We start from the raw sequence: 127471 nt of genomic DNA, 5'->3' as shown, positions 1-127471 counted from the left end.
AGATTAATCTCTTCATTTTTTGTTCAGCACCAAAAAAAAGGATGCTGGAGACTCTGCTGAGCACCTCTGTCTTCAGGTGGGTGTCATGATCAGGCCTTCCTCAGAGCAAGTTCAAAGACAGCAGAAAAGCTCGAGTTGCAGACCCTGTGTACTATCGCAATGCCGATGCTTCAGTCCTGAGAGATGGGTATGGGACACTGCCATACACACTAAAGAACTAAATTGCCATTTTTTGAGCAGCTATATTGGCAAGATGAGCAAGCTGGATCTAAGTTATCTCATTTCTTAGAAACAGTGCCAGTTAAAATATGGCATTGAAAATTATAGATGGCATTATCATTTCCTCACTCAAGTATCTCTGTGGAATTTTTCCTTCATGACTTACAGCGGGTTAGATCAAGTTATTTTCACTATCAGTTCTTCACACGTGCACATTTTCAAACAGGGCAAGAAGCCTGTTAGCCAGTTACTAAGCCACTAACCACTGCTGGTTCTAGGCACCCACTGAAATCCCATTCCATCATTGTGTAGACAGTATTTTCTCTTCCCTATGAGGCATCAAAAGCAATCATATAAAATAACTAAAATAAATAATTGCATAGAAACTTAACAAAAACTCCCCAAATTCCAGTGTACTGACCTTCCTGAAAATGCCGTTAGCTCATAACCTCAAGGACAGATTAAACTCACAGTATGTCAGATCATTTTTAACATCTTTTAATAAACTATCCTTCACGCTTACAAAAAACATTTTCTCGAGCACCCTAGAGATGCCAAAAGCCCCACCAACATCCTAGGAATGCTTCGTGGGACCCTGCCCATTCTGCCAAAGGTCTGTAATTGGTACAAATCAAAATACGAATTTCACAGGAAAAGAACCAGTCGTGATAAGTATGGTACCACTGGTCATTCATTTTAAAGTCAGAAAGCTGTTTAGTATGAATAGCTACAATAATTATAGCCATCAGAAAAACTACTGAAAGAAACTGTCTGCCATAACAAAATAACCTAATCACTTAAGGCTTTCTATGTTAAAACACCTTGTTTGGACCTTGTGTCCAAAGCCAATGCACAAGTTTTGCATTAGCAAAGGAAAAGAAGAAACTGTTCTGATTCACATGATCAGCAAAAGTGTAAAATTATTTTCTGGTGCTACAGCCAGATACAGGTAGGAAATTTTGTAATAAAAAATAAACTAATGTTCACAGTACCTCTAATATGCCTTTCCTCACTGGCAGGGCAAGCTTGGAGTTAATTCATGAAAAATCAAAATTATTTTAAAAGGTCACTAGCTTTTTAATGACTCAATTAACTTTGGTGCTCATTCAAGAATTTGGTATTAGAAGTATCTGTATGCAATTCATTCTACATATCCTGTTGATAGTTAAAATAAATGAGCAGTGGTTACTGCTACACTTTTCTGACCTTCCAAGACTCAAAAAGAATCAAACAAAAAAAAATAGAACAGAAGAATAGTTATTTTACTTGGGACTTAACTGATAGAAAAACACTGCTGCTTTGCTGGAAAAACGATTTTTATTCACCAGCAGATGTCACTCCTGTTCCACAAACACACAGCTGCAAGACCTGCTTTATCTCATGGGAAGAGATGCTAAGCAAATTCCCACTTCCATGCAGGAGATGACTCCACCTGGGTAAACAAATCTCACCGGAGTCATGCAATAGGAGCTAGAGGAGCTCCTGGTTATGGGACTCATTTGCAGCAGGTGCATTTTGATACCATGAGCAAGTTTGTCAAAATAGCCAGAAGGCAGCAGCATGTTGGTGTGCTGACAATTGGAGTCTGAAGCTCTTCGGACACTGGCTTCAAAGCGTAAGGAATGAGACCTCCTGCCTCCCTGCGATCGACAGCCTTTTGCACGAGGGGCAGAGAGCACATGATGCTCTTACCCTGAGGTCTCTTACAGAATTAGGCTCCAAGCGCAAGCAGAACCCGGTGGCTGCTGCTCTACAATTTCTGATCACTAAAAGTCAGATTTCGATACTTTTTTGTAAATCTACATAGAAAAGAAGTTTGAAATAATTCAGTCTTTCTACCCTGGAGGTTAAACACTCTGCAGCCTTCCCAGATAAGTAACTGTGTGAGATAGAGAATTCCACCTCCTAGGGAAACATTCTCATTTTTAATTGAGAGGGCACTGATATATTTTAAGCATTAACAAGCTCTGCATTATTTCCTAAGACAATACATCATTTGGGATTCTGATCACTTCTACCACTAAGCTCTCTAGAAAAGATAACATTAAGAGTATGATGGGAGTAAAAACAAACCAAATTCAGTCCAGACAAAACCCATAGGCACTGTAAAATGTGAAATAAAAAAGCATTTTAAATAATACATATGTTTTCTACACTTAAAAAGGAAAAGCTATTCAAATTAATGTATTCATTTTAAATGACTTCCTATGTAGGTCAGCTGAAATACTCAACAGGGCAGTGCTATTAAAAAAGTTACTTATACAATGTCATTGGCAGCTCCAGTGAAAACTTCCAAAATTCTAGTTTCAGAAGGGAAACTACTTAAGAAATAGAAATCTTTCAAATATTGCAATACAGTAAGTAAAAGCGTGGTCAAAATTAAATCAATAGGAAATTTCAATTAGGTTAATTTCCTACCCTCCCACCCCCCTGCTGTTTCTACATAAGATTTTTCCAAAAAGAAAGGTTTCATTTTCACACATCTATGTTCATTTTCAGACTGTCTTATGACATTTTAACATGCCTATTTATCTTAGGTGTAGAAGACCTACCAGCAATGCGGAGATTTGTAACTGTGGGACGTAACATGTAACATGACAGCACACTACGCTGGTGCAAGAGAGTCCACTGCAAAGTCTAATTGAACAAGTTTGTATAAGGAGCTTTGCCATTACCTAAGGGGAGAGATTGCAGAACACCAGAAGAGCTAGCGTATTACAGTTTCATAGCTCTTAACTTGCCTGAAACGGTCGTAAGGATGAAAACCTATGTTTTGTTCTGCAAAAGTTTTTGTTCAGCCATGAAATAGGATTCTTTAGTTAGTGGGAATTGCTTTCCAGTGGAAGCATTACACTAGTGAAGGGAAGGAGGAGACAGGTACTGTAAAGATTTCTTCTTGGTCCATCTTCAGCAGTGAACTGGGAAATAAAAAATAACTGACAGAATTTTTTTAAAAGCCACAAAATTTGTTGGAAGGTTGTACACTGCCACAAGTCAGTCAGAATTACTGTGTAATCAAAATCAGTCAAAAAGCTGGATTCACTTGAGTACAGATTTAATATAGGATCCTCCACTTGGCTATTGGGGAACAAAGAGTATCACTTCATTTATCCGATCAGGCTTGCGTCGTGGAGAAGAAAGATTCAGAAGAGACGCTGTTTTATAGTAAATGAAAATGAGCTTCCAGGTGCAACCTGCCCAGGACACCATCGCAGCAGGCACTCATCCAAGGAAACAGACTGCTGCTGGACAGACTCGTCAGCGCTGTCAGTTGCCTTGCTGACATGCAAATCTGGGAATTGCAGGCTTGCTGATCACGCAGGAGATGAACAGGTCAAGGTGTACAGGCAGCGATTCTTTCAAAAGGAGAGGTCTTCTCCCAACAGAAGCTATTGCTTCCCACTTCCAGAAACAGTGTGCCTGGCTCACCAGGACTCCTGCCAAAACACGCTCGTTTCTACTTCTTCTACAGCAGAAGGGAGCCCTGCTCTTCCTCCCCTTATGGCAAATCTCAGCTTTGTCTACATAGCTGAGAAGCCTTGAGCTGATCAGATGGAAGATGTGCAGCAGCTTTACTTCCTCCCACTCTCTGCAGAGATCCCGAAAGAATAACTGTCCGTTCACACTTTTGAGTATTTTTATAGATGGTAAGACCTCTAATGTCTCTTCGATCTGTGCTGGGGTGAAACTCCACAGTACTTTCATTCTGAAATCAGGTTCTAGACTACACTACTTCAGGGGTCTTAACATTTACTCTTGCTCTGGCACTTCTTTTTAGACATTCTTTGTAAAGCAGCCTTTACTGTAACTCTTGTAAACACCATTTATAACAATCAGCATACCCTTTAAAACCAAATTATTCAGTCTTAATAGCCGAAACAAAACATAAGATAACTCAAGTTAAAAGCTGTCTATATTACAGATTTCTCTTAACTAGAGTTTACCATTCTTTGTTAGTTACCTTAGGCAGATCTCTTGTAGCCCTCTTTTCCAAAAGACTGCTTTCTACTTAAAAAAAGAGGAATATTACACCCTTAGTTCCACAAGCCAGCTAACATGATAGATGTAACTGCTGAGTTTCGTAACTTCACTTTTGGTAGACAACAGCCATCTGAACTCATCATGCTCTTCATTGCTCGTAAGTGATAACTGATGTCATGTAGTTATAGAATAAGCCTCTTGAAAGCAAACATACATAAAACAAAATACTCATAAAACTACTACAGAGCAGTTCAAAATCCATCATAAATACTTTTAAGTCAGTATTTTCAGGTATACCTCTATTCAAAAAACAAAGAGAAGAGTAACACTCTATTGTCTTCCTAGGGGCTGGTTTTAACACTTGTTAGATTTCATCTACTGGCTTTTATTTTCTTAGAAAATGGACTCAGCTTTCCAAATCTTGTGGGACACTGTGCTAACAGAGAAATTATTTAATTTTGTTACCAATTATAAAACATCATTATGGCTCTCCTTCTCTGACACCGACAATGAGCATGTAATTAGCTCTATCACTTTCCCTTTCAGACAATTTCAGATAATTTCTCAGAGCACAAAACACACACGCACACAGTTTTTAAGAAGCCCAGATATCACATTATGACACTGTGTCCAATGTGGGATACAAACAATTGCAAACCAAAGCAGTAGTAATTTCCTTGTTCAGTGCAAAGCGTTAGAGTAATGGGATTAGACTGGACAAAGAAAGGGAAGAGGGAACCCAATTCTCTGAACACAGCAGCACGTAACATTGTATACGATGTACGTTCTACAGAAGGAATTATGAGGAGTTTGAGCATTAAGAAAACAAAAAACAGAATGAGAGAAAACTCAAGTACAGTTATATCATCAATTAACATTTAGAAAAGTTCTCAAATCCCCCCAAATATTGTAATGAAAGCATCATATTATTGTTGCAGCCACCATATAGAAGTGATTATTGGGTGGTCATAAGTAAACCAAGATACTAAGCAGAAATGTAGCATCACACCACCTAAACCTCAGTGGTGGAAAAAAACCCCAAACATAAAAGCCTTTTCCATTAGCCCAGAATATTGCCTGTTCCCAGGTGACTTCTTTCTTCAGCAGAGATGGGGTACAAGATAGCACTGAGGACCTTCTAATCTCCCTCCTCTGGTCCTGCCCTCTGGAAGGGGGACTCCCCTCTCCGAGCCTAGAGCTCTCACCCGTAAGGGCCTGGCAAGGGGAGGACTGCTGCTGGCTCCAGGAGGAAAGGGAGCACGGTGCGCTGAATTCTTCCCTCAGACCAAGCTAAGTGAGGGGTGCTGCAAGTAGCACTGCCCAAGAGAGGGCAGAAGCACACTGAACACAGGGCACACACACAGAAGAGAGAACTGGGCCAGCCTTGCTCAGAAATACCAAAGATGCTGCCTAATCATTTGTATAGCAAGTAGCTATAGAGTCACAGTAGCACGCTGTTACCCACCATGACCACTGCATGGTCTGGGATCTGGGGTGGAGGGTACGAACAAAGATGGCTATTTGGCCACTTGCTGTCAAATAAAAGAATCTGAATGGATATCTCAGGGCTGTAATCAGAGGTAAAACTAAAGGCGGTCCTGTCCAGCACACGTCAACCACCCATTCAGCATCACTCTACTGTTAAGAGTTAGTATTTGTCCTTAGAGCTTCCAACTTTACTAAGGCTCGTCCAGAAAGAACACGGAACCAGAAGAGGAATGTTTTAAGAGTGGTAACTTGATAGTAAAGGTAGGTTTGATCTACACAGGGATGCTCTGCATCTGTTATATCATCTTTGGCAGCAGAAAGGGAATCCAAATGACCTTTGCATGGCCCCACAGCTCCCTCTGGAAACTGGTCTGCAGGGGAAAGAGCAGCAGGAGCTCCACCACACTCAGTGTGGACACAAGGTCCTCAAACTTACCAGTGCCACCTTAATTTCAAATTTTGAAACTGAGGGAGATCCTGAAGCGAGGAATTGTCTGTATCACCCACTCAAGCACCTTTCAATAACCAACTAAAATCACCAACTGTGGAACAATTGTGTATGTTAAATGCAATGACAGCTTTTGATCTCAAGCTAAAAGGTTTTGAAAACAACACATTTCCCTTTAAAAATTCAAAGGGAAATTTTACATATTCCAAAACAGGGTGTATTTGTTAAAAACAGAGTTGAGCATGGAGGGGAAGAGATAAGACACCTTTTGACCATCCAAACTCATCTTGGACTTTCTAGAACAGTATTTATTCCATCAAAGAATTTTTTTTTTTTTTGGGGGGGGGGGGGGGAGAAGAAGAAAGGTGAAGAAAAAGGTTTGTTCTGTTTTTTTTTTAAACAACCTGCTTCATGAGATATAAAGAAAGATCTCTTACGAATCGTTGCAAATAAAAGAGCTTCATGAACAAATTACCCCAAAAAATTACCTTGGCCTGCTGAAAGATTTTCAATAACATAGGCTCCATAGATCAAGACTTCTGACAAAAACCTAACCCTCCAACCCTCCAAGAAAACAATCTCTTTCAAATTAAATTATTTGATACTGAGTTTTTATTGCTTAAGAATTTACTGGAAAAAAATCCAAATTCTTATAAAAGGTTACTACGCTTGTATAGTAAGATTCTATCTTACAACTACAGATCACCTACACTGCAAAAAAATCAAGTTTTTTCAACCCCTTAGAGACCACAGTTGAATTAGGACTTTAACTGCCACAGATTAAAAATCACTGACAAAACACAAGTTTTGTTCCTTGAAGCAAGTCTACAGAAATTCTTGTTCTTGCCTTGTTGACTGCACATCTCTGAAATACAAACATGTTCAGAGAACTTTAACGTAAATAATAGAGAATATACAGCTTCACATATAAAATGATAGGCAATATCACTGCATACAGAACACAGATATGGGCAGGGAATATACAGGTAACAGATTAGACAGCAGCACAGCAAGACATAGTAGCTTTTTCCCAAAGTTTAACTGCAATTTTAATAACTCCAGTTAAAAATGTGAGGATCAGGTAGGATGAAGTGGAGCAACTTATACAGGCTTCACAAACCCAGAGAGATAGGACTGAGATTCTGCAGTACACAAACACCCTTCACACTTCTAAAATGCTCCTTCAGTTCAGAGAGTGCTCAGTTAATTTAGACACCAAGTTAATCAAAAAAATCTTTTTTAAAAAAAAAAAATCTCAAGAAGCAGTACCGAGAAAATCTGCAGCTTGAACTAAGTAAATATTCATACCTTTCCTCATTCAGCCTCTCAGATGTTCAGCTACCAGATACAAGGTGTGTGGACTGTAATATTTCACCCCCCAAAACATATATATGTACACACACACGAGTGGATCCAGAAGTACTGATGTGCTTCTGGAGGTAAGAACTAAAGATCCTTCTACTAAGATGGAAACCGAAGTATCCTGGTTTTTGTATCACTAGCTATACTTGGTAATGAAGGCATAGTGGTAAGACCAGCTGATGGTAAAGCAAAAACCAAACAAACGAGAAGGCCTGGAAAAATGGATACTCTAGTGGCTTAATCACGGAGCAGCAGGGCAGAGAAAACAAGAGAGAAGGAAAGCAGCATGGAGACAAAACACCTTTATTGGAGAAGTACTTCAAATAAGACAGGAAGGAACAGATGGAACAGTGATCATATCCTTAATAATCATGATGAATCCAACCAGTGACCACCATTCTAAAATAAGTCTTTTCCTAGCCTGTAAGGGAATTTGGGGTGCTCCTTACCACTAGAAAGCAGGTCAAGATGTTCTTTGGAAGTGCTGGTTCAAGCAGCTGTGTCTTACAAGTGTGAATTTCTTCCTGCTACTTAATGTGAAAACTTGAAATTCATGGAGAAGAAAAAATTTTCTAACCAAGACCAAGATTTTAGGGATGTGACAGTAAAGTTGGAGCATGCAAATGTACAGTAGCAATGGCAGAAGCTGCAAAGGTTTTTGGCTTGGCTCTCTCAAGAATCAAAACTGAAATAGAAGAGCTGAACAAAGCAGAAACGATCTGCTGATGGACACTCCATTAAGCGAATGCTGATAGCTTTTCTCCTACAGAGAAGGAAGCTCCTAAGGAATTAAGACTGTTTTCAGTTAAAAGCTTATCCATCAAGTCTGGGATTTCCTAAAATCTTCAAGGACACAATACATAAATGAAAATTGAACATCAATCACATGGAAAATAATTCTATTTCATTGGAAGGAATCACTCCCCTTTTGAATTCCACCTATTGCATTTTGCTAAAAGACCTCTTTGGATATGAGGGTTTTTTTTTAAATCTATATTAATCATCAAGAGTCGGTAATGGATAGTCGCAACCACTTTCCTCTCAATGCCATGACTGATGCCCATTTTTCTTGCATCCTTCTAGATACAAAGTCAGAATGTTTAAAAAATATTAATGTTGGAAAATGCTGCATAGATGAGGTGATTTATGATATATTTGAGTAGTGCACTTTTCTATCAACATTCTTAAATTGTGTTTACATAAAGCCTTTCACAGACATTTAAATTTTTCAGATTTTGAGAAAAGGAAACTTAACACAAAATAAAGAATATAAACCACAACTACTGTGCTTCTTCATAGGCTTTTACATTTCTTAGATAATATCAGATTGTTTCACATGTGTTTCTATTTTACATCAGTTACTTTTCTGGAGCAACATTTTTCACATGCATGTTGTGGTGGTAAATTAAAAATAATCTGAAAGATATTTGGGTATAACACAGCCATTAGCAAGCTTTTTTTCCCCCTCATGCTGCAGCATGAGGCATATGCCTTTAAATATTCTCATACTTCATGTTTTCTAGAATAAATCTGTTCACTGTATCAGTCATTCACTCCAGTTAAAGTAGGGATTTTCCAAAAAGCAAAGGTAACTCAATAATGAAGTTCTAATCTACTTGTCTAATGTTTAGCAAGATTTCCAGATGACCATTCCTGTCAAGTATAACTCACTGCAATCTTTTTAATCTGTTCAAACTAATTCTGCTGCTGCTCATGGTCTTCTGCTAGACTGGATCTAATAGAATCGCTATGACAGCTTTAACTAGTGACAACATTTGGTCAGATCTCATACTGACCAAAACATCAGTGAAAGTGCAACAGTATCATCAGTCACCTGCAAATATGACACAGGAGTGGGAAAAAAAATAGGCATGTATCTGAGAAAGACTGCAGTGCCATCAGAGTCTTTGTTTTATGAAGCAAAATCTGAAAAAGAAAGAAAGAAATAAAAAAAAGATTCCTTGCATTTAGTTCATGGTGCAGGTGATTTAGTAAGTGACTTAGGGTTAAATTCTCTTATTCCTTTTATGATTTACACACTAAAAAGGCCTGATGAAGTCTCGTATTTCATACACTGAAGAAAAAATACCTACTTAGGTAATTCAGGCACAGATTATTAGTTAGCCAACTGAACCTACACATACCTGAGTAGGTTACGTGCTGGGATACTGAATGCAAGCTATCAGCTATCTTATTGCAAAAAATAAAGCAAGCATTTTAAAAACAGTATCTTAATAATTTAGCTGTAGGCTTAAATTAATACAAGATATTTAAAATAAGTTAAAATATCTTTTAAAAACACTACTCTACTGTACAGACCTCAATTCTACTCAAAATTCATGTCACTGCAAATGAATACAGATTTATCTTCAACAGCATGAACTTACAAACTATTTTCGTATTTTAAGGAAGTGAAAAAACCCTGAAACTAAAAGAACAAATAATCTTCTCCTTGCTTGCTTCCTTGTAACTTAAAGATCTTAGATATTCTTCCCAAGTACAAATTTTTCTTCCTGTTTTTTACCTCAGAAAGTGTCTTTTCTCTTGTTTTTCACAGAAGATTACACAGATGATATGGGAGAATCTGCAGGCCTAGTGGGGAACTTTCCTTTAAAGTTTTTCACAAACATTTGTATTCAAAACCTGCTAGCAATAAAAGTCCTCTTTCACTTCTAATTGCTTTTAGCATTACTGAAGAAGCAAAAAAGTTTAATCTGTTCAAAACCTTACTTAAAAATAAACAGTGTTAATTAAGTATATTATTCAATTTCAAATGAAACGTGCAACGGATGCAAAACATAAAGTCCTTTAAAATGCATCTTCAGTCTTTTCACAATACATAGCTCTTCCTCCCTGAGGTGAAATTTCACATGTCAGTAACTTCAGACAGAAAAAAACAAAACACCCCAAAAATCCTGCTGAGTAGTACTGCAGCTGTGAGAGTTTGATTTTTTTTTTATTGTTAATTAAATGTATGGATTGACAAAATATGGCGGGCTGTAATACTTGAAAACAAAAGAGGAAAATACCCTTTAACAAATTCTGGACTGAAGCCCACACTTTATTTACTGTATATTACAACCCATACATCTCAAAAGTGAAAAACTTTCAAGACTGATACGTGCTAAGATTGAACTCAGCCTCCTCTTGCATGTGAGAGGCCCACACTTATGTCCATTATGTTTATTGTTGGTCTGACCTTCTCTCCTTCTGTGCTATTTCTTTAATAGAAATTAGAAAACATCCCACTTGAAAGTCCATAATAAAAAGTTGAGTGCCGTTCCAATAAAAACATACAAACAAATATTTACATATTTTACTGATCTAACACAGAACGTTCTCTGTAAATAGTAGGAATCAAAATGGTGTTAGGTAACAGGATTACCTACAGATACGCATAATTTTTTTTTCCACAAAATAAGTTTTTTCATTAAAATCAGACAGTACTTCAGTTCTACAAAACAAGCTCTATAGATCTTCTCTCAGAAATTCAATTAGGGCAGATATAAGATTTCTAAGATCTTTTGTTGCAACTCAGCAACCCATTTCAAGTAAGGAATTAGTGGAAGGTTTTATTTCTCATCATTTAGATGACTAAAATAACAATTAAAAAATTCATGAACTCGTTAAGTTTTACAAAGCCCACTTTTTCAAAGCTCTCATTTTCTTTACTCAAGTGTCTAGAAATCTTGCTGAGAGATTCTGTATAATATTTTTCTACTGAAAATAGCTTTGTTTTTTTAAAAATGTTTCTTCTAAGAATAGAAGGAAGGTGCCATTATTATTTCGCTTCAGAAGCCAGTCTCTGCCATCAGAATAGACTTGCCATGGCCACACAAACACAAGTGTTGAGGTGCAGTGTAATACATACCAGAAAAGAATATACAAAAGCCATAGTGTATAATACTGTGACAGTTCTTCAATATATTCACATACAGTAATCTCAAACTACTTGTAGCTAAACTGGCCAAATATCCTGAAGAACCTTGTCTATAAATTGAGTAGCCCATCAATATACTGTATCTCTTCTAAAAATACCCGTATTTTACATTAATATACAAGGTATCTGCTTGCAAACACAGGAGTAGCCATAAATAAAATTTTATTCTTTCATTTCATTTACAAGCTACCAAGTACCATGTATTTACACAGCACTGGACACTTAAAGTAGTTGCAGTCACAAAATGATCCAGACAGCTGTTGATAAAGTAAAGGATCTTAAGATAAAAGCAAAATAATACTGTAACAGATAAGTGGCAAAAAAGCAGTTTTGCCATAATAATCAGACTTGCAATGTTGCATCAATTCTGGTTGAAACAACTGAGCCCCATGCGATTCTCAGCTTTAACTTTGCAGTCTGGCTAAAGTTTGTACAGTCATTTCTCTTTTGCAGTTATTAAAATAAAAAAGTTAAAAACTATAGCAGCAACAAGCAAACCCTGTGACAGGAAGGCAAGGTTTAAGAACTAAAAAAGTTTATATAATGTGCTTAGGAAGGTTGCAGAATTTATCTTCCATCGGCTGGAGTTCGACTGAGTGACAACATGATTCGGGCGTATCTTTCACACAGTTCATGTGTGGAGTAGGAAGGTAACTTTGGCGGGTCATTGAAACCTTTAATCTCTGTAGAACAATCTAGCAGTTTTGGCAGGAAATCTGTCAGCTTTTCTTGCAAGTTAGCTGCAAATTTAAAAAAAAAAAAAAAAAAAAAAAAAAAAAAAAAAGCCAAACATGAACATTTATGTCTGCATATGGAATTCTCCTTTTTTGCTCAACACTCCCTTCCCCCCCCCCCCCCCCCCTTTTTTTGGTGGTGGGAAAGGAGTTTCACTTGGAATAATTACTTTCTACAGTTCTCCAAACATTAACTAGACACATTGGTTCCTAGAAAGATGTAAATATAAATGCCCCTCCAAATAGACATCCAGCATGAATATTCTCCCTTTCCAAAAAGAAAAAAAAAAGAAAAGAAAAAAGAAAAAAAAAAAAAAACACTCCTCAAAATACTTCCTTTAAGGCCTGATATCCCATTGCAATGCATAGAAAACTGCTGTACATCTATATGGGTCTGGGAATATCCGAAAATATGAATATCTCAAAATACACTACCACTGAACAAAAGATACAGGCTGAATTTAAGACATCCAAAACACTATCTAAGAGATCAAAGGTGCATAATAGCCTTTTATGTTAATAAATAAATAACTTACGTTCCATTTCTTGTCCAAGATAGGAACACCAACGGTTTCTCATATCTTCCACAGCAACAATATCTTTTTCTTCCATTTCATCCACCAGTAGTAATGGCAAGCATGGGACAATAAGCTCATTCATAATGATCAGGCCATTATTTACTTCCTGATCATCTCCTGATTCAAACAGTGCTGCAGCATGTTCATTTAGTTTCTTCACATACCACCACAAAAAAGGAAAGTCTTTAAGTATATAGCATTTCATGTTTTACCATGCATCAGCTTCTGTTTGGTTTAAAGCATAATCTTCCTAAAAAACTGCCTGCTAATTTGCAATAGTCACATTTGAGTTTTAACATTTAGAGTAACAATACTGATGCTGCTCAAATCACTTGAGCTGATACCTGACAACTCAACCTTTATCTCTCTCCCTCTTGAAGACTGCACCCAACCACCTGCTCTTGCCTTTTCTCTCTATGGTTAGAAAAAGTGACACAAATAAGCATTTGCCACTGATGCCTTTTCCAGTATTTGTCTCCCTATCAAACTGTGGCAACAAAGTGAGTTTGCTCACCGACGCTGTAAAGTTGTTCATATCTACGGCAGACATGATGGCAGTGAGCAGACTATTTACAATGATAAAGAAAATGATTATTTGAACAATGGGAATAAAATTTTTCTTTTGCTTTGTAGAGTTCTTCTTTTTGCTTGCTCTTACACGTCTGACACAGGATATTAATTTGTTAATGACATTTTCTATAAAGTAATGGCTATGCTTGGTCTGCTAGTTTATTTCATTAAAGCTAGCTCAACTTAAGTTCAACCTTTTGAAACACGCTTCACTCTTCACTTACTAGCAAACATTCGCGTCTGTAGTGGGATATCAGCTCTTCATCATGCCCTCTGTACGGACCTTTGGACAAGAGTTCTTTGTTATTCTGGTAAGCATAGATAAGGTAGAGCAAGGCTTCCATATAGCTAAAGTAAAGTAAAGAAACAAAAACGTTAGATTCAACATTGAGGTACAATTTGTTTCAGGCTAACTACTCTACTTGTCAAAGGATTAACTTGGCTTCTTTGATTAAGTCCACCCCTCCCCCCTCAGTCTCTTTATAACATTGCTTTTCTGATACCATACAATTTCTTATTTTATTCACATCATTCTTTTTTTTAATTATCAAGTTAGATCACTTGCACAAAAGTCTGATCAATAGCTTGCTGAAACCAATGTATACCTTTCCATCCATTTCAAAAATGGCTTCGGATTAGCCTTGAATATACATGAAAACCTAATTTTTCCTGCATGCATTTGTCGCATAAGCTTGATCTTCTGATGTCATGTAACTTGGTAGAAATCTATACATTTGCAAGTAAGGTTTAACACTGTCTTATTTGCAAAACGTGAACTGTAAATTTTTACATTTAACCTCTTCAGCTCTAAGTGCCTCAAAACCACTGAAATCAAAAGTGATGAAAGAAGCTTGAACAGCATTTCAAAGCACAAGCATCAACAGTCTACTGGCACTTCTGCCTTTAATCTAAATGCCAATAACAGACATATGCCTAACTGGTGAAGAATGAGTAACACAAGACCTAAAAACCTAATGGTTAATAATTAACAGAGCTCTCACCAATGATCTCCACACATATTGCTGCATGCCATTTTCAGTAAACACCTTAAACTGGTAATTCTCTGACTTATAGAAACTCGGTTAAGACAGATAGGCACAGAAAGCAATTCAGGCAACTTCCCTAAAAAACAGCAGTTAGAAATCTCGTTTTTGTTGGACCTAGAACAAAATTCCATCCAAAAAGATAATTTTTCAGATATTTTTCTAATGGGGAGTTACAGGGTCAGTACATTACACACTTACTGCTAGTGAGAATAAGAGGTGAAGCTTAGGATTTAAACTACCAAAGCCAAAGTAAATTACTAAAAATGGCTAAAAATTATGTGCAAGTACACAAACAGAGCATAAGCGATACACAAAAAATATGTGTCAGAACTTTCCAAAGTACACAAATTCAAGACTGACAGCAATGCTTTCCAACAAGACAAAATAAAAAGAAGGAAAGAGGTTGCTCAAAATAGTGATAGTTGCTTAAAGTGTACCTTCAAATGTTCCTCTTTATAAGAACAAGATGAACCCCAACACCAGAATTTTAGAATGCACTGTGAACATATTGCATGATCTTCCCCTGAACCAGTGATAGTGCTCATCTAACAGCATTTTAAATTACTTTTGTAAAGCAAGTTTCAGAGACCTTGCATTTTCTTTAGAGTCTGCGCAATATTACTACAGTATAAACCAGCATACAGATTCCATCCTTTCACATCTGAAGTGGATATGAGCTCCTGCCTATAAAAGCCCAAAAGCCTAAGTGCTTAAAATAACTAAAACTGCTCACAGAACTAGGTAGTTCACTGAACCCAGGCTTCGGAAAAGAGACAGAAAGCACATGCTGGCTAAATTAAATTTTAGTATTGCTTTTAGAAATGGATTTCAGTCACAGCTGAAAAAACATATTGGCTTTCCAAAAAGCTTAAAAAGCTTCCAATGATGCCGACAGTTTGCTCACTTCCAGGAGTAACTACCACAAGAGTGAGCTTCTTGAGATGCAAATAAAACTCTAATAAAGGTTCTTTTAGCAACTCCTGTGTTCATCTGAACCACATCAGGTGCCAACTCTATAGAACTGTCAGTGAAAACGTGCCTGAAGAATTCCTCACCTGCAGTGGAAAGAGGGCCTTATTAACCACTATAGAGGATCGGGAGTGAACTCTGAAAATAGGTATGGCTCCCAGGAAAAAGCATCTCCATGTGATTTCTATGGGATTCTCAGAGGTCCTAAGAAACTGCTGCTTCTTTTGCCTCCAAGTACAGTCTTGCATTCTCCGCACTTCAGCACCAAGCCCTATAGAAGTGGGCTACCAGCTCTGAAGGAGAAAGAAGTACTGCCAACTTTCTTCATTGTTGTCTTTTTGCCACATTGCTGGCTCATGGTTAACTTGTCCACCAAAACTCTCAAGTCCTTCTCCACAGAGCTGCTTTCCAGCAGGTCAAACCCTACCCCGTACTAGTGCACAGGGTTACCTCTCCCCACACTTGCCCTTGTTAAACTTCATGAGGTTCCTCTCTGCCCAACTCTCCAGCCTGTCCAGGTCCCTCTGAACGGTAGCACAGCCTTCTGGTGCATCAACCACTTCTCCCAGTTTTATATCATCAGCAAACTTGCTGAGAACGCACTCTGTCCCCTCATCCAGGTCACTGATGAATAAGTTGAATAAAACTGAACACAGTACTGATCCCTGGGGAACTCCACTAGTCACAGGCCTCCAAGCAGACTCTGCACCACTGATGACGACCCTCTGAGCTCTGCCTGTCAGCCAGTTCTCAATCCACCTCACAGTCCACTCATCTAGCCCACACTTCTTCAGCTTGCCTAGGAGGATGTTGTGGGAGACAGTGTCAAAAGCCTTGCTGAGGTCAAGGCAGACAACATCCACTGCTCTCCCCTCAGCTACTCAGTCAGTCATGCTATCATAGAAGGCTATCAGGTTTGTTAAGCACAATTTCCCCTCAGGAAATAGCTAAATGCATGTGCACGCGTGTGGTGCAGGAGAATAAAGATTCTTAAGTCCAAGGGATACCTACAAACAGCTCTGAGAGCAGGAGAGATGGAAGAATATGGGTGCATATGGGAGATATTCTGAAAAGAGTACATGGCTTGACTAGGAAAGAAGAATCAAAATTAAGAGCAGGAAGTTGATGTAAATGCAAGACTGAAGAAATTAATGGACCAACTACATACTTAAATGAAATGAAGAACATATTAAGCAGTTCTTAATTTTTTAAATAGCTTTATATAGCACTACTACATTTTGTCTTCAAAACACTAACAAATTTGAGTTCTATACTACCACTTACCTCTTTTTTTGGAAAAACTCCAATCCTACCATGAGAAACATGGTTGTTTCCCTGAAATTTCTATAGTCTTGATGCCATCTCTGCATATAAAAAAGGGTATACAAAATTTCATCCACAAATATAAAATACAAATATTTTACCCACTTTATGTAGTGCTGAATACTCATAGTAAATAAGGACTCCTACTGAGCTTGAATGTAAGAAAAGTCTTTCTGAATTCCCCCACCCAAAATAAAGGAAAATTCTTATATATCTAAAACATTTATAGATTTTTTTCTTCAACGGAATGTATTATCACTTTAAAGAAATGCAAAGCATCTTTGGAGAACTACAGTCAGAATTATGAGAAATTCCTTTTTTCTTCACACTAAGAGGAGGTAAAGCTTATTTTTTTCACCCCTACAATATACTCAAATATTTACTCAGAAAGTGTGAAAACCTTTTCATACACTAAGTTGAAATTTCAATATATGAATGAGATAGAAAAAGCTTGAGCACATTAAATGGGATGTGACAAAAAACTACAATGTCTTATTAAGCACTTCAGACTGGAGTTAAAAATAGTGTTTATACTAGAGCAAAACATTAACCTTACTGTATCACTATACAAAATGATTGCTGGTATGTTTTACAGGTAAGTGTTCTAAGTGTGAGAGGTGCCTCTGTTCCAGCTGGTTAGCAGCCAACTTCCAATTGCTCATTAAAGATAAAATAAGGGACAGCATACCATAATAGTAGCCATTTATGGATTCAACACAAAGAGCATGAAAAGGGTTCCATGAAATGCCAACTCACTACACAAAACAAATACTGATATAGTCTTTGGAGAAACCACTGGCTATTTGCCTCAGCAGAAAAACAAAAAAAAAAAGAAAAATAAAAAAACAAACAAACCAAAAAAACCAAAGTGCCACGTATCTGCAGGGGAATAGACAACTCCCCTCACTTCTTAAAGCTAAGTCCAGAACTGTTTATTCTACCTGTGCAATGCTATACAGAAAGTGGTAAAATATTGAGCCTTGCACAGCCTAAAATGTGCAACGAAAGCCTTTTGTCCTTTCCCCTCACAGGCCATGTAGGCCACACTGCAATATAATAGCATCTACTGTAGGTCCTAAACTTGGTGAAGAGAAATGCTGAATAGGTATTTTTCACTCAGTTTGGCAAGGGGAAGATTACTTCCTTTTCCCTCCTGAACAAGGAACTGTTCATAACGATGAAGTCTAAGTGGCGCACTGGAATCTGCCTAAGGTATAATTAACCCCAATTCAGGGACCTTAAGGTACAGGGTTACAAGCTGAAACTGATGCAAAACCAACTACAAACTTATCTTTTAAGTATGAGGTGGAGTCTTTTGGCAAATAAAAGTCGTGACAATTTAATGTCTGGGATTTGCTCATTGAGCAACAATTCGAAGTTTTTCTGTGACGTATAGGAGGGAAAATTAAATACATAAGATGGTTAAATGTGGTCTCAGTACAAGAAAGAATCTGGTGCTCATAAGAGAATGGAAATGACTGCAAAAATAGCTGGAGAAAAACTACAAATGTGACCTTGAGACAGTTCTCAAGATTTGTAAGGCGGGCCTGAGACCACTCTCACTTCTTTACTGCTTAATTATTTCTGAATAGAGAAAGCCAACCAGCTCTTACGTGCTGAATTATGAAATACTGTAAGTGACATCAAGACATATTAAGGTGTAAGGACAGACTGAGTAAACTTGACATTTATTTATGGCTCAAGTCAAATTTGACCTTGGAACTACAGATGTAGAAAAAAAGCCTACAGCTTTAGGTCAACTGGTCAGAGCAACCTTTCTACAAATAAATAGTCTTACGATAACGAGTTTTAACTTCTCAAGGTAAGACAAGAAGAAATTTGTTAAGAAAAATTCAGAACCTTAGCATATTTATAACTATTTTGTGTTACAGTTTTATTTATAGCATAAAAAAATACTGACCTCATATTCCTCCATGTTTACTTCATCTGGCTTTATCATTTCAAGTTTAGCTTGAGCAACCTTCATTATGTTACGGCACCTTACAAAAAGCAACAAGTCATAGGAGATTACTATAAGTTCATAGAGAATATTATCTCTATAAAGAGAGCAACCTTTAACAGTATAAGCAACTGAGTGCTACAGACCTATGCAAAACAGTATGAAAACACTGTGCAAGATGCGCTGTTTTGGGCAGTATGATCAGCAGGAAAGAACATAGTTTATCGCACCTACTTTAAAAATTTGCGATTTAAGCTTTACTTCTTGGTTTTTTTTTTTTTGAACTGCCATATTGCAGTGGTTCAGATGGTTTGAAACTCCCTGATATTTACTTTTCAAAAGTATTACCAGGATACTACAGTGATTGAGGACTAGAACCAGAGGCTTTAAAGATGTCACTACGTAGAATGTTCTCTTTCAATTTTTTTTTTAAATAAGCAAATATATGAAATTTCAATTAGAACACAGAAGCTGTCCTTCATTCAGATAAGCTACCTATCTAATTCAGTACCCTAATTCAAGTAATACAAGGCTTTGTGGCCTACTGCTGGCTCACAGGCAGGTGACGAAATGCAAAACACATGGCTTTGTACAACATTTCAAAAGAAGGTATAGAAATCTGTATGCAATTCTAAACGTCACTACTGAGTACATCTCCTTATTCCCTATTGATAAAAACTCAGCCTTTTGTTAACTCTTTTTATGGAGATTTTTATAAAGATTATAATTTTTATAAAATTGTTCTTCCATACATCTAACACTTTGAAGATATTAACAAGAAGGTAAAAGCCAAACAAACATACAATTCTGACCCGCTATCCTATACGCTATATAAATATAAAAGGCTGTCTCTAGCTTTCACGGAGGGTTCAGGAGCACAGGAAATGAGACACGTTGATCTTATTACCTTTCATCAAAGCTAAGATTGTGATCTCCAAACTGTTCCAGTAATGTTCTCTCAATTATCTTCTTTGGTGCCTGGTTTTGGATGAAGTAAACAATTGCATGACGTAAACGGTAATCACATTCAGGTGGTGGATCTTCTTGTGCTAATTTTAGTAGTCGTGTGTATTCCAATTTAATAGCCTAAATAATTTTAAAAATAAATTTTATTCTTAATGCTTACTTTTAACACGTAAATTTCACAAAACACCAGAGTAGTTCATGTCACATGGCCTAAAAAGTATATTTTTCTAACAATCCTGTACTCTACCCCCCACAAGTTTAAACTACATTAAAAAAAAAAAAACAAAAAAAACAAAAAAACCACCACCCCAGACATATGACACACATGTTCCTGTCTCTCCCCAGCTAACTGTGGGAATACCTCAGATAGACCTTTACTTCAAAAGCAATCCCAATCTTCTGCTAAATCTCCCTAGGAGAAAGTTTAGCTGATCCCTAAAGGGGCCTACTAAATCATGTACTGTCCAAAAGCAATATAAGGTTTCAGACATTTTACTTAGAAGGATCTTCTAGTATCTCCTAAGGTGAAAAGGTACTTCTAATACACGGTAGCAATGTAAATACATGAATGAAACAAACTCCACAGAAAGTTTAATGAGCATGCATGATTGTGAAAACACCGTAAGTCAGAATGAGAAATGTCTTACAACCAAAAAAATCAAATTGTATGATTTCTAAAGAAAACGTATTTCAAAATTAGTATTAGCATCTTGTAGGGCAGGATGCACTTCTCACTGAATACTTTAGACTGACTTCAAAGGTCACCAGAAATGTCTACTTTTCTAACTTTACCAGCACATTAGGTTTCTAATGAACATCATCTGTTATGTTAATTAGATTTTACACACTGAAACTACATAGCATGAACAGCAGCAACAACAAGAAAAACAATGGGGAAAAAGGTGACAAATCTTAATATGTTCCATAATTTATCTCTCAAAATGCAGTTTACTAATATTAAATGTCAGTTTGAAACAAACAACTTAAACACAGTAGCTTCACGCCTTAATACTGAGAAAACTATTACCGAAGTTTCAATACAACACAGAGACTACATAAAGCTCCAAAGCAAGCAGAAAATGATCTTGTTCAATATTCCACATTCCTTTATGGTGAAATTCCTGGAAGTGGCATACTTCTTGAGGCTTCACTATGAGAATCTCAGGCTCCAATCCCTCTCCTGATAGTTATACCCTTTGTTTCAAAACACTGAACATGCGGTAGGGTACTATTCATATAGACTTAATTGGGGAGAGCGTGGAAAACTTGAGAACTTAGCGAACGTCCTGTCTTAGTGGTTGGAAGTGTTACACAGATGCATTATTATTAAACAGGAAGTTTGGGAGAACGAGTTACAAATATCGGAAGCCATGGATAACAGTTTGTATTACCTTACATCATAAGAAGCTCTACCATTACAAAGCCACACAGTTAAACCCCATTTATCATGACAGGCCACAAACAAAAAGTAATTACAATTATTCATTTCAGAGGATATTCAGAGAATATTATTCATTTCAGAAAATTACTTAATCCAACACACAACCTATATTTTTAAACATTCTTATTTAAAACAAATTAAAATGGTACCCTATGAATTTAGAAATCCTATATGCAGCAAAAAACGGCACTGTTTAAACATCAGACAAAAAAAGGAGGGGCAACGGAAAAAAGTAACAGAAAAAAGTAAAGAACATTATATAAAGATCTTAAGGCAAACATTCTGCAAGGAACTGGCTATAAAGTTTAGAGAAGGATGACTGTAAGAGGTCATCAATCAAAAACCATCTTAATCATTTTTTGTTAGGTATGCCTCAGTGATCTGAGCGGGGGAGTCAAGCCGTGCTAGAAACGATGACCCAAGTCAAATGGGTTTTGCTTGCGGTATACTATAGCAAAAATATCATAGAAAAAAAATCTCACAATCATTTAAATATATTCATTTTAATTTAAAAAAATAGAAAAAAGTCTAATGCTATTAAAAAATACCACAGAAGTTTGTCAGTAAGTTTATGAAGTAACATGAAAATTTAGGTGATTTGTTTTAAAACATGAAATTCACTACTGAATAGAGCCACTTCATTTGCATACATTCATACTAATCTATTCCTTAAAAATGAAGCATGTTCCACCTGTCCTAAGTTATTCCAAACATGGTTCAACATAAAATGAATAGAGAAACTTGTCTATCTTACACCAGTTTAGTGTAAGAACATTTTCTTCAAGAAAAATCCTTCACCTGCCATGCAATGAAGTGTAAAAATTAAAACAATAAAAAAAAAGTGTAATGGTACAATGCTTTGCACTTGCCATGAGTTTATTTTTAACTACATTTTTTAAATAATAAATACACTCTTCATTTAAAGAAAAAGTTTCAGTGTAATTAAACTTTATGGTAAAGAGCTTGATCTGCTCAAAAAAGCTTTTTAAAAAAAAATATTGAAAAGAAATCCCTAGGGAGAAGCTTTTCATTAAGTGAGGAATTTGAAAACATTCATTGACAATCCTAAACAAAACCCATTTCACAGAATAAAGGCTATGGCAAGTATCTCTGTACCAGAGGGGCAGGCACAGCTAATAGAAACAGCCCTGGAAACAAATGCTATGGTCCTAAACACTTCTCAAAGCATCTGTTTAAACAAACTAACTAATCAAACAAAAACTGGAGATTTCAATTTCCTAACAAAGTTGTTAAAGACACAACTGCATTTGATAGGATTTCTCTTAATGTAAATACACCATAACAATTAAGATGAACATGGAACATTACTCAAAGTCAAACAAGAAGCTTCTTCCTCTCCTTGGGGGAAAAAAAAAAAAAAAAATCACATTCGCGATTTTATGTTATGTCAAAACAAGCCCCTTGCCAGTATTTTGGAAAAAAAAAATCAAAAGATTTTATGAGCTAGAAAATGCTTGTAAGTTTGTGTATTTAAGAAAACTAACACATTTTTCAAACCTGGTCTTATTCTGAAGAGTTATAACCACAAAGACCCTAACTCTCAATAATAAAGCACACTGCATAAATAAAAAGTATCAACATCAGGGTAGTTAAACAACAGAAAACATTTTATATTTACTACAAATTTTTTAAGGAGGACAAAACAAGAACAACATTTCTTTGAAATAACAAACATGACAGAACACTGATGTTGTCCCTGGGTGAAAACACTGACATCCCAAATACAGTCTAGTGAAGGCATGCTTTCCGTTTTGAAAAGGGAAAAATACATACTCTCACCAATCCCACATCTAAGTTTCAAGTTACTGCCCATTACTGTTAGAAAGGTAATATGCAGAAAGGTACTTAAGCTACTGATATCAAAGCAATATATTGCTAAACAAACAGGGAAATAGCTATATATTTTTCTAGAGAGAAATATCTAAATGTAGGACTGACAAAATAGAGGAATACTTATAAATGCTGGAAAAATCTTAAAATGCATCAAACGATAGGATGAGAAGGTAAATCTAACAAGAAAAGTCAGAGGAGAAAAAAGTTGAAAATGTTAGTTGTACCTTAAAGAACCCTGCTTCTGGCCCACACCTGTCATAAACATTCCTGGCTTTATCTATAGCCATGATAATACCTTGCATGTTCGGGGTCAGCATGACCTGCCATAAGGGATTTAAGGTAGAAGTTTTGAATGATTAATATTTTAATCATTAAATTCAATATGCTTTTAGTCTCATGCAAGATAAAAAGCAACTTAACGCATGCATACATTGAAATGGCACGTTTCAATACAAAATTTGATGTGTGTATTCTGCAAATCAATCATAGCATGTGTACATATCTTTTCTATAACAATATACGATTTGAAGGAAGCTTACAAAAAATTGAAGAATTGCATCAAATGCACTTTAAAAGTTACATGGTCAAAACTCCCCAGGAAAGGAACATGCATCGTTCAACATTAGTATTCATCAGAAGTTGCATACTGAACAAGTAATACTTGAAAAACCCATGGCCAGAGGATAAAATAAAAACTATTTCAAATAAAAAGATCACCCTATTGTACTTGATATGTACTATACTAAAAAGCATAGTAAACTACACTAACTATTTTATGGTTTCAATATCAAAATAAGAGACCTATTGCTGTAAAAACAACTGGTCCATGAAGTATTTGCAGCCTAATTCTTAAAATAAAAGCAAGAAATCTGACAAACACAAAACCAAATATTACATTAAAAAGACCTCACAGTTATACACATCAGCTATATACACAAAATTTGATACTTCTATATAACTCAAAAAGGCTTTTTTCCCCTGGTTATCTGTGAGCAAAGAGATGCCTTCCCTCACTGCCCAAGGTCTAGCTGGCACAGCAACAGAAGCTAGCTTTTAGGAGCAGAAGATTAAGAGCCTTAGGATTATTTTTGGAAAAGTTTCTCCCACATAAGAGCAGCATTAAAAAAAAAAAAAAAAAGAGAGAGAGAGAGAGAGAGAGGAAGAAAAAAAAAGATAGGAAGAAAGAAAAAAAGGCAAATACTTTTAAAAAAGAAACAGAAAAGAAAAAAAAATGGAAAGAAAGCATCTTCTAGGAAGACAATGCCAGCCATGGGGACAACAACAGAAAAGCAGGTCATTAGGGGAGGCTAAACGCTCATGTCTTTAAAGGTGGAAATTACGCATTTGCGAGATGCAAAACTCAGTGTGACACTGTCAGCTAGAGTATTTTGTTCCCTGTCCCACACTGCCAGTTACAATTGCTTATAATTCCAGGACAGGATGACTGAAACGCCCATTTGAGCAGGGAAGTGAAAGCGGCCCATAGCCTACCGAGAGAATACGGTCAGATACCTGCAAATATGGGCTGTACCAACTCTATTCTCCACCACAACAAACAGGGAATAGGAATAGGAATTAACAAACAATTTGTTTTGTCAAAGCAAAACAGTGAGATGACCCAGCAGTATTTCCTTCCGCTGTCAAAAAAAAAATACTGCCTCTTCAGGTATGTGCCTCTCATCTGTACCTAACAGTACATTCCTAACACTAGTTATATGCACCACCATAGTTCTGAATTGGGGAAAAGTACATTTTATATATATATATATACACACACGTATTTTACATTTAGGAAATGGTATTATACAAGAAGGCTGTTATGAACTTCATGGCTGAAAGAAAAAGCCAGGAAAACATTTTCCATTCAGCTCCACCAGCCCTATTAGTTCTAGGTTATTTTCATGGACAAATAAAGCTTAACCTTAGCAAACATGGCATTGCAATTGAACATTAGCTTTTCCGGACTGACAAGAAAACACACACATTCAGAACATCACTCATTGGCCTGATTTTTTATTTTATTTTTAAGAACATAGTAGGAATCCAGAGTCTATCACCAGCGTTTCAAAGGCTACCTGGCCTAACACAAACATTCAACTTCCACAGCTATAACGACAAAAATACCTTCAGTGTAAACTACACCATGCAAAGCGTGCCCGATTAGAGTAGGTAGTGCTTTCTTTTCATACTCCATTAAGTATGAGTAAGAGATCGTTACAGTTACAAATCGCTAAGCATTTAGTTATGCAGAAATCTGTTAGGTGTCACAATGTGCGAACATGCCAAAAATTCTCATCAGGCAGCATAAGAAAGCACCGAGCAGGAGCGGTGCACACAATTGCAATCAAATGTACCTCATCGTCATAACCCCCCTCCTCTGACTCAATCACAAAAGTCCCTACATCAGGAATCGCCACCTCTACAACTCGCTGGTTAGGAGCTGGTTGAGCTGGGGTATTATCAGAGCTCTGCAGAAGAAAATCATCATCAGTGTGGGGGGTTGGGGAGAAATGAGAAATAGAGAAAAATACAGAGACACACAAACTGACAGCCTGATCAAGTAAAATGATGTGCACTGCTGAAGTTTTTTTTGGGAAAAAAAGACTCTCATTATTCATAATTTCTTACATTTTTAAGCAGTAGATTTTTAATTAAGTCATAATTGTGGAATTGTGCTGTTTTTCTTTTATTCACTAATCGTATCTTCAGAGCGTGGTATGCCATTATTGCAACTTCATAACATCCAATGCAATTTTAAAGCTGTTTTTAAAGGATGAGTCTCTGAACAACCATCTTTTTTTCATATATTCCATTAGGGAATTAGTAAATACAGATTTACTAATACTGTATACTGAAGTATCTAAGGAATTCATACTAAGGCAGCATCTGGTGACAAGCCAAAGACTAACATTTGTTGATGCTCTGAAAGAAATACTAAAATGCCTCTAGCAGTTAAGATACTTGAAAGAATATCTAAAGATGCATTACATACAACATTTTTTTTAAGAAAAGTAACAAAGCAACTACACAGAAAAACAGAAAAGATTAATCACTAAAAATTCTCATTATGTTAAAGTAAGCTTTTAAACAACAACAGAGAGCATCTCAGCTACTACCATCTATCATTATTTGATAGCCAGTTTGCAGAAGGTAAACCTTGAATTTAATCTATGCAATCACAGTGTGGAAAGAAAGCCACCCTGCTGTTCTGCAACTACTACAATAGTTTCATTTTTTAACAAAGATTCTAGAAACACAAATAAGGAATGGTATCTATTCACCCAGCATCATAAAAATACAAAGAAAGACTGTGCAGTCAAGAGGAAGAGGGGAGAAAAAAAAAATAAAAAAATATGGACAGAAAATGGGCATGAATGTTCACGTGATGAGCAGCCCACAATCCTGGTATATGTTCTGATGTTGTTTTCCTTCTTTTAAAATGGACAAATAATAAGTTGAGAAAAGGGATGCATGCCTAGATGTCAGAATGCATATGGAAGTAGAATTACAATTAAAAAGAGTAGGGAGGTAGAACTGTACTTCCTTCTCGGTGTAAGTTACCTTTGCATATATGGACAGTAGCTCTTAAACATCAATGAGATACCTTTACACTAGTTTGGAATTAGTTTAGACGCTAGCAGCTGAAAGACTTGTGTTTTTTAATAAAAGAGTTTATTTGTTCTGCTCCTTTTTGGGGGGGGGAGGGGGCTGGGAGGTGAGGTGTCAGGGAAGGGAATATATCTATCCCATTGCAGAACAATACAGTGAAAATGTAAGGAGACTTATTTCTGCCTCCTTAAGGTTGCCATGATGTTTTAACTGTCCATTGCTCTTACGTGTTAATTCTCAAATAAAATATATTCTACAGTTCAACAACCATAGTCTTGTAAAGCCCTAAGGCTGACCACTCTGTGAAGTGTCTCTAGCCTAAAGTACACTACTTGATCCTTGGAATCAAGTTTGTAAGGTTCCCACTGGGATGGATGCCCACTGACCCTACAAAGTGGTAACATCAGGCAAGACATATAACCACGACCCAGGTATCATCAGAGGCTCATCAAGCAAGATTCCTCTGTGATACTCAGTGTGCTCTAACTCAAAAAGCCAGACATACAGTAGCCTAAACATTAGAGGTAGAGCATCTTTTAATCCAGGGTTAGATTAGCTTTCCTGTCAGTTTTTACTTCAATTTAGCAGAGACTCTGCTCTCCTGAGACCACCATAGAGAGAGACATGATAACCTTCAGGTTGCAATAACAGTCAGTAAGTTGTCGAGTCATTTTCAAAGGGTTTAAATGGGACTTTCCTGTTGGCCATAAAGATACCTGGCACTAGACTAATTTCATTTAATGAAGATTCAGACCAGAAATTAGGAAGTACACTTGAAATATTCCATTTATCCAAATTGTTCATATCACTAGTGGTCACTAGTGGTGCCTGAACAAGCTACACTGAACAAATAAACTGATACATTTGGGGAGCTTCATTCTGAAGGTTATGATTCCAAAGTAGAGGCATGTATTGCTTTAAATGCATTCATTTTTGTGGTAAATGCATTGATCATTTACCTACACATCTACAGTGAAATAAACAAAAATTTGCTGAAAGTAAAAACTGTTCAGCAGAAATTTAGCTTCATTAATAATTGCTGAAGTAGTTAATTTCCAATTCTTCTTACTGTTTATGATATGAAGTGAAAAAACAGCATCATCCAACATTCTAGTTCTTATACCAAACATATTTATCTGATAAAGCACAAAGCTTAATTCTCAGAAACTTGTAAACTTGCACTAAAGCTACAGAACACGGTTAAACTAAAAGTTCTATCATATTGCAAAATTTTCTTGATGATTTTTCACCTTCAGAAATCCATTAGTTCTAAAGCTATCTTCCACAGACATAACATCCAGAAAAACCTCTCATCTTTAAAAGCTATTTTAGCTCCAGTGGCCGTTTCAAAAAAAACTTAATTTATAATTTTATATTCCTCAGATAAAAATGTTTCAAAGTAGTATTTTTCGTGCCTTCTATCTGGAATATCAATATTTACTCCTAAAATGCTAGATAATTCAATTTATTTTGGAAAAGATTGATAGTGGGCATAAATACATGATTGTTATTTGAATAACATGCTGGACTTATGACAAGTACCATAATCACATACAGAACATCTAACTAGATACTTTCATTTTACTGTGCTCATTAATATATTACACTCTTTCTGGATGGATTTTTAGTGCTGGACAGATAATCTTCTGTTCAAAGTTTTTTTTCTCCACCCTTTCTGTCAGTTTTCATCCTTTCCACTTGAAAAATAAAAGGGAAAAGATATTTTAAGCTTCAAAATATCCTCACCGTATCCATAATAGCTTCTGGACCTCTATCCTCTTGTTCAGCTAAAGCTTTATTGATTGCTTGTACCGAATCTTCTTTTAAGTGCTTTGAAAAATCAGTTCTTGATGGTTGCTCTAAATATTCTGGTTCTCCTGCTTGAACTTAGTGACAGAAATAAGATAACAATTCCATATGTTAAAACTAATCAATTCAAAATTAATGCTTATGTTATTTGGATCAGTGTCTCATAGATAAAGTAACCTGTATAGAAGACGCACAAGATGTCGTATGATTCACAAATCCAACATTTCACTAGTTTTCTGTGTCTTAGGGCATTTAAAAATTTCCTATAAATGGACTCATAATTTTACATTAAGAATATCTGACCCATTCTGTCTATAGACTAGTCAAAGCTCTCAAGTGAGGAGTGTTTATCAGCTCTAAGAGGGAGGACTGAGAACAAAGATGAGATTCTGCTTAGGCTTTTAGTAGGATACCCGCCCAATATATGGAATGATCAGCTACTAGAGCTCCAAGTACACTTTAACTTTACAAAATAATCAACACATTACAGTCTTCTGACGTAAGAGAAATCTCAAAGTCTCCCTCACTTGGAAGAAATAAAACAATGAATTATGCCAATCAGTTTTATGTTCCACGTATGAAGAGGAGAAATTTTGGCAGACAAAATGACATACATTCATTTAATATTTTTCAATACTAATAAAAGAACTAGTCTCAAAGTGTTTATGAAATCAAAATGTATAGAAGATGAAGTCACTCTCCACACAGTTTGCAAGAAGAAAAAAATATCATTACATCACTGCACGCTACTTTTTATATTCAATCTGTAGTGACAGACGGTCAAGACAAATGTATGTGCAGTCTTCATGACTCAAGTACAACAATGAGAACATCTGGACATCAGCCTCACTATAAAAATTCATTAGGTCATCTTTGATATGATGTATGAACAGTCTTACGCAATGGAGCAAAAGGTGGATGTAACCTAAAACCTGACAAGTGTTTTTGTGTCAAAGCAGGCATATTCTTTATGCTGCTTGCCAGAGGACCTTAACTAATAAAGACCAAACAGCACTGGCTTTCATATTTGCTGTTCAGAGCCTCTTTTTTCCCATAATCATTAATTAATTGAGCTCTATTACTGCTAACAGTATTCCACATATCACTCCAAGTAAGTTATTCTTCTCTTCAGATCTAAATTCTGCTCTAACTGAAATGAAAAGCTAGGTCTTCTACTCAGTCACTCCACAGAGAAGAATATACATTACTGAAAGGCTAATAAATTCTCAAAATTGACTAGTGAGAGCTGTTAATTATCTGTTAAAAGGGCCACAGTTTCCATGTAAAAAAAGCCTTTTAATTTAGTACTAGCTAAATACAACTGAGAATGGGAAAGAAGAACTTTTTAAGTACTTATTTAAGTAAATTTAAGTATGTAAGTAAAAATTAAAATGTAATAAAAATCAATAGGTTAAACTTCCAAGTGCAGTTATCTTGGCCAAATAAATAATTATAATTCAAGTTTACAAAATTTTTTTTTCTTCCTTTCTTAAGCTGTGCAATAATGTATATACAAACCAGTTATTTTTGGTTCTACTCCTTTTACAAATAGGTAGGAAAAACTAACCTGGAGCAGGGGAAGGTGCTGGAGCCCTGGGTATCTGAGAGAGTAACTTTTCCTGCTGTGCTTTCTGAGCAAGTTCTGCATCCCATTCTTCAAGTTCCTTTTCAAAACGTTTATTGTCTTCCTTGACATAATCCCTCAAATCAGAAGGCAGTGTGTCCATTCCAACAAGCATCTGTCCTGTTTCTTTGTTAAACTCCTCTGTGGTAGCATAAAATTTGTATTTCAGGAAAAGAAAGAATAGGTAAAAATACAACTATATTGAAAAAAATTTACTCAGGTGATTTACTGAAAGCACGCAGTTCAACAGCAAGTGTCAAAAACGGTATTACATCTACTATTTATAATATCTGTTGCAAACTTCTCTCCTACAGGGATGTATTGCCACTGCTCTTTCAGTGTTGGGCACCATCAGATCATTACTGTTTTGAAAGATAAGCCTTTTGGGCCATTAACACCAAATGGTTACGAACATTCGCAACAAAGGGGATAATAATAATAAAAAAAAAAATCTAAGCTTGATGGTATTACTGCTCTTGGGAACACCACCAGCTTCCCAGGAGAAAAGGAGGAGGAGAATGAGCCTATCAAGTTGCAAAAGCAACTGATAAGAATGCCAGCTACACAAAGTAACCTTCATTTTTCCTTTGAGAATAGTCTCTGTAATAGTAGCCCAGGCCCTGAGGGACAAATAAGCTGTAATTGTCCCCACCTGCAGGTCTCAAACATAATTAGAGTGGCAGAGCCATCATCTCACAGGGCTCATAAACCCTATGGCTACAAGTCTGTTATTGATCTGGCAACCTAGAAATACCAAGGTTAATATCAGTGCATATTTAAAATCAGACAAATGAAATTTCTAGTATCCACGAAGTTCATTACAGTGTGAATGTTATGAAAGAAAAAAAAAAGATTCAAGAGTATTTGAATTTTAAGAGAGTCATAAAATAACAGAATCACAAAGAATGGTTGAGGTTGGAAGGGACCTTGGGAGATCATCTAGCCCAACCCCCCTGCTCAAACAGGGTCAACTAGAGCATGGTAGATGGGGTTGCATCCAAGCAGGTTTTGAAGAGAGAGTCTCCAAAGAAGGAGACTCCACAGCCTTTCGGGCCAACATGTTCCTGTGCTCTGTCACTCTCATAGTAAAAAAAAAGCTTTTACTCATGTTGCCATGTCTACTGGGGAACCCAAAACTAAAGCCTGGGCTTGAACCAAGGACCTTTAGATCTTCAGTCTAACGCTCTCCCAGCTGAGCTACTTCAGCCCCTGGACACAGCACTCCAGATGAGGCTTCACCAGGACTGAGTAGAGCCTCAGGATTACCTTCCCGGATCCAGTGATGACACTCTTCCTAATGCACCCTAAGCTACCATTGGCCCTCTTTGGCTACAAGGGCACATTGCTGGCTCATGGTTAACTTGTTGTCCACCAAAACTCCCAGGTCCTTCTCCACAGAGCCGCTTTCCAGCAGGTCAAACCCTACCCTGTACTAGTGCACAGGGTTACCTCTCCCTGGGTGCAGGACCCTGCACTTGCCCTTGTTAAATTTCATGAGGTTCCTCTCTGCCCAACTCTCCAGCCTGTCCAGGTCCCTCTGAACAGTAGCACAGCCTTCTGGTGCATCAACCACTTCTCCCAGTTTTATATCATCAGCAAACTTGCTGAGAACGCACTCTGTCCCCTCATCCAGGTCACTGATGAATAAGTTGAATAAAACTGAACACAGTACTGATCCCTGGGGAACTCCACTAGTCACAGGCCTCCAAGCGGACTCTGCACCACTGAGCACAACCCTCTGAGCTCTGCCTGTCAGCCAGTTCTCAATCCACCTCACAGTCCACTCATCTAGCCCACACTTCTTCAGCTTGCCTAGGAGGATGTTGTGGGAGACAGTGTCAAAAGCCTTGCTGAGGTCAAGGCAGACAACATCCACTGCTCTCCCCTCAGCTACTCAGCCAGTCATGCTGTCATAGAGGGCTATCAGGTTTGTTAAGCACAATTTCCCCTTAGTGAATCCAGGCTGACTACTCCTGATCACCTTCTTTTCCTCCACATGCTTGGAGATGAGATCCAGGATGAGCTGTTCCATCACCTTTCCAAGAATGGAGGTGAGGCTGACTGGCCTGTAGTTGCCTAGGTCCTCCTCCTTGCCCTTTTTGAAGACTTTCTTCTAATTCTCAGGCACCTCTCCTGTTTTCCACAACCCTTCCAAGATGATGGACAGTGATGTAGCAACAACATCCACCAGCTCCCTCAGCACTCATGGGTGCATCCCATCAGGACTCATGGATCTGTGGGTGTCAAGTAACCTACGTGATCTCTACCCCAAACCTTCTCAACCAAAGGAAAGTCTTCCTTTCTCCAGAGTTTCTCCCTTGTCTCCAGGCTCTGGGATTCCTGAGGGCTGGCTTTAGCCGTAATGACGGAAGCAAAGGTGGCATTCAGTAACTCTGCCTTCTCTGGATCCCTTGTCACCAGGGTCCCCGCCCCATTCAGCAGCGGGTTCACATTTTCCGCAGTCTTCCTCTTGCTACTGATGTATTTGAAGAGTCCCTTCTTGTCCTTGACATCCATTGCCAGTTTTAATTCTAAACGGGCTTAGCCTTCCTTGTTGCATTCCTGCATACCCTGACAATATTCCTGTATTTCTCTCAAGTGGCCTGTCCCTTTTTCCATATTCTGTGCACTTCCTTCTTCTGAGTTTTGCCAGCAGCTCCTTGCTCATCTATGTAGGTCTCCTGCCCCCTTTGCTGGACTTCTTACTCATAGGGATGCACTGATCTTGAGCTTGGAGGAAGTGATGCTTGAATATTAACCAGCTCTCTTGGACTCCCCTTCCTTCTAGGGCCCTATAATTCATGGGATTCCTCAAAGGAGGTGCCTGAAGAAGCCAAAGTCCACTCTCCTGAAGTCCAGGCTTCTGATCCTACTTATTGCCTTACTTCCTCAACACAGGATCATGAACACCACCATCTCATGGCTACTACAGCCAAGGCTGCCCCCAGCCTTCATATCTCCAACCAGTCCTTCTCTGTTGGTTTTACAAGGTTCAGAAGGACACTTCTCCTCGTTGGCTCCTCCACTGCCTGTGTCAGAATGTTATCGTCAATGCTCTGCAGGAGCCTCCTGCACTGTGGGTCACTCGAGTCATTTTGGCTTTTCAGTATTTCAGTTTTATTCTTCAGTGAGCTTAACAGCTCCTTAATAGTAAACACGTTATCATCTGTCTTTTGTTTTTTATCATCTGTTTTTTGTTTGCAAAATGGCAAACAAACAAAATGGCAGACAGTTATGAGCATAAATAGAACTTTCTAGAGTTTTTTTTTTTTTTTTTTTTTTTTAATTTCAAAACTCTGGAAATCATTCTGAAAGTAGCTCTACCAATACATTCAGTTATTCTCCTTCATGCTGAAAACATATTCATGACATTACCTTGCATCAAGTATTGTTCCTTATCATTGATATACATTAAACAATATGCACTGGCATTCCTGTAACCACCAAAAGAGTCACGTTCCAACTCTTCCCACGTTGACTTTGTCACAGAAATATCATTGTACTTCATCCATCTGTTCTGGTGGTGGTCATAAATATACGCCCAGTAGTGTCCTGCATTAGCTTGGCCTTCATGAACTAGCACAGCATGTAATCTATAAGGAACCTAAAAAAACCAAAGAAAAACAAAATGTCAAACTCTCTGTCAGCACTCAGTTCCTAGTAACCTGACAGTACTAAGAGTTATATCAAATAAAATAAAGTGTGAAAAAAAAATGTTAAGAGAATCAAAACATGACACAGAGGAAAAACAAAGAGGTAAACCCAGCAACATGCTAAATTAAATGGCTTTGAACTATTTTAGTTACCATTGTTTTAAAAGAGATCTTTAAAAACGTTAGTGGACCCATAGCATATATGTCTACTCTCCTGTCTTTACAGCCAGGTATCTTCTTTTCTTCTTTTCTTAATTTTGTGTTATTCCTACTTTACTTGCATCTCACAAAAGAAAAAAAAAAAGAAAAAAAAAAGAAAAAAAGAAAAAACACCCTGTGTGTCAGCCTGTAGTGTCCGTGATTTGTTTCAGTTCTGAACCAGTAAACTTATCCTGAAATTTGGAAAGGCGTATGTAAATTCAAGGTAATAAACTCATTGGTTTATTTATGTGTCAATGGCCATTAAGTGATTTTATTTATGCAGAATCTAGGAATTAAATACTTCTATTTCAAAAGGGGAAATCCTTAAGAGTGTTAATGAAACTATAAACACTGGAAAACAACCGCTTTCCAGCATTCAATAAATTAGTAAATTAGTAAAAGTAGTGCTAAGAGAGGGAAGAAATACATGAAGAGGTTCTCCTGTCCCTCAGCGGCAGAGAAGGTAGATGGCAGTTTCTAGGATCAGCAAGGCAAAAAGCATCACTGCTGATGTGCGTATACCCACCAGGAAGGAGGAATTCTGATGTGGGCAGGGGAAGGTAAATAGACAGGTATATGCACCTATATAATATTTCCTACTCTAGCAAATACCTAGCTCCTGCTTAAGTCCTTGGAAATCTGAATGCTAGCAGCTTAGCTAGCAGCTTAGCTAGGATAAAAAATGTGATATCATATTTTCCTGCTGGATCTGGATAAAGGGTCTGTTTAACATAATGTTGTAATCATCATTACCACCACAATAGCCAGTAACCATTGAAATACATGTAACTGTGATTTGAGAAACTCTTTAAAGGTATTCTTAACCTGGTCATTCTCTTTCAGGCTATACACAACTATCTGAAGACTTTGCAACCTCCCTCTGTAAAGCTAGCTGGCTGCAAAGCAAGTGAAGTTAGACTGCCATCCCACAGCCTGAACCTCACGCTTTGTAAATCTCCCAAACAGAAGCATTTACATAAAAAAAAAAAATCCTAGTAACTTGTTAAATTTGACTGCTCCAAGGGTTTTTATTTTTGTTATCAAATCAGGGTGAAAGCCTTCTTAAAGTGATTGAAAATCTATGTATGCACATAAATATGCAGATCCTGTGTATGCAAGATTAAAAAACAGGTAAATGAGATATCTTTAGGCTTCTATAATATCATTTCCTCACCTTAAAACAGCACAGTACAACCCCAAGTGATTTAAGATCATTTTACTTAGAAGTGTGCTAACTGAGTCAACTTCAAGGCCTCTATTCTTGTCTCCAGCTTTGGAGAATTGGCTGTCAGTTGTCTAGTCTGTGCTTTAAGGAATGCTGTTGATCTGTGACTGGAGGAACATACCATACTGACAGGGGAATTTAGCACCAAGAGATGTGTCTTAAAATAAGCTGTTACATCAATAGTAATTAGTGACATACGGCAACACACTAAGTAAATAGCTAGCATTAAGCTGCATAGCTTATACTTAACTGCTCATGAAACATCTGATAAGCAGTGAACTCATGTATGTACAGCAAAACAGTGTAAAGGCATAAAACTATCAGTCTAAGAGACTTAATCTAATTGTCACTGTTAACAATCCTCTTCAGCATTACAGGTACTCTGGGTCATTTTTCCCCTTTTGGTTTCTACATTAGGGTCTTACAAAAACAGAAGTTTATGTTCCATCTTTATAGGATGCTCTATAACCCATTATATGGGCTACTGTAGAGGTCACCCGTAGAACCAGGGTAACAGCCATTGCTATCCACTCTGTTCTCTAAATACAACCGAGTTCTTTTAACAGTAAGAGTGAGATCAAGCTATAAAGCTTTTCTTAGTTCCAGCTTGAGATTAGGATGAATTCCCACAGGAACAACAGATACCTCCTATCTCTATTTCTTATCCTCCACAGTAAGTTCATCGAAGAAGGACAAGAAAAGAGGGGACTCGTATAAGAAGCCTATGAATCTATTCATTCATGAGGATAAGACAAAATAAGGATTTCAGAAATACATTTCACATGATGATTTGACCAGGAAACCCATAGTTTCCTTAGAATCAAAATAACACACAAGGAACAGCTTATTAAGAGTTTCTTATGTAGTTAATGCAGACATTAGAAAATGTCCTCCAAATATCACACAACTTCCTTAAAAAAAGTCTAATTTTATGTGCCCAGATGTCCCTGATTGAGAAGAGAAAAAACTCCCTAGGTAACAGGCTAATACTAAACCATTCAATCAGCCAAATGCAGAAGTGGGCAGGGGAAGGTAAACAGACAGCTATATGCATCTGTCTCTTCCCTACTCTACTAAAAGACCCACTTGGACAAAACAAGATGAGCTGCAGAAGGGCAGCCTTTACCTCCAGTCTGTAATTTCAGACATGCTCTGTAGCTACTTGTTCTCTAACAATCATATAACAACGCATACTACTACTTTCAACTGCAGTCATGGTACAGAACACCCCTCTAAAAGTCTATGTGCTATCTTCGCCATCCTCCATTTCCAAAATTCTGTTTAAAAAGAGAATAAGTATCTAATCTACATTTTATAGATCCGTACTAGAAAAAGTGAAGAAGTTTGTGTGTTGTTTTTAAACTAAGCGGCCTTTCTCTAGTTTAATATTTGCTGACTAATATCCTAGCCAGGAAGAGATATTTCCTCCTGTAACAGGTAAGCCAACAAACGTAGGTTATTTGCATGTAAGATCACCTCGAAAGCAGAAAAAATAAGTGCCTTCACCCTGAGTTGCACAATAGTCCAAAAAGCTGACTAGCTGCACCCAGCAGTTAAGTCCTCAAATTAGTTAATGTACTGTTAGATGACATGTAGCCTGTAGCCTCCCTGGTATAACACAAGTCTTTGGGGGAAAAAAGTGTCTGCCAGTAGAAAGTTTAAAGAGTGCCACCTAGGCAACTCTGTCTGAAACTCTTAACCTCAGAGTTCAGCTGCCATGAACTATAACAAGCTACGTTTAAAACCGAAATGTGCCTCAAGGAAGAACGTAGGCTGAACAGGTTCTAACTGGAAGGAAAATATTTATTCTTACTAAGAGAAAGTAACAGAGGAATAAACCTTAACATTAAAACCTGCCTAAGAAAGTGAACACAAGAATATCAGAGAAGCCATGAATGCATAGTAAAGCATCCTAAAACTGTTGTTCTGATTACAGAACATGACAATTTTCCAAGAGGACAGCACACACTAATAGTTAAAGTTCTCATCAGCATTAAATCAAGACAATTAAAATAATCTTTAGCATCATTAACTATAAATTTAAAACAGGAGCCCTGAAGTCCTACATCTTACCCACAGTAATTTGCCAATTCCATAATTGGCAAAATGCAATGCTAAAAAGCACTAAAGTACACAAATAATGTTTTTTGTATCTAATATTTTGCCATCTTAAAACTATCAGACTATACAGCAATATGGTCAAATCATGGTGAGAAAATGTTATTGTGCTACACAAAAACTGAGGTTCTGCAGTCAAGTTAAAAGTGCTGATCAGAGATGAAACCTATTTTGGCTATTTGTTACAAAGTCAGTTAAACATATGCAAGTCGCATGTTCAACCCATCTTATGTAATCTGTAGAATATTATAAAGCTGTCTTTCATCTTACTGTGCATATTTAAAAGGTTTGCAAAAGCCGTTAGGATTTTCCAATGAAATTTCTCAAATTGTTTGTAGTAGTTGGGTATTTGCTCTGTTTTTAAGCAGCTAAGAGTTGTAATAAAAGTGACAAAATGATCTATTTTGGGTTACCTCATGCAGAAAGTTTACTTACTTGGACCATTGTTTTGTCAGAGTACATCAATTCAATTGTCCGATGTATTCTAGATATACTTTCTTGTAAATCTAAAATAATAAAAAGAAAAAAAGGAAAAATGAAGCCACACATTGGTACATTGATACATCTTTATTTTTTCCCTTATTAAAGGCTCAAATAAGGGTATGTATTTCACACTGGGTACACCTACAGGTCAAACACTGAAACTTTTCGATGAAAAAGCAGACGGAATGATTCATGACATGTTGCAGCTTGCTTGCTGGAGCTCAACCAATCCCACCCTAATAAAACAACTATTGTCCCTTTTTCCCTCAGAGCAATGCAATAGATTATGAGCTCTACCAACTGCAAAACGCCTTTCCTCAAAAATTTTGTCATTTCTCCCTCACAGAAGATGGCTATTTTAAACACCCCCACAGAACACCAAGATACAAAATCAGCCCAACCCACTATCATACTGACAGCTAAGCCTTCCTTGCAGAAAGTTTTCCGGCATGAACACCACTTTCGTTCTATCCTATTCTTCCCAATACCTTACCACACACACAGAAACCTGTGCTGAAATATCAATATCCAGTTTGCATCTTCCATTTACATACTTCTAGTCTGTTGAGATTTGGTATAACTATCTTCCCCTCCTATGAGTCAGAGATAATTTAAAACCAATGAAAAAACTCGACACACACATACATGTATTAAAGCTGTTCCCCACCCCTCTTCCCATTCTACAGATCCTTTTCAACTGCAGCTACATCCTCCAACTTGTGACAATACCTCTAGTGTCATTTTCTACTTCAGTTCTCCAACGATGTAAACAACCTTCTAGAACAGAAAGCTCTTCCTCAGTGATGTGCCTTGGTGCCGGATGCATTGGCAGATCAGGAGGAATTCGTGATTGTGTGAATGGTTTATGTATTACTGATCTTTGTACAGGAGATGTGCTTGGAACATCTGAAGATGAAGGCCCCTGCTGCTCTATTGTGCTGCATTCATTCAAAACATGAAATACAGAGGTGAAGTCATCCTGTATACAAACTGAAAGCTGCACAATAAAAATAAGCTTTCTCATCTGAATACAGAAATTTTAAAGCTGGTAAGTTCCTTCAGCGCAATCCAGAAAAAGTACCTACAATATAAATGTGGAATTACTATATAGCTTCTGAAAACTTTCTGTTGTATTATTTGTTTGCACAATAACAACTCTGGTTGCCACCAAAGATAGAGGAATTGAGCCTCAGTTTGCTCTACGTGAAATGCTATCCAACACGTTCAAATAACATCACAAAAGTAACCATTATGGTTTGAAACATTTACTGCTAAACACCAGAGAGAAAAAATCTTGTCTTACGGTCCATTGATCACAAAATCTATTAAACACAGCAACTTTGGTGTTTAATAACTTCACTTGTCTTATGTCTAGCAGACTTACTTTCTGTGATCACCTACACCTACAGCTTAGGTGAACAGAAGAGCAATAGTGGAAAGAACTCTGATATTTATGCACACTACGATTTAGCGCCGTACCATCTAAACTTGTTTACAACACATCTTGTAACTTAAATTTATCAATGTAACCAACTTTGGGGAATTCTACCAGAGCAGCAGAATGCTGAAAATTAAAATCTATTACCAGCTTTTCTCTTCCCATCAACTAAGAGACCTAAATGTAGTCCTAAACATAATACGAATGTGAAGATCTTTCTAGCAAGCTATTGTTTATCTACTTTGGGTATGGCATCATGATGTGGCCTAAGGAACCTGGAGTCTTTAGTAATTTAGAAAATCCTGAGAACACTAAGAGCTGACAACATCACTCCGCATAACATACGTTCATATTTCTATAGGTTGACAAAAAAGTCCTAATATATTTTACAATATAAATCTCTCATATAGCAGTTTGAGCACTTTCAGTATTATATTGAATTCAATATTATATTGATATTCAAGATATCAATATTATTTCAATTATGTAACAGTAGAGTATTTTCAATATTGCAGTGCAGACAAACAGTGGTACCTTTTTAGAGTTTGTCTTCTCTTATCAATCATCAGTATCTCTATTGACATTGTATCAGTAAGGCATCAGAAAACTTTACAGGCTTTTTGGGCTCATTTACTTCACTTCCCCAAAGTACAAAATTAGGCATTGACTGGACCTAGAACCCTAGTTTCAAAATCTATCATCAAAAGCTCTGATATAAATTGTTAGTGTCCACACAACCAAGTATTATCCTATATCGCCAGTAACTCTCTTAATTTCAATAGTAACTAAAACAAATATCTATCTCCCTGATATTCGGCTATTAGGGATAAAAGTTGTCAGAACGTTCAGTTATTGACAATTTCTGACAGCAATTTAAGTGGTAAAGCTGAAGTGCTTAAGTCTCCGGAAAAAAACAGATCAGTTCTACACCAGAAACTATGAAGGTGTGCAGTACACACATGCTGTCCAAATTCAGATTCTTAAAAGCAATATAGGCCACCTGAAAAACGATGACATCATCAGATACTGTGTTTATTTGGAATTGTGTCATGTCAAGTAAGCAAGAGGCAATACTCAGTGTTTAGAAAACTAAGCAAGCACTCATGTTCAATACTCCAAAGCACTACAGTTACAGTCCTTAGTTTTACTTTGCAATTGGTAATTCTCTAATTTGCTTATAAAATACAAGTTTTTATAAGCACATTAGACCATCTTGTATTTATAAATCTGTCATACTAGAAAATATGTCTAGGAAGAACGCAGAAACTTTACCGATCCCCATTAGGCGATGCTCGGTTTTATTAGCACTGTAAATTAAATAGCTGAATTTCCTCTCATCTCTCTCAGTTCTGGAGAGAGGCAGTTCTATTTTAAATGGTTTATCCCTTGATTGCAGAGGGAGTTTCTAAAGGCAGGGGGAGCGGAGGAGGCGCAGAGCGGAGGCACGGCGGTTACCTTGGCGTGGTCTGCACGGGCAGTGTGCCGCTAGAGGGGGCGCTGGCATCGAGATCGTCAACGGGAGACGTGCAAACCGGCTTGCTGGAGGCAAACTCCAAGGCATACTGCAGCACATCTACCAAGGGGAATCGTTTAGGACCAGAACCATAGCTTAAATATCTGTTAACCATAAAACATATTAATGCCATGACTCACAGACACAGGAAAAAAAGAAAAGAAAAAAAAGTTTTCCAGCAGACTACAATTAAATAAAAGGAACCTTTCCTAACAAATTTAATGCATCAAAACTACTGCTCTTATTCACATTTCCAAGTAAAATAGTAAAAGAAGAGAAAGACAATAGGGAAATTTAGAACAAGTAACTACTAAACACAAAATATATAGATGAAAGGAGTTATTCTGTTCTATATAGCCCATACTACTTCCATTTACACTGAGAACAGTTATCTATAGTACCGTTCTAATCTCTGTTGTAAAACCGTGAGGTATTCTCTAAGTCTCTTGATTTCATCTCGTTTAATTCTTGTTATTTCTCTGTTTTTGTGCATGTATCTGTAAAACATTAAAGTTAGAAAGACACATCAGCCCATAGCATACAACACTGAAATTGAAGTCTATATCCATCAGCGGTGCCATTTACTGTCAACAAAAACCTGATGCTCTCTAGAACCTGATTTATTTTATCTACATGTTAAGCTGTAAAACAAAACTAAGAAAACAGCAAACCCATTAACCCCCCCTCCTATGACTTCCAGGTGATGTTTTAACCCCAATTTCAAAACTCTGTTCATACCACAGATGCATCTTTCAAATCTGTATGCAAATACATATCAGAAGGCTTCTAAATTAGGTGGTTTTACTAGCATCCATGTAGCAGCACCCCTATTTCATTGTTCAGGCTCAGAACAAAACTTAGTATTTAACTGAAGGACACGATGACATTTTGCCTCTATATATAAACAGTATTTATTGATGCTCAGCATCCCTATGTTTCAAGTATCTTCATTCAAACTATGCAGTGGGTCTGAAACGCCATGGAATACGAGACTTTCCTCCCTCTTTCCCAGATGGGCCAATAAATACATCAAAGTAATGTGAGCTTTCAAGGTGTTTTGCCTACATGTACAACTAGCTAACAATAAACTGGGTTGAGGACTGAATTGTAAGCAGGTTTGAGCACAAAGGAGCAGCATATCTGAAACTAGGTAACTGCATTTTCTGATACACTCACCGAAACCCATGAAATTACAACTCGTCTATCTAGAACAGAAATTTATTGTGATTTAAGCCAGCATAAGATGTACTAGTAATTTCACCAAACTGCTGAGATTTAATTTATGTTCATACTAGGATTTTGCTGACATTATACTGTACCTGTCCAGATATAAAATTGGAGGAAATTCTAATTTGTTGTGTATCTTCTCTGGTCTCCCCAAGGCTTGATTAAATTCAAATCTTGAGAGCTCAAAGGTTAAGACAGGAGGAAGTTCAGTGAACCAATGCTAAACAAAACAAAAAGCAGAAAACCCCACAATGAATGCCTTCAAATAACAGAACTTTGGACATAACGGTATAATACTTGCATATTGACAGCTACAGAAGAAATTGGTTTTAAGACAGTGGGTGAGCATAAGCTTTCCAAATTTCCAATCTTCCAGCTTCACTGAAAATGAAGATCATTTGCATCACTCATGCTGCAGCAGAACATTACAAGTCACCCACTGCTAAGCGGATAAAGCCCCATCTCCTTTAGCCTCTTCCTTTCACATTTGTCTTGCTCATTTTGAAAACAGCCCACACTTGAACCAACCCGCGTTGACAGTGTCCCTTCCTCCTTTTACTCTCAAAGACCACTGAACGAGTTGGATATACTGTATGGAGAGCTCTTCCCTTCAGCTTCCTCATGGTTTCTGACCCTTTTGTTCACCTGAAATCACTCAAACTTCCCAACAACCTCCTTGTGAACATGATCAGTAAGTACTCAGTACTCTCAAGTCAGGCAACCCTTCTCAGCTCTGTCGAACAGATACTCTTTCTGGAAATCTCCTTCCTACAAATATCCTCTCCTAAACTTTCTTCTTATCTCTCCAATCATTTTTACCGTGTTCTTAGACCAGTCCATATTGTTGTCATCTTCCAGCTTTCTCTGGGAATTCAGCAGGAGTCTATCCTTAGCCCTCATCTCTTTCCTTTTATACTTTGCTTCTCAGTAAATGAAACTAGAAGATGAATTCAGCTACCATCTCTGGCATTAGAGTCGTTCCAATCCCACCCCGAACTGATTAAAATTCAGACAGTTTCACGGAAGCCAAAGCTCAACACTACCAAACAGCCTATGATTATCCATTTTCTGTAGTTTTCTGGCATTGCAGGTTCAAAAAAAAACCTAATCAAACAGAAAAATACCCACAAGTGTTACATTTCTAATCAAGAATTTATAATAGAACTGACATTTTATGCATGAATGTACACAAGTTTTAACTACAGTCTTCAGGCCACAAGATGGAACAATCTTGCCTTCACGGTATCTACATACAAGATTACGCACTGCATAAAGGAAACACACTTTGAATTATATGAAGATATTAATGCGTTTTTTTCCTTCTAATTATATTTCAGAAAACATGCTTATTACAATAAGCTATTTACATAGGTGCTAGAATGAAAAAAAATATGATTTGATTTATTATTATTTGATAAAAAAAATAAGCTAACCAGGAAAACAGATTGCAAAAGTGAACCTATGGATCTTTTGTTGAGAACATAAAATTGGAAATATGACTTCAAATTAGAGGATGATTTCAGTATGCTTCATTAGGCTTAGTAATTAAACACAATGTGTATGTTGATATGATTAAAGGAAATAGAATTTTATTATTGCAGAAGATTGGCAACAAGAAAGAAACTATACTTAAACTTTTTATTCAGGTAGAATATACCTTCCAGGATTTCACATCTTTAGAGAAAGCATGATGAAATGTGAATGACTGTGCAAAGAGAAAGCAGTCTACCTTTAGGGGCAACGCCAATAACCTGCAGGTCAGTAAAGAAAGAGCCCTGCCACAAAGAAATGCTGCACAGATACATGCATGCCAGCAAGAGCGGATATTTCAGAGCCCACTCTCTGGGTTCTGCAACAATTAACCACCTCTTTTCCCTATCCCTTGACTTCTGCAGCTGAAGACTCATTTATCACCTTACCCCAATATCACACACTGCTTGCTTCGCTTCTCAGTGTCATTCCACCTTCCTACCTCCACCCATGTCTCCAGTATGCTCTGACTTTTGGCAGACTCTTACTCTAGCAATAGCTCTATTGGGAGGAGAAGCAGCCCCCAGAGGAAGCCAGCCGAAAGGAAGCCCCTAGACATCTGTCCACCACAGTAAGCAAAAAGGGGGAGAAAAAAAAAAAGAAAATTGCCCACTACTGTGCGCGAAGAGGAGGATGATAGGAGAAGACGGTAAAAGTAGGGAAGGAAAAGAGGGTAGGGTGCCAAGGAATAAAAAGATAGAGCACAGAGGAAAAATAATCCTCTGAAGGAATGGTCAAATATGCAGCTTGCGCATGCTCTCTACAGCACAGTACAGTGTGGTATGTCAGCAAGAGCAGTGGTTAACTACTGCAGGGCATTACACCAACGACCTCTCTGCAGATCAAATATCAGCAACAGGTGGGAACCAGCCTGTGCCAATCACTGTAAGCACTTAATTGTGCCAACTTTTAGTAAGCACTAACTTTATAACCTATGAAGAATAAAAAGAGATGACACTGGATACTTCAAGAGAGGTAACAATCCCCTAAAATTAACAATCCAATTATGCCAGACATCAGAACCTGCAGAACAGCAATGAACAGCGGTTGCCTTAAAAAGAAACAAACAAAAACCAAAAACTTGCTGATTTTTCCTCAGGAAAGAGTTCAATATGAACTGGAACCTGAATTCATTGGGAATACTCCCAGTAAGTTCAACATTCTTTGGACAGTGCACATCAGTGTCTTTCCACACTCATTGATAGCAAGACAAGGTGTTCACTCAAGGCAGCATTAAGTATATCAACAGTAGCTTGTAAGACCTATAGCACAGCATTCTGTAGACCATAAAATCCCAATGAAAAATAAAAAGCACTATCAGAATGCCCTGAGAAAAGCCCACAGGAACATTTAACTCACCTCCTGACCAGACTTTGCACAGTTTTCTGAATGGAGAGATTCAATTTCCCCTTCAATCATTGCAGCTTCTAGGCACTCGTGCAGATCTTTAAAGCCATTAACCTGGAGTGGATACTGGCCAAACATTTCTGTGTTTTCAAATTTTTTACCTTCACATGAGAGATTAAACAGTTAAGGGCTTAGGCACATGCATTTAATCTTTTGACTATCTAATTCACATGTACTAGTATACTGAATGATATTCCTATTAATATTCTCACATTGAGCAAATCAATGATACACATAAAAACAAGATACTCAAAAAAAAGCAGTTTGAACATGATATTGAAAATGACTACATTTTCCTCTTCAGCTCATTTTTATATCATTTTTACATTTATCGGGTATAAGGAAAACTCAAAATGACTCAGCACTACAGATGTATGGGAAATTTTACACATGCAAAGCCTTCTGTATACTATTAAAAAATAGTGGCAAAAAATACACTGTAAATCAGTTCTTGCAAGCATTTATGCTCAGTATCTCACCCTAACTTCTGCTTCACTTAAGGACATACATTCAATTCCTAAAAGCTATCAGAACAACCTTTCCAGATCACTGAATTTCACTACATTTACCTACAGTCTCATATTCTCAGGACAAACCTTTTGTCATAGACTAAATAAGTATTCTTGAAGTGTGTATCTGCAGACAGCTAAAATATTTTACAACTGCAACTGCACGTTCACTTCTGCACTCAGACAAGCACTGAACAGATACTGATACAAAAGGTCAAGTAAATTCAGATGCATACCTTCAAGCACACCTACTGCTAGAAATCGTCCATAAAACAACTCCACCATTGGGTTCTTTGGCTTTTCTCCATCCCTGAAAACATGAAATGTGTTTCCGTAAGATTAAAGCCAAAGCCTCTACTAAATACAAGCAGAACATTTTGAATTCACTATGGAAATGCTGCTTATCCCACTTAGTGTACATTAAGTTTTGTGCTTTCTTCTAATTCAACTATTTGCAATAATAAAATCTATATTCCAAAAAATAAGTTTCTGAACGATTTCATTCTAGAAGTTATGTGAATCAAATTCAAAATAAAAATTCAAGTAATTAAATTGTATGTGACTTTTGTAAAAACTATTTCCTCCAATACTCCAGAAACAATTACATATTCAAAAGGCAGCTTGCAGATGTTCACTTACACAAACAATGAGCATTTATCTTCTGATAAAAGAAACAGAAGCAAGGTTTTAAAGTATTTAAACTGTGGTATTGAGAAACAAAACTGTATTCAAATGAAAAAAAGCCTAGCTGATTACTTACAATGCCCATCTTTACTGTCTAGTTACTTTGGACTTCATTCAGCAAGATTTCCAAAATGAAATAAGAAGGTGGAAAAAGACAATCACTGAAAATCAAAAGGTAACAGCATATATGGAAAAACACTAACTGAAACAAGCTACAGAGTTAGGTGTGTTTCAAACATTCAATGAGAAGTGGATTTCTGATTCTTTGGTTTGCTTTTTCTTATTAAAATGTTCACTAGGGTGAGAAAAAAAAATCTTACCTCTCTTCTTCAGCTTTAATCTGGAAGGCATCTTCTAACCAATCTAATAATTTGTGTGTAAATTCACTAACATCTTGCTATTGGAAAAACATAAAATAATCAGTACACATTCACACATACTACAGAAAATAATGAGGTCTCATCCTCACAAGATCAGCTTAGCAGTATTTCCCCCTAAAAGAACTCCAAAGTCACACTGTGGCTAAGACTACACCATGACTACTTTTCATGGCTGGCTCTTAGAGCACATTACTGTTTTAGTGCTCCTCAGCCATTGCACTGTTCTGTGATCGTTGATATTCTGGCTCAGCTTTCACATTGTGGTAGTCCAAAGGCATCTTACGAATTCCATTGTTCAAATCCTTTGGTATCTAACAAGTGGTGACTAGTATTACTTTCAGAGAGCACTAAATTCAGCATGTTGTTGTAATTAAATACCTTAACCACATAACCTCATGTGGGAAAACTAAAGCATCTGAGGAACATAGTGTTTCTCAGAAAAGCATTTAGGCACACTCCTCAAATATGAGTATCGAGACTCTCCAAACCAATATCTAGATAAACAAAAGAGTATACTTTGACTATACAGCCCTACATGTACTACTCTCAGACAGTTTATTCTAGAACAAACCTCATTCAAAAACTACTGACCTAGAAGAGAAACTAAACCCTGAAAGCAAGAGTGTGAAACTATTAATAAAGATTCAAAAATGAGGTTAGCTAGTTTACTTTGAGGTTTCCAAAATAATAGGAAGAAATGTATTATAGTAGGCATACTCTCTGGAATTAATATTTGTGTATAGAACTGACTATAAGAGATCATGTAATATTAGAGGAAAAAACTTAAAAAGAAAGAATAATTAGAAGTTTCTTAGTGGTACCTGGGGAAATTCTGCATGTTTGATTGTTCATTTTAAGTATTTCCTATTACTCAAAGACTCTAAGAAAGCATGTTTAAACTTGAATGAAAATACGTAAAAATTACCTGCTGGGAATCATTTGATTTAAAAGCATCTTTAAGGATTTCAACCGCTCTAGATGGGTCAACATATTTTCTCTTTGAACCAACTAGAAGTGCAAACAGGTACCTCAATTCATGCATGAAAGGTAGATTCCTATGTTCCTGTATTTGAAAAAGAATTAAAAATATTTAACAAAGTTGTAATAAAAATATACTTTATAGAAGAAGTTACTAAATGAATTAAGCATAAAATTCAGCCCATCATCATAGAAATACATAGGCTTACTTGCAGCACTTCTAAGGTGGTGCTGCATGCCTTTGACTCTCTAAAATACAATGAAAATGAAGTTACATTTCAGAAACTGAAAGTTCTCTGAAACTGCATTTAGATATGATTGTTTGACCTGAAATAAGGCTGAAGGGACAAGTGGTGACAGCACAGAGCTGTCTTTAACACAGAACTGTGGCTCCCAAGGCCTTCTACTCAGTATTACACACCCAGGGCCCACATTCGTACTTCTCTTGGGCTGGTGTCCCCAATCCTACACGTCATTTGTCATCAAGCTTATTTGGAAGCCACTAATTAAATGAAAGCTGATGTGAACAACTAACAACAATCAACTTCGCACACAGAGAATGGAAAAAGAAGAGATAGTCTTTCCCTGAGAACTATCTATGGAATTTCATTTTTTTAAAATAATAATAATAATAATAAATTCTCCATGAGATCCTTTGCAGCAACTCACTATCAAGTATTAGTTATTTCTACATAAACCACATAAATCTGACATAAAGTTAAGTAGGTGGGCTGGCTAAACGATGATGCGGTGAAGTTATCTACATTTACTGGGCATCCGAAACTGAAGAAAAATAATTTCCAAGAGGGATCCATTATTAAAAAAAAAAAAAAAAAAAAAAAAAAGTAATGAGTTCAGAAATAAGAAACAGCCTGTAGGCATTATACAACATGAAAAAATTGAAAGACGACAGCATATAGACCTACCAGTTAGTACACTCAGAAAGACTTTATAAAGCCTCTGGAATAATTTGTACTAATTTTATTGCAACTAGTATCCCTTTCTGCCTCTAGCAGAATTGCTGCTGAGTCTACTCACTTCCTAGTACATTTTAAAATTTATTTTTCACTGAAGACTCTCCATTTACAAGATGTGAACAGATTATTATTTCTGTCAAGACAGATCTCTCTCTTACTGCTGAGCAGAGAGCTGTCACATATTTGTGAAAATAAAAGACAAGAACTACCCACTTGTATTTAGAACAACAAAATATCATTCAAATGAAGCACAGGTGCTGGCCAAACTGGTATTATTTGCTGATAAACTACTGCACATGCTGATTAAAGAGTAGACTTGTTTATTAAATCCTACAGAATTATATACAGCATGCATAAAGCATTTTGTATACAATGCCTGTTTTACTTTGGTTTTTAAAAAATATGTAGTGAAGTAGGATAATAATACCTAAATAATACCTAAAAACTACCTCTACATATGTGAATTCCCAAGAAGTTTTACTTGACCTTCTAGTCCACCTTGCAAAACACCTACCAGTTAAAAGTGAATGATCACAGAATCCAAAATAGCTAAAAGATTTCATTTAATGCCACGTTAATTCAGTATTAATCATCAAGACTAAAATCAGCCTTCTTTTACATCTTTCAAGCAACTTTAAACGATAAAATAAAGAAACAAATTGTGAAAGTGATTTTTCTTACAATTTTCATAAAGTGATCTACTAAAGATGAACAGAATTTCAAGTTTTAAATACAGGTGCTTCGACACTAGTGATTATTCATATGCATAATACAGATGATCATCCACAGAATACTCTAGATCTCACTTTCCTTGTTAAATCCAAAGTACACAGGAAGTGAGCATCACTGCATTACTTATCCAAATTTACAATACTAATTTGACTAAGTTTTAGGATACTTGTAGCTTTAGGATGAACAATTGGTCACTGTTTTCAGTAGATTACTCGGAACAAGCATCTCTATAAAGCTTATAAAAGTTCTCTGAATCTAAAAAAATCTTTGTGGTAGTTTTTTTCCTTTTTTGAGGAAACTGCTTAATGCATTAGTCATGATTAGATCAGAGTATGTAGGCACTACCACAGCAAACAGTAATTCTGACTAAGTAAAGCCTCAAAACTTCAAATAGTCATGAGCCAGTCGACAAGAAAATATATACAGGTCCACTAAGGATATGCACATTAGAACAAAAGGAATTAGTGAAGGTAACTGCAGTACAGCCTAAGGCTCTCAATTTTAAAGCTCACTGTATGTATGCCAAAACAGGTTAAAAAAAGATCTGGAAATAAAAACTGTATTAGAAGCTTATAATCTAAAATGTTCTGCATTTTATCACTTATCCTGCCTGCATAAACAATCTTTTAATACACTTATGTAGGAACAATTATGATTAAGAGATGCTTCTAAAGCAACAATGTTTCATACATAGCAAATGTTCACTATCAGTCGCTGTCCCAAAACAGGCTCATAGCAATAACGCTGAAACAGAGGGAAGGATGTGCTAACCTGTAGGCACAGGTAATTCACTCCCTGTAGTAATAAAAGTTTCTTGAAGATATTGCCCAGACCAAACATTTACCTTGTTCAGCAAAACAGACCCGTTCATATGACAGCATGAGGTTAGAGAATTCCAGGTCCCCTGCTCCCAGTTAAGGAGTTGCACAATTGTTAGCCTCACTATATGTTTTAGGCAGTGTAACCTTGGGAGAGCAAACTAGCTACTCTAACTACAGAGCACCACGTTTTGTTCCACAGAAGAAAGAAGAGTAAGAAGCCAAGGAAAATGAACTTCAACAGAGAGGGGAGGGGGAAAAAAAAGTTTTGAGACTAAGTATATGCTTGAGTTTGAATTCAAGAATAGCAAAGTTCAAATAGCTGAGATAAACAGGTTTTTAAGAAGTCAAAATTTATGAAATGACTTTCAGTCAAAAAATTTTACATGCTAAATTATTAATATTTGAATTCAATATGGTGATTGGAAAGAACAAAAAGACTTCACCATGAAATATTCCCTAAACCACATGCTTTAATTCCAAATTGAGAGACTGTCATGATCTTAGCATTAAACTCTGCTTTCCATCCACTGGAAGAAGAAAAGAATATAAATCAAGACTCTGAAAAGCTGAGATTATAAAAATCTGGTCTTTATTGGCAAAAGAAATTGACCCTAGGTCATGGCAGTAGTGTATAGTGTTTTTTAAAAAAAAAAAAAAACAAAAAAAAAAAACAACAACCAAAAACCCCCACATACCTAAATTAAGTCAAGGTAGTTCTAAAACAAGTAAGCAGATGGAGGTAAGTTCCAGGGCTGCTGTTTTTTGGGGTTGGGTTTTTTGTCAACTGGTAGTGTATATTACAACTTTAAATTAATTTGTCTCTAGTAGTCTTCACTCCATAAAATGCAAAATGAAAGCATTGTATTTGGAAGAATTCATATTTATTTCTTGTATGTGGCAAAGTCCCAAATAGTGAAATGTTCTCTTTTCCTAAATTCTCCTCAAAATATATTTCAACACAAATCTATGCTTTTGAGCAGAAAAGATAGGACTACACAGGTTTAATTATGTCATTCCATTTTGAAATTTAAGTTAACATTAGATATAAGAGAGGATACAAATCACTACCAGAAATTCTTCCTAGTAGGCTTGTAGAAGGCAAGGTTCCTACCCAAATCTGTATGTGCTTGTCTGATGTCACACTATCTCACACAGCCTTAATGTGGTCTGCCATGGTCAGAATTTCTAAGAAATAGCACTTTGGAACTGCAAAATGCATATGACTGCTAGTTCCAATGCCTGGGCAAGAGATTTTACGCAGACAACATTCTGATGTTATCTATTTTGTACCACCTCTTAGATGTCAATTACTTCTTAAGCCCTGACACCAAGGCAAAGAGCTCCAAGTACTTGTGGATATTACAAGAACTAATTATATGACAAATACTGAAATGTTAAACTGAAATGTTAAACAGAAAGTTAATCTAGACATTGAAAAGGAACTTCCCCTATATAGTGCATTCCTAGAGGTTTCAAAAACAGGCACTATCATCTTCTCTATATTTTCTTTTGCTTTTTTACTTACAGCTCTTACTTTTGCTACTGAACATTCCAGTAAAGCCTGAAATGCCAAAAAGCTAAGAGCAGGCTCACAACACATTCTGCTTTCTAAAATTTGAAGGCAATAGTCTAATTCCTGGAGATGCCAAAATTCATTGCTCTCTAACCTGATAGAATTTTGGCATCAAATGTCTTCATGCTTCATACAGCCACCTCCTCTCCCCATTCCTCCTTTGCAGCTATTTCGTAACACATAATTCAAAGTACTGTCATGCATCCCTTCCTCGGAAGGCATTCGTGAAGGTAGAAAATTTGGCCTGTTTTGTCTCTCAATCCATAACTATTCATCTGAGGTCACAAGAAACCTGAGCCAAACTCTTCCCTCCACACACCCAATCCCATACGAGTACCAGAATAAACACGGGAAAATTTATGCTTACAATCACCACTCGAAAAGGCCAAAAGAGACAAGTTAATAACTGAAAGCTTAATCTCAAATCATGAGCTGCAAGTAATTAACAACCCCCCCCCCCAAAACTAATGAAGTGACCAAGTCAACACAAACAATGTTGTTGGCAAAGCTATGCAGATCTAAAATATATGGGGTAACAGAAAAGCATGCTTGTAACTGGACAGTGTGAGGGGACTAGAATAAAACAAGGCTGCTAATGTGAATTACATTCACATTAGAAATGCTTTCCCAGTATAGTCAAAACTGCCACAGCTGTGTCAGCAAACTCCTTCCACTAGATATAGTCTAAGCAGCAGAACTCTGATCAAACTCTAGATATATTAACGCTCTCCTCTGTACTCTACTGTCAGACTAAAATATTTTTAACACCAGATAAGTGATAGGGAGCTCAGAAAAATGTTAACTGGCCCCTGTAAAATTTGTGCTACTTTGAAATAGAGAACAGTGTAAAATTCAATTACAATAGAGAAATGCCCTTAACCACTAGAGAAGTTAGTTTCTATTTTACCTTTTGGTTTCGGGGCAAATCTTGAGCATTTGCAGGAGCATTGAAATTCAAAACTAGTCTTCGAAACTCCAGTAGGTTAAATAATGACTAGGGGGAGAAAAAAAAAAAAAAGTTTAAGCACTTCTGCAAGAAAAAGATCTTCCAAATGTGCCCTAGCAAAATAAATGTAAAGTTAAACATAAGCAATGCTAAAGTCTCATTTCTGAAGCTATATTATTTCACTTAAATTTGTTAATGTATTTTCAATGGAGGACAATTATTTTTGCTAAGAAAATTGTATAATTAAAAAATAACTTATTTAAACTTAATAATCACATAAACAAAACACTGTAGATAAGTAGAATAAATTACATTTTACAAGAATTCCATTAAGTCTGTAACTTTCAGTTTTCAAAACAAAATGAAATTAAAGCCTGTTTAGACATGTAAAATTAATCTCACAGCCCCTTTATCATCTAACTCCTCAAGGAAGAAGGTGTATTTTTCTACATTCAGCTAAAATCCACTCACATTTATCTCTACTTTTTGCATTCTGTCCATTTCTCCCATTATTACAGGATCTGAATACCTCCCAACAGCGTAAGGGAACTGGATTAAATATCTTTACAAGTAAGGAATTGGTGGTATTCTCATTTTATAGATAGTAAGGCAGGAAAACAGGTGCCCACAAGCACACTCACAAAGAACAACACAGAATTATACACTGAACTATTGAAGCCATGAGCCTAGAAGAACAAGAAGCAAGACAGCAAAAACAAAAATCCAAAGGAGTGGCTTGGAAATAAAGTCTTTGACTGCCACTCACACGACCAAAACATTGCTCTTCTGAAGAAATAAGAACTACCTCTTGTTCAAGTTGAAAGTTTTAGCGTTCCTTCAAGGTAATTTAGCCTTAATACCTTCACTTTATTCCTGCAGACCAGCAGTTAAAACAAGGAAAGGATTGCAGAAAGTATCCCAAGTACTTTAAAGATGCTCATCACCACAGAAGCACACGAAGTATTTGCCCTTCCGTCTATTCCCTTTGCTTTTACAGTCTGTAACTATTTATAATTTATAAATAACTCTCTTCCTGATTACGTAATAGCTCTTTAGTTTGGAAAGGGAGAGCTTGCCTACTCTGACAAAATACTTTGATCCTGCAACTTGTCCTATGCAGGTAAAGGCTTAAGGCTTCACAGACAACAACAGATTTAATACGGTTTCATCTCCATAGTGCCAAGAAAGTGAAACTCAAATCGTTGACAGGACACTAGGTTTATTCTAAGAATACAGAAGACTAAGGTGGAAAAACGATCCATTTGTTAAAAGTTGCAGCATTCATGACTCTCCTGAGAGAAGAGCCTTTTCCAAGCTTGACCTCTTCCCATACCTCAAAGTACAACATCTTTAACAAAAATGCAGATAACCAAAGTTGTCCTTTCTAACATTTGTGGATTTAAAAAGCACACACTACAAAAACACCAACCAGAAGAAAAAAAAAAAAAAACACCTTTCTGACCTCCTTAAATCAACATAGACAGTCAAGTAGGGAAACCTTTCTTTCTGCTTTGATGTTCAAACTGCAGGTGCTCCTTTTATCCTTCCTTGTAGAAAAAGAGGATCAAAAATCTGAGTCGGCTGTTTACTTACTTGAAGAGTAGAAAATGTTAATATTTAATTCATGTGTTATTCTAGAAGTTCAAGCTAATTGAAGTTTTGTCTCATGATGTAACAGCATTCCACCAATGGGCTTTTCATCAAGTAAAACATAGTAATGTCTTACACACAAAATAAACCAGCCGATGATATATAATGTCCAAAAAGTGGCTTCTCTCCAGGACTAATCCAAGCGCCATCAGTGCCAAACCACTGAAGTGGCCAATTTCATTATATACACGGATTAATTACAGAAAAATGTCCAGAATGTTATGATTTTCAACTGGTCTTCAGTCCACACATTTTTCAGAACACCACATTTCTTTAATCTATAATTTTAAACCATGCACATGGAACTTCATACTATTAAGCTGAACTTCTGCTTTTTCTGCCTCAGAGACTAATCGAGATGATTGTTTAGTACACTTTCAACCCCTTCATTCTACTCAAAATTTCTTAATTAATATGTTTAGTTATTAAACTTTCCAAAAAAATAAATTTAGAGTTACAGTATATTAATTTGTAGATCAGAGTCAACTACATTTATTCACAGGAACAGGATTTTACCGTACATACAGTCACACTGAGATGTATCCGAATGCCTAGAGTAATGCACTGCCAGTGATACTATCAGGACAGTACTGTGTTGCAGCTATTGTTGGCTGAGCCATATCAGCTTCAGAAAATTTGTCTCTTTATGAGAAACATCTGTGAACAGAGGATTTCACAGATTTCTAATAATCAGATACTACCATGTAAGTAAGTGTGTGTATGAGACCAATGACTTTTTTCAAACAATTGAGGAAGGAAGAGAGGATGAAAGACGAGAAATATCATGGCCCAGCCACAGCATGATTCAGCTCAGAAGCGACCTCAGGACTTCATCAAGTCCAACCTCCTGCTCAAAAGCAGGGTCACCTACCAGAGCAGACCCGCCTCATCAGGACTTTGTCCAGTTGCATCTCTGAAGACCTCCAAGGACGGAGGTGCAACAACCTTGCGCAGCAACCTGCTCCACTGCTTCGCTGTCTTCCGCATGAAGAAGTTGCTCCTGATAAGCAGTATGAGCTTCCTTTATCTCAACTCACACCCTCTGTCTCACATTCTCTCAATATGTATCACTGTGAAAAGCCCGGATCCATCCTCTCAGTGACTGCCCTGTAGGTAGAGGCACGTGGCTCTTGTGTCCATCCTATAGAAGAGAGGGCTTTCAGGGAACAACCCCTGGGCCCTCAGCCTCTCCTCATAGCTGAAGTGCTCCAGCCTTGGCCATCTTCATGGCCCTCTGCTGAACTCACTCCACTTCGTCAGTGTCTTTCTTGCAGAAGGAGGCCCCAAACTCCCCTCAATCGGTAGATTCTGTGCTCCTGGTCCACAGCCCAGGACACTGCTGGCTGTCTTTGCGACCAGCACCCGCTGCTGGTTCACGCTCAGCTTGCTGTCACTGTTGGCCCAGACCCCTTGGGGCCTTCCCAGCAGAGCTGCTCCTTCCTGATCAGTTCCCAGCCAGTATCACTCCTTTCCCAGGGGCAAGATTTCACTTTTATCTTTGTTGATATTTGTAAGGTTTCTGTCAGTCCCTTCGTCCAGCTTATTCAGTTTCTTCTGAGTGGCAGCTCTGACCTCAAGGGTATTGACTAGTTCCCCCCAATTTGGTGTTATCTGGAAACCTGACGAGCATGAGCTACATCACCTTCTCCATGTCACTCAAAGATGTTAAAAGAGGTCCTGTGGTACTCCACTTGTTACTACCCTCCATGTAAAGAATGACCCATTAGTCACTATCCCCTGAGCCTGAGCATCCAAGTTTCTAACCTATCTAATTGTTCACACTTTCATATTGCAACATTCTGATTGGTACACAAGAACATTGCAGGATACTATCAAAAGCTTTGCTCTAGTCACGGTAGGTTACACCCATAAATCCTAGTCATTTCACAGTAGAAGGGTATCAAGTTGGTCAGGCATGACCTTTGCAAATCCCTACTGCTTATTCCTATCTCCAAGAATGCCACCGGTAGCCTAGGGTGCATTAGGAATAGTGTCATCAGCGGGTTGAGGGAGGTGATCCTCCCTCTCCACTCAGCCCTGGTGAGGCCTCAACTCCAGTACTATGTCCAATTCTGGGCTCCTCAGTACAACAGCGACATGGAACTGCTGGAAAGAGTCCAGTGTAGGGCTATGAAGATGATCAGAGGACTGCAGCATCTCCACTGTGAGGAAAGATTGAGAGAGCTGGGCCTGTTTAGCCTGGAGAAGAGAAGACTGAGAGGGGATCTTACCAATGTCCACAAATATCTTAAGTGAGGATGTCAAGAGGATGTGGCCAGACTCTTTTCAGTGGTGCCCAGCAACAGGACAAGAGGAAGTGGGCACAAACTGAAACACAACAGATTACACCTCAATATGAGGAAGAACTTCTTTACTGTGAGAGTGACAGAGCACTGGAACAGGTTGCCACAAGAGGCTGTGGAGTCTCCTTCTCTGGAGATATTCAAAACCCATCTGGATGTGATCCTGTGCAGTGTTCTCTAGGTGACCCTGCTTGAGCAGGGTGGTTGGACTAGATCTCCAGAGGTCCCTTCCAACCTCAACCATTCTGTGATTCTGTGATTCTTCTCTCCCATGTGCTCACCAAATATGTTCTTGTTCCATGATTTTTTCTCCCAGGGACCAAATTAAGGCCACTCCGTCTGCAGCTCCCCAGGCTGGCCTTCTCCAGTTACCCAAAAGCTTCCCAACTCTCCACGATCTTTTAAAAGATGATAGAGAATAACGCTGAAAAGACTCTCATCACGCCTGGATGTAGCCCAACAAACCCCATGGACTTATATGGGTGAAGCAATCTCTCTCTGTCTCAATTCTCATCCACTGCTGAGAGCTCCTCTCCCCCTCGAAGTGTAGCTCTAGCTGCAAACAGGAGTACATGAAACCTTGTTGAAGAACACTGAGGCAAAGAAGGCATTGAGTACCTTAGCCTTATTTGAGCCCACTGTCACTAAACTACCTGCTCTATTCAACAAGCCCATCTTCTCCTTGCTCAGTCTTTTTATAACTAGTAGAGCAGCAAAGGCTCTTCATCTTGCGCCCTTGATGCCCTTTGCAAGACTGAACTCCAGCTGAGCTCATGCTTTCCTAAAAGCATCCCTTCATGCCTGGGCAGCGTTTCTAAATTGCTCCTCAGCAGCCCATCCCTGCACTTCCACAATGTGCACACTCTCCACCTTGCTTAGCTCTTTAAGCTGAGAGAAAATTGATCAATTTTGCTGTTTTTTCCTGCTAGTTTAACAATGGCTTACTAAGCAGATAGATGAGCACCACAGCCATGAAATGGGTGGAATCACAGCAGTACCAACTTATATCAATGCAAATTATCATGAAAAGCAACAATTTTTCAGGATACTTGCCTCCCACTATACCAAAATCAAAAAAAAAAATCCATAAAAACAAAAAAAACACAGCATCAGTTTCAGAAGTTCTGACTAATGGTGCCAAAGGACAACAGACATTCTGCAGCTTTCATCAGCTACAGGAAGTGAAGACATGGACGTATTTTCTACCATATCGCAGGGAACAAGAATGCTAATTTCAGGAAGAGAATATATTAAAAATACTGACTTTTCTGAGTAATGCCTATTCCTGTTATATTTTGCAAGATATCTGAAATGTGATCCTGATCATTGATCCAGTATGTAATGCCCCACAGAGACGAAATATGGTTTTAGAATACAGGCAGCCTCAATTTCACTTAAGATACCTTATCTGTCCCTTCCCCTCTGAATGTCTAGGATTATCAAATATAAGGACACTGGTAGAATTCAGGTTTCCTAAATATCAGATTATTTCTTAACATTGATATACTGTGATGTTGCACTGATAAAGGAAGTATGAAAATTAGTCAGCATATTAAACCCACAGAAGTATGGTATATAACAGATCACTAACACCTGCCAACTGAGTACTAAAAGAGTATATGTACTGACATTAACAATAATTTCAGAGTAGGAACACCCTTCTGCATCCAGAGAAAAGATAATCTATCAAGCTGTTGTGTTACAGCTTTAGATAGGCAGTCAGAGATTTGCAAGTTTTTTTTAAGTACAGGGCACAAAAACAATTATTTCAGTGACAAATATATGAACGTATTTTATTTGGCAACCAATTTTCTATATGTTTCCATCTTTAGAGAACAAAGAAAATCCTTTTGAGCAAGAATTGGTGAATTTTCAACACTGATTACCCATCTAAAAGGTTACGTGAAAAAGAATTTGATAAGGTAAGGAGCACAGCATCTATCCATTCAGTTTGTAAAGACTAAACTCAGAAGGCAGATATGACTTCAAAATTGTTCTCTGAGACTCATATTAAAGCCGTTTCAGCTACTAGTTCTAAACTAATCAGCAAGATGCCAAAAACATTCTCATTTGGCAAGACAATATCTGTGATGTTTAGGTACAAAGAATATATTCAAACAATGTTATAATGGTTGAAGAAAACCCAAACTCCTAAGGTGGTAAGTAGGATAAAATATCATGATTACAGATGAAGCTTAGCAATCAAAATAGTACATACACGCTGGCAGACAGCTGGAACAACATTGGCACAGTGTGAAATGCAGTCATCATTCACAGTTTTCCTTTTTCACAAGAGCAGCCCCAGGAAAATGTACCTAATTTCCACTCTTGTGGCATGCTAGTTTGTAGGGTTCCAGTGTGAACTGGATTAAAAATGGACAAGGATGCCACCGCTAGTATAGATGAGCATGACAATACAAATATGTCAACAACAAAAAAGGACAAGGAGTCTGTCCAATTTAAACAAGGCTTGAGATTTAACAGGAGAAAAATATGAAGACTTGAATGTTGGCAAGAACAATTTAGTGAGGACTTAATTTGGCTAGAACCCAAAATCTAAAGATATCTTTTTAGTACAGCTTGAAAGCATCTTTAGGAAGGGGGAAAGCAAAACATGGATTCCTACAGAGCTCTTAAACAAACTTCAGGTACTGGCATTAAACTAATACTTGATTCTGTATAAGCAGGAAGCTTATACATGTGTTATAACATTGCAACATCCATTCACCACACTTACTTAAGCCATCTTGGGTCTTTTATGCATGTCTAGTCTTATAATTATTCTGATTTTAAAAACACAAAACAGAGACCATAACTACCTTCATTTTGCATAGCTAGCATAGAGCAATCTTAAGAAAATGAATGCATTATTATTGTTTTAAAAATAATGAGCAGAAATAGAGCTCTGCCTATTTCATTAAGTATTTACTTGGAAGAGGTTGCCTCTGCTAACACGACAGATTAGACTCACATTCTTACTTCACTTTAGCAACAATATCAACATTTTACTGTACACAGAGCTAGTTTTAGTAAAGAGCCATTCTTAGAGTCAGCTTCTTTTTTTATGTCAATAGTCTTAACCAAAGCGCAGAACGCTATAGACTATATGCTGTACTCTGCACACATTAGCAGATATACTTTCCATTAGCATTAAGAATTTTGAATTTATTATTTACCAATATTTGCATTATTAAAGGTTCAAAAATAAAGTACTCAAAAATACCGGAGTTAAGTTTACTAGTGACTTTACACACTTGCAAATCTCAGTGACCAAAAAAGCACAAAATTGCGGGGGAAAAAAAAAGCAACCTTACTTGCAACTAAGTCCATTTCTGTCTATTGCTCAAGTCTTTTGGATTTTTTATCGTTAATTCTCTCCCTCTTGCCTCTCTCTTGTCCTTTCAATGGACTATTTTACCTCTTGGTTCATATTCTTCAACCTAAAGGCCCATGATGTGGCCATTTCCTGTCATTGCACTGTCTACTCTATTAACGCACTATACTCCTTTCCACCCAGCACCCACTTGTGCACGTCCTATTCATGGTAAGTGATAAGTCTGCTTATCAGAATAGAGAATAATAACTGGCATTAAATACAGCCATCAGATCTATATTTAACCCCATGCATACATCACATAGTATTAAAAGACAGCCAGCAACTATAATATGAATTCTTCCCATATAACTTTAAAGGCAGACAAACTAAAAGGAAATCGACTGCTATACTTTTTCTCATTATTATTCTTTATAGGATTAAATGCATTTTGCATAAAACATAGAACTCAATTCAATTAACATGACTCTAGAAAATCTTAGATACATTTTTCACATACATACAGTAGGTCTGCATATTGTCTTTCACCTTTTAGGTAAAAAGAACCTTAGGAAAATGAGGAAATCACCCCCAAATACATTCCTCTTATTGCCTCTTTCCCACTGAAAAATTTGGTGCTGTCAAAACATTTCCTGAAAATCTTTACATTCTTCAGAAGGTTGTGTGGAAGAAGGAGAGAAGGGAAGAGAAGCAAATAGCTTAAAACCTGGGACTTGAGCAAGTTCTTGTTCAAACTTACTTGTCAAAGTATATGGAAGATTTTTCTCCCTCTTCCTCTCTAAAGCAAAGCTCCTACAGACTGTTACAGCACATGGTATGGCCCATGTTAGAATTTGTGCAGATCAACCCCACGTACGTAGTGATAAAGGTCAGAAGAATGATTTCCAAAGTCAGAGGAAGATTCAATTGCAGCTCTTAAAAGCTTTGAAAAGCATCTTGAAAAACACATTTTTATTCATGAACAAGTCAACAATTTAGGTTTCTGCACTGGTGAAAACCACAGTATAAAATGCAGTTGTAAGCTGTCATGTTTTGTTTTTCCAAAAGGTTTAGGGATAACATGGAAGAAGATGGAAAACAGCTTTCATACTGTTTGATCAAGAAAGTCAAACTGACTTAGCAGACTTAGGCTAAGTCAACAATTTTAAATAAACAGTTCACTATGATATTACCAGTCTACTTTAACAGAGCACTTACTGGTTTACAGCAACAAATTTGGAATATTATTGTAATGCAGAAGGCAGATAAGCATGATCTGAGATGCTTCCAAAAGAATTCATTTTATACTTGTGTCTTGGTACACACTATCATATGCCATCCAACTACTCTTCTACTACGTGCTCAAAGCTAGAAAAAACAATTGTCAGGTCATAAAACAGCAGCCAGCATCTCCTTACATGGTTAAAATTGTCAAGTTTCTGCCTAAATACACAAAACTTAGGAAAGACATTTGTGGTATAACTTTAAACAGGATGCCTAAACAATTTAATGATTTTATGCCCTATTAAACCTAAAAACTGCATGTAAAAAACTCAATACTTATATTCTGTATCCTTTAACTAAATGAGTAATCATGTTATTAGCCAAAGCTAAAGGCATAATCCATTAAAGCTTTCTAATTCTTCAAAACAGAAATTTCACAAGATTATGTACAACTAAATATAATTGTTTGAAAAATTAGAGGAGCAATCACAAACTAGAAACTAGAGACTATAGGGGAGAACATGAGGAAGAAGGAGGAATATTCCATCAGAAGAGATTAGAAGATGAGGGAACTTAGCAGAAGTGACAAGTAGATCTTTATTCAACACAGAAATGGAAGGAGGGAGGGCGATCCTAGTTTTCCAACTTCATTAGTCCTCTTTCCATGAAATTGTATAGATCAATTTATATCATATTCTTCCTCCCCCCCAGGCTGTTCCACAAAGAAAGTAGCAGAAAGAAAATACTCTAGCAATGACCTTATTACTCAACCAGAGATTGCACCCTGGATCATCTTCACCATGCAACCTTGCATTATACGTCCACAGAAGCAAGAGAATCATGTACTATCTCTATATATTCTACTACTTCATCAATAATAGGCTATTCAGTATTAACTCACTGTCTGCGTCATCCATCACGATCCCTTTAATTCAACATGACAAATAGGAAAAGCAAAACAATGCAGAAGTTCAATTCTTGTCACAAACTGCTTCAAAGATAGTAAGAACAACAGCTGAGCCATTAATAGAGGAAGGAAATATTTGCTTGACAGTCACCTATAAAGCTGGCTTTCTTCCTCACAAAAATAAAAACTTAGGATCAAATCAGATTATAACCCCTAAGATGACGTCAAGAAAGCGAGGTTTTTCCAAACAAAGCATCAGCGTCAAACTTCACAGGTGGTGTCAGGGGCTCCAAAAATAAAGGTTAAAGAACAGCCATGGAGAATAATGCCTGTAAGACTGTAGTTTGTTAATCCTTTGCTTCATATGGCACACACCACTAGGTAAAAATAATTAAAAATGTCTCATTTTTGAGGGACTAACCCGACTCTGTCAGAGTCATGGAGAAGAGCATGGAGATGCCATTTGTCCTGTTGGGATAGACCGTTTGGTAAAGTGAGGAGCTACAATCCAGAGAAGTTCCTATAAGGTTGTAAGACCCAGCAAAAAGCTGCAGCAATACTTTGGTATGAGACAGGCTGGGGAAGAAAACAGTAGTATTTATGGTACAATTTTCCTGAGATCCCCCATATATTCTTTTTTTTTTCCCCTCTATCAGATTGTAATCTCAGTGCACTGAGTGAACTGCATTGTATTTGCTAAATGACCAACTATTCACTATCAGCCACCATACCGCTTTCAAAGTATTGGCAAAGGCATTACTTTTTGAATGTTGCTGAGATCCTTCTTGGAACACAGAAGGCTAAAGCTACTGTTGAGCAATATCTCAAGTAAGACACCTTGGAGACAACTTACACAAGAAACAAGTCTACAAACCACCAAGAGATGCTCATTAGTGCATCGCTGTCTTGTGAATTGCAGTCTTTCTGTCTTAAGTCCTCTAAACACCTAATTCTTATTCAATTTGACATGGAAAAGCTGCGTGAAAAGCTCAATAACCCTATTATTTAGAACTCATTTTCAGATCCAAGTTTCAGATTATAAACTCTTAAAAACAGGGAAAATTGTGAAGTTATCTTTCACAAAGGAACCACTGAAATCTACGTAAACTTTAAGTAAAAACACCAGGTGGTACATTCATGTTTTGTTTCTTTTAAGGACTTGATAATTTCAGTTCTATTTAAAGAGCAGATACACACAGTAATAACGAGAATTAGAAAAATAAAAAAAAAAAAAAACTTCTGGAAATATTCTAGTATCTCAGGTTTTAGGGCTCCCATTATAAAAGTTAAATTACATGAACAGTCGCAAAACACGTATGGATGATCTCCTTTCAACAATTTTGGTTTATTAAAGGATCTAGAGGAGGGAAACAAATCCTTCAAGGACTTGACTCTTTTCTTGGCAGATAAGCAAGGAGCAGACAGGCTTTATCAGAGCTTTGTTTGGACATATTTATTTGGGGACTCAGTTTTAAACTCAGTTTATTATTGAGTCAAAAGCCTTCAACAGCAAGAAAGATTTTTAAAAGTTACTTTGGGGAAAAACATAATTGTTGATTCTAATGTTGATGCATGGAACTTGTAAGCAAAGTTTGTTTAGGAGCTATCTAAAGAGAGACCCCTTCCCTTCAAAAGGGGACGTCTTCCATGTATGTATTTCTCTAGCCCACAAATACAGATAAAGGATAGTATTTCAAGAAATAGTTGAATCTTGTTAGAGTTTGATTTCACTCACAGCAAATGCATTTTTTAGGAGTTTCATGCTCTTAACACAGTTGTCAATAGTTAGTTGGATCTATGTAAGTCAGCCACTTGGTTGCATTAAAAAAACCAGCATGCACTACGTAAGAAAACTATTATAATGTTGAAAGTATGCATTTTTATACAAGTACCCCCTAATATATATTGAAGATTTAATTTACAGTTTTATTTTAATTATATTATACAAAATATTATTGTGACTGACAGAGGTCAACAATATCTAAATGTTAACTTATAGGATATGTAGCTTCAAGGAAAGTTTGAAAATACTTCTACACAGTAAATATAAGCCAAGGACTCAATCTGCCCTGTGGATACATAAGTATGGTATTAGCTAATGCTCTAAATTAACATGCATTAAATTTCCTGGGATGGTTGTTTGGAACATAAGTCCTTCTGGCTGGCAGACAATATTAACAACTTAAGTTTTCAACCAGCTAAAGCTATAAATCTTTAAATGGTTTACATTTTATAGACCTAAATATAGAAGTTTAATCATCTTTTTGGGTCAAAGTATTGTAATTCCAAATGTTACAGATTTTCACATAATATGGGTGACGATCATAAGAACTGGCTACTTCTCTTCATATCCACCTTCAAGGTATAAAGTTGCACACTGGGTATAAATAACATGAGATCATAGGTCTAGCATAGATTTTTATATTCCCCAGCCTGTTCTTTATCTTTATGGTTAATTAATTAAAATTTAAGTTCCCTATAAAACATTTCTTGAAACATTTGCAGTTTCGTATCAATAATTAATTTTGTTTACAGAAATACATATATAAAATCCATTTTCTTGAGATTCTGGAAGGACTATGGAATGGAAGAGCTGGTTACAGAACAACAAAAAAGGTAATACACTAATTCAAAATAGCTCTACAAAGTTATGCCTTCATGGAAATAAGATCTGCCTCTATACTATCTCCAAGACAATGTGTCTGCTATTGGAACAAAGCTATGCATGTGAGGGAACTGGGAAAGAAAGAGAGGTGAACAAGGAAAATATCAAAAGATCTCAAGAAAACATAAAATGCAAGCATCTGTATAATCTGGCAGTTTGCTGGACGCTGAAAGGAAAGAGGCCTAGGAATGTGAAACCTTAGATGGAAAGGCATGTGGGAGGGAGAACAAATCAGAAGTAAAAGTCTTTTGGTTTCATTGTCTAAATAAAGTGTTACCTGCAACTAGAGGTAGGTAAATCCTGCCTTAAGAAAAACACTGGAGTCCTTTGAAGAAGTCATAAAGAATACAGGTAACAGCAATTCAAATTAGATATTCTACTTAGATTTCAAAATGATTTCTGAAGAAGTCACTCAACAAAGGCTTTTAACTGAACTAAGCAGCCATGAGATAAGATGGAGATCTTAGCACCAATAAACAGCTAAGTAAAAAGAAAGAAACAAAGGGCAGGAGCAAATGGTCTATTCTTGTCTGAAGAGATGTTACTGCAAATTTACAAAGTCTGTGCTGGACACTGTGCTGGTGAGCACATAAATGCTCTGGAGAAGTGATCTGGAAAAGAGTTAGAGTTCAAGTTTGCTCAGTTAAGTCATTCAAGGTAATAAAGGTAAGAGACAATGAAGAATTGACAGAAGGATCGTATGGTACTGAGTGACTGTGTAATAAAATAAAATTCAATACAACTAAGTGTAAAGTGACGTACGTCGTGGAACACTAAATTGTATAGAAGATGATGGGCTCCAAGCTAATTATTGTTACCCAAGGAAGACTGATTTATGACAGACAGTTCTACAAAAGTATCCATTCAGTGCTTGGCAGTAGTCAAAAGGCAAACCAAACAATTAAGGAAGGGAGAAAGAATGAAAGAAAACATGATGGCCCAGCCATAGAACAATTCAGCTCAGAAGCGACCTCAGGACTTCATCCAGTCCAACCTTCTGCTCAAAAGCAGGGTCACCTACCAGAGCTGACCCGCCTCATCAGGACTTTGTCCACACAGCCCAGGACACTGCTGGTTGTCTTTGCGACCAGCGCCCGCTGCTGGTTCACGCACAGCTTGCTGTCATTCTTGGTCCAGATCCCTGCCTTAGGCCTTCCCAGCAGAGCTGCTCCCTCCTGGTTAGTTCCTAGACTCTGCAAGACAGTCTCCCTTCCCAGGAGCAAAGCTCCGCACTCATGTCAAGTTCTCTCAAGTAATCTGTCTCAAACCTCATCCACTGCTCCTCCTTGAACCCTGAATCTCTCTGTACACAGGAGTATGAGAGATCTTGTTGAAGACAACTGAAGCAAAGAAGGTATTGAGTACCTTAGCCACCATCACTAAATCATCTGCTTTATTCAGTAACAGGTCCATGTTCTCCTTGCTCATCATTTTATTACTAGTAGAGCAAAGGCTCTTCACTTTGCACTTGATGCCCCTTGCAAGCCTCAACACTAGTTGAGCTCATGCTTTCCTTCACACCTACACAGCGTTTTTAAAGTGCTCTTCAGTAGCCCATCCTAGCACCTCCCTATCCTGCACTGTCTACTTGCATTGGAGGTCTGCCCTAAGTTCCCTGCTTGGCCAAGCAAGTCTCCTGATAGGTATACTATCTCTCTTTCTGAGCCGTGAGATGGACTGTTCTTGCACCCGGAGCCAGTTTCCCCGAGCTCCTCTGTCCTTCAGAACAGCCTCCCACAGGTAGTGATCCCACTACCAGTTTCCTAAACAAACCTTAAGTCCAGAGTCTGTACTCTGCTACCCTCCATTTCTCACTCCCATCAGGTTCTTGAACTCCACTACTTCATAGTCACTACAGTCAGGGCTACCTGTATAACTGCATTCCCAACCAGTTCTTCCTCCTTAGTGAACAGTAGATCCAGTTGTACATCACTCCTGGTGGTCCATTCACTACGTGTACCAAGAAGTTTTCCCTGATACCCTTCAGAAATCTCTGGTTTACTTGCATCCTGCTGTGTTGCCCTTCCAGCAGATGTCATGGTGGTTATTAAAGTGATTAACATGACCCAGGGTCTTCCTGGAGATCTTAGAAGAAGCTTTGTCCATCTCCTCACCTTGATCAGACGATTTGTAACAGACTAACCAGAGTGTCATCTTTACCAGTTTCTTCTCTGATCCTGATCTATAAACTCTCATCTTGTCTCATGAAAGTACTGCACCCATTTGAGTTGCTCCCTCATAAAAAGGGCAACCACTTTCCTTGTCATCTATACTTGTCTTTCCTGAAGAGCCTGGCATGTGTCCATGGCAGCACTCTCTGAATTCGTAGTCCATCCACATCTTGAATACTTTCCTGGTCCCTCATCTTGGAAGAGAGACCACCAACATGTTAAAACAGAAATATGATGGAAGTCTACAGAACTGTAACAGCAATCAACTTTTAACTATCTGTTCCAAAAGGATAAATGGGGGGGAGGGGAGGCAGTTTTTAATGCCACGTGGAGTACAACTATGCAATTCCTAGCAAATGATCTTATGGATGTAAGACATTTGCAAGGGTTCAGGGAGAGACTAGTACTTAAAAGGGAGGTCCATGGGGGATTACTAACTAAACAAACTGCAACAGGACCAAGAATCCCCTGAGCTAAAAATAGTTGGAGGTTTGGGAGTGTTTTAGGAGAGCAGTATCATACATACTTGTCTTGTTTGTACTCTTCTTTAAACATCCTTTTGTGGAAAGTGTTAAGAGACAGAGCATTCAGCTAAATGTTCTCTTTGCCCAAAGTATAAGAGCTATCATTATGAAAATAACAATATTAGTTTATCTGAAGTGCTTCAGCTTGACAGTGAGTTATTGAAAATAGATATTAAATATTTAGTTTGTTTTATCTCAAAATGTCAGACTGCATCAAGAGTTACAATATGCTGAATTTACTTCTCAAACTTAAAAAAATCCTATCGCATTTCAGTTGCATTTCAGTTTCATCCATGACTTTCTATAGGTTTAGAGACTTTTGAAGATATCTGTAGGAGCATACAGATTTAACAATTACTGCTAAAAATCTCTTTCATAAAGCTTATGTACAAAAAATACTCAATATTACAAATTAGATTTCACTAGACAAGTTGCCGTATTCATATTCATTTTCCTATTAAAAATATTCTTTAAAAAAATAAGGTGGCTTCTTCTATTTAAGTGAAACAAAAATTCCTCTACATAGTTCTAAGCTGAACTAAGCTATTACTTCAAGACAGCAGTCAGCTCTATTTACACATAAAAACAGAATAACAGCACAAATATTGGCTGTAGTAGGTAAAGTAACCCCAAAACAGATGCAACTGCATCCACATCAGGCCTTTCCACATTCTCAAGTTCTCTTCTCTATTACTCATTCCTTTTTTCACCCTACTCAGCCAAACATCTCCTTGCAGCTATTCTAGTAAGTATTCCATGACTGAGGGCATCTCATTTCCTTTACCTACACTGTCAGCTACTGCCTTTCAATCATTTGCACATGTTACTTTTATATTAAAAGTTTGCTCCACATCCATAATCCAATTTTCATAGGCTTTTAGGCATCTGCAACTGTCAGGGAAGTCAGCTTGAGCTGCAGGCATTCAAGTTGTTCAGAGACTCAACCCCTTGTCTTCAACAAGTTTTAATAAGAGATATTTATTTTGAAGTTTCACTTATACTATAGTATTTACTACTCTTCAACCAGACATATGCATGAACATGTTTAGATATGCAATAAATAAGTAATGCTCAAACATACCTCATTCAGTGGCCTAAACCTCCCAGGAAAACAACACTGAGATGCTGTGTACTTAGGAAACTCACCTAACATTAAATCCAAGAAAGAGTATATACAGGTAATCAAGGAAGGTTCTTACCTGAATGACAGCACTAAACCAGCATGTGTTGCCAACATTCTTTAATCCTACTGGACAGTTGTCTTGCCGCTTTCGATCATAAGGGTTTGGAGAGTCACTCCACACCTCTGGATGCGTCCTCTTTAAACTTGCTTTATTTTCTGCAATACTGGCTTCTAGAACTCTTCAGAACAGAAGGGAGGAAAAAATGTGAGAAAAAGCAAGACATTTTAAAACATCTCTAGTGGTATCATAATATCTGATTTTTTTTGTTGCTGAGCTTTTTTTTAAAGCAGATATACATGCAATAATATTTCTTCAAAAATAAGATGCTGTTTTACTTGTAGATATATTTCAGCAATTCTGTACCTTTTGGAAAAGAGTATCAATGAGTGAGCTAGAAACTCTCCTATGAGAGCACTAGGTACAAGCACCATGTCTATAAGAAGTCAGTTATTTAAGATCCAGATTCAAATAGGATGGACAACAAATCTGAGGCAACATTTTTAGTCTGTTACACAGCGTTTTCACCTACAGATATTCTTAGTGCTATGTAAAACACAAAGTAACCAATACTCATTTTACTCATAGGAAACCAAAGTCAACTAGGTAACTTTCAAAAAGAAAGGAACCGAGCTTTTTATTTTCCATTTCTGCATCTTATATCACTGTATTAATTGCTTTACATAGCAAGTAATTACTTTGAGCCATGGAAAAAATATACCCTCACAATTTTTAAATAGTCACCCTACAAATTAATGGTATACTACACTGCTTGCAGGAAAAGTATTCCTACATGATTCATGCAGAAAGTTCTTATTTCACATGATATTAAGATTTGATAGGTGTTTTACTCCCAAACTCAAGCTTCACTCAACACAGTACCTCAGAACACATCCTTAACCTGGTGACAAAGCACAGCTAAAAGGTAACTTGCAGTAGCCAGGTATTCTACGTAGGAAGTTATACATGGATACACTAAAGGCACAGAACAAATACTCTAACTGATAAGCAAATCTGTCTGGCTTGGGGACAGCTGACAAGGTGACTGTCTACAACTATTCAGTTAGACTATTATAGAAATAGCTGAGCTGCTGTTGAGCCACCAAGTTCACCCAGCATAGGATTTCAGGAGTTGCATGACAAGCACTTAAGTTGTCTGCGTAATCTGAAGGGTCATCTTCATCTGCTCTAAACCAACTAAACATCAGAGAGAGGCAGTTTTAGGATGGTCTTTAAATAAAATTTCTGAGGGACAAGGTTTGAACATCTTAATAACAACAACAACAACAATCATCAAAAAACCCACATCATGTATCATTGTTTCCCAAATGCATGCTTTCATTTCAAACTGTCCCTCTCAAATCAGCAAAAAGGTGTCTTACAAGACTTGCAAGAGCTATGAAGCATTATGTGAACCTACTGCAGATCAACTGCTTTGGCGAACATACTGATTTGCTATTATTATATATTTTGAAAAAACAAGAATATTCAGAATTTAATTGTCCATTTGGTATAAATATGTTTGTTACAAAAGATCTTGGAATTACCTTTGGATTAGTCAAACTATTCATTATTGACAGATACACTTGCAAATAGCACATCCTTTTCCAAAAGGCATTGAAAGTACATATATAATACTCAAAGACTTTGTGCTCTCTTACTGCTGTTCAGTAGAGATCACTGACATTTCTTCAAACAATGCGTAGTGATGTAATCTGACTCTTTACTCTTACACACTGGTGATCTAAAACCTAGGAAGGTAATGTTATCATTGCCAGTGTAACTGCTTTGATAGTACAAGTTAGCTAATGATACATTAAAAATGAATTCAAAACAAGTATCTCACACATTTAAAATAACATCCAGAGAGAATGATCTAAACTCTAGTTTAAAGTAAATTGAAGGGAACTTTAAAACTGAAAGGCTCTGATAGACTAGAACACACTTAGAATATTATTCTAACAGGATTATGGCATATATATAAGGTTGTTTGTGCAGCCTAGGAAAAGATGGCCAGGGTAGGCCAATGCGTTTTTCTAGGCAGCTTTTTCCAGCAGAGTTCTGCTAAGCCCCATCTGCAAATCAGCTTGGATCCTCGAGAGAAAAAAAGAAAGGAAACTTGAGTTACCAAACTAAGGAGATTGCTTTTCTGGCACAGGAAACCATCATAGGCCCTCATACCTCACATAGATGTAGAGCCCAAGAGTAGTGGCATTTATCAATTTAATTACTTATTAAAATGTCTCTTATTAAAATGCCTCCCTTGTGTTTGCTTTCATATTTCTGTAACAGGAGAGGGACTTCCTCTTCCTTGAGAACTTCATCTCAAATTCATTTTCATGTTTTAATAAAGTATTTAGTTCTTATAGCTTCATGAGATTCTTTCCCCGCAATAAAGAACCAGTTCCTGTGAAAAGTTTACTTATCACATTATCTCTCCTCTGAGAGCATGTGCCATACCTATACACCTTGTAAGTCAAATTCACTTTCAGCTACAATAGCTGTGATGCAATCAAAAATAAAAGTGAGTATATTAAACAGGAACCTAATGATCAGCTCAAAAGCTGCCCAGTAGGAATGTATTCACCAGTAGAGTGAGTACCCCCACTTCTCTTAGGCTATTATATCACTACAGCCCAAACAATGTGATTTGGGAGGTTATCTTAAAAAAGTATCTTACTAATGAGTTGTTCTTTTGTTGTTCAAATAAGTACCTTTACAGAAAGTTAGTACAAGGGTTTGGCAATCCTGATCAAGCAGCCAAAATACACTCTTCAAGATCATCAACAGAGAGCGCAGTAGGAATCACTAGTAACAGAGCCATAAGCTGTGCATGGGATATGGCTTGTCTCTGACATCATGGGACAAGAGGCTTCCCCACCTTCTCATGGCAGAAACCTGTTTAGAGACTAACTTTCAAGTGAGGGTTAGCTAATGCCACCCTTGGCTTGGGATTCAGCGTTTTCTTTCTCTTGCTAACAAGATGGGCATAGCTAAACAGCTTTCCAGAGCTCCTTGCATGGAGTTAACCAGACAATGTAATAAACCTAGGGTAAAATCAGTCCATAGCACGAAATACAGCCAAGCTATTTTGAGGAAGTCCATGAAGCATACTGAAGAGAAGTCACTCTGGCAGGCTACTTGGCAAAAAAAGAACAGGGAAAAATCTGCATATCATAGTGGTCTTATAGCTGGACATCCAGAAGTCCCCCCAACTCTACCTCTCTCTTCAGTTTCACCTTTTATCTGCATAGATAATGAATACCACAGTGCAGAGTCCCCAGCAGTTTCAGTGACCATGCAAAGAAAATGCCCAGGTGTTGTATTCACCAAGTATGGACTCTCAAACATGGACACTGCTGTAGACACAACGCACATCCTCAGCTAATTTCTCTCTTCAGTTATGTTACTGGTCTTCCCAGATAACCCCTATCTGGCCATTCTCATTCTGCTTCAATCCATGAATAGCATTATTAATAGGAAAAGTTTTTTCATATTAGTAAGTGCACTGAACATCATATATATATATCACTAAGAGACTTACGGAGGGAACACTAAAAGCTTCAAACATTCCACGCATGAGATGTATAGCTTGGACACTCTTGGACATTTCAGCTACACTCCTCAACATCTACGCAGTAATCAGATCTGACCCCACTAGAGTAGCACAAAGCAATTATATTCAGGAAGAGGATTTCCACATTCATGCAACATTAAATACACATGTCAAGAAATGCTAATAATGTTCCCTGAGAAACTTTAACAAAATCAGTGCAAATTAGGTTCTAAACTCCTACATGTATCATTGAAAAAAATCTCCTATTTCAAAAATTTAAATATGCACACATCCTAATTTACTAAAAATGAAAGATTTCCATGCTTGAATTGACTTATTGAGCTCCTATTTGATTTCTGCTTCTTATTTAACTTAGAAAAACAAGTAAACTACTGCAGCTTGACTTGTTTACAGCCACTGTGTTATACTTTTTGTTTTTAGAAGTCTAACATGCACACTGTTTTTTATTGGAATGCCAACATTCTTCTGTGGGGTGTTACAGAAAGTGATTAAAAAAAAATCTGAAGTCAATCCTTAAGAAAAATTGACCAAATGATATAAATACAGGAAATTCAGAATTCTTGCTCTGAACCATTCAGAAATAATTTGCTATCAACTCAGGGCATATCTTGATAAGTAACTGAGTTGATTAATACATCAGTGCTCCCAAAAACCCAGATTCTCTCTTCTCTGCCTCCATCCACAAAAGCAAAGTCCTATTCCCTTTCTTATGCCAGAACAGTCCTTGAATCCTGTAGTAAATATTTTTGGTTGGGTGTATGAACTGGATTGGCCCAACAAACACTGCAAAGAATACTAGAGCAAGAAAAAGAGATGCAGAATGGGGTACAGGCCATATCCCTGCTGGTAGCAAAAAGCTCCAAAACTGGCACACACATCTTGTGTAATTGTGCCATCAAATATACATCTCTAATATCGCTTCATCAAAAACAAGACCAAAATTTTCTCTGTAGATAACTGAATAAAGTGACTATATGCTTTTGTACATGCTATGTATGGGGGGAGGCATATTACTTCACAATTTTTTGCAACCTGGAAAAAAAAAACAAACACATAAATTAAGTAGAGTATTTGGTTATGGAGTAGGTAGATAAGACTAAAAAGGACTTTTTAGTCTGAGAAGTGGAAAGCATAAGGCAACTGGAAAAAACCTAAAGCCTCAAGGTTCACACGAAGTGAGCACAGCAGAGGCAGTCAAAAAAGTCTGGGAAGAAAAAAAGAGGAAAAAGTGTTCCTAACCCAGAAATAGGTCTGTCTCCCTGAGCTGCCATCTAAACCACAATGCTGTAATTATGAGAGTTCTGGCCTTCACAGAGGAGCACACAGAGCTGAACTTCCGAACCAAAATGGGACAGAACTTCTACTATAATCTTGTATACCAGGCATATACTGAGGTCTTAGAAAAAACAACGCTTAGAAATCTTTTTCCAATTATTAATGAGAATATAAAGGCCTCTCATTCCACTTTTCTTTCCTAAACATGTTCTCCTACACTCAAATAATGAGATGAATTTTGTCACAAATGTAAGAGGGCACAATTTGTTGGTATGTTTACTCTCACAACTAGTACTCTTGTTTTTCAAAAGAAAAAAGAAAATTATAGTGAATAACATAACAGAAAGAGAGATTCTCAGATGTGGGCTCTTCTGCAAGGCCATTCAGTCTGTCAGACACAGGGAACTGGGCAAAAAAAATTATTGCTGTGAGCCTTCCATACCTAAATCAGTCTTTTTTAAATTAGTCGTTTACAAACGGGCAGTACTTAAACCTGTCAACATAAGAATCAAATCAAAGCCAAACTGCAAGTATTTCATAAGTATTTTTACATTTACACATAAACATACACTGTAAGAAGCTATTGTAAGTTATTGTCAAATCTGATCAAACGTTAACTTACAAATTCTTACACCCTCAAGTTATAAAACTTTAAGTTAAAAAGTTAGCTTCACTTAAAACTTATAAAATCTGTTAAACAGGTTAATAACATACTTTATCAGCTAAAATATAGCAGCTGCTCTTAGTGAACTCAAGTCATAGCAGTACTATCCCCTTCCCCAACCTCAGCCTTATCGTAGATTTAAGAAAGTGTTATTGTAAAATGAACAATGCAAAAAGGGGATAAAGACCGTACTAGCTTCTTAATTGTATTTTGCTTTCACCACTTTTTACCCAATACACAACAGAATCTTTCAGTTTTAGGTCCTATTTAAATATGATCATATATTCTCCATGTCCATCCACTTCCTCAATATTAAAAAAATACATGAGTATGAAACATACTATTAACTCCTAGCCCAAAGGTAATAAACTATTTTCCTGTGTAGAACATACAGTATATTAAAGCAACATCCTGAAGCCAGGCATATCAGCAGCATAAGTGAAAACAAACAAGTTATTTTTTGTTAAATTAAAAAAAAAAAAAATCATTAAAAAGCAATACAGGCCAATCTCCAACTCTTTAATTTTAATTTCTGCTTTATATAAGTTGTTTTGTTTACCTGCTAATGGCTTGTTCCTCATCTGTTATTCCAGTCTCCCTGAATGCCCTGTTTGATTCCTCCAAACTCAAGGCAATTGCCCTCTGAAGATCATCTTTATCATCTCCAGTGAGATCAATCACATCTGAAAAGCAAAACTATCTTTCTCAAAATTAAAAGTGAAACAGAATGAAAGGTAAGTCTTACTGTAGAGGACACAGAACCCATGGGGATTGCTAAACTGTATTCAAGTCCATCCTTCTGGTAGCCTGCTTTCTTCCAATGACTAGCTGTGCAAATTGCTCCCTTCCACCTCAAGGTCAGTAAGAATCTCATCAGCTTGCTCTTGCTAAGATATGACTGAAAACAGCCTTCCTTTTTCCTGAGGATCTTAATGTTCATAAAGCTATGGGCCAAATTTACAAATCCATAGTTTCTGAAAGCCCCTTTAGAGCAATGCATTTTAATGTGTTACTTCAGCTAGCATAATCAGTTGCTCCCAGGATACACATGATGAAAACAACTTTCTCATAAAAAGGGTATCTTCACTGAGCATAGTTATTCTCCTTCCTTATGGAGAAATGTGTACTGAATTTGCCCAAAATACAGACAGAAGCCCCAAATCCTACAAATATTTCTGTACATTAGTAAAGGCAAATAGTTTTACACAGTTTTATAACATACGGGAGAGTTCCTGACTTAATCTACTTCTTTTCTATTCTATTTGCATGTTCATTTTCTGAAGAGATTTAAATATACATTTAAATCCAATTTGTCTACTAGAAACATCCCATCTAAACAACAGAATTAAGAAAACAAAGTCAAAATAAGGATCCATGCTTCAGTAAGTAAGGAATGCTGGGTGGGCTCCTAACTGGGTAATAAAGATGAAAACAAGCCTATTTCTTACATCTTCTCCAACAGTAATCTAAAGAATCAGATGCTGATATTCCCTGTAAGCCTCCCTGTTTCCTGTACACAACAACATTCCCTCTTCTGAATAAACAGGAATTTCATTATTTGCATCGCACTGCTAAACTAATCGTTCCTCAGTCAGGCACAGCTACGCTTTCCAAAGCGGTCAGGGCCAACAGGAAAACTTTCAAAAGAGCCAAGGTCTTTGGTTATCATGACTCCCGGGGCCAAAAATCTCATTTTGCAAGTCAGCCAAACAGAAAGAGAGAGGAAAGTGCATAACTGACCTTTATGTGCAATGTTAGACAGACAAACACACACGCAGTGTGCTGGTATCTTGCCATTTTCATTCCATCTCCTCCAAGGGCAAAGTTTACCCCAAAGAACTATTAAAAGGATAACTCCCCAGCCTGGAGTCTTAACATTAGAAATTAAAAGACTGTGGAAGAAAGAAGAAATGGATTCACAACTGGTGGCTGCTCACAAAAAGAGAGATGAGCAGCATGCTTGCATTTCTCCTCCCACTGGCCGGCTCAGTAACTCATTCCCAAAGAGCTTCTCTTTTTAGCTTCTGACTTTTCTCCTGGATGGCCTGACTCACTGTAGGGCCAGCATTCATTATTTCTCTGGACTTACTTGGCTGTGATATTTCTCACTGGATCAAAATAAAATACTGAACGTATGATACAACCATCATCTCCATAGCTACATATTAAGAGCAAACAGGACCATTTGTAGTCACAAAAAGACTGATACTGAAGAGAAGTTGTAAAAGAAACTTTTCTGTTAACACTAGCATCTTCAAAAATTACTCTTTCCTCACTTCCACATAATAATGCTGTTTTGTTGAATTTCAAATTTAATTTAGTGAGCCTTTAAACAAAGCAACCTTATCTGTAAAGTCAACCATCACGATCTGGAAGTATGAAACAACACTATGACTAGAGAAGCACCAGGACTTTATGTATTTTATTCTTATTTTTCTATAGTCAGCTCAGATCTTTCAGCATGTCAGAATGATACTTCAACTCAAGATGCCTGAAATTCTCCTTCAAAAGCACTGAAGGAATTATGAAAGGGACCAGCAGAAGTCACACCCATAGCAGCTTTGATATATGAGCTGTCACGTGTTGAGAACAACGTAGGGTCGGCCTAACATACCACCACAATTCAGCTTGCATGAAAATATGGCTTTGTTCTGCAACATGACAGCAGAAGCAAGGGTAGAAAGGCCAGCAGTGATGATGGCATTGTGTAGCTTCACATATTATGTATTAGGCATTAGAAATTTATCACTATAGCTTATGTCTAATTTTCTATCTATTTGCAAGTATTCACACACAAATGCTGCATCTCCACTGGAGACCTCTTGTTTTTCTGAAAGTAGTAATAGCAGTCACAACTGAAGATGGAGTAAGCTTCAATTTAACAGCCAAACACACTAGCATGGAACTATGGGATTACTCTGATCATTTACTTTCAGAGGAAAAAGATTCCTTCAGCTAGTCTCTTTTTAGCTAAGTGATAAAACTCTCATATTGTGATAACAAGAAAGCTAGATTAAAAGGTGGAGTCCTTTATATGGTGAGTATTTTGCGGAAAGACTCACAAACTAGCTGAAAATTTGGCTAACAAAAGCTCCCATTGCTATACAAACCAACATACACACCAAAAAAAAAAAAAAAAAAAAAAAAAAAAGAAAAACAAACACACCAAAAAAAAAAACCAAATCCAACAAGCACTTTCATTTAATTAGACAATGTCTTTGCACTGCCCTAGCTTCTTAATCTTTATTAATCTGTATCACCACCCTATGTGTTCAGAATTTTATTACCATTCATATTGTCAGCAATCATATTATTTTAAAATTAAAAATCAAAATCCTCAACTTCAGCTTTCTTTCAGAAATAAGTCAACCAAACAGCTTCTATACCATGCTAGGACTCTGGAGTAGATGTTATAGGATTCTCTTTATAAATATTCTTTTCACATATGCAGTGTCCTCAACTGGCATAAAAAAAGATGATATGGTGAAGACCTTCTACCACATGTGATCAGTGTAATTAATTCATGTCATGGAGGGTTCACCTATCGTAACTTATGTCATAAGAATAAATTCTAAGTATCAGATGATCCAGGGTAACTGACTGAGCTCTTAGTTTGCAACAAGTGTGAAATAAAATGGCTTGGATATTTAAGATACTGTATTTTAGATCTTGTTGGCTGTATTTGGAGCTGATGCAAGGTCTTTTTCAGCATCAGCTGACCCAGTAACTCATTAAGCTGCAAGAGCTTACATATGTCTTGAATCTTATGCATAAAGAGGAGATCCCAAAGAACTCATAACAGAAGTGACATAGTTGCGTTCCTAGCATTTGATTAGAGATAGCACAAAGGTACTTTTACTACCTGAAATTCATGTAGTGATTTTTAAAGCTCATGTTTCATAAATTCTTATATGGGAAAATGATTTTTAACTGAAAAGCAGAATGTCCAGTTTTCAAGCAGTTACAAGTGTAATGATTTTTGCCTTCTCTCAAGATTGATAACAAATTCAACCCTAAGCTGATAATAAATTCAACTCTAAGCTGTATTTTTCAATATTTACTTCATTGGGATTGTATAGTGCCCATGCCAGTGTTTATTTTACAGCAATTAGTAGTAGAATTCATCCACAAAACTCATCTATTGAAGTTTCCCATCTGATCAACTGATTTCTGTGTTTAATTTCTGAGTATGGGGGGGCAGCAGGGAGAATTTCTACCCAAAGTATTTATCAGACATGCACATGAGGTCAGAGTAGATTACTTTTTCTTTTATAAAAAAAGACAAACAATTACTTGCCTGTTAAGTTTCCTGTAATAGGCTGAACAATACAACTCACAGAAATATCAAGAATAATGCCACATTTCCAAATCTACTGCGTTATAACTTAGGAATGTTGATTTTGTTATACCCCTCATTTAGGCTGAATAACCCTGTAGTTCCCAAAAGCTTGTCCTCATAAAGGCACCTCTTACTGTAAATCAGATAGCTAAGATGTCTGCATATTTTTAAAGCAAGCCATAACTACAAAACAAACAAAAAAAATCATTTCTAACAAAAAAAAAAAAGAACTGATAAATTGCTCAAAATGGTTTGGCTAACCACATTCATGACATTTATTCAACTAAAATTAATAGGCAGAATTAATAAGCTGTTTTGCTAAAAGCAATATTTTTATTTTACAGCATATTAAACTACAATGTGTACTTCTGGTACATAAGATCCAGAGAGTTTAATATCCTTTGTAGTTATAGAAAAGCAATTAAGTTGTATATTTGTCACAAGTTTCAATGTACAAGTATATATAATACAGGTATACACACTGGGTGAGCACACACGTGCGCATGTATCTTCTTTTCTTAAAAACCTTCTAGCAGTGTGCTTATTTAGGAAGTTTGTATCATTTCTTCCTTGGCAATTATCTTTGTCATTAGAATAATTACAGTATTATTGACCTGTTACTTGTATGAGGAGGAGGTAGAGGGTAGGAACTTCAAACATAATAGCCTGGGAAATTCAGCGTGAGGGACAGATCTGAAGTAGCAGTTGAACACAGGGACCAGCAATAACCACCCACAGTGACGCAACTGCTGGCACAGGAAAAGGAAAACAAAGGGGCAAGCCTGATGGGTTCAAGGGATAGTTGCCAAGTTTGGGAAGACAACAGCAAGACTACAATTTCTAAACATCAACACTGGGTGTGTGTGGGGGGGTGGGGGGGGGAGGAAATCAAGACATTAAGATTACATCACCTATTACTAGCAGGGCTATCCTATAGTCTACTCTGTAATGTTAAACTTCATGGTGGAAATGAGTTCCTGTGTCTAGATTTAAAAGAATGCTGCTTATGCCAATTTGGGTAAAAAGTGAAGGGGGTGAGAGAGAATATACCACATCCCAGTAGTTGCTTAGCCAAACCAAACAGCTCTGATGAAACCTGCCTATAGAGAAAGAGCTAGCAATTGTTAGCCATGGCTATCCTACAGGAAATTCCTCATCTCAGCTGCACTTAACTCTTACAATGTCCAAGGATGCTAACACTTTAAGCTGACTATTCTCATGCTAACAGAAATGGGAAGGTGACAGGTAGTCATGGAACAAAGGAGGAAGTGAACCAGCAAGATTAGAGGAGGACATCAAGGCACAGGACTCCTGACATTTTGCAGCAGGGATCCTGCCATATCAGTTGGAGAGAGTCCTCAGAATCAGGATAGGAGATGACAGAAATAATCCCTGAAACAGCAAGAAGTGTTATGAAGACATACAGGGGTATATGAGTTCGGTAAGGCAACAGAAGAAATTGGTGTCAAATTCTACTCATAAACCTCAAACAATGAAACATAGCTGAAGAATGAGGCCTGACTGGGACTTGTGCCAAAAAGATCTGGGAGCTACAGCTGACGCATGTTCAACTTGCAATTCTCACAATCATAGTGTTAAAGGAAATAAAAAGCGTTATACTGAGGTATATCAGTATATCAACAGAACATTATACACACATTTAGAAGGAGTTGTTCATTTTTCTTAACACTGTTAGGACTCAGCTGGAGTCCATTCTTGTTTTGAGTGTTGCAGTTCAAGAGAGAGGCAGAACAATTAATAAGGATTCAGAACTGGGTTCCTATGCCAAGATTTAAAGGAATATCATATACGTCGGTTTGGGAAAAAAAATGGATGGTGGGAGGGGAAAAGAGCAACAGAGCAAATGAAGTGGCAACAGGTATAGAAAAATGAGTCAGACACTGAAAAAATGTGGGCTGCTTGATCTAAAACTGAGAAAACTGAGGGGAAGTCATGACAAACAGTATTTAACCATGCAACATTTCTGCAAAGACAAAAGGAACAAACTGTACGCTCCAATGACAGGGAATAAAACAGACTAAAGCGCTTAACTGGAAGTGAGAGGGAATTAGGTAGACATTAGGAGTGGCTTTCTCAGAATAAGGACAGTGAAGCACCAAAACAAATTGCTTTATAAGCTTTTTCAGAAACTCTAGAAGGCAAGGGTTTTTAAAATATAGCTTACATAAACATGAGTTAGGAAGGGTTAAGATGCATTTAAGCCTGGCCTTGTGGGAGGCAGCTGACTAAATGTTTTTTCGAAACCTATGCAAAGGACTCAAATTCTAGGAACAGGAAGATATAAAAAGCCAGGCTCCAAGAAGCAACGAAGTCTACAATCCTAGCTGGTGTGTGGCATTTTACAGATACATTATACTACACCCTTAACAAAGGGCTTCAAGTCTTTTGCCTTTGCAGTGGAATGTGCAATTGCAGAGACTCATTTAGTGTTTGTGAAAAAGAATTTTCACATTCTCTGAGTTTTCAAAAGAAGGGTAGGAGGGAATTTGTCTTGACAGCTCTTTCATTCAAAGACAATACTTTTTCTAAAATACACATCTTCCCTTCGTTCTGTTGCTTCTTTTTCCTGCTGCAACCGGATTCTGTAAGTTTCTCAAATAAAGAGAAAGAAACTGATATATGTTTAGCAAAGCAATTTTTCTGTTCTGTAGCCAAGATGAAAATAGATTGAGCTACAACAAATGAAAAGCTACGTTTCAAGGCAAAGAACTGTGTAAGTGCAAATACTGAAAAGTACTGCTAAAATTTCTTCTCTTGTTTTGCTTTGAATACTGTGCCTAGGATTTATGCAACTAGGCAGAGTATTAAGGTGATCTTCGATTAAAAGGTGTGCACATGTACATTACAATTCTTAACATTAAAGCACTTTTCTCACTAATAGACTGTAGTACAAAAAGAGAGAGTAACGCCACCTTTGTAAAAGGATCAAATCATAGAATGAGCAAAATTGGAAGGGACCTCTGGAGATCACCTAGTCCAACACCGCTGCTCAATGAGGGTCACCGAGAGCACGTTAGACAGGGTTGCATCCAGGCGGGCTTTGAAGATCTCCAGAGAAGGAGACTCCACAACCTCTCCGGGCAACCTGGTCCAGGCCTCCATCACTCTCACAGTGAAGAAATTCCCCCTCACGGTCAGGCGGAACTGCCTGTGCCTCAATTTCTGCCCATTGCCTCTTGTCCTGTCACACGGGACAACTGAAAAGAGTTTGTTCCCATCTAACCTATGCACCACTCTCAACATGAAAAAGTTGTGCTTGCAGGTGTGCTTGCAGATGCTGTTTTGAACAGGCAAAAAGGCAGGTGTCCTGAAAAATAGATTTCACAAGTCAGCCTTTGATTTTAAGAGAGGACTACATCTATATGCAAAGTTTATTAATAGTTTTTGCAACCACTGAAATGTTGCATTTGCTAATAATTGCTAGAAACTAGGTAAAGGCTGCTTCTGTTGAGTAGTTTGGATTTCCTTGTACTTCCTTACATGCTGAATGCAACTTTAGTGCTCAAGCAACTATATGACCATTGTCAGTTTTTTGAAGATACAGTGCACAATCCAGGCTAACAGCTGATTTTTAAGGTATGACATGCTGTTAGACACACACGTATTTTATCCCTTAGCTAACTAACCATCTTTCAAATAAACAGTCAGTCAAGCCCACAGAATATACTAAATAAACCTCTATGCAGCGCATATATTCAAAGACTTCTGTAAGTGGCTGGATTATTTTTTCTGGTATAAAAGATAGTTTTGATATTTATCTGTTACTCTTATTCCCACCTTGGAGGACTTAAAACTTGGTGGGACTACAATCTAGGTTACTCATAGCATGATAAATTCCAAATGTATATATATGGTTAAGCAGTAAGGAGAGATAAGGGTAAGGTATAATTATAATTATACCATATACATATACACATATTATACATGTACAATTATACTTAAATATACTCCTATACATACATAAAATTATACTATGTAGAGTAGTAAAAGTAGTGAGATTCAAATAAATTTGGAAGGCGAGATACTGTCAGCAGTTCAGATTTACTGATAAGTGGCAACAGCAGAAGGAACAATGATGGCTGAAATTATCACTGCTGAATATTTTGTTTCCATTTATGCCTACCCTTCCATTTTCTTCTCCCAAATCATCTACTGTATTTCATCACATTCCCTTACGTAACAGTGCTTACAAATGCATGGCTGTATCACTTGTCCACTTTACATGTACTACATTTGCAAATTTGTGAACCAAATAATTACAGTCAAACAGATCAAAATAAGAACTGTAAAAGCTTTTTGCAGAAAATGTGCATGATCTCTGCTTTACAAGTTAGGGGTCTCTATGATCAGAGACTGGTAAAGTGGGGAGAATGGTTTAGTCTTCTGTTCTGCTGTAGGTGCTTAGTTCTTTTCCAAATCCCTTCCAATTTGAAGGAACAGAGTCAGACAAGGTGCCTTTATCTCATAATATGTCTTCAGTCTGTAACCTAAACACTGAAGGCTGGAAAAGGGTTCATCTTTGCTGCCAATGAGGCCTTGATCCCTTGACTAGAGAGCTCACACAAGGGATGTCTGTCTGCTTTTTCCACCATAGTTGGTGCTTCTTAACTGCTGACTTGTAGTGCGCTATTTAACTCTAAAAAGCCTAGGTCTGTCTTCAAACCCCTCCTCCCCCACCCCATCCAAAAACAAACAAAACAAAAAACAAAACAAAACAAAAAATCAATTTGGAATCTGCAACTCGAAATTAACTCTGCAGGCAAGACTCTTGTATCTCTTGTAACCACTTATCTTCAATAAAGTTGCATAGCATATTAAACACTGAAGTTTAAACACCTCTATTAATGAGACTGATAAGAAATCTAATTAAACATAGATTGTACCAGAACCTGGCTCACTATTGCACTCCTCTACTAGATCTTCAATCCTAGAGACTAAGACAAGTTAGTAACTAATTAATCAGTTAATAAGTAACTAAGTTTGAGTAAAAGGAGAGCATTTTCAACAATAACAATTTTTTGACCTTTAAAATTAACTATATCTCAGGTTTCTTTTTGTCTATATAAAGACAAAAACAAATAAACAAAGTCTTACTAGGGGGATATAAGACTTCCCTTAATGCACTCAGTGCACTTTTTGCAGGGTGCTAATAATACTAAGGATTGAAAAGCAGTTTCTGAGCAGAGAAGGCTGAAATTAAACTCACCCCTCACTTAAAGAAAAAAAAAAGTCTAAGCTTTGAAGATGTTCATTTCAAGGTGTTAGAGATTTAAAAAAATGTAAGGGTACATTGGACAATTCGCTAAGTAAACTTCCTTGTAATGCTGCTACCATAACCATCTCAGTGTCACTGAAACAAAGGAAAAATCCCCCTTTGCATGAGGTGAAATACATTTACATTTTTCAGTAAAGCTACACAGGTGAACACCACATACGGTAAAACAGTTAATTAAAAATATTCTGCATCTATGTTTAGAAACTCAGATTTTATAGAAATCGATCCAGTTGCATAATTTCCTTTCACTTTCTTTCATTTTATTTCCTTTATTTATTTGCAGAATACACTTAACAGGCAGGGCCACAAAAAAGCAAAATTAATTTGTTCAACAGTTTCCAAACCATCATTTTATTTAAAAATACAGTTGTTTTAAATGTTTCCTCCCTTATGTTCTCATAAAAAGAACTGTGCATTTAAACATAAAAGTTGAACCTGGAGGCAGAACACTATAAGGTTGTGGAATCTCGTGCAACAGTTGGGTAAAACTCCTAAAAGTGGAAGATTTTTAATATTACTCTCACATATAAAATATTTGCTCTTTTACTACAAAATGCAAACGTCAAAATTTCTTATCTATCCCTTTGGGAAAGCCATTCCTATTAGGGAAAAGCTACTGTTAAGTAGCTTATTAAAAACACTCTCATGTGCAGTTACACTTGCTCTTTTCTAACTGTCTTTTTAGGTTAGCAGGTTGCCCAGCTTTTGCCTTTATTTACCTACAACAGGCCAAAAAAGCCCCCAAAAATCCCAAGCAAGCAAACAAACAGAAGTATGAAAACCCAGTCATTCACCTTCTGTTGATTACCATAAATACATGTAAAAGGTATGCTAAGCAGAGCTAAAATAAAGAAAAAAAAATACACTGGAAGAAAAGAGAGAAAGAAATAGTCTAAAAATCATTAAAAATTATCAGTCAAGATTAATGGAAATCTTGCAGGCAAGGTTTTCATTTCCTTGTCTTTAAACTAGATTTATGAAAAGAAAAATACTTACTCGTGTCTGCCTGGCTGCCTACGCTGATGTATCTGTCATTTCCAGGAAGTGCTGTTTGATAATATGTTGCCTCCTCTTGCTGGGGAACTTTGGCATTCTTTGCGGTGAGAAAAGCCACAGCCAATTCCAAATTACCATTGCTGTCCTTTAAGCATCAGCAAAAACAAGAAATAAAAGTCCTCATTTCTTTTTTGCTTTGTTAATAGCAAATGACCAAATTACATGCAACTTATGTTATCAATGACACTGCATTTTCATATGAAATACTGTTAGGAAGTTTCCAAACTTGACCCTCATTTTGCATACTTCACTACTTTTAACGAAAACAGAGATAAGACAAGTTTATTTTGGTAGTGCTCCACAGACTATAGAAAATAATTAAAGGTATCGTAGCATAGGCCAACTCCTCAACTAGCATAATGAACAAAAATTCTCAAATTTCAAAAAAAATTCAAAAATTCTCAAAGAATTCAACCTAGTTAACGGAATTATCCTGAAAATCTGCTATTTCATTTTTAAGGCTAGAAATACTAGCTTTAGAGGAGCAGTTACGCACACGACAAGGTGAGTCAGGAACAGCAATTACATATGATTTAAATTGATCAAATGCTCATTTACCATTTACTCTTTTTCACTCGCAAATTATTTTGTGTTGTTAAAGAGCTTATGACAGTTAAAGAAACAGTGAAGCAATGCCAAATCAGTAAAGGGTGACAATGTCTGAGAAGAGCTCTTTGTTTCATATATCGAACAGGACCTCTCCATGCTAGAAAGCTTAGCTAAATCTTGTCAAGGAAGTAAACAGCTCAACCCACCAGGAGTTACATTAGCATCAAGCTATCTCAAAGACAATTTAGACAAAGGTTCTAGACAACCAATATCATTTCTATCTTTTAAATGTCTGAACACCCGATCGATTTTTTCTATCAATATCAGAACAGATCGGGTTTGCTTCTGAAGCAAACAAGACATCATTGATAGCTTTTCCCCCTAAAATGCATCTGAAGAATTCAAGATGGAGAGGGAAGGAATGGAAGACAACCAGGAAAGGGTGGTCTTACAGCTTTCACAGGCAGTTAATAATGACATGAATACATTTAGCTACAAGTCAGACATCTACCAACATCCATCTTACCTTCAGTGCCTGTTGTAGTACCTGGATGTCATTGATACCAGTAATCTCCCTCAGCTGATTCAAAAACGTTTGCTGGTGCTAAAAACAAACACACACATCATTAAAATAAGATCCGAGTAACAGTAAAACTACTGTTTCTTATGACATTATGCTTCTCTACAGATACTGAAAGCATTTCCAAATAATCTTCATGAGGATAGAGTTTTTCATTATTCGCCTTTTAGTTTCTGCAACTAGGGCACTTTTAACTCTCAGTTTTAACTGTGTTCTTTTAAAAAAAGATTGAGGGTGATTAAGTAGTTCCTACAACATGGGTGCAAGCAGCCTATATAAAGCCACAAACGGTCCTCCTAAACAAATCAATTCCATGACTTGGTCTTCAAAGGTGGCAGGAGAAGCAGTTCACTGAACTCAGGTCAAAACTAACTTCAAGCCCCAATTATCTTCAACCCCAGTATTTCCTCAAGATTCATAGCTCCCAGCCATTCAAACCTCTAAACTAGAAAGTCATTTTTAACCTAACTTTTCGAAGTGTATTTTAAAAGAAATACTACAAAGATATCCATGCAAAATAGTTTCTCAAGACAAAAGCAAAACACCGGGGTTTGGTCATAACCACTTTCCTAGACCAGTCGATTCCCTTCTCAGAACTCTAAGTTAAGCAGCTCCCAAAGCTAAGTTTCTAAGCAACACTTAGTTAGAAAAGAATAAAAGGTTGTGTGAAGCTTAAATACTCACTTAATACAAATTTTGAGGAACAATCTGTTCCTGCCAGCCAACAGATGAATCTCTCTACTCATCCTCAGATAACATACGTTTCATTTTGCAGAAGCAAAAACTAGCCATTACTTTGGAATAATTCTTGAACTTAACCATTCAAATGATGAAAACAAAGGGCTCACTATTGTTCCAAACTAACAAATTCTATTCCTTTTTGTCTTTTTCCCATTTCCAAAGAAAGTTGGTGGTATTTAGAAGTGCATTTTACTTTTGTTTGCCCATCACATCCTGAACTCAAAACAATGATTTTATCTATAAAAAGAGACTTTACAGAATAGTTTTGTTTGCTAGACAGAAAAGCATATTTCCTATCAATAACAATTAAACGCTCTCATATTGCTCTCCAAATTTAATAATTTTAAAAAACCTACAACTGTCATGTGACTACTTCTAGAATACTTTCATTTAACATGAACTATTTGGAATCAAGTATTTAAACACCCCTATGTTCTCCTAGCACAGCTTTGTACAGAGGAGGAAATTAAGAATTGCCTGAATACTGAATTTCCCAGTGTGAAATTACCCTGCAGGCACTACTTCATGCCCTAATAAGTAGGAATAGAAGGTCTACAGTTCAGAACACTTATGAATTACATACACAGCCTTTCCTTCATTTATGATGCTGTTAACAATCCCATTTGCCTTTAAAAGAAAAAAAAAAACTCACTCCGACAACCCTGCTATCAGCACAAGACAAGTGAAGCAATAGGGGGTGAAAAAAAAAAACACACTCTTACTCTATCCTTGTCTCCTTCAACCCCTCATTTTATTTATTCTGTGCATTTCCACAGCACTGCACCGTAAAAAGGCAGGAGCTGTTTCCCCTGTCAAGTTAGTTTCCTGCCTGTGGGTCTGGCAAGAAGGAAGGGGAGAGAGAGAGGAGGGAAAAAAAAAATATACATATATATATATATTTGGGAGAAGTAATTAAAGTAGTTACAAAAAACATTAAAATTGGCAGAAACAATTCAAGGGCAGTGGAGTACATCAAATCTGATTTATTTTTGTATTAGCTACCAATGCAACTGTTAAAAAAAATGAGAATAGTTGCAATATAAATTATGCTTTCAAGTTATATGTTTCTGCATCTTTTACAACAACATTTATAACATTTTGGAAAGGTTGAGATGAGCAGGATGACTGGAGAATAGTCTTTGTTCACACAGATTGGAGGAATAATGAAGAGAAGTGGTTTATCAACATATAATCTCAGCAGCTCAAAATATTCACAGTTACTTTAACAGCCCAGCTGTGATTTATAAGCCTATGCTTGTGCAGTTTATGTCCAGATTTCAACCTTCAAGCATAAAGTTGTGGGTCTAAGCCCACTTCCCAAGAACACATACATTAAGCGGATGATAAACAGACACAGAGATACTCCTTCCCCCAAAAGAAATGAGAAATTTAAGTACCTAAATACATTTTTAAGATCAAGAGTTTAGGTACTCAGCTCCAGGATTTTTGGTTGATAGTTCAGTGAATACACAGAGAATCCATAAGGATCAGTTACAAATGACAGAAATTAAGAGAAATACGAACAGTTATCCTGAATACCTTAACGGGAGCTAACTGCTTTGGGGGCACAAACACTTGATCTAGACATTTCTCGCTTTTAAAACACAGCAGTCCTCATTCTGACAAGCTGCGACTAATTTTTAATTGAATTATTTCAAATCACACATACATTTCACTCACTGGAAGGAGAAGAAAAATAAAGAAATAATATTTTTTTAAAAAAAAAAGCAAACAAAAAGAAAGATACAATCTAAATTGCCTCCAGCTCATCACTGTGTCAAATACCTGTTTACAGTCAGGACTAACAGGTCTTTGGTAACAGATTTGAAATTGCACAGGGCAGTTTAAAAACTCCTTAATACTGCACTACGGTACCTTTCCTGGTAAGGGGTTTGCCATTCTCCCCTCATCCTCTCAAATGTGACACATTTACCAAGTGCAATCTTTCTTTCAACTGCATACACAACTTCATCAGTATTTCCCTTTACAGTTACATTGTTGATACACTTCCATCCATGGAACTATACTGATACAGGTAATTCTACTTCTTTTCATTAAGAATAACAGTGCAGGTAATTACTGTCAGACCCTTTACATATTCATTAATCAGAGGGCAAGATTAAATTTTCTTTTTGCTTTTCTTTCTTTTCACCTACATTTATAAGATGTTTAGCACATACAACAATGCCCATATTAACAGAGCTGACATTACTTGATTCTAATATAATTTACTGTATCAGTACTAGGCTGCCATAGTCAACGATTCAGGGAAGCCTATTTGTCTTTGAATTAATCCCTTCAGAACATGCTACTGTGGCATACAGGATGATAAAGAAGATATTTTATTATTACCCATGACTGAAACTTGGAGATCAATTTCAAGTGGAACAACAGTTCCACCATTAAGTCTATTCTGTAACACAACTGTTATTAAAAAAAAAAAAAATACTTAGGCCAAAGTTCTGCATACAAACTGCATAACTCCTTCTGGTTATACCTACAGTAGAAGCATCAGTCTTCCTGCAGCTTGGGTTAACTTATGTTGAAATGACACATACTATTAAACATCCATGAACACTAATGTAGCTGTTCAAAAAAAAATGATCTTATTTCACTTAAGGACTTACAAAAACAACCCAAATCCCAGAGCTCATGCAACAGTGAAGCAAAACTAGAGAATGAAGAAAAAAATGCATAAAGGAATTTACAAGAATCTGAAGCATCTACATTAACATATGCTAATCAAATCAGGTCAGTAAGGAAGATTTAGAACACAATTACTAGTTTCAACACAAAAAAACTCTGGTTCCTCCCTGATTACATATTTTCTCCAACATTGCATTAGTAGACCTTCAAATTCTGGATCATAACTCAATGTATTTTAATTCAATTTAATAACCAACCTTGATCTTCAAACGCAGGTCCAAACCATTGTTACACTGGAATCAAGAGCAAGTAATGGTGCTAAGAAATTCATTTCAAATTTTTTCAGATCTTATTTACCCATTTCCTTTTATATTTGCTGCTCTTCCCTCTGGAGTTTCAAATTTACATTCTACAGTTTATCCATTCTACAGATGCTGCAGTTTATTTAGTAATAAAGGCTCCATACAGCGCACATGTACTGTGTGGTACATTATACATACATGTATATATGATATGTACACACAAACACCCATGTCCTTTGAATTGCAATTTAGTCAACTTGAAAAGAGCTCCAAAGCTTGGTTTATGTCACCACATTCTGCTGGTGCAAGTGTTACAGAGTAGCCTGAATCCTTGACCATGGGAACGAGAGAGGAGACATGATCTGTTGATGTTATAGCTGCTCTGAGATCCAGCTGCACATACCCCTCAGTCCCACCACATAATACAGCAAGCAGTTCTCCAGGGATTTTGTGCACAAGTTATTCCCAGCATACCCCCTTCTTTTGGCGCTCTGAGGTATGTGGTATGTATCTTGAGGCTTTCAGCTCTTAGAAGATATTAACTAACAGGAAATGCTCCCATTTTCCTGGATGAATGCCAAATTTGTATATTAGGAATGCCTGCCTGTATTTTCAATTGTTTCCTCTTTCAGCCATCCCTCTCTCTCTCTCAGGAAATGCCCAATTAAGATTATTTGGTTTATAACCTCAGACAATAGCATATTCAGTAGCTATGCCACTTAGTAATTAGTAAAACAGAAAAGGATCTACACTATCATCTGCTTAGGAAGATACTATGCCCATATTAGTTCCAAACAGTACTGTAAACTCTGAAACTTGACAACTTACTACAATCAGAGACAAAAGTTAAATTACACCAGTGCCTTTTTTGGATGAGGTAAATTTTACAAACCCTCTGATTCAGAATTACAACATAGATGCATTTGGAAAAAAGAGGAATTACCACTTTTTGATCTGTTTCTCATCTCTGCAACTTCTGAAGAAATAAGTATCAGCTTCCTCTTTTTCATCCATGGAAACATCCAAATATTGTATTTGCAACAAGAGCACTGTACGACTTAAAAAGATAAGACATCCCTCTTCCAAGTATGGACATAAAGTCATATGTTTAGTGATAAACAGGATGGCCCAAGAGAGAAACCAAGGCCTACTGCGTCACTACACATTTCATTTGAGGAATAGCACATGATGAAAACAAACTACAGGAATCCCTTCTTTCTCAAGGGATGAATACTCATACTAGAGATAAAGAATAAATAAATAAATAAATAAGACCAAAAAAAAAAAAACCCAAGAGAGCTAGATGAATTCCGAGAATAGCAACTCAAGACAGTTGCTTCACACAAATCCCGCTTCCTTTGCTTTCATATGCAACATTGACTCACAATAGTTATTGTTAGAGGAAAACAGGATGGAGTTTGTACAAATTATTAAATATATATTAGGATAGAGAAAAAATTGAACAGAAACTGACCTTTGGAAGAACTGTTAATGGTACTGTCCACAGACAAGTAGCTAATAAGGAAGTTCCATAGATAGTGCTGTAATACGAAAAATACTAAGATAATCAGAGAAATATCATCCTCCACCCTATAAAGAGTCTTCAGTTTCTGCTCCAACAAATAAATAAAAAAAAATAGGAAACTTATAAAGCATGAGCATACCAAAGACCCTCAATTACTACTGTGAATGTCATTTTCTGCCACATTAATTGTATCTCTTGGGAACGGTTAGAAAGCCCCCGTACACTGTTAACCGTTATGGTTTCCAAAAACACAAGTATACTATCCATCATGTAAATGAGCTATGAGTAAAGTTCCAAACAGGTAAACAAAAACTAACTCCTTCCATGAAGAGATGAGGTTGAACGCTGGGATAATGCAGAGAACTCAAGCTGCTTTGTTGCATGTTTCCGTCCTTACCATCACCGTCGAAAAGATCTGTTTGCACATGTGTGTGCATGTATACACACATACATACATATAGTCTCTTGCCAGTGCAAAGACCAAATTTTAAATCCCTGCATTGGCCTTTAAGTGTTGACTCTTACCACACCTTCCTAAAATATTGCAGTTAAGTCTCCCAGCCTTGTATCTACTAAATGGGTTTGCTTTTGTTTGATCTCAAAAAGAGAAACCTCTTATATGATATTGCATCCTCTAAGAAGTAGATAAATATGTAATTTTATTTTTAAACATGCACAAATGTGAAATACACCTCAGCCTTGGCTTGCAATGATCACCTATGGAGAGAAAAGTACACAAAGACTGCACCCTATCAATCTGTGATTGCTCTGCTAAGACTAACAATTACAGCAGCAGCCTGTGTGAAGTGGACATTTATCCACCTGAAATTGGACTGAGATCAAACTTATTTCAAGCACACAAAAGGACACACTGTACAGCAGTAACTTTCAGCCAGCCACAGTCTGGACTGAATACAAGTCTGAAGGGGGAAGAGACTTGAACCCATTACACACGCACATACTGTCCTCCCTGAGTGAGGCCCTAAAGTCAACTTCTTATGCAGCTCATGAGGAAGAACAGTAAAGCAAGGGGAAAGCATCTCCTCCTCATATGAATACTCCTAGGCAAGTTTTGGGGTGTTAAAGAATTGAAGTAATGATGCAAACAATATGTACATACCCAGTGGAGGTTCTCCTAAAAGATGGAGAGCATTAGGCAGTGTCTGAAGCAACAGAAAGTTTTCTGACTTCCAGGAGTATAGTAGATTTTGTATCTTTTTCCTCAAGCCACAGAAGTACTGAAACTCGGTACTAGACTCAGACTCAACTGCTTTTAGTTCCTTTACCTGGATTCAACTAAACATGCTCATTCCACATGATGAAGAGACTTTTTTCCCATGGGGGAAGGGAGGGAACCGAAACAGTGGCAGAAGGTAATAGCAGTACTCATTATAAAGACAAAGCAAAAGTAAACACTAGGAAGGGAACAAAGCCATTTAAAGTAACTTACAAGAATATGATAATAAACAGTGTGATCTACCACAACAGAAATGTAAACTGGTTCAAAATCTTTTAATTTCCATCCAAGGTGCAGAACTAGTCTTCTTAAATAGGGGGAAAAAATTAACTGAAAATGAGTCTATGAACAGATTTATAAACATCATTGCCTGAAGGAAGAAGTATACAAAGAACTGCTTAGTTCCACATTTCTAATTCTTATTGATAATTATTCCTAGATCAGCTTCAGCGACAGGCTCACTGCCAAGAAAGCATAGCAAGTTTTAATCCGTAATACTATACTCAAAACAAAAGGTATCAGAAACGTAAAATTTTGGGAATTTTGAGGTTTTGGCATTTTAAACCACCATCATGATTTCTCACCACCATCATGATTTCTCACATCATGCTCAACCGAGAGAAAGTTTTTTAAAAAAAGACAAAAAAACAAAGTTTTTTGCTCCTCACTCTGCTGTTACCATAATAATGGCAACAATTCTAAAATAATTAATGTAAATCTAATGAGATCTTTGGTCTCACTTAATTAGTGTAAGTTAAATTTCAGGTCGTATCCAATGGAACAACCAGGGGAAAGTTTGCTTTGATTCTTATGTACTCCAGTAACTATGACAATAATTAGCAAAAATCTCTCTCGTTCAATTAAAAGCTGATGTGTTAGATTTATAGGGTTTTTCTTCCCCCATTCAAAGTACAAGCACACATTATCTGTAAACTATGTATAAAATTCAGAAGGATTCCTCTGAGAATCCATTTGTGGACAACTCTGCAATACCATATCCTGACCAGCCGTCTGAATGTTGGTTAGTGTCCCAGCCCCACGTCTGTGTGTTCAGACCGACAGCAAGAGAACTGACAATAGCAGCGCGCACAACGAGCCATGGGAAACTAAAACCAGCTGGGTCAACAAGAGGCCATGCTAAACTGACAGAAAGGATAGAGAGACTGAAGGATGACAGATTTAAATATTTAGAGCCAACTCTCTTAATACTTTTCTCATTTTCCTCTCTTCTATTGTAACCACTCCTAGCCACCTTCTAGCAGAAAAGGGTTCCCCTCTCTCCTCCCAATTCTGTTCACGGACATTTACCATCATGCCCAAATGACAAACTTTACTGCGTCTGCCCATGTAACATCACCGGGATAAAGCTTTCCTCCACACAGGAGAAACTGTAGCCCAGGATATCATAATTCTACCGCCTCAACTATTACAACTGTCCTTTCCAGTGTCTTTTAAATAGTTCATGAAATTTCATCTAGGGTCTAGAACACTGTGAATATCCACATTTTTAACTTCTCGCTTTGAGGGTTTTTTTGTTGGTGGTGGGTTTTTTTTGCATCCCAATTGCAGTTTAACCCATCATGCCAACACAAGCTATTCTGGTTCACTTTCGAGCCTCTTCACAGTCTTTTCATTACCCTTTATTTATTGTTTGTTTATCACTTTTTCATTCATCCAGAGGGTAAGACCTACCTCTCAACTCATGATGGCAGATCTGCTAACCCATTCAAGTGTTTAGGGTTTTTAATGTTTTTTCCCCCCTCTTCAAACAACCATCACAATTTCTCATCCTGCTTTGCACAACAATGATAAATTCCCAATAAAAGTGTGTCAGGTGAGCTCTTTATTTCTTCTTGCTCTGCTGTTTGTGACGATAACAGCAATCGTTCTGGAACCAAACTCACTCTGGAAGCTACTAGGGTGCTCAGATCAACGGGATCCTGGACTCTGCAAAACTTGAAAATAAAGTTTAAAGCAGCTGCTGGACCACAGGCTGTTTCAGAACGGTTGTAGCTGCCTGCCAATGTAAGCCAGTCTACACGGGTATCGCCAGGTATTGTCAGGTGCCATCCGTCTTCACCACTGGACACTCCTCCCTTTAGGCCAATACTGTCACCTATCTGAACCCATGGCAAGCCAGCCCAGCCTCTTGCTAAACCAGCGGAAAGCTGATCTTTATTTTTTTAATTAACTTCCTGCTCACTTAGAGAGAACCAGAGCTGGCACAAGGGAATGGACAAGCCCGAGGTTGTGCCTAGTTGGATTGAACTATTTCAAAAAAAGCAACCTTACAAGACTGAGTTGTTTCTCTGCCTTTGTTTTAATCTTATTTTTATCAAGTCAGAGAAACTGGGGGGAGGGGGGGGAAGCCTCCTGCAGTCCTTGTCCTACTAGGATGCTGCTTCATAAATCTTCATTCAACAGATGAATATAAAATTAATACAGCAACAGAACACCTGCACTGATACAATGCTCTTGATGTACTAATATGATCAAAACTGTACACCACGGTACTGTACACACCAAGACCTATTTCTGCATGTACTGAAATGGCATGCTGCTCTCTATTCCATGGTATTCATATCCAAAAAGTTCATTTTTATCGCAACTGTTAACAACATACAGATTAAAAATTCCACTCACTTCAGAATAATTCGTATGTGCCTTAGGTGAGCAATACACTTCACAAACTGAACTTTTCATAGCAAATGTACAATAGTATGGCACAAAAATCCTAAATAAAATCTTAACTGCACTTTTTTGAGACAGGCATTTACGAAGAAGAGCGTGGCGAGGAATGGGGGAACACCTGGACAAAGCTCAATTTGGCTAGAGAAGAAAAAACAAAATTAACAGAAAGCCTTTCATTAAAGGCTTTTCCATTTAGTCTGATTAAAAGAAACGACTAATCTGATTTCCTGCAGGACGCGATGCCAGCGCGGGCAGGTCCCGGTGTGCACCTGCCCTTCCGTCCCTCAGGAGCAGCAGGCGGAGGAGCCGGGGCCAACCACAGGCAGCTCGGTCCCAGCCCGGTGGCCCCCGATGCGCCCCTAGGGGCCCAAGGTGCATCCCGTCCCGACCCGACCCATAGCTGGAGGATGGCGTACAGCTGGCTGGCAGCACGCAGCTCCGGCCCGTGCTGCCCACCGCCCCCTTCCCCGGCCAAAAGACACAGAGGTAAAAAAGACGCAGGGAGCTGGGCGGGAGGCCTGGGGCCCTGCAATAAGGGATCCCCGAGGTGAGCTCATGCTGCAGCCTTAAGTCATTTCCTCCTTCCCGCCTCTGAAACTTTTCGGCTGAATTATGTTACAAAAAATCTGTCAGAAGGAAAAAGTACCATTATTTGTAGCATTCAACAGAATAATTTAATAGTTTATTTTGCCTATTAGTCATTTAAGAAGAAAATCCTGTGCAGAGACAGAAACTTTTAACTTGAGGGGGGAAGGTAAAAAAAAAAGCCATTCTGCAGTAGAACAAGACTACACACAACATTAAGATACCTGAAAACTGGGGCAGTATTTAACTGGCTGCCTGCAAGGCTGTAGTTTTCTGACAACAGTTCCAATTTCTCCTAAGTCAAACACCAGGAAGCTGCTGGCACATGTTACGTGCCTGCAGAAAAAGGTTACTGCAGCTCTACAGACTATCAGCCTGTGAAGGTCAGTGAGTAGTTTTCCTTTTTGTGAGGTAATAATCTTAACAGATACAGATGAGGAGAAATAAAATGGACCTCAAACACAACAGAGACACTTTAAAAGATGTGTTGAGATTTCTACTTTGGATCAGCATTTAATTTCACTACTTCACAATTAAAAAAAAAAAAAAAAAAAAAGGTTTAACAGCACTCTTCACAGAAGACAACTGAGGTTTTCCTTCAAGGAGAAGAAGAAAAAAAGATTAAGACTCTAAGGGTTTTTTAATTGAACTTTGAATTATCCTGTGTTGAAACATGCAGTACATCAGCTCCCACAGAGAAAAAGCTGAATATGTTATATTCTAGTTTATTAGAATATTGTTTCATGAATCTTATGACAAGCTTGGTTTGTAACTGCTACTTGTTAAAATTTAACTGTGTCGGTCTCTCAAGCCTCTGCGGTGTCACGGCAGTATCACAAACAGTGGCTTACTGCCATCCTTTGTCACCACTCACTTAACTAAAACTTCACAGGCTGACTTGAGTGAAAGGGGTATGGAAGACCCCTCTGAAGAGATCTCATTTTTAAAAAATAGCTTGAAACGTATAAAATTACAACGCTACCTTGCCTTCCTAGCAGCAACATCATGTCAACACATTCCCTACCAAACTGTAGAGACACCACGCTCCAACATCAAAATTTTCAGCCCACTCAGAAAGGTCACAAAGCTACAGTCTTCAGCACCTTTGCTAGGGACTCAAGGCAGCAGCAAAATCCTTTCTCAGTCTGAAGTAATGCAGCAGAGTAACCAAGTAACGCCCACAGGGGTTATCAAGTAGGTCAACAGACTGGTATCCAAAGAAGCAGCCCAGTCCACTTCAGCTGCGGTGGACAAGCAGGATTCAGGCAGGGCTCTTACATGAGATGCTTCGTAGCTTTCAGAATCAAGTCGTATAAAACACACAGGAGACTGGAGGGAACTTAAAACTTGCCTGTAAGAGTCTGGTTATTTTTCAATTTCCAAACAGGTAAAGGGATACAGAGACAGAGTTAAATTTAATTCTAGTATCCCATTAAAAAAAAAAAAAAAAATCTATGAAGTTAGGTGCCCTAATCAAACAAGTCTGCAGATGACTATCACTGAATAAGGAAACTGTTATAATGTAAGAAAAGAAACTGATAGTGGGAAAGTCTCTAAACAAAGACTGTACATTTACAAAAACAAAAAGAGCATGGCCTTCAAACAGGTGAGAAATTACTGAAGAGACAAAAGCAGAATTTGCAGAAAAGCAAAACAAACTAGAAAGTAGATTCTACCAATCAAGAAAATGCAACTCTCTACAAGCAGTTCAAAAGCTATTTTCTTCCCTGCTCCAAGACAAAAATTTACAAGTTTACAAAACTTTCCTTCGTATATTTCCCTATGAGCTTGTACAGAAAAAAGGAAAAATAAAATTCGCAAAATAAAGAAATTCTTTTTCAGTCACAATGTAAGATTTCTGGGAAATGATGAACTATATAACTTCAGTCCTCTAACTAGGCCACTTACACATATGCACTTCTAGAACCTTAAATTTTATTTTTAAAAGTGACATGACAGCACTTTCAAGAGATACAGCTGTGTTCCCAGGACAAATTTCTTTTTCAAAGCAGGTAATGTTCAGATGAATAGAGTGAAATGGTGAACATGAAAGGAAAGAAGTAGAAGTCTGTTCTCAGTATCTCCTCTTCTTCTGAAAACAAGAAGGCCATGAGCCCATGCATACCCATGCTTTTCCAGCTATTCACCTTAAAGCAGTCTCAAAGCATACACCTGAATGTTAATGAATTAGTTTTCAGCCTCCACGTAGTTTTCATCTTTCTATTGGCTTGCCACAGCAAAAATGCAGCTAAATTCCACTTCTCTGAAATTCAGAAAGAGTGATTTTTGGCTTGAGAAGAATGGAAATTTTTATCTCAGGTATGTCACTTTTCTTGAAGTCATACAGCTGTGAAAAAAACAGCCATCACAGCAACCACGTGCAAAGTCAAGTCTAGCATTTACTACTCCCCCAAAAGTAATAGCTGGCATTACATACAGCTACACAATCCAAAACTTTTCCACCTCAGATCCGCATGACAAGTGAACATTCTGTGTAAATTAAAAGGGAGCCCTCTGGATTACAGGGTACCAAGCAAGAAAAATTGCAACATAGCAATTGGTAGGAAGGAGCCACAAAGGTATTTGATGCAATTACATCACATGCATTAACTTCCATAAAAACTGTGCCTGTATCAAGGCAAGATATAAGGGTCAATGAAATTTAAATAGCTATGGATCAGGCCTTTAAAATAGTACTGTTCCTCTAAAAAGCTTGCAGCAAACACATTCTACCTAATGGGCTTACTACAAAACTAAAAAATATGCTTTCACCTGATGGTTAAAAAGTCTTAGTCAAGGACAGCACAGGCACAATTTGCATTTGCTTAAAACCTAGGATTGATAAACTTGACTGTTGCCAATTTGTTGTTAACAGAAACATTTTGAAAGAAATGTTGTGCAGGGTATAATTTTTTCAGCAAGAATCTACCAGTTAAAGTAATTTAGAGACCTACTCTAAACAAAAGCATTAAGTCAAAGCTGTGTATCTCAGAATAAAAACTACTATTAGAATTTGCCTGTGGATATTTACTTTGCCTTAAAAAATGCTTACATACATAAATTGACATGAGGCATTGTTCCTAATTGCACCTCAGCCTTCAAATTATTCCACATGGCATGTTCTTTGGACTTCATCTCTCTAACATCTTTATTTCTGAAAGCCCTTCTAAAACTGCATAAATGCCATCTCTCGCAACCATGTCTTTTTTTTTTTGTTTTTTGTTTTTTTTTTTTTTTTTTGTTAAAGCCCCACCACAGAAAACACCAGAGTTCAGAGAAAAATCCTCATGCTCATGGCTTTCGACATGCTTCTGAATTTTAATTGTTATGGCAAAGAAAAGCACAAATATGTAACTGCTGATACTCCCAAAAGAATACAAATAACAGAAACCTAACAACAACAACAAAAAAAGCATCTTGTTAAATATCTCAAGACTCCAAGTCTAAACAGATTTTAATCAGTTGGAACTGATGATTTTACTAAAGCAAGCCCATAATCATATAGACAAGAACTCACAATACCTGTCATATACACCTGTGAAGTTACTGCAATGTCTTAGGACATTTTGTGCCAACCTCTCCTTTCCATCTTAAGATCCCACTCTTCCATCGTAGCACTTGACATGAATTTTACTATTGACTTAAAGTGTTGCTTAACATCTTGTTCCTATCAAAGTCTAAAACCACAGTTTCTGCATTACATTCTCTACTAACTAGTTTAGGATGTTAAAAATCACCCCTCTACCAGAAGATACAGCCCCACAGCTATCAGCAGAAGGCAGCAAACACACACCTCAGTCACTCCAGATGAGCACATCAGCCCAGACAGGGACGTGTAACCTGGTACAACAGAGATACAGATTTACATTCCCTTTATCCAGTTTTAAAAAACAGGGTAGTAACCTGCAGCAGAAAAGTAGTACTCGCAGGACTGCTCAAAAAGCAGTTGCATCAAAATTTCTTATTGTTAATCTGTGGAGTCCTTGGTTAATCCATTGAAAGGTTTCGTCTCCCCCAAAAGATCTAGTGACAGAGATCTGAAGTCAGCAATAGAACGAGAGCATGGAAATTTTACCACCATAAGAATGCAGTGTTTTGGATGGTGATTGTGTCCTGCCATACACTAACGCTGCTCTCTCCCCTATCTAGGAGGTTTGGCTAAGGAGCGTTAGCACAATATAGCATATGACAATGTTTATATTTAGCACAGCATTAATTTAGTGTACCATTAAAAAGAGCCTGAGCTGCTTGTTTCAGAATATGAAAGACTGTTGCCTTAATTTGGCAACAAGGCAAGTGTTCACAAATAGTATCAGCTGATACCATTTGTCAACCTGATGCAAGAAACAGGAACAGGTACTTCCTTTTACTTAGCATAAGGCCTGTGCTTGTCTCATTACCTTGTTCAGCAGCAAGGCAGGCCCCCACTATCCTGTTCAGCAGTAAAGCCTCATCATCATCTTCACTTCAGCACCACAGCTTTAAATCACTTTGGCTCCATATTTTCACTTTTTACAAAAAAGTTCTACAAAGGTCAGTAAAATGCTTGGGAGCCTACCGGAACAATTTCAGTGTCGCTCTTACCTTACATACAACCAAATACTGTGATTTTATAGTGCTAGCTTTTCACTATTGATTATACTTCACCACTTATTAACCAGAGCTCCATCTGTATTATAAATCTCCAAATTCCATATGGTGGAACAAATGACCACCCTATCTATTGCACACTTAGCTCTCTGGCAAAAGGTCTACACAAGTTATATTAGTTTCACTGAACTTCATTAAGCCAACTTTCACTCCATGCAAGCACTCGATACTCTTGGCAGATACAGACTTTTTTATAGCACCCAAATTAAAAAAGTGTAATCATCAACTAATAGAAGTAGTATTTATTTTCTAACTGGAAAAAGGGTGGAGTCTATCCTGAATTCATAAAATAATTTTGAAATATGTTGCCACAACAAGACATCCCAATATTCTGGCTTGTTATTTGCATCATGATGCTACTATAATAACCCTAAGCCTCTGAAGTCGAGAACAGCCCCTGGTGAGAAACTGAATACTCTCAAATTATAAGCATTCAATTGCTGACTAAAGACCATCACACTATTAACTTAGTTATTAATTTTCAATGGTAATGTTTAACAAATCCATTTAAAAACACACGCATATATTTTCTATTCTGATTCGTCACCATCTTCACCATTATTTACATAACTGCACTAGTTAGCACTGGAGAATCAGAAAGTGAAACTGCTCAAGATACTTTTGTTTCTCGAAAAAGAGAAGTTGCTCTCACAAATATTTCTTTCCTACTTAATGAAACTGTCTCATACCAGTCCAGGCAAAACACATATCCCTCAATTTTAAGAGCTCTGTTTTGTAGAGAGCTTTTAGAGGAATTTTTCCTATGTGAAGATACTGTCTAAAGCTTTTTGTTTACTTTTCTTCTGCTAAGGAATATCAGGAATGTCATGTTTGGCTCTTGGCTTTCACCAGAGGACTGACTGTGAACTGCAAATCAATATCCTCACTCAAGAAAGCAAATAGCAAGAATAATAAAGGAATCATGGCAGCATCCACTCCGGGTGCCTGGATAATTCCCCCCTCACTGACACTGCCAACAACAGTTGTAACAGCAACTTCTGGAGCACCTCAAACAATCCCTGGCATAGGAGAAGTGGGAAAGCTTAGATAGATCACAGTTCAACACAGATCTTAGCTCAGCCTGAAAAGACAGCCTCTAATTCAGTTAGGAAATAACAACTCAACAACTGCACCAGTCCCCAGAATTCAGGATCTTAATAACAAACTCTGCTCCTCAATTCCACAACTCAAATAACTAAAGTTGTGATGATACAGTCTCACAAACTTTTAATTGAATGAACAGATTGTTGAAACTTAGGTATGTTCTTCAGTCAGGGATAAAATAAAATTTAGCCAAAAACAGAATGGATTTTTTTTCAATTTCCATTCTGGTTTTGGTCATTTTTTTTTCTTAAGAAAAAAAAAATCTTTCCCTCCTTGCTCTTTATCAGAGAAAGAACATAATAAGCAAGCTCATTTCATTACATCTTCAACTAAAGAAATCCAGCAAAACCAACCATCTGAGAAGATTAAAGAGATGTTACTTCCTGCCTTAACATACCTTTTCAGATACAAGAGTGCAAGAAAAGCAACTGTTCAATTATCCTCCCACTTACATTTACAAAGCACTTTTAAAACTGAAGTATTTTGCTATTTAGAGATACAGGTAATTTACTTTTTCATCTTTTCATAGAAGCTGGTATTTTTGTAAGATTTTTTAGCTTTGTTCCTAGTAGCTGTAGATGCAGGGCTGTCCTAAACATAACAAGATATCTAAAAGAGTGGCTTAGCAGCACTCCAAACAGTCCTTACAAATTACTTAGTACACTTTTGGTAAATCAGCCTGGCTCTTCTCACTTTTCTGGACAGAAGAGGTCATAAAACTTTCTTTACTAGCCATAGCAGGTAGAGCTCCCCAAATTCAAGCCCATCGCACAATCAGCATGCCTGCCCCACAGCCCAAATGCAGGCATCCCATCTGTATGAGGGTCTCACAGAGCGTAACCCATTGACACTGCACGATTCTGTGTGCGTTTATGAAATACAGGAGAATATCTGCTTGCTGGTGGCATGAAGAAACAGTTCTCCCTGCATGATGACAGCAAGAGCCTGGGACCTCCTAGATTGTCGGTGTGTATCAAATTCTACAAAGACATGCTCCGAAATCACCTCCTGTAATTGAGAACTGCATAAACACCACTATTTCAATTGCTAGAGACATACGAATGCATCATTTTTCCATATGAACGACTGTAATATTAAGAAGCTAGTGACTGACTATTGCTTTAAAGAAAGAGCAGCAGTCAGTATCTTATTACTAACTTAATGTCTCAAATACGTGGTTTGAGCAAAGAAGAAATACACAAAATAGCTAGTAGAGCTTTCTCTTTACTGTCCTTAACAATGACAAAAGGGAAGAAGTTAAATTGTGTTAGCCCCTGCGTAATGCCATGCCCTATTTCAAGTGATGAATATCCTTAACCAAAGGCTTGTGCTTCTTTAAAAAAGACCTGAGCTTGCCACACCTAACTTTATTCTACTATTCCTGAGATTACACTGCTAAGACACTGCTGAATCACAGGTCTGAAATAACAGTGGGTGTGGAAAACGGAAGGATTGATAAAATGGACTTTAAACCTATGTATCGACCAACATCCAAACACAAAAACACCTGATAATACACATTGTTCAGAGGCTAGCTAAGCAGTACCCTTTAAAATCTAGTTTCTTGAATCTCTTGTTCCAAGATGATCATCACTATCAGCAATAGTTACATGAGTTGGAACCAATACACTGCCAAAACACACGTAACCCCTCTACATCCTTTTTCTTCTTCTTTTTTTTTAATAGTCACTAGAAAATTATTATTTCTCCCCTTTTGCTGTCCCATGGGGGTCAATATCTGAGGGATATTGACCTAGAGAAGAGTGCAAGACTCTCCATAGTAGAGTGACAGTCTTTAAACGTGTTCCTCTGGCAGAAAAAATATTACAGACACAATCATCAACTTTAACGGACCCACGGTTGCAATTCAGGACTGCATGGAATAGAGAGAATCAAGGAACACAAGTTCTTTGGCTTTCAAAAACAAGAAGCCTCACAAAAACACTCTACCAGACAGAAATACAGACAGATGAAACCAGAAGCCACCTATAAAGACTGCAGGCTGATTCATCTCTATTCAAATACTTCAGTCTTAACATGAAAATTAGAAATAACCCACAAACACCTAACAGCATTACAGAATCATAAAGAAAGAATTGAGAAAAAAAAAGACAAACACAATGTAATTTATCTCTGGAAGCAAATAACTAAGTTTCAACTTGGAGTCAAAATGACCAGTAACTTAAAAGAAAGTTTGATTTTTGAACTAATGCAGATTCCTGAACTATGTAATAAACAAACTAAAGGAAGCTTCAGTGGGAAATGGGCTGTTTGTAGTTAGAGCATTTATTAATAAAAAACTGCATCTCCAAGTGCTATTGAAGCTTGACACATACTTCCGGTATGACAGTAAAAAAAAAAAAAATCCGATGAACAACATAGGGAATCACAGTTGTGAATAAGGTATGCTAATGACTCAGACATCTCTTGGAAACCCAATATGTTTCTGTTTGTGTGTGGTTCCTTCACACTAACACAAAGCAATCATGACAAACTTCGAGGTCTTCAGAGTAAACTCCGTATTTACAGAGTATGGGGCTCTATCCTCTTGAGAGGAGAAAAAGACGTAGTGGTATGGTAGTCTTTCCTATCATGTAAGTAAGTAGAAAGTAGATTACAGTGAGTTCCAGATAGTGCAATAATCAGATGATTCAATAGAAGTAAGAAAAATCTCTGCCATGGAAAGAGCTTGTTATTTTATACAGTTTCTGCAGATACTCAGACAACTAATCACCACCCAGGGAGAGATTTCACTTTAAAATTCTTGCTAATTTAAACTCTCTATTCCAGTATGGATTACTAGCTGACGTACAAGAATCAATCCCTAACCACCCCTCAAGCTTATTCTTGATTTGAAATTGAAGTAATCCTAAACTGCTGAGCTGCTAGCTGCAGTTTTACTGAAAACTATTAACATTTCTTTTTCAGCATTATTGCCAGAGCTGTTCGTTTGCATTTTCTGTCAAGCGTTGATTAGGTATTATATAACACAACATCCAATATAATAGTCAAGGGATATTTAAGTAAACCATCAATAACAGGTTTATTAAAAGAAGTTATTACTCAGGGAAGATGTCAGTTATACAGCTGCAGCAAGTGAAGTTTTTCCACACAGAAGGCATTTAACACTGAAGCAGGCAGCAAAAGGCTGTTAGCACACCTCAATTCAAATCAGTATCGACTAAGGAATGAAGAGACAAATTTAATCCATTCAGCCTTTACCTTCTTACTGAAGCTGCCAAAATACACGCTAGCTACTTCCAACCGTGGCAGCAGTCTGGGGAGATACACGGCCCTGCCTCCACGAGGGCTTCTTTAACGTTGAGTTGCACCACTTCAACCAATTACACTTTAATCACTACATTGCCACTGTCCGCTTTTATGATCGGAGTCATTAGAGTTCCACACGGACTCCAGCAAAGTAAATAAACCTTGATCCTCTTGCAAAAGCCACACGTGTCATACAAAAATTCAGGGAAGGAGGCAGTCATACCTCCAGCCAGCACACTCGCCTTAATAAGCAACAGTTACCTTTAAAATAACAATCATAAAAAACTGTCATGCAATTTTAGGCTTTCTTTTTCCCCGTATCAGTTCACTTCAAACCGCCCCCCCCCCAAAAAAGCAGCTATAGAAGGCATCCATTTTTGACAAAGAGCTATTTTCCAGCAATTCGAGGTCCACACTGAAAAATGCCTGAACGCCACTGCTCACTTAACCCCATTTCATAGCGCATATTAAAACGAGTCCCTAAATACATTCCCCTCCCCTTTTATTTTTTTTTTTTTAACTTCAGCGAGGCAGCGTCACAGCTCGCCGTGTGTCATACGCTCAAAATAGCTTTCACCTTTAGCACCGGCTGCTCGCAGCACAGCATTTGCACCTTCAACGCATGCAGCACCTTGGCTCGGGTACGAGCCGGCGGCCCTCATTCGCGTAGCGATTAATTATTATTTTTATTTTGTCTGGTTTTTTTTGGGGGGGGGAGGTGCTGCGCACACACACACACGCGCGCATACACACGCCCCGCTCCGCGGCCGGCAGCACCGCGCGGCAAGGGCAGAGGCCGCGGCAAGGCCGGCGGGAGCCGCCCCGCGGCCAGGCCGGTGCGGCGGGCCGCGGCGCGGCAGGCCCGGCCCGGCTCGGCTCGGCTCGGCCCGGCTCGGCTCTCACCTTGGCGGCGCCGCCGGGCTGCAGCACGTTCTGCTCCACCGTCATGGCCCCGCGCGGCTCCCGGCTGCGCGCCGGGCTCGGCGGGCGGGCGGCGGCGGCGCCGTGCGGCAGCGGCTGGGCCGGGCCCGCGCTGAGCGAGCGGAGCGGGAGGCGCAGGAGGAGGAGGAGGCGGAGGCGGAGGAGGGGCGGGAGGGGGAGCCCGAGTCAGCGCCAGGCGGGCGGGCGGGCTGCCGAGGCGGGCGGCCGCCATGGGGCAGCGCCGATCCGCTCAGGCCCCGCTGTCACTGGCAGCGCCGCCCGCAGAGGGCCGAGGCCCCCCCGCCCCGGCGCGGCCGCCTCCATCTTGGCGGCGGCACCCGCCCGACTCGGCGCGGCGCCGCGCTGCCGCCGGCGAGAGGCTTCTCGAGGCGCCGCGCGTCCTTCTCCTTCAAGAACGGGCAGGCTGCGCCTCACCGGAAATTTCTGACCGATTCCCGCACCAGCTGGTGCTGGGGCCCGCGCGAAGCGGCACTCCCAAGTGGCGTTACCGACCCCGTTCCCTCCGCACCTAACGCTTACCGACCCCCCTGCCTCCCCGCCTCACGCTCAGCCCCGCCAGCCGCGAGCGGCCGTGGCCTCGCAGCGGCCAGAGTAAACGCGCGCGTCGGGAGGGTCCGCGCAAGCCGCGCCGCGCCGCGCCCGGGCTGCAGCACGCGAACGGGATCCACGAAGCTCCCGCCGTTTGGTTTTATTCCGGTCTGAGGCGTCGAGAAAGGGGAAGGGAAGCACCGAGCCGTGAGGATCAGGGGAATCGGGGGCGAGCGTGCGGTGACGGGCAGTGCAGAGCGGCGCTCGGGGCCGTGTGAAGCCACGCTGCCTTCCTCGTGTTGCAGGCCGCGGGGACAGGGTGTTTCTGGTGGCTGATGGATGGGGTTGGCTCTACTTGCAGCTGCTCCGGCCGCTGCCAGGTTCTGCCTGCAAACGCAGTGCGTCCTGCTGCTGCTGCTCCTGCACTCGGCTCGGGCTTTCAGTTCTTCCTCACGGGCAGGAGGTGGGCTAGGAAAAAACAACAGCTCCCAGCCCCTTTCTTCCTCCCTCCCCAACGAAAAAAACAAAAAACCCTTTCACTAATTTCTGCAGCACATGATTACTTTGGTTATTGTGCATCTAAAACGTGTTTAAATGGAACCAGGCACAAGGGTGACAGAGGAACCCATCTCACATTTTGAATACCTGCCCTATATATGGTGGCTGTGTCCCAGCTTGGTTTCTTAAATTTGTGAAGCTTGTAGGAATTTGCAGGAAAAGCCAAGGAGAGCAGCACAGTACTGATAACCCTCAGTACCGAAACATCTTGAGTTGGGAGCTTATCTCAGCAAAATGAATTGTGACTACTACTCATTTGTCACACAGAGCCTGAGCCTTTAAGATTCACTAATTCATTTTTTTCCCCTCAAGATAGAGTACTAGTCTTTTTAAAGCTAAGATTATCAGGTAATAACATCACTGCAAGATCTTGGACTTCAAGAAAAATACCAGATGTTGCACCACTCCTGACTACCTGCAAACACTGCCTTATTTCACATTAGCTTCTGTGCAGGAGATGCGGCTTTTTGATCAACCTTTTCCAAGGTTTGTAGCTCATAGATTGTATCAGTTTTTATATTTTTGCCTTTTATACAGCAAGTGGATTAAGCAATTTTTTAAATTAACATTCTCAAAGAATTTATTGTGTAAAAGACAAGACACTACGCAAAAAATGCAGTGAGATCTGAAGTGGCTTGCAAATTACTTTTCTGAGGGCAGATTTTATTTGCACTCAGACTGCTGGCTACATGTGAGATTGATAATAGTAGTTTGTTTCTTTAAGACAAGTTTTCTGCCCCAAGCACTGTGCTATGCTGTGCTGAAGTGATATTCTAGCTTCTCTGCCCTCCACTTCCAATATACAGTCTTGCTTCAGTCCATGACCTTAAGTATATTGGCATGTAACCTACGTTAATCTTCCTGATACAATTTTTACAGCTTCTTCTACGCTGTGTATTTTTGATGTATGCTGCAGTGTTCACGTTCAGATACGTACATGAAAATACTTGACAACTTTGAAAATACTTGTTTAAATGTACCATTTTTTTCAAAAATTTATGGTTATGTCGTGCAATCATGTGTTCAAGTCTTGTGCCTGTTTCATTTAACTCCATGGAAAAAATTCTCTGAAGGTCAGAATGAATCCAAAAAGAATGTGTTGAAAATAAATCTACTTTTTTGCCCAATTTTAGCTCAAATCAGGATGAGATAGCAAAATACCGTGTTCCACTGAATTTCTTTTCTTCCGTCTCTCCACCCTCCATCAAAACAATCACTTTTAAGAGCTCCTCCCTGTCCTACTTTCTTTCTCCCCCCCCCCTTTTTTTTAACAGCTGAGCAATCCACTCCTGAGACAGGCGTTCATCACTGAAATACTGACATAATCTGAAACACGATGATGCAAATTGGGATTCTGTAGTACATATGGTATTGCCGAAAAACAGACGGAATTGAGCTTCATGTTCCCTTTGCAACACAAGTTCTATATTAAGTACATTTAGTACAAGACTGGAATTCATACTTCATCAGAAAACAGTAAGGATTTTGTCAGGGCCACAATTTTGAAAGAGCTCTTGACTTGTTGATATTAGCATTCCTTAATGTCTATAATGTCATAAAGAATTGCCATTACAGAAAAAAAATGAAAGAGAATATTGCTTGGTTTCTAAGACTCCAATCCACTATTCCATTTTTACCCTCAACTCCCATTGACTGGAACCCAGATGATTTTTTTTTTTTTTTTTTTTTTTGGACCTAGCAGAGAAGTAAGCATGGGAGGTCAGGGTGAAAAAGCTGTCTTACCTGCAGCATTACAGCACAAAATGAACCATACAGGGGATTTTCTCTTTCTTGGTTAGTTATGTAATTTCGTCTCATCTCCTACAGAACAGTGCCTTTAAGATACTGTTTGAGAGACATGCCACATTAACAAACAGAGTCCACAGTCCTCAATTTCTGAACTCCTATTGCAGCGATTATTTAGCTGTCATGCTTCCAGAACTGCAAGCATTTTCTTGCTAGTCTTATTGATGATACTAGTGCATAAAAAGAGAAGTGATCATACATAAATGGATTTTTTTTTGGTTCACAGAGAAATGAATGCTGCATGATCACATTTGCTTATGAGTCTCAAGACCTGAAATAATATTTCTCTTTTTGGTTCCTCCTGTTGTTCCTTACAAGCTAGGAAATGCACCTTAACTCAATGTCTTCAATGGTATAAGCCATAGTGATATGTATTTGCCTGGAAATTCATCCTAATTCCACTTAGAGGCTCCTCCTTTTTTAATGGTGTTACAGGGTTTCATGGTTAAACATTTGGCAGCAATGTTGCTTAATTTCTCTAGGGAGTCTTTACCTCCAGCTGCTTGGTCCCCTCCACGATGCTACCAGTGCTTGCCTGTTGATAGGATGAACAGTACTGGAAAACTGACCCACCTGAAATATAACTACAACTTCCCCTCCCCCCAAACCAGTTATCTTTCTGCTAGATCAGTTCCCCAAAATGATTCAGTGAAGAGCTGTACAAACAGCTGTGCTGACCCAAAAGAGAAAGTGACACAGGCTGAGCAACAGCACGCGTCAAGCTTCGGTTCACCTATTGCTTAAACCAGTAAGTGATCCTGCCTTCCTGAAGACCGCCTGTTAGATGGAAAGTGTGCTCCTGCTCATTCTCGTTGGCTTCCCATTTCTATGAAAGGAAAACAAAACAGCAGCCAACCACAAAGCACTTAGCACAGATTTTATTGTATACAAAGATCATGTACAACAAGAAATAGCTCGTTATTTCCTTCCATTTTCAATAGGCTTGTTTTTGTCTTTAATTAAATGCATCATTTATTTTGGACCTTAATTTTACTGTGGCTCTTTTGGTTACAGCTGGGGAAGTACAAGTCAGGATTTCTTGGGTTTTCTTTTCCCAAATGTGTAACCTGTTATATTAGCCATGAGAAAGCACTGTTCTAAAAACATCAGTACAAACAGAATGCTGTAAATTCTAAAACTACACAGCTTATGTAATTAACCCTTAAAAAAATCTCTAAATTCCCGTTTGTAAACCCATTTTGGAACATTTTTACCTAGGCCTTTTTCTTTACAGAAAACAGTTTAGCCATTTGAAACAAGAGCAACAACCCTCAGGAAGCTTTTAAGCAAGAGACCTTTTAAAGCATTATTTAAAAATTACTGTCTGTGTTACTGTTATCTGTTGGAGCATTGCTCTGTGTTTGCAAAATCTAGTGTTGTATTCCCTGAGGGAGCCAAAGCAAAAAATAACCAAAGTTATAATGCAGGAAAGAGGGCAATCATTATCTGGGAGCCATTTGAAAAGTAGTTGTAAAAGTAAAATGAAATTGATATGGGTGTAGTGTTTTTTTCCCCCCACTGTACAAAACAAATACACAGTCTATGACTTATATATCTTAAAGATCCCTCACTTTCTGTTTGCTTCCTGACAGAAGATGCCTGTTCATATGCTTTCTAAAAGTCAGAATCTATATTCGAAATAAAAAATCTGAGTTTTAAAGTACCATATACAGTAGCTCCAGGTGCATTCCACAGATATTAGAGATTCTCAGAGAACCTGATTCAAGTTCCTTACATTTAACCTTAGCCATCTTCACATTTTATTTGCTTTCTTGACCACGCTTGTGAATTGATCATATATTTCATACAGCTGTCCTGGGAGGCAAAAAGGTTTTTTCCTACGTGGCTAAAGGTAATTCAGAGCTCAGCAACAAATACGAGTCCTTCCAATAGGCATTACCCACTATTTATCATGCAGTAGAATGATTCAGAACTTTTCCCAGAAATACTTTTTTCTGTTATTGAAAAGGTAACTCATCTAAAGGAATACATTTCACAACAACTTACTACTTCTATTGAACTTCCTTTTGGGAAAAGTTACTAAAAAAACTTTTCTATACTGAATCTTTCCAATGTTTATTTTGAAACTGTTTCAGCTCAAACATTTATAATTTTTAGCATCATGAATGTGTACACACTCAGATATGCAAGATCTATATAACTTATTTTAGCTCACAAAACATTTAAGCAAATTCTGTAGCAAGTTCAAAATCTTTTCATTTTTACTTTGAGTATATTCGTTTTTTCAGATGGCAGAACTTCCTGCAATGTAAAAGTCATATTCTTCTCTTACATTCATCTCCTTGATCATCTCTTGCTTTCTATTCAAGCAAGTACCTATGGAAAGTAATGATAGCCCATTGCATCTTCTGGACAAGTCTCCCATACATGGAATGAAAGTCCTCTTCCTTAATTAAATAATGAATGACAATTGCTTCATTAGCCAATGACTTACATTTGCTTAAGTGGATAAACAATGATGGTGGTGCCACCTATCAGCATCCTGTAATTCACAAATTTACAGAGAGGTGGATTGAGAACTGGCTGAAAGGCAGAGCTCAGAGGGTTGTGCTCAGTGGCGCAGAGTCTAGTGGAGGCCTCTAGCTAGTGGTGTCCCCCAGGGGTCAGTACCGGGTCCAGTCTTGTTCAGCTTACAATGACCTGGATGAAGGGACACAATGCCTCCGCAGCAAGTGTGCTGACGATACTGAACTGAGAGAAGTGGCTGATACACCAGAAGGCTGTGCTGCCATTCAGAGAGATCTGGATAGGCTGGAGAATTGGGTGGAGAGGAACCTCATGAAGTTTAACAAGGGCAAGTGCACAGTCCTGCACCCAGGAAGAAGTAACCCTCTGTGTACAGGCTGGGAGCTGACCTGCTGGAAAGCAGCTCTGCGGAGAAGGACCTGGGAGTTCTGGTGGACAGCAAGTTAACCATGAGCCAATAATGTGCCCTTGTAGCCAAGGAGGCCAATGGTATCATGAGGTACATTAGGAAGAGTGCTGTCAGTGGATCGAGGGAGGTAATCCTGTCCCTCTACTCAGCCCTGGTGAGGCCTCATCTGGAGTACTATGTCCGGTTCTGGACTCCCCAGTACAAGAGAGACATGGCACTACTGGAAAGAGTCCAGCGTAGGGCTACGAAGATGATCAGAGGACTGGAGCATCTGCCCTATGAGGAACAGCTGTGAGAGCTGGGCCTGTTTCACCTGGAGAAGAGAAGACTGAGAGGGGATCTTATCAATGTGTATAAGAATTTGCAGGGAAGGTGTCAAGGGGACGGGGCCAAACTCTTTTCAGTGGTGCCATGCAACAGGACAAGAGGCAATGGGCAGAAATTGAAGCACAGGAAGTTCCGCCTGAATATGAGGGGGAATTTCTTTCCTGTGAGAGTGACAGAGCAATGGACCAGGTTGCCCCAAGAGGCTGTGGAGTCTCCTTCTCTGGAGATATTCAAACCCACCTTGGATGCAAACCTGTCTACCATGCTCTAGTTGACCCTGGTTGAGCAGGGGGGGTTGGATTAGATGATCTTCCGAGGTCCCTTCCAACCTCAACTATTCTGTGAAATAAAGCTAGAAAACAAGGATAGTGGAGAAAAAAAAAATCACATTCTTCTTTCATTTTTGATGCCTATTTGTTTAGTGTCCCATAATCTCTTCTTCAAGGACATAGACATGAAAGGACCAGGACCATTGAAATGCATTATGCCAGGCTTTAGGTATTCAGTTGTTAGGTTATCAAAAACCTTAGCTAGTCACTTAATTCCCGTAACAAGTATGGAAGAGAAAAAGATGTTGCAAAATGGGATCTATAACACTGAGCAAACCACAGCTTGGTGAAATATATTGCTGGAAGAGGCATTTGTCCAAAATCCTACCCCTGCTAAGGATGGGACAGCTACTTTTGAACAGATTGGAATCTGTATTAGATCAGGCTTCCTGTTTCATGACTGGAGCTTAATGATTCATGTTCACATCCAGCCACTCCCCTTCCTTATCACAGCGTAATCTACAGCCTCCTTGCTTGACTGCTCTTCAGGAATGAGGGGAATGTGGACTCTACACCCCTTATGGTGTAGGAGGGCCCAGCACTGATCTGCCATCCCCTGGGCGAGTACTCTAAACACTAAGGGATTAAATAAAGAAGAAACATCATTACCACCTCCTTCGCTGGCTATATTTTTAAATATAAGTAGCCAAGGCTGCAGTGTTTCATGACAATTCATTTCTGTCAGTGTGCTTAAAGCGTAGCTATCAAATGGTCTCCTCAGGAAAGATGAACTGAGGAGCACCTATTCCATTTTAGGGAAAGCTGCTAAGCAGTCAGCCCTGACAGAATAGAAGCACATGTACAGTAAGAGAGCTTCCAGCACTTAGGAAACTTCACTGATGAAAATGTATTTGTCTAAAAATTTAGGTGGGAGTTGCAAGCTTTTGCTTTTAGATCTATCTTTTGCATCAATCCACATGTAGGCAGATATTACATAACATTGTGGTCATTAGCAAAAGCTTCATTGTATTCAGTCCTTAGAAACATTAGTGGCATGTTGGACAGTCCCTCACAAATGACCCTAATTTCCACTGCAGGATTTAGTTAAAGCTTTTTCCAAGAAAAAGTGAGAACAAAACTCCAGGGTTTTATACCTTCACCCAAGAGCTTTTTTAAATTAGTACTTCTCAGCCAAGCATCACACCAAAATACTGAGCATCCAAGTTACTGAGCATCCAGTCTAGGTGTAGTTATTTTTGCAGATTGAGCTGCATGTTTGCCTATTCTATATTGTGTAAGACATTTTATATTGTCTCTCTGTTACATCCACTTATGGGACCACATGCACCTCATTTTCTTGAATAAGTAGCAGTTCAAAGTTTTGTATCTTATTACTGACTGTAAGATATTTGTAAAAGCTCAGGTAGATGTGAAGCATCACTGACATTTGATCATGCTTATACAGTCCTGTATTTTTTACTTGTATGTAGAAAATTAATTCATTCTAAAATACTTTTGTCAGAAAATAATATATTCTCCCTGTTGTTTCAATCAATCACGGTATTTTACCACATTCACTGACTGTAAAAATAACAGCTTTGTAAGTCAGAAGGCATCTGAGAAAATGAAAACCTATTTTTCTTTTCTTGTCATAGTTTCAACCAACAGGCTGATTTCACTTAAATTTTACAGAACAAGGCTGACGTTAAAGATCATTTTTACCCTTTGCCATATTTGACATGTCTTATCTGAGCACAGTGTTCATTTGGGTGATTAAGAAGTTAACATTTTAATAACTAATATTGGAGAGGTTACCTACCAGAAAGAAAAATCCTTAAATCAGTTTAAAAGAAAACTTTAAAACCTCCTATTGCTATTAATACACTCACAGAACTGTTAAGGGCAGTGTGGCTGGTGTCTGTGGGTGCTCTAGACATAGTTGTATGGCAACCTCTAAATCAATGATCAACTATAATCTTCCTGTATTCACATGAAGGACAATATTGGACTCGAAGTGTACAGCTGGCATCACAAAATCTATCACTTAAAATACTCTAATGAGCTTTCCAATCCCACTTGTGATGAATAGACCAACTGAAAACAAAGTAGTTTAATATGTAGAACATTTAAAGGCGATCTTGTCAACAGATTTCACTATGACTCTTCCTCATCACATTTGCTATGTAAAAATGAAACCTATCTAATAGTACACTCAGCTTAGTAACTTTTACTACTATAGTATCAGGCATAGTAGAAGCAAAGCTTTTAAATGTTAAAACATGAACAGCTGGGGTGAAACATAAGACTTAAAAGAGTGACACATTAAATAAACTGAAGCCTGATGAGATGAGATGGGCTCATAAATTGTGGTCTTAGTCATACTGCTTGACAAATGATCTTCAGTGGCACTTGCTACTCAGTGGGGATGTTCATTGATGATCTTTAGTATTCTTTTTGGAAGAATACTTAACACAAAACCTGGTAAGATTTTATTCATCTTGTTACCCTATTACACATTTGTTACATGTTACCAAGAGAATCATTCTAGGGCCAAGCTTTAGTGGCATTAAAGTCAACACTTGTTCAGAAATTAGGGAGTCTTACAGTAATTAGGACATTGTGCTGCACCCTTAAAGCAATGGTAATTTGGGGAAGGGAGATTCTGTAAATTAAAATGGAAACAGGACTGACATGGTGACATTACACAATGCTTTTAGGGAGCTTGAGACAGAGGTCTCATCTGTGTTTGTCTCATCAGAAACACAGGGTACAAACTGACAACAAGAACCACTCTAAATAGCAGTTCAGATACCTTTCAGATACTTAAAGCCAATGCATATACTTCGGCAAGCTCAGTATAACATTCCAGAGAATCAATGAAGCAACACAAACTCCAAAGGAGAAAGCCTATAAGTATTTATTGTGAAAATGGACAAAATGAATAATTCATGACATGAACAGGATGTGGATAAATTTTCTAAGTATGAAGGCAGAGACAGATAATAAGCTTTCCTAACAGTAGCTGACCAGCATTACAGGCAGGTGAAGCCTCATATGTCTAGTTCAGTGGTCCAGTCCCAGGAAATGAGTTGCAGATCAATTAATTTTGAGGGCTTTCACTATGTTTTCCAAGGCTGGGAGATGCTATGGCTGAAGAGTACTACGAGATGGCAAATGTTAATTGTAGAAGGACGTCCATAATTGCAGGGAGGGGCTGTGCAAAAAACTCCCTAGTATGAGGGTGCAGGCACTCTGCACTAGGTTAGGTGACTTGGGTGGAAGTTCTGTGGTCCTGCAGCCTGGGTGCTTGCAGCATCAGACTTTCTGCTTTATGAGCCTTTAAAAGACTGCCTTCAGGTGTATCAAGGAGATGTGACAGTGCTGCACTGGAAGTACGTGAGTTCCACACACATGAAGAGAGAACAAGACAAATAGGGCAAGAGATAGAAAATTCCTCATCCCACCAAACGTGTTTCTGAAGTAAGGTGAGAAGTTTATGTTTACACATCTTATATGATGATTTTTTTTTTGCTTTCAGATAGATGATAAAAGGGAAATCAAACTGGTTTCTATTCCAGCAGACTCTACACCACAGAGAAGAAATGTGGATCAATGTAATTTACAAATGAAACAGACATCTTAGTGCAGTCTTCTGCAATTCAAAGGGTATGTCCATTAATTCATGCAATTAAAGACTTTGGATCTTCACTAGAGGAACTCAGTGAAGTAAAACTTTGGATCTCAGGAACATACTTGACTGAAAGACCTGGCTGTATGGGCAACAGAATCAATTTCAGCACAAGAAATCATGGATTTGAGGACTCATCTGGAAAGGTCCTGGATCTACTTTCTGTCAATTAACATCGCTTCTTTTGATACATTAGGGTTTTCTTCTCAAAGCATGTTACCCTTTTAAAGTGACCTAAACTTAGAATCATGAATGATATGGTACTATTGACAGGCACCTCCTTAAGATTTTCACAGATAACCAGGAGAATTACAAAAGGTCACCTGAAAACCTAGCCTTTCAGAATCACTACTCTCCCTTCTCTCTGGTGGAACTTGGAGCACAGATTTTCTCTCTTCCTGCAGAGCCTGTGAGGTAACAGTCTGTCTCTGACAAGAGTTAATAATCATTTCCTTCCCAGCTACTTACAATTGCAAAAGTCCTTCAAAACTTAAATGTCTTCCCTTTTTCTAGCCCTGCCGGACACCCTTATGACAAAGCTGAAAAAGACAAGGCAAGGAAGTAGATCATATCAACCCATCCATACTTACTGCTTAGGAAGTTACAGCACCTTCTGGTTTGGATACAACGATGACTGCAGCAGTGTCACCATATCAGATACCCCTTTTATGCATATTCTAAAAGCTTTCAAAAAGCAAGACAGTCAGAAGTCGACTCATTATATGGACTGGATAGGGGAGCTTCAGCTTCACTACCTATAACTTGTATCTCCTCCCCTTCTAAAAGGCAGTTGCATTCTCAACCACACTGCTGTAACTTCAGTGCAGCTCCCCAGAGAAGCTGCAATGCTGCATTAAGAACATGCATTATGACACTGGAGTGGAAGGTAGATACTAACTGCTGTGGCTAGAACAGACCTGTTTTATCTGTGTCCACAGTGAACAGCTACAGCCCAGTGTCATGAGACCAGTTGTGCTGATCAGGAAACATAGAAATGGTGACAAATTAGGAAAACCCATAAATATTGGGATTGTTGCTAGAACAAAACTTACTGCACATGTCCAAGTTTAAAGTGAGAAATGAACAAACTCTAGCTACAAAACCAGTTTAGGTAGCATCTGACCCATCTAACTTTGGATTTTTTACTTTGCCATGAGGAAAGTTACAGCAGAATTGATGTCACTTTGCCACGTACGATGTTTGTAACAGCTGCATTTTGCCTTGCCCTATAATCCCACTGTACCTTTACTGTTTCAACATAGAATTGCAAGGACATACTTGCTAGCAAAGCTCCCCTGCCCCCCAACATTAAAGAATTCATTTTTCTAGAATAGCTAAACTGGTAATTGAAGAGAATTCTCAAGCTATTCCAGGATGGTGGCAATAGTTTGTTGTAAAATACTGTATTCTCTACATGCGTGCATATGTTGCATTGCCATTTAGGTGGTGCCACTCCTTGTATAAAATTTACTTTGCATAATTACAGGCAGCTTTGCAAAATACTAATTTATATTCTTCAATGCTTGCATACTACCTTTTTTTTTCATTTGGTTGAGAATGTTTATAATAGCCTTCTATTACAGATATTTAAATAGGGCTGAAGATGATTGATTTCTGCAATATTATAGAACAAAGTCTACAGGCCTTTGGAGACTCAGACCACAGGAGAATACTCACAACATAAATGACTAGTGGTTTAAGAAACTATCACTTTCTTCTGCATCTAGCCTCTCCACAATTTGTTACCACACATTTGCCAGGGGAAAACATCCCCACAGAAAAGCAGCTGGTTCAGGCTGTGTGTACATGCCTCAGGTGCAAAGTCCAGCAATTTACTTTAAAGCACTGATGAAAGTGGGTTTGTGCTAAGACAGCAGACTTTACGCTGAGACGTGCAGGTGTTCCATCTTGCCAAGCTTGCTGTGGGAAGGGTAGCCTATAAAAAAGGGGCCAAATAGCCAGCTGGAGGGGTTGTGTCTTAAACAACCTCAGTTAAATTTTGCCAGATTGTCTCTGCCCATGTCCTTGGACCAAAAAAGTGATTTGTTCATGGAATAAACACTAGAATTATGCATAATAGTACTTGTATTACAGCTGGAGTAAACCTGTGACTTTTCCCATTTCCAGGAAGAACAATTTAGTGGGGAAAATGCCAATTCATTAAATTTAGAGCATTTAGTTCACAGTATCTTCGGTACAGTGAACTTTTGCTGAACCCAGGTGGAGTTTGGTGAATTTTTTCCACAATTACTGTAGACATCTGAGAACCATAGATGACCTCTCAGTTTTGTGGTTCTGGGTCAGAGCCACCAGTCAAGATCATAAAAATGGCCATGTTTATGCAGTACCAAGAGGCCCTGGAACTGCAAGTAGTGTCACAGCCTAAGTACAGCGCTGTGTGAATAAGCACATCAGCTTGATTGCATGCTAACAAAGTGCCCTATCATACTAGTGGAGCTGTACCAATTGTAACATTCTGAATTGCTCATGCTGTGAAATGTGGATATCAGCCTGTGAGGCTTCAGTGCTGTTTGTTAGCTCCTGTGACATCTCAGGAAAAGAGATGAGGACAAAGAATGTATCAAATGTGGAATACATGTGTGTGTTTGTGGAGGTGGGGTGGTGGTTACAAAGATGAAAAACTATTATGTGACATCTTGCAGATCATTTTTAGGATTCAGCAAGTTTTTAGTTTCCAGAGCCATCTTTTATGGACATCTTCTCTTTCCTCTTTTTATAAATGCCCAAAACTTTATCATTTTGTACTCATCTTGTTCCTCATTTCCTTTTTCCCTTTGCATTATTTCTTCCCTTTTTCTGAGTATTTGTAAAACCCAATTTCGCAAAAGCTCACATTTTTTATACACACCAGGTTGTAAAATACAGGAGACAGTTGTAGATTGCTTTCACAGATGTAAAGATTGACCTAAAATTGAAGTAGAAAATGTTGAATGGCTGAGTTGATTTCACATGTATAGGAAAATCTCATTAGACTAGAACTCTGATGAAAAATTTTCCTGCTCTCCTTTGTAGATATATGTTGTAATTAATAAGGCATATATTTAGTTTTCAGAATACTTTTCCTATGTACAAAAGCCAAGGTAGAATATGAATATTCAATTGCTATATAATGAGATGACATTATTATAAAATTTTATAAATATAAAAAAGCTACATTTAAAAAGGCATTGTTCATCTAAATGTATGAGTTGATAGATATTATTAAGGCTAACTTTAATGTGAATGTGTATGTGATTAAGAACCCATAAAATAGCCAAATTAGATTTTTAACTTGACTATGCAGAGTTTTTAACCTGATTGTTTTGGTAAACATCACAGGCCTAGTTTTACTAGTCTGTTAGCTGTACAACTCCACTGCTCACCACAGGTTTACATGGGGTAGAAAGGAGGCAGTATCTGCATTCTTTTATATGACTAAGCTATTCTGTCATGAACCTACTATATACAAATTAAGATGAAAGACGAGTTTTTTTCATTCCACCCACAGGGAAGAGTAACTCATTTGCAACACAGAAATAGTTCAGACGTAGCTTGAAGGGGACTCTGAACTAGCATGGATATGTCCATTTAGTGACAAGCAGTCCTTTAAGGTCTACACACTCCTGCAAAGGAGAGAATTCTACCTGATTGATTTGGCAGACTGCATTTTCCTTCAGCCTACAAAGTGATGGGAGACACATTGATACAGAACAAAAAATCTGCTTTGCCAAGCAGCGGATCAAAATCCCTATAGGAAAAAGAAATCTGGCCACTACCTGATTGTTGTGGTCAAAGAGCAGTACAACGTGGTAGTGGAACTAGTCTTCATCTCATGTTTTAGTCTCTTATAATAGAAAAAAAGAGCTAATGAATGGGCTTTGCCTCCTTCAGACTAGTAGTCTGCTCCCACCAAAATTATTCTCATTTATGACCATGTTCTTTCTAATAATACAATTTCCCAATTTCTTCTGCTATTAGCACCCAGCTCTGTCTGACCTATACCATGACATTTGGTGGCCATGTGTGGGATGTGGTAACAGAAGTGTGGGATGTGCTAACAGCTCATCTGACATGCTCTTTTTGCTTCAAAGGTAATACCCAATTTAAATATACAGAGGCCAACTTGAACTCTCAAGCTGTCAGCAGTCAGCAAATGAATATCAACCTCCACTTCAGCTAACTGACAATCTTATGTTTTGCAAAAGCATAATTAGTCTGAGGCCAATAATACCTACAGCTAGGAAAAATAACCACTTCAGTCTGCTTTTAAAGAGGGACACCAACTGCTTCTGTAGAAAGGGACTCATGTGAGGAACATGTGGAATGGGGTTTCCAGACTAGGTTCAGCCATCCCCAATAAAGTAGCAATCCCAAAAGCAGCTTGAGAATGTCAGCCTGACTTTAATCTGCATTTGTAAATTAACATTCAAGACTTTTCTTTCTCTCTCTTTAAAACCATCAATAAGAAGTATTTAGTTTTAGGAAATAGCCAATAAACAGACTAGGCCACAAACTGGATTTTTCCATTTCACAGAAAAATTCATGATGTCAACTTTCTTCCCATTTCAACATGACACATTCTTTTCTGAATTGTAATACGTTTCATACAGACTTCAAATTTCCTTGAATTTTTTAAAATAAAAGCATTTATTTTTAAATTTTCTTAAAATGGTCCAAATATTCTTTTAAATGCTTTATTAGTTTTCCTTCAAACAGATTTTTGTTAACTTGAGTATTTCAAAGCATTTCAAATTTGACAGAGATACTGCTGCATTAAAACAACAATTTAACAAAAAAGCACTTCTAAAGAAGCTACACTAAAGATCACATTCATTGTATCTTGGCATACATCCTTCTATTTCTATTCCTAAATTTACAATTCTTAGATGGTCTCCTCTAGAATAGTAGCAGAGAACAGTAATGGCAGTCATTTTGGAGGGCCTTAATTCAAGTCTTTTTTTTAAGGCTTCAGCAGTTATTTCTTTAAAAAGTTTCTTGGTAAAGTTACTCTAGTACCTATTTATATCTGAATGAAAGATGCCAGGAAAAAAAAATGCCCCAGCTGCACTTGAGTAAATGTTAAAATCCATAGCATTTTAGACAGCTAGGGCAGAATGGTGAACCTCTGAAAGCCTCTTCCCGCCCTTAAAGTCTTTTCCCTACAAGAACAATCTTTTGAAAACCCTCATTATAATCTTTCTGCAGCATTACCATGAGAAATACTGAAAGTCTTTTGCATGTGCTAAACCAAATGTACTGTAAGAGCCACCACCAGGGTACAGACACACCAATGACTAGCATTGTAAATTCAGCTTCAAACCCTTAATATGTCAGCCTTAACTTTAGAGCATTAGATTCCATCTCTATGAGAAGGGTGGTAGTGAAATTCTTGATGCAGCAAGTTTCTTAATTGGGAAACTAAATTCATGAGATGAGTCAAAACACAGAACTCTAAAATGATTGCCAAGGTATACATATTTATTGTTCCTTAAAAGGACTATTTGTTGAACTTCAGTCTTGTATTTTACCTTGAGGAATGGTTGATCATTTTGTGACTTGGTCCAGGAACTAAACTTGCTGTATATACTGCAAATCTCTCAACTTAGTGGGCTCAGTTAAAAAGGTGCATGTACAGCATTTATGCAGTATTTTGACAGACTTAATTTTCTGCTTTTGTGATTCAATTTCCACTGGATATATATGACCTTCTCTTTGTTTTGCACAACTGTAATTGCACAGAAGAAGGATTAGGTCATCAGGCAAGTTGTGATACATTCATTAAACAAGCCTTAAATAAAATATTCTGTAAGTAAAATCAGATTCTCACTTACTTTAAAAGTTTCTATTTAGGCTGCCAGGCTGACTGAGCAAATAATACAGTATCTTTTAATAAAAAGATACATTGCTAACAGCAACCCAAACAACTTAGCTATTACATTCAAAACAGCCAGTAGTTTTCAGACTTTCCAACCAGATGAAGTTTCAGGCTAGCAGAGGTTGGATTTTTTTTTGTTGTTTTGTTTTGTTTTGGTTTTCCCCTTCTTCTTCTCCGTCTTAATCCCTGTAGAACATTTTATCTGATGAGGAGGATGAACACTGAAGAATCTGGCAACAAATACCAAGATCCAGATACTTAAAACACTGTTGCAATGAAGTTTATTATTAAAATGAAATGATATAGCAATACAGTATAAAAAAAGACAAAGATTACAGGACTTCTTAATAAAGAATCTCCAGCACAAAGATGCAGGAGGTCAGAGCTCACCTAGAGAACTACCTGAAGTAAATCACAGTTAGTGGGTATATTATCAAGGCTGTTGGTGACCTCTCTAAAGTCCACTCTTCAGCCTGCCAAAAACTGTGAACTTGGAAGGACAATCCAGATACGGGGCAAGGTGCACCTACAACATCAAATGCCTGAGCAAGCCCAGTGGCATACATATCAAAAGGCACAAGAGAACAGGCTCCCTGAAAACAGCCTGGGATACTCATGCCTGTTCCTGAGACCATCCTTCAAGCATAGGGGCACTGTGATTTCTGAAAAGAAACATTATCATCTACAGCTGACATCCACAAATGCAACAAAACATTATTTGAAACTTAGTATCATGTAACTTGACCGGCATAAGCATGAGCAAGACGATCAAAGTACGTTGGCCCAAAACGTCAGATACATCACATACAATAGTCTTGAAAAACAAGTCAGGTATGACAAGAGTCGAGAGGGAAGAGGAAAAAAGGACTGGTATGCCTAGGACTAGCTGGCTCGACTAGGGGCCTGCAAGCCAGGCATTTGGCCCATGAGATGGTTCTGTCCAACTTACCACCTTTCCTGCAGCAATTCTAAAGGGACCGGGAATGGCAGCAGGCGGAAACTGATACCAATGTATGTTTATGTCTGTCAACCTGTTAGGAGAGTCTCAGACCTGTCAGCCAGCCTCTAACACTGAAAATTTTGGATCACCATATGCAAGTCAACCCCTCACATACTACCAAGGGTATTTATTCTTACCAAGGGTATTTAATCTTGTCTCTCTCACAGCTCTCCTCTGAAGGGTAATACAGAGCATCCGAGTTAGATGTCAGGTCTGGAATCCCCTGGAAGATCCCATTCCTCTCTGTTGATTACAGATGGGGTCTTAGGAAACTGATTCCTGATTTAGTCAACCAAAATTAGTCACCTGGAGCTAGGAAAAGTGAACTTCCTACACCCTTTCCTCATGACACTTCCCTTGGAAAGGGAAAAGATTCTCAATGTTTTTAAAAAGTAATGTTTTCTGATAAATCAGTATTTGAGATCAACTAGCTACCTCTACATAATTTCCAAAAATGCTGATCAACAAAAACATCTGTTAGTTGGAGTGGAAGATAGAAGCAACCCTTGTGTTGAGCAAGCAAGCTATAACCTCTGGTCACTTCTTAAATCTTTGCCATGATCCTGTATCTCTTGGTATAAACATTTTTCTCTGCTGATGCTGATAAAATACAAATAAAATTATTTATGCTATTCTTTATTATTGGAATTGTCGTAGCTCCATCTATGTGGATGCAAGAAAAGGGTATAAACTCCGGAAGAGGTTAGATTTCAAGAAAAAGTTTACTAAAAAAGCAAAACACTTCCATAGTTAACCAGCTTAATACTATCATGGCTTTACTCTATTATGCTACACAGAGGCTATAGTAACACAGTTGCTGAAAGCAGTTTTGTTTATTGTTAACCAATGAACTTAGAAATGGGGGGATTCCTGTCACAAGGTGGGATATAAGGAAGGAAAAATAACAGTGTATATTTGTTGTTGTTTTCTGCAATATTCTGTATTACCCAAGTAGCTGATGATGTTTTTTTTTTTCTTGGCAAGAGAACAAGGAGCTATTGTAATTAGAAGCTAGACAGTTTTCATAAGAAACATGCAGTATATGTTACAGCTTTATGAAAGACTGCTGCAAGATTCAAGGTTACAAAAGAATACTGTAGAGAAAGTATATATCAATGAAACAAGGAAGAAGGACAGATTGATAATTTCTTCAGCTTTCTCATGGACAAAGTCAGCCAAGTGACTTTTGGTAATCTGTGCCCTGATGATGGCAGTAGTGTTATGACTCAGAGTCACCACAGGACAGATTTAAACTTGACACTGCTTGATCATGAGATCAGTCATGTCTTATCCTGGCATCTGTATAAGCTCCTCAGTCTGTGAAGAGTCATAGCAATGCTAGGCCTTGGCTGTTTTTACAACAGTATTTTTTTATTTCCCAGGAGTCTGACATTTCAAATATATCTTTTGCCCTCTCTTTTGTCATTCTCTTTTCTGTCCCCACCCTCTCTGAAAATTGATACATTTGCAAAATATTAAAAAGGGAAAGTGGGAATGACAGCTGAAAGGTTCTTCTCTAACTGTGAAGTCAAAAAGACTATCCATTCTAAACTTTTTGCTTAAGCATACAGCTTAGCACAGAAAGATATATCAAAAACAAGAGTTTGAAATGTTTTCATAAATGCATTTCTTCCCCTCCCCACTTTTTTTTTTTTTTTTTTTTTTTTTTTTTTTAATTATAGAGTTATGTCATGGTTTCGTAAAAGGGCTGTATATCTCACATACTCTAGAAGCAATATCTAGCTAGCTAGGTCCTGCTACAGTGTAGAAAGACAGCCTTCTTCAGGAGCACCAGCCTTTCTAGTCCATTCAGAGCACCATGCTCTTTGCTAGAAACTATCGAAGATCAACTGGCAAGCTTACAGCACTTAGACCAGGTATCTGAAGCCATCTAGAGTTAGTATGTGCCTTTAGGATCAAAGAAGACATTATATGTTCTAGCTTCATACCAGCAAACTGGACAATTCATCCCCAGACAGTTCAGATTCATCTCTAAAACAGTGAATACACTAATAATTTATGGCCCAAAGGCTCTGAGTTTTTCAGCAACTTAGCATCATATCCACTCAATATTTAGGGAAAAAGCCTGATACCTACCATTCTAAGCCTCAAATATCTTAACATTAACATGATCATTAGTAACTAGAGATCCAGTTCTAACCTCCAAGTGCAAAATAGCCACGACCAATCAAGATTATCATCCAGATGTTAAACTACACAAGTAGCTCCTATAAGAGAATCTCTTTTCCCCAATCTGGGCTACGTACTACCCTGCATTACACAGCAATGAATCCCATAAGCGTGTATATGTCAAATCATTTTTAGTGTCTAAAGCTGCACTGTAGCAACATCCTTCTTTGTTCTTTTCCTCTGATTTTCATTAATATGCACAGCTTCTTATTGGTCTACCAAGTCAGATTCTGGGATACATATAATGGTTGTTTCTGGAAGAAGATCAACTGCCTGACCAGTTTAAAAATCTAGTTACTAGGTGAGGGAGGAAGTATATTTCCAGTTCCTTTTAATGCTTCCTTTATTTAGGACTTTTGGAGAGGAGTATGTTTGATAGCTCTCCAGAGAGATTTGGTAAATAGTAAGAACATGCTCCTTTGTCACTCTAAGATGGAAGTGCTGGAAACCACATGTCTATGCCCCTATAGAATAACAGATTTCTAATACACTTAAACTGTTATTCTACAGGAAGGATGTTGCAATACTGATAGGAAGTAGAATATTTTCAAGAGTTGGATTCACACAAGGGAAGTGTCTTCCTCAAGAGAGGATGACAATAAATCTCATTGCATTCAAAAGACAGTTAAATTCTCTCATTAAGATCTTAGTCCTTTGAATAAGGTTTCCACAAAGCTCTTCCAGACACACACAGTATATAAAGTTATTTCCCCACTCATACAAAAGAAAAGTGATATATTAAGAATTTAGAAATAGTACCAAGACTAGCAATAAGATGATGTAACAATAAATCATACTACCTGAATAGATATAGCTAAGATTGGTCCATTCGCTTCTCAAACAGATCTGCTGGCTGCCCTTCCAAACATACCACTGCGCAAAATACGAACTTTCCTTAAGCCTTAACCACATATTATCTAACAAATATACATATTTCAGCTATTGCAGAAAGCAGTCTTGAGTAAATCTGTTATAATTTCCTCTTCTTTGTCATCAGTTTTCAGGGCTCTGTCAATGCATGCCAAAAACTACACAATCTTTGGCAACGAATGGCACAATAAATAAAAATCTGAACTTTTTTTACATGAATGTTTGTCTTTGGAGTTATTTTCTAAGCATACTACTTACTTTTCTAAGCCACTACATACTGCAATATGGTAACACTCCTGATAATAACAAATTTAGGAATTAATATTACTTGACTATAATGTGAAATGTCATCTAACTTAAAAAGAAATTTCTTAAAACAGGTTATTTACCTTGACACCATATTTAATTCATTCTACTTCACATGGCATAGTAAGAGATCCATCTACTGCTTTTTAGATATCCAATGGTGGTGATCAAGGTGGTGATCTAAAGGATAAAACATTCAAACTCAGTCAGGTCAGCTAAAACGAAGGGGTAGGTAACCTCCAGGAATATAATTTTTACACAGGAGGGACTTGGGCTATAGAAATTAAATTGTATGCTCCTGGAAGAAAAACATATCTTATTAATGAGCTTTTACTATTATTAATTTGTAGTGAGGGAGGGCAGAGAGGATTCAAAAATAAATTTTAGGTCAGCAAGCCACAGTAACCATTAAATGAAGACATAGTAGCTACTGCAGCATTGGAAAGAGATAATCAAGTTAAAATTAAGCTGGACAGTCAGGTAATAGAAGTTTGTACTAGAAGTCTATTCATGGCATCATGGAACTTAGTGTTAACCAGTTCACTTGCTGAGAAACAGTCAATTACCCCATATCAAGATCTTGAACTGCCACTTTTGATAGCACAGAGGCTTATTTAAAGCTAGTTCAATTACTGATAACTCCAGTTTATTATTATAAATCATCTTTTAATTGCAGTTTTGGGGATGATAATGCATCTTCACCAAGACAATTCCTACAATCCTCTCTCTTGTTTTGAAATAGGAAGTATCAACTGCTGCAGACCAAGAAGCATTTAAAAAACTAAGAAAATCAGATTATTTAATATTTCAAGTTTTGAATTATGGTTTTTGAAGGGTTTGTTTTCAAATTTGTGTTATATTTTCACTTATACAATCTCCTTATATTTTAAAGTTATTTTCACACTGCACCTGCTGAGCTAATTCCTGGTGTTAGTGTAATTTAGTCTATTGCATAGCTATCACTTGATGCTTTTTTCCCTTTTAATCTAAGAAAACTCAGAATTATTGCAAGTCATGGGATATATAAAAATTGTTTCCAACTGTCCAGTTCAACTAAATCTGAACTTCCTCAGAAAGAGGAATCGTCATACTGTTGTGTCTGTGCAGCACTAAACACAAGACTATCCTAATTCTTGCCAGAGATTCTTAGAGTAATGCTACTGAACACATACATTATATTATAAAAAAGGACAACCTTCCAAATCTCCAAGTCAGACATTACTAGTAACTGGAAAAGCAAATAAAATTTTAAGAAACATAAAACTTTTTAAAGGAACTCCTCCTGAAATTTCTTCTTTGTACCAGTATGTTTCCAGTTTGTCCTGTGCAGTTAAAGCTGAGCATACATCTACTGCTTACCTGTTCTTCTAACCTAACACAAATCATTTAACATACCTCATGAGATTAATGTAGTTTGAATATGATTTTTGCAATTGTTCACTACCTGCCATTCCTCTAATGGATCTCCAATATGTGAGATTTCTAAAGAACCAGTCTGTGGTATGATACAATTCTTGCTGTAGGCTGTACAGCAAGTTGTGTGTGGAAGTTACGGTGGTATAAAGAGAGTAGGACTTGTGAATCAGGATGTCTGGAAATGCTGTCAAAGTACTGCAAAGTAGACACAAATGTTTGCAGCATCCAACAAGTTTCATATATTCCCTAAAATAAAACATAGGCAGTTCTAGAGCTCTTCCAAAAAGTAAGCTTTCACTACAAGGTGCTTGTTGTCAAATTAGTTGTCCCTTGAGGAATCAAATTATATGCCCAAAGATCTATATTTAAACCCTTGCTGCTGCATAATCTGCTATTAACACCATCCACTCACACATTCATTGAGATTTGGGACAATTCCACAATTACTGCACTCTGACT

The 127471-nt window shown here is 37.7% G+C and overlaps 1 protein-coding gene across 3 annotated transcripts; it reads right to left on the bottom strand.

Annotated features, from left to right (window-relative positions):
* Nucleotides 1-7785: 7785 nt before the first annotated feature.
* USP25 (ubiquitin specific peptidase 25) lies at nucleotides 7786-105340 on the bottom strand. 3 transcript variants are annotated; one of them, XM_062597768.1, is made up of 26 exons: nucleotides 105245-105340; nucleotides 85537-85614; nucleotides 84402-84546; nucleotides 74330-74453; nucleotides 68273-68435; nucleotides 52278-52364; nucleotides 47215-47352; nucleotides 46230-46306; nucleotides 45462-45535; nucleotides 44669-44817; nucleotides 41872-41999; nucleotides 40954-41049; nucleotides 40495-40656; nucleotides 38331-38539; nucleotides 37554-37624; nucleotides 33297-33525; nucleotides 29865-30062; nucleotides 28235-28374; nucleotides 25234-25347; nucleotides 23104-23199; nucleotides 19526-19704; nucleotides 18580-18658; nucleotides 16620-16699; nucleotides 13545-13668; nucleotides 12709-12904; nucleotides 7786-12178 (listed from the first exon to the last, which is right to left on the bottom strand). In XM_062597768.1, exons 1-26 carry the CDS (start codon nucleotides 105287-105289, stop codon nucleotides 12006-12008), a joined length of 3354 nt encoding a protein of 1117 aa, XP_062453752.1. In that variant the 5' UTR covers nucleotides 105290-105340; the 3' UTR covers nucleotides 7786-12005. The 3 variants fall into 3 exon arrangements, with proteins under 3 accessions (XP_062453752.1, XP_062453761.1, XP_062453771.1); XM_062597777.1 differs by lacking the exon at nucleotides 23104-23199; XM_062597787.1 differs by lacking the exons at nucleotides 23104-23199; nucleotides 25234-25347.
* Between the last annotated feature and the right edge of the window lie 22131 nt (nucleotides 105341-127471).

This window comes from Rhea pennata, chromosome 1, assembly GCF_028389875.1.
Source record: "Rhea pennata isolate bPtePen1 chromosome 1, bPtePen1.pri, whole genome shotgun sequence".
Classification (NCBI taxonomy): domain Eukaryota; kingdom Metazoa; phylum Chordata; class Aves; order Rheiformes; family Rheidae; genus Rhea; species Rhea pennata.
Note: the sequence above shows the minus strand (reverse complement) of the source record. Positions and strands in the feature narration are given on the sequence as shown.

Excerpts from the sequence above, each read along its gene's own strand:
- USP25 (XM_062597768.1), bottom strand. The coding sequence starts at position 105,289 with ATGACGGTGGAGCAGAACGTGCTGCAGCCCGGCGGCGCCGCCAAG. Across the intron at positions 38,540-40,494 it reads CCCGTGCAGACCACGCCAAG|CACAATAGAGCAGCAGGGGC; the intron begins GTAACCGCCGTG and ends GAATGAATGCAG. Across the intron at positions 33,526-37,553 it reads CTGACAAAACAATGGTCCAA|GTTCCTTATAGATTACATGC; the intron begins GTAAGTAAACTT and ends TGGTTTTTTTAG.